Source organism: Stegostoma tigrinum, chromosome 7, assembly GCF_030684315.1.
Source record: "Stegostoma tigrinum isolate sSteTig4 chromosome 7, sSteTig4.hap1, whole genome shotgun sequence".
NCBI lineage: Eukaryota > Metazoa > Chordata > Chondrichthyes > Orectolobiformes > Stegostomatidae > Stegostoma > Stegostoma tigrinum.
In genome coordinates this window covers 12,619,700-12,763,878 of record NC_081360.1, presented here as the reverse complement: position 1 = coordinate 12,763,878, position 144,179 = coordinate 12,619,700, and the positions used below count along the sequence as shown (strand labels likewise).

The 144,179-nt window shown below is 43.1% G+C and overlaps 1 protein-coding gene across 1 annotated transcript; it reads left to right on the top strand.

The window, feature by feature from the left end:
- The first annotated feature begins 77,010 nt into the window (after positions 1-77,010).
- Positions 77,011-143,181, top strand: LOC125454056 (Krueppel-like factor 7). The gene is made up of 4 exons (XM_048534334.2): positions 77,011-77,532; positions 120,431-121,055; positions 135,021-135,144; positions 142,178-143,181. The coding sequence occupies exons 1-4, from the start codon at positions 77,431-77,433 to the stop codon at positions 142,227-142,229; spliced, it is 903 nt and encodes a 300-aa protein (XP_048390291.1). The 5' UTR covers positions 77,011-77,430; the 3' UTR covers positions 142,230-143,181.
- Positions 143,182-144,179: the final 998 nt, after the last annotated feature.

The following is a 144,179-nucleotide window of genomic DNA, read 5'->3' as shown; positions in this document are numbered from 1 at the left end:
TAGAATAGGAACAGAAAGTGCTGGAGAAACTCAGCTGCTCTGGCAGCATCTATGGAGAGAGAAGCCAATGTGAGTTCTTTCTGGAGTGGTAACTCCAAAGGAAAGCCACACTGGACTTGAAATTAAGGGGAACCAGTTTAAGACTGAGATGAGGAGGAAAGTCTTCTCCCAGAGGGTTGTGAGTCTTTGGAACTCCTTGCCACAGAGGGCTGTGGGGGCAGGGTCCTTGAGAATAATTAAGGCTGAGATAGATAGATTCTTGATCAGCAGGGGAATCAAGAGAGAAAACATGGAGAAGTGGACGTGAGGAATGTCGGATCAGCCACGATCCTATTGAATGGTGGGGTAGGTTGGAGGGACCAAACAGCCTACTCCTGTTCTTATTTCTGCCTCTCTCTCTCTCTCTCTCTCATTCTCTCTCTCTTTCTCTCTCTCTTTCTCCAAAGGTGATGCCAGACTTGCTGAGCTTGTGCAACATTCTCTGTTGTGACTTCAGATTTCCAGCTCCTACCGTATTTTGCCTCTATTTTTGATGGTAAGTGAGATGCTTATCAGCCACTGGGCATCGTGTCCAGTCCATTGCAATTGATTATGCAGGGGCTTTGCCTGAAGATATGTGGAGCGGGCTTCAAAAAGGCACCAGGGTTTCTTACAAGGCCCGTTCACTGAGCCAGAAGATAGCAGTGAAGGTATTACTGATAGAACTTTTCCAGTACTCCTTTGTACCACTGATACACAGTCGGGGTCTCACTACAATGCAGGATTGTGATGCTGACTATCGTTCTGTACATTAGAACATCTGTTGACTTGTGAAGGTCTTTGTTGCAAAACACTCATTGCTCTAGTGTGTAGAATGCTGAACTTGTAAAGCTGATCCAGTGTTGGGTCTCCTCATCAGTGATGGCCTTTCACATGAAGTGGCTATCCAAGTATAGGGAAGTGCTTGACAAATTCCAGATTCTCTCTTCCAACAGATTTGGGAGGTGAGATACTTGATTGACCAGATCTGGGTTAATACATGAGATGTCTTTTGGCAACATTCAAGGGTCATTCAAGTCTCTAGTACACAGAAAGGAAGAGATGAAGATTAATTTAGAAACATAGCAAATAGGAGAGAGTTTTTTTAAAAATTCGTTCACGGGATGAGGGCATCACTGGCTTGGCCAGCATTTATGGCCCAGAGTGCAGGTAAGAGCCAACCATGTTGTTGTGCATCTGAAGTCGCATGTAGGCCAGACCAGGAAAGTGTCCTTTCCTAAAGGACATTATTGAACCAGATGGGTTTTTTTCCTACAATTGACAATGGATTCATAGTCATTATTAGATTCTTCATTCCAGATTTTTAGAAAAGTTGAACTCAAATTCCATCATCTGTCGTGATAGGATTTGAACGCCAATCCCTGGAACATTATCTGAGTTTCAGATTTAACAGTCCAGCAATAATACCACTAAGTCATCACTTTACAACAATCTAGATTTTGCAGGCAGCTATTTTGGATCTTCCACTCGGCAGTCATATCATCACGAAGCATTTCAGTATTGCAATGAAGTTTCTTCATTATCTAAATTCTCAGAGTGCAGTCCTCATGATTTTCTGAACCAAATTAAGTTTTTTGAAGAAGTAATGAGGAGGATTTATGAGGTCAGAGCAGTGGATGCAATCTAAACAGACTGCAGTGAGGTGTTTGATAAAGTTCCTCATGGTAGACTGGTCAGCAAAGTTAGATCAAGTGGAATAGAGGGAGAAATAGCTATTTGGATACCGAACTGGCTCGAGGGTAGAAAACAGAGGGTGATGGTTGCTATTAAGACTGGAAGCTTGTGTCCATCAGTGTGCCACAAGGATCAGTGCTGGGTCCATTGCTTTCTGTCATTTATATAAATTATTTGGAGGTGAATATAAGTTTGTAAATTTGCAGATGATAGCAAAATTGGTGGTGCAGTGGGCAGCAAAGAAAGTTACCTCAGAGTACAATGGGACCTTGATCAGATGGACCGATGGGCTGAGGAGTGGCAGACGGGAATTTAATTTAGATAACTGTGAGGGGCTGCATTTTGGAAAGGCAAATCAGGGTTGAACAAAGGGAGCTTGGAGTGCAGGTTCATAGTTCCTTGAAAGTGAAGTGACAGATGGATGGGATGGTGAAGAAGGTGTTTGGTATGCTTGCTTTTATTGGTCAGTGCATTGAGAATAAGAGTTGGGAGTATAGACTTGCAGCTGTATAAGAATTGCTTAGACCACTATTGGAATACTGCATGCAATTCTGGTCTCCTTGCTATAGGAAGAATGTTGAGAAAGTAGAATGGGTTCAGGAAAGATGTACAAGGATGTTGATGGGGTTGGAGGGTTTGAGCTATAGGGAGAGGCTGAATAGGATGAGACTATTTTCCCTGGAACATTGAACGTTGAGGGGTGATCTTATACAGGTTTATAAAATCAGGAGGGGCACAGATAGGCTGAATTGTCAAGGTTTTTTTCCCCTGGGATGATGGAGTCCAAAACTAAAGGGCATAGGTTTAAGATGAGAGAGGGAAAAGATTTAAAGGGGACACAAGGGGAAAATTTTTCACACCGGAGATGGTGCGTGTATGGAATGAACTGTCAGAGGAAGTGGTGGAGGCTGGTACAATTACAGCATTTAAAAGGCATCTGGATGGATACATGAGTAGAAAGGGTTTAGAGGGATATGGGCCAAATGCTGGCAAATGGGACAAGATTTATATAGGATATCTGGTTGGCATGGACGAGTTGGACCAAAGGGTCTGTTTCTGTGCTGTATGACTCTATGACTCTAAATGCTTTCCTCATGTTTACGAACACCATGGAGAGATCCTGGTGCAATTTTCAGTGTTCTTCCAGCCTTCGTCTTCCAAAATGTGAGAGGGTCACCTGGAGATGGAAATCTACAATAGTTTCTCAGCCATGGGAAGTGGGTGCTTCAATAAAATGTGCGCTAGGAAATTCCCTGCAATGGACAAGGTATTGCTCCATTCTTGACAGTAGTTACAAATGTTGCATTCCTGAAGTCAAGAGCAAATGTTTGCCAGCACTGAAGACCTCAGCGGCACCACTGAGGTCACAGGTTTTGTTGTTTTTGATTTGTCTTCTATAGCTGTCCCCCTGATGGATGTCTATCCATGGAATCTAGCAGAAGGCATGGGGGAATAGCCCAGAAGAGTATCAGTGGGTTTATAATTAGGGAGTTATTGGAAGTGTACTTTCCAATATTGACTGATCTCATTGTCACCCATAGCAGAAGAACAATATCCTGTGACCTCACTCAATGGATGACCCTGGTAGCCTCAAAAAAACTTTGCATGCTGTGATGGCCAGCATATCATTGGATATCTCGGGTTGTCTCTGTCCTTCACCTTCCAGATCGGGCATCAGCCACGTGCTGCACTCTTCATTTGCAACCTTGGGCTATTCTAGGCAATGAGTGTTGCTCATTTTGGCCACATATTTCAGTCTCGCTTTTAATCCAACCAGTCCTGTTAATGATGCTGCTCAAACCTACAGATCTGGCCACAGGAGACAAGGACGGTTGGCTTTAGTTGGTCCCAATATTCAGTGTGAGGATTGGTTGCACGTTGCACTTGCAATTTCTCCCTTTGGTTGGAGAGTAAATGCGGCGTGCAATGTTAAAAAATGGACAGTGGATTAAATACAATTCATTTTTAACAGTCAGAGGCACAGTGCTGATTATTGCACTGGAAGCCCACAGATTGGGCCTTCTCAAAGTTGGGTCTTGCATCACTTGTTTTGTCCCATTCCGTTACATGACGCACTCCTTTTCAAACAACAAGAGCCTAGTGTTTGTATTTGTCAGCAACAATGGTGTGAACTGCATGAAAAAATCCTGTTTCCAAAGCCACCCTCCCCACCCTAACACTCCTGGAGCAGTTTCTGTGAAGCGGTAGGGTAATCTCAATATACCCCTGTGAGAGCGCAGGGATTTCATACGGCCCAAAAGCTGGCAAATTACATCCAGAGTGAGCAACAACCCTGAATCCTTTTATCCAGAGTAAAGAAAATGGTCAGGTTGGGTTAAAAGACGAAGAGAGTCTTTGATCAGAGCTCCACTGTGACACAGAGGGAAGATCCTCTGACAAATCTTTACTGCGATCTGGCTCGGAGGACGTAGGGTCTTGGAAATCTTGATGGAAAAGAAAGCAGTGAAATGGACTGACACAGAAGGAAGCTGGATAACCTTACATATGCTTCCTTATGGCCTAACTGATGTACTCCTTTCAATGAGTCATCTTTTATTGACGTCTTGGTCAGTGCACTATTGAGATGACTGTTCAGCATGATGCAAGGGTCAGGCAGACCTTGCGCTCCCATATTCCTCAAAGGTATTTCTTCAGCTTCAGAAGCAGACAGTGAAGCAGCAAGCCATCGCCAAGGACGGCGAGCTGCATGGCTTCAGGCCTCCCTTGGCCTGGGGTCTCTCCTTTACCGCCCACAGCTGCCTTGCTCGTGATCCCTCAGCAGAGATTGTTGACAGCCTTACCTCCTGCCCACAGTTATCTCCACCTCCAGGACAAAGCTGACTTTGCCTCCAGAGGAACAGTCGAGCTGCCTCTGGGCACTGACTGACGTGCAGTGTAGACTAGTGATATGAGAGTAAGGCCTAAAGCCCAATGTGGATTGAACCTTGGGCCCAAAGCCCCTGATGTATGTAGCTCCAGTAAACTGTCAATGTCAGGCCCTGGAAAGGGGCTGCTTCAAATTTCTGACTATAAAACATGGGTTAAGGGTAGCACGGTGGCTAGCACTGCTACCTCACAGCACCAAGGACATGGGTTTTATTCCAGCCTTGGGTGACTATCTGTGCAGAGTTTGCACATTCTCCCCATGTCTCCGTGTGTTTCCTCCAGTTTCCTCTCGCAGATCAATGATGTGCAGGTTAGTTGGATTGGCCATGCTAAATTGTTTGTACTGTCCAGGGATGTACAGGCTAGGTAAATTGGCCATGGGAAATGCAGGGTTATGGGGATTGGGTTGGATGCTCTTCGGAGATTCAAGGTGAATCCAATGGGCTGAATGGCCTGCTTCCAGACTGTAAGGATTCTAATCGAACCCAGGTCCCTGATGCTGTGAGGCAGCAGTGCTAGCCACTGAGCCACTAGTGATCTAGATAGATTTTTCCAAAATGGATTTGTCATGGTCATCAACTTTATATTTTTGATTTACTCATTGAATTTTTACTAATTTCTTTGTCAATGTCACTGGGGCTCAGTTGGAGGGTAAAGTATGGGCTGGCAGGATACAGATGGGAAGCTCCTAACCATCTCTGTGGCATTGTGGCTTGTGTTAGCCATGGTGAATGTGGTATGAGGCTAGGTCTGGGTGGGATGCTGCTTGGAGGGTCAGCGTGGACTCATTGGGCCGAATGGCCTGCTTCCACACTGTAGAGAGTCTATGGCTATAAATATGGATCTGAATTTCCAGCATTTAGCTGAAAGAATGACACAGGCTTTCACATTTTAAAAATTTCAGTGTAACAAATTAGTAAAATAAAACTATTGACCAAACACTCTTCTTTTGTAGCAACTTATATTTTAAGTCAAAGCATGGATGTTCACCTTTGTACTTATCACACATGGAAACAAAACACTTTTCACTGTATCTTCAAGGTATGCATGACAATAAATAAATAAATCATTCACCATTCATTCATTCACATTGCGTTTTTGATGGAATTACTGTCCATGGAGCAAAAGTCCATTATTGCCTTCGGCTTCCAATGGGTTCTCGTATCCCAGATATGTTAAGCAGTAACATTGAGTGCCTTTTTCCAGGTGTTTTCCTTGGTTTATGGACCTTTGAAGCCTTTGCTATTAGTTCTTCTTATTCCCTGGCCATGTCAAAACAAATCTCCCTGGAATCCATCAACAGCTCTAGGATGCATCATTTCAATGTTAGACTGTCTCCCTTCTGTATTTGGCCTTATGCTGTCAAGCAGCCTACTGACTACACAGAACCTTCAGTGCCCATCTATGAGATTCATTGCTGTATAGGGAAGCATGTAACCTGATAGCAAACATGGCTCTCTTTGTCATCTTCTTGACAACATGTAGCACGTTAAACTCTCCTTTGGGCAAAATCATTAGTTATCTTTCACTAAAACTTTCTTTCCTTTAGAACTAAACAGCTAGTTTACAGCACGATATATATGTTTACATTCCTGGTACTGACAACAACTTTCTGGGAATTAGGAGGACCCAGAGTCTCTTCAATGTAAATTCATAGACTGCTACCAATGTTTGTAAAAGCAAATACTTGATACCTTCTTCTCTGTAAAAGAGTCTAAATCTTCTTCTGATCTCTAACAGTCAATGAAACTGGCCTTAATGACAGAGAGACATCAGTACAGGTCATACAAGCTTCTTCATTTACCCCCAATTTAAAGATACAGTCCCAAAACATCATGATCATATAAACCTCATGCCTGCAACTTAATTTACTTATCCCCTTTTACTTATGCGATACACATAATATGCATCTCAGCCCTCTATCATCCTGCTCCTTTACATGGATGATGATGTCAGCTTGTACGAGGGGGCATAGCTACAAATTGAGGGGTGATAGGTTTAAGACAGATGTCAGAGGCAGGTGCTTTACTCAAAGAGTAGTAAGGACGTGGAACACCCTGCCTGCCAGTGTAGTTAACTCAGCCACATGAGGGGCATTTAAACAGTCCTTGGATAAGCACATGGATGATGATGGGATAGTGTAGGGGGAGGGGCTTAGATTAGTTCACAGGCCGGCACAACATCGTCGGCCGAAGGGCCTGTTCTGCGCTGTATTGTTCTATGTTCTATGTTCTATGAGTACAGTTGAGACCCCTATTAATAGCCTCCACGTGAATACAATTTACAGCCTATTTATAGATAATTAATGAGGGGCTCCTGTGGTGCGGCAGGAGTGTCTATACCTCTGGGCCAGGAGGCCTTGGTTTACGAGCCAGCTGCTCTAGGTGTGTCCCTGAACAGGCCGTTATATAAATTACAATTACACTTTCGGACTGTTAGACTCATCTTGAAAATGCATAAGAAGTGACGCTAAAATCAAGGAACAAGAGGAAAAGAGCTGTGTTAAACAATAACTGTGAAGCCAGAGAGGAAAAGATTGTCAGTTTCTATCTGATCGATAAAATGGTGATGATAGTTAATTAGTACTTTACACCAGTTCTAAAGAGAAAGATATCACAGAGGAGATTAATCCTCAATTAATTGCTTGAGAGTCTGAGCAACATTGTAATGAACACGAGAATATGTTTAGATAACGAAGGTAGACTTGTACTGTATAGCATCTTTCATGATCAGAAGACGCCCCTAAGCCTTTTCCAGTCAATGCAGGACTCTTGAAGTACAGTCGTTGTAGTGTAGGAAGTAAAGCAGCCATTTTACACACAAGCAGTTAAGATTTACCAGGATGTTGCTGGGACTAGATGGTTTGAGTTATTAGGGGAAGCTGGATAGGCTGGGACTTTCAAACCCTGAAGCATAGCAGCTGAGAGATGATCGTATGGAGGTTTAGAAAATCATAAGGGATATGGAGAGGAGGAATAGCCAAGGGTTTTACCCAGGGTAGGGGCAGTCCAAAACTAGATAGCATAGGTTTCAGGTGAAAGGGAAAAGATTTAGAAGGGATACGAGGTGCACCTTTTTCTCGCAGACAGTGAGGCGTGCATGGAATGAGTTGACAGAGAAAGTGGTGGAGGCAGATACAATTACAACATTTAAAAAGCATCCGGATGGGTACATGAATAGGAAGGGTTTCAAGGGATATGGGCTAAATGCTGGCAAATGGGACCAGTTCAGTTTAGGAAACCTGGTTGGCATAGACGAGTTGGGCCGAAGGACCTGTTTCTGTGCTGTATGACGCTATAAGGTTGGTTGAAAGATCATTATTGGTCAGGACACCAGAACAAACCCTTCTTTGAAATAGTTTTTAGAAACCACCTACGAGGGTAGAAAGTATTTAGTGTCTCACCTGTAAAGTCAGTGTAATGTTGTGCTATCTATGTTTTGACTGCACATCTTTGGACGGAGACATGAGCTTAGAACCTTTTGATTCTAATCAATGGGTGTTATCCACTGAATCACGATTAGCCATGTGTTCTCTATCCTTGGTGAAGCACTCTAAGACATGACAAGAAAGTATAAAATGACCTTAAGGGAATCTTAGGATTGCGTTGGAATATTCTGTCATTTCCTTTGTATATAAACTGCTACCATTAAAACTTACCCATATTGTTTGGTGAGTGATAGTGAGCGACTGGAATTTGATGGGAGACACTTGAAATAATATGAGAGGAACTTTACTTAGACAGTTTAACAATCGTGTGACAATAAAATACATTTTTTTAAATGTGCTGTTACAATGTCAAACCTGCCTTGTAATACAATCAAATTCTGCACTCAGCAGGATAGATTCTGTTTGAGAAGTTAAAGACTATTAAAGGAAGATACAGATAAAGGCTTAAAGAAATTCGTAGGATCATAGAAGTTAAAGACTGCACGATCCAAAAAAAGTAGCAGTGCAGATTTGAGGAGCTGAATGTTTTCTTCCTGTCTCTAAATTCCTAGAAAAAAGGGGCTTTAATGAATTCTTCACCTGTAAGTTATCACATTGCTATCTATTTTCAGACTCCATGACAGTGTCTCCCATCCTACCAAATAAAAACATCCTGGATGAAGATTTTGAATCAATAAATCAATAGACAATTTCAGTGTGGATTCTTCCATTGTTTGTATCAAACCATTCTATCAATGCTTCATCAACAAGGGCTCATGTTAGACAAGCTTCATGGTTCAACGGTCTGCCTATGCAAGCAAATAAATTCCAATAAACCTAGGCCTCCTTTGCTGAAAAAAATCAGATAACCAGGCATAAAAATGACTGGTGTACTTATACCATTCCAATTCTCCCACTCCAGTCTCTCATTCAGCAATTCAATTAACACTGAAACAACTGCAAGCATTGAATTAAATGATTTGTTCACATGCAAAAGTGACAATGATTTACAACTGACCAAACTGAGCTGTTTGCTTCTAGCTTAAAGATCATTCTCAAACAGAACCCATATCACTGACTGTACTGGGTGTGTGCTGATGAATATATATAGCTGGAGTGAACTATAAGAATTGTAACACAGGAATTTCATAGAATCCCTACAGTGTGGAAACAGACCCTTCAGCCCAACAAGTCCACAGCACCCCTCAGAGCCATCCCCTAATCTACACATACCTGAACACTATGGGCAATTTAGTGTGACCAAACCTGCCATGTACATCTTTGGACTGTGGGAGGAAACCCATGCAGATGCGGGTAGAATGTGCAAATTCCACACAGAGAGCTACCCAAGGGTGGAATCGAACCCAGGTCCTTGGCACTGTGAAGCAGCAGTGCTGACCGCTGAGCCACCGTGCTTTCTAGACAGTTTTAGGAAAGAGAGTGAATGTAAAGAGTTTAGCCCCTGTGAGAAAAGCATAGCACAGAGCGACTAAAGAAGGCCTGTCATTTGAAGCTTTTAACTTCATTTCTCATTTACTACTTTATACTGAGAAGAACTGTGATGTCAAACTTTTAACTTATTTATTTATTTTCTTCACTTAAAAATTTTGCACCAGGGTACCTTGTACCTAAGATGGTGCAGTGAATGGCAACGATGTACACATTTCACAGTGCTCCTGTATCCCTGTATTTGAGTACATGCAACAATAAGACTTAATTCTGGTTCTAAACTACATTCTATATTATGGAATTGCACGTCTACTTCCTACTTTTCTGAAACTTTCTTCCTTTTTGGGCACCTCACCTTATTCTACCCCTCTTAGCTTTCATCTTGACCATCCACCCAAATGTCATAAACACTGTATCACTGAGATCCTTTCACCATTTTCCTCCCTCAATCTCTCCATAAAAGGACTTTGAATCCTTGATGATTGCAACATTTACCTTACTTCACACATTCTCTCTCCACATACATTGCTATTCTATCCTCCTTTAGTCTCTCCATCCATGTAAACATCCCCAATAGTTGCTGTAATGTACATTGGCCTTGCTATCAGACATGGCCTCACCGTTCCCGTGGGATCAATCGTAGGTAAGATCATCTTGGATCACTTCCTTGCGTGCTTGCTACCCACATTCACATTTGTTTCCTCCTCTGTCAGTTGCCAGAAGAAAGCTTCTTCCAGTTCACTGACGGAACTGCTACTCTTTGTTTCTCCCTTCACCACATTTTTACAGTGACCTGCTCACTGTCATCTTCACTGACAACTTCCTCTTCTTCATCAACTCCTCCCCCTTACCACTTCCCCTTTCCCATTCCCATTTCTCCTTCCCCTTTCCTCTTCCCCTATCCCGTTCCTCTTTCCGCTTCCCCTTCCCCTTTCCCTTCGTTCCCCTTTTCCCTCCCCATTCCCTTCTCTTTCCCTGTCCCTTTACCGCTTCCTCTTTCCCTTCTTTCCCCTTCCCCTTTCCCTTCCCTTTCCCCTTTCCTGTTCCCCTTTCCTCTTCCCTTTCCATTTCCCTTTCCCCATTCCCCTTTCCCCTTCCCTTTCCCTTTCCTCCTTCCCCTTTCCTTCCGCCTTTCCCATTCCCCTTTCCCATTGCCTTTTCCCCTTTCTCTCCCACTTTCCCATTCGCCTTTCCCTTTTCCCCTTTCCTTCCCCCTTTCCCTTTTCCTCCCCCTTCCCTTTCCCTTTCTTCCTTCCCCTTTCCCTTACCCTTTCCCCTTCCCCTACCCTTTCCCTTTTCCCCTTCACCTTTCCCCTTCCCCTTTCCCTTTCCCCCTGTCCCTTTCACTTCCCCTTTCCCCTTCACCTTCCCCTTCTCCTTATTGATTGCCTATGTTAGGTATGTGTGATCATAAACCCTCTAAATCTGAATCTGACACCACTCCACTGTCAATCAGATGCGTCTTCCAGCTGCACTTGCCTGGTTCCATTCTTAAACCTCGAGGCACCACCAGCTCCCGTTACTTCTCATTTATACTGGGACTGCACAGACTTCCAATGACTGCATGCGGCAGTGTCTCCTGGAACCAGTTGGTGTGTGTGGAATGTCAGAGGAGCTACACAGCTTCAAGGAAACATTGGTCATCAGGGAATCATCTGGCATGGTTTTCCTTCCAGTCCCCATTACTTGTGGGGTCCACCCAGGGTCAATTCCTAATCTCCTCCCACCGTCATCCACATGCTGCTTCTCCTAAATACATCTGAAAACGTATTAGTTTCCTATTGCATACTGAAGTCTACCTCACCACCAGCATCCCTCTCGGTACCTCCCCTCTCCCACTTCTTGTCCCACATCCAGTGCTGGACACATCTTACTCCCATTTGGGAAGACACAAGCCACTGTTTTTGGCCCATAGTCTAAACTCTGTTCCCTGTCGCTGCTGGCTCCATTTCTCTCCCAGGCAATTGTCTGAGGCTGAAGCTGTCTTTGATTTAGTTTCTATTGTCAAGTGTACTCAAATGCAGGTATAAGAGTTCAGTGAAAAGTGTACAATGTTGCCACACACAATGCCATCTTAGATACAAAGTACTTAGGTTCAAAATCTTAGCTACAGACATAGAAAAATAAAGAAAAAAATTCAAAAGCTCAGCACTAAAGTCTTCTTAACATAAAAACAGAAAAATGAAGAAATAAAGTTAAGAAGTCGAACATTAACAGTCTTTTCTTAAGCCATGGGCCTGCAGACACGTCATGCTGGGCTCTCCCCAGGAGCGCTCACTCTCCCCTTCACTGGACATGCTTTCCCACACTGGGCTAACAAGGGTTTAGCCCCAACTTCCGCTGCCACGCTCCATTGCCATGTTAACCACCCCACTGCAAGGTCTCTGGTACTACTCCGGACGTAGTCGAAGCTGCAAAGCTGCTGACTGCCAGAGCTTCATGTGGGCACACCGGCTGCTTCATAGCTGACTGGTCTGTTTGCAACCTTGGGGTTATGCTTGACCCTGAGAGGAGCTGCCAAACGCATACTCATCCTTCCCTAAGATGGCTTAGCTCTCTGCCAGTCATGTAGCAAGCCTCAACGTCTGTCACAGCTCATCTGTTGCTGGGAACTACAGCCATCCTTGCAGATTTGTCTGTTTCATTGCACTCCTGGCTAGCTCTCATGTTCTACCTACCATACACTTCAGATCAAGCAAGTCTCTGTCACTTGTGTCTTAACTTGCACTAAGCTCTGTTTATCCGTCATTCTGTGCTCATTCTTTAGAGTAAAGAACCCCCCCTCACCCCTCCAACCCCAGTTTGGAACTTCTTATCTTTGTTTTCAAACTCCTCTCTGGTCTCACCTCTCCCTATCACGGAATCACAGGATTCTTAATGCTCTGAGCACTGTGTCTAAGTCAGCAATTCACCTCGGGCCATTCTCTCTATAGTCCTGCACAACCTTCCTTTTAGATTATCATCCAAATCCCTCTTGAATGCTTCATTTCAACCCGCTTCCGTCATGCTGCCGAGAAACACATTCCACTGTTTCCTAACAGTGCATGCTAAAGATTTTCTCATCCCCTGTTTTTGCTTCTTTTACCAATTATTTTGAATCTGTGCTTTCCCTTAACAAGTGGAACTAAATTTTCCGTACCTACTTCTTTCAGGGTGGCTTGGTGGCTCAGCGATTAGCACTGCTGCCTCCCAACATCAGGGACCTGGGCTCAATTGCACCCATGGGTGACTGTGTGTGTGGACCTTGCACATTCTCCCTACATTTGTATGGGCTTCACCCACGTGCTATTGTTTCCTCCCAAAGTCTAAAGGGGGTGCAGGTTAGGGACTGGTCATGCTAAATTGCCTGCAGTGAGTAAGGTAGCAATGGGAAATGTAGGGGGCTGGGTCTGTGTGGGATGCTTGTCAGTATGGGCTGAATGGCCTACTTCCATACTGTAGGGTTTCTTGTCTATATGGTTGTGAATATCCCATCAATCTTATCACAACCTTCTCTTCTTCAAGGAGACAAAACCAGCTTCTTCAATTTAGCCTCAAATCCTTAACCCTGGAACCATTCTCATGAATCTCTTCTGAGCTTTCTCCAGTGCTTTCACTTGCTTCCTACAGTGCGGCGCTCATACCCGTTCACCATTCTCCAGGTCAGGCCGAAATAGCGTCAAGCATTACCTGCTTTCTTTTTTATACCATGTCCCAATGAATAAATTGTAAGATATAGTACTTTTTGCTAACCATTCTGTCAGCCTGTCCTGCACGTATGAACTTAGGTCCCTCTGCTTCTGCACCTCTTTTAAGATGACACTCTTCATTTTTTGATCATCCACTTCAGGAAGCAAAGGAGGAGGGCACACCCCTATCTACATCAGTGGAGCTGAAGTGGAGATGGTCAAGAGTGTCAGGTTCACAGGAGTGATGATTACGAGCAGTCTGTCCTGGACCACCCACGTTGACACAACGTTTAAGAGGGCACAACAACATCTCCTCTTCCTCAGGAGGCTAAAGAAGTTCAGCACGTCCATAAGGACTCTCAACAACTTTTATAGATGCATCATGGAAAGCATTCTACCTGAATGCATCACAGCTCGGTACAGCAACTTCTCTGCTCAAACTACAGAGAGTTGTGAATATGGTCCAGACCATCACAAAAAACAACCTTCCATCCACCTGCACTTCTCACTGCCTTGGAAAGGCAGCCAACATCATCAAAGACCCCTTCCAATCTGGTTATAATCTCTTCCAACCCCTTCCGTCCAGCAGAAGATAAGCTGAAACACAGGTACCACAATAACAGGTTCTTCCCTGGTGCTCTTAACATATGAATGAACCTCTATGGTTTCAAATCTGATGTTGATCTTACTTCCTGCGCACCTTCTTTGCAGCTGTAACACTGAATTCCTCACTCTGTTCTGCCTGTACTGCACACACTTTTCACTGTATCTAGGTACATATGACAATAATAAATCAAATCAAATCGAAAATCAAAAACTTAAATTGTCTTAGCGTGTGATTTTGACCAAAATGGACTCCTTCTCTCTTTCTCCACATTGAGCCTCATCTATCTTTCTAATCTACCAATTCGTCAGCATTATTTTGAAGTCCTACACTGTCATTCTCACAGCTCATAAGGCTTTCAAGTTTGACATCATCCATAAACATTGAAATTGTGCTCTGCACACTAGAGTATTGATATGTATCAAGAAAAGCAAGGGTGTCAACATTTACACCTGGAAAACTCTACTACAAAGCTTCTTCCAGTCCAAACATTATCCTTAATACTTTGTTTCCTGTTACTCAGCTAATTTTGCATCCATGTGGCTTTTGTTTGTTTTCTTCCCCGAGCTATAACTTTGCTCAAAAGTCACTTTTTGGAAGACTATGTACACCTTATCAGTAGCGTTACCTTCATGAACCATCTCTGCTAACCCTTTGAAAATCTCCAGCAAGTCAATTCAAAACAATTTTCCCTTAAGTAATCCATACTTTCTTTAATTAACCTACAGTTGTCCATGTGATATTGATTTCATCCTGAATGATTGTTTCTAGAAGTTTTCCAATCACCATGTATCTGTCTGTATCTACTGAAATCTTTTATTTAAAAAGGGTGTGTAATGTTTGCAATTCTGCAGTCCTCTGCATTTCTCTTGAACCTGTGGAAGACTAAAAAATGATTGCCAATGTCTCCTGAATTTCCATTCTCACTTCTGTCAATATCTTTGGTTGCATATTTATTTGGTTGTGGTTCTTTGTCAAATTTAAGAAAAGATAATTTAGCCAATTAATCCCTTTTTTGAATTTTAAACACCTGAACTTCCTTCTCTGCCACTATAGGTAGCATCTTCTTTCATGGTAAAGACAGCTGCAAAGTTTTCATTTTTCCTTCTGGGATGGTTAATAAATATTGGCCTAGCAAGCAATAGCAGGATCCTATAAATGAATAAAGTGAAGATAACATCTCCTTCTGGTCCATGTGTTAATCCCTCTTTAGGTTTCTACTCAGTTCTATTTCTCCTTTTATATCCATTTAAATGCTAGGAAAAATTTTGGAGTTCCTATTTGTTTTAGCTGCCAGCCTCTTTTCATAACCGCTCTTTGTTTCACTTTGTTGCTTTCTCACACTCTCTAAATATTCTGGATTCGACCCTGTTCCCAATTGTATTTAGTAGTTGATATCTGTCATAAGCAAACGTTTTCTTCTTTATCCTGTCTCCTGTCATCTAGAAGTTCCAGATTTGTTTGTCCTACCTTTCCCTTTTGAGGCAGCGCAAACTATTCCTTCTTTGTAAGTAGTCATTGTTCAGCCATTACTTTTCCTGTCAATCTTCCGCTTCAATTTATTTTCCTCAGTTCAGTACATACCCATTAAAGTCGGCCTTCCCCCATCTCATTATTCTTACGCTGGCATGTTCTATGTCCTTTTCCAATGCTACTCTATATCTTAGGATACAAATATCCACCAAATGTTCTTCCAGTAATAACTTGGCCCACTTGGCTCATTCCCAAGAGTAATTTCCAAGCAGGGCCTCCTTTCTTCTTGGACTGGAAGCCTGTTGCTGTGGAAAATTCTCCTGAATAAATTCTAGGAACATTTGTTTCTTCCTGCCCTTTTCATTCCTACCCACCCAGTGTATATTTGGATAATTATAGTCTCCCATTATAAATACACTAAAATGTTTACACCTCTCGGTAATTTTCTTGCAAATTTGTTCCTCTACATTCTTCCCATGGGTTGGTAGCTTATAGAGCAAATGTGTTTAGCCCATATCCCTCTAAATCTTCCTCTCCATGTATCCATCAAAATATCTTTTAAATATTGTAATCATACCAGCCTCCACCACCTCCTCTAGTAGCTCATTCTATATGAGTACCTCCCTCTGCATGAAAAAGCTAACCCACAGGGCCCTTTTAAATCTTACCCCTCTCACCCTAAACCTATGACCTCTTTTGGACTCCCCTACCCTGGGGAAAAGACCTTGGCTATTCATCCTATCCAGGCCCCTCAGGATTTTGTAAATTTCCACAAGGTTCAGCCTCTGATGCTCCAAAGGAAAAAAAGTCCCAGTCTAACAGACCTTTCCTTATAACTCAAGCCTTCCAGTCTCAGTAACATCCTTGTGAATCAGTATAATTATGTCTTGTTTATCCCTGAGCTTGAGAGAAATAGATTCTACTCTTAAGCCCTTTGAGACCTCCGCTTTCTCCAGCATCTCCTTAATCAATGCCACCATCCTTCCATCTTCCTTTCTGAAACACCTCTTATTCAGGTACATTGACCAATCAGAAGTGCTCTTCTTTGAGCCAGCTCTCCGTTGTAATCACAACATCATAATTTATTTATTTAGGTATTTATTTATTGTTTACCAAATCTGTTGAGGAATTTCAAACTGGGCGACGCAGTGAGGGAATAAGGGGACATTCATTTAAAACTGAGATGCAAAGGAATTTCCTCTCCCAGAGGGTGCTGAAGGTTTGTACCACACCGAGTTGTGGAGGCTGGATCACTCAAAGTATTTAAAGGTGAGGGTGGACAGAATTTTAAAATATCAGGGAGTTGACTGTTATCAGGAGTTGGCATGAAAGAGGAATTGAGGCCTGGGGAAGTCAGGGTGAAGGTTTGAATGGCCTACCCCTGCTCCTAGTTCTTACAGGCTCGTGTGCGTTTACATACATGTACAGTGACCTTGATGTTGACTCCGTACTCTCTCACTTACTCTGACCCCATCTACTAAATTATCATTCCTTTTTTTATATACTATCTCTCCCAGTTACCCCTGGAATCTTTTACAACCCAAATGCCTCTGAAATGTCTGTGCTCCTTTCATTCTGTTCTCTAAAGCATCCCTGACTTTAAACACCCCAACACTGATATGCTATGCCTTTAGCTGGGCACTGAGCTCTGGAATCCCCTCCAGAAGCCTCCCAGCCTCTCCTGCCTCCTTTCAGGAGCCATTAAAACCTACCACTCTTCAACCAAGCTTTCAGTCATCTGCATTCATAGCGTCATGGAGTCGTACAGCACAAAACAGGCCCTTCAGCCCAACTCGTCCATGCCAACCAGGTTTCCTAACCTGAACTAACCCCATTTGCCTGATGTTGCCCTTATCCCTCTAATCCTCTCCTATTCATATACCTGTCTAAATGTCTTTTAAATTTGCAATTGTACCTGACTCCACCACTTCCTCTGGTGGCACGTACCATACACGCACCAACCCTGTGTGAAAACGTTGCCCCGAATGTCCTGTTCAAAATCTTTCCCCTCTCACATACAACGTTTTTATGGTGGGAGGAGAAAGATTTAAAAAAAGACATGAGGGGCAACTTTTGTACACAGTGAGTGGCTCGTGTGTGGAATGAACTTCCAGAGGAAATGGTGGATGTGGATACAGTTACAATGTTTAAAGACATTTGGAGTGAGTACCTGAATAAGAAATGTTTGTTGGGATATGAGCTAAGCTCAGGCAGATGGGATTAGTTTGGTTTGGGATCATGGTCAGCATGGATTGGTTGGACCGAAGGGTCTGTTTCAGTGTTGTATGACTCTATGCCCTATAGTTTTATTCCCCTAACCTGGAGAAAAGGTCTTGGCTATTCACTTGAACTATGCTCCTCATGATTTTATAAACCTCCACAAGATTACCCCTCAGCCTCACATACTCCAGGGAAAAGAATCCCAGCCTATCCAGCCTCTCATTATAACTCAAACCTTCCAGTCTCAGAAACATCCTTCTAAATCTTTTTTTGTACCCTTTCCAGTTTAATAACATTCTTTCTATAGCAGGGCAACCAGAATTGTATGCAGTACTCCAATGTGGTCTTATAAATGGCTTGTACAGTCGTAGGATAGTGTCCCAAGACTGTACTCATTGCTCCAACTGATGAAGGCAAGTGTGTCAAATGCCTTCTTCAACATCCTGTATACCCGTGTTGCCACTTTCAAGGAACTAAGTACTTGCACCCTTAGGTATCTCTGTTCTACAATACTGCCCAGGGTCCTACTATTAAATATGTAAGCCCTTTTCTGATGAAGGGTCTAGGCCTGAAACGTCAGCTTTTGTGCCCCTAAGATGCTGCCTGACCTGCTGTGTTCATTCAGTTCCACACATTTTTATCTCGGATTCTCCAGCATCTGCAGTTCCCAGTATCTCTGTGTAAGTCCTCCCTGGTTTACTTATCAAAATGAAACACCTTGCCTTTATCTGAATTAAAATCCATCTGCCATTCCTCGGCCCACTGGCCCAGTTGATCAAGATTCACCTGCACTCTTAGGTAACCATCTTCACTGTCCGCTATGCTACCAATCTCTCTGCAAATGTACTAACTATACTTCCAAATCTCAACAAAATCATTTACAAAAAGTGACAAAAAGCACTCATTCTTGAGACACACTGCTGCTCACAGATCTTTGGGCCTCTTAGTGTCTTACTTTTGTTTTGCAAACACTGCTTTGAAATGCTTTGGGGCATCTGCTACACTAAAGGTGCAATGTAAGTGCAAGTTGTCACTGTTCTTATACTTGATGGTAGGGTAAGTGGGAAAAGAATTGAAGCGTGTACAATTTATACAGAATTGACAAGGGGGTTGGTTTATTTTCATTTACGGACTGCAATGAGATGCAGACAATCTGACCTATTGAAAATTTGTGTATTGGGAGAAAATTGGTGTGATAATCGCTCTTTTTCCATCCTCCGATCCATGACTCAGTTTATGATTATCTGGACCTAGCTACTTCAATGAAATAAGCTGAGAAAAAAAACTAAAATCTGACAGACAAGGCTGGGGTTGAGAATGCAAGCAGAAATTCATCAAAGATCTCATATGAGGAACAAAGGAGAAAACATTAACTAATTATTGCGCAGCAGATTGAAGATTCCCTTGTCATTTGTTTCTTTGTTCACGATAAAGAACTCCTGACTTTCTCATTTCCACTTATCATTGTCCTTGACTCCTCCTTCAAGATAAGTATCTCTGCAAATGCTGCGTGCTTAATTTCTAAATGGACTGTGCTGCTGATAATCACAGCGAGAGGTCCTGGAAGTGGCATGACATATACATTCACAATTACAAGTGGCATTTGCTATCATCATCGCAGGATCCCAGCAGTGGTCCGATTACCAGCTCTGACCAATTACAGGTCCGGTGAATTCATGAGCAGTTTTCCCAGAAGGAGTTCAGCACGCATTCATTAAACAGGAAAGTGGTTTGATCTGCAGCTCGAATGCTGAGCAGGAGCTGGGGCGGATTGGGGTTCCGTGGTTAGCTCAGGAGCTGAACCTTCTTGAGGAAATATAAACTCCAACATCCACCTGAGGAGAGAAGACAGAGGTCTACAAAATTATGAGGGGCAGAGATGGGGGTGCATAGTCAGAGGCTTTTCCCCAGGGTGGAGACATCAATGACAAAAGGCACAGGTTCAGGGCAAGAGGGGGAAAGTATAAAGGAGAAGTGCAGGAAAATCATTCACACAGAGGGTGGTGGGTATTTGAAATGCACTGGCCGCAAAGGTGGTCACACCTTAGCAATGTATTTTGATAGACACATGAACGGGAGGCCAACAGAGGGATAGTAACTGTGCATGGGCAATATGTAGCTGGTCTAAATGAAGATTAGAATCGGCACAGGCTTGGTGGGCCGAAGGAGCTTGTATCCGTGCTGTATTGAATTGCATCGTACTGATTAAAGAAGCAATCTATTTGCTTACTGCCTTCCACAAACACCAGCTGATTCAACATGCTTTAGAGACAATGAAGATTTTTTTCTTCCAAAGTGCATTCACTATTGCAATGTAAGAGATGCAGCAGCCAATTTGCATGCAGCAAGGTCCCACTAACAATTGTACAATGCTGATCAGGCAAGGCCAATATTTGTGCCCATCCGAAGTGCCCTGCAATTGAATACCTTGTTGGGCTATTTAAGAGTCAACCACATTGTTGTGGGTCTGCAATCACACGTAGGCCAGACCGGGTTAGGCAGTTAGCAGACGTCCTTCCCTAAAGGGTTTTGCTGAATTTTTTTACAACGGTCAACAACAGTTGTCTTGTCACCACAACTGAAACTAACGTTCAAGTCCAGGTTTAAGCCTTAAATGTAAATTCCACCAGCGGCTGTGACAGGATTTGAACCCAACTCCTGTCTCCCATTAGCCTGGCTCCCTGGTGTTAAAAGCAATGGTGAAATAACTCCTTAGAGGCTGGTATACCGTCACCAGGCCACCCGTTATTTAGATGTGGAGATTCCTTGACACTTACTCAGTTCCCTCAGAGCCAGCTCACACGGTGAACGGAAGGTCCAACACTCCAGTTTACATCTGTCAGCCAGGTCTCCCTGATTGGACCACATTGACAGCTCCAATCAGGGAACTCATAATCTATGAGGTCCACCTGGCTGACCTTGTTAGAGATGGGCTTGGCCTTGTTGCAGTGGAACATTCCAAGTAGCTGGACTGTTCCGTATCACCTGCCCTTTGTAGAGCAGTTTGCACACAAAAACACCTTTGACCACAAGTCCATCAGGCAATGGTCAGCACTTGTCATCCTTGAGACCCTGTGTAAAAAGGAGAGTTTATTTTGAGGCAGTAACCGAGACGATTGATGATGGCAGAGTGGTGGACAATGTTTGTTTGGGCTTTAGTAAAGCCTTCGAAAAGGTTCAGCATGGTAGACTTTATTAGTAAAGTCAGGTCATATGGGATTCAGGGAGATCTTGCAGATCGTATCCAAAATTGGCTTAACAGCATGAAACAAGAGATGGATGGTGGAGCATTGTTTTCCGGACCGTAGGCCTGTTACCAGCGACACCAAAAGTGATGGTATGGTATGGTGGACAGTGAAGAAGGTTATCTAAGAATACAAAGAAATCTCGACTAGTTAGGTCAATGGGTTGAGGAGTGGCAGATGGAATTCAATTTGGATAAATGTGAGGTATTGCAGTTTGGAAGAATAAACAAGGGCAGAATTTATACAAATAAAAATAGGCCTTGGGTAGTGTTGCAGAACAGAGAGACTTAGGGATTCGGGTTCATAATTCTCTGAAATTTGCATCACAGAGTAGACGGGGTGGTTAAGAAGGCATTTAGTATGGTTGCCTTCATTGCTCAGACCTTTGAGTATAGGAGTTAGGATGCTATGTTGAGGTTGTTCAGAACATTGGTGAGGCCTCTTCTGGAGCACTGTGTGCAGTTCTGGTTGCCCTGTTATAGGAAGGATATTATTAAGCTGGAGAGACCTCAGAAAAATTACCAGGATGTTGCCATAAATGGAGGGTTTCAGTCATAAGGAGAGACCGTGTAGGCTGGGACTTTTTCGCTGGACATAGGAGGTTAAGAGGTGACCTTATTGAGGTTTTGGAAACCATGAGGGGTATAGACGTGCATTTAATATTTTTATTTCATAATTAGTTGTAATAAACATCTACGGGATTCTTCAATACAACATCTACATACAGTTCTTCGCTGCCAAAGTGGATAATGTCATATTTATCCTCATTAAACTGCATCTGCCATGCATTTGCCCACTCAGCTTATCCAAATGACACTGAGGCATCTCTGCATCCTCCCCACAGTTCACCCTCCCATCCAGCTCTGTGTCATTTGACAACCTCAAACATCTGCACTTGGATTTGACGTGTTCGGCAATCTTCCTGATCCTCCAAGGATGTGTATTCAAGAGCCTATTCTGAAGAAGCTTCAAGCATAACTGAATGAGATGGAGTGAAATAATGTAATTGGAAGTTGGACCACTGCATAGATTGTTGTAGCTTCATCATGTACATCTTTAAAAAAAAATGGCACTGTAAGAGAATGTCCAAATCCAAGGTATCTCAATCTTTTACCTAAAGGTGTCCACAATAAGCACCAATACTGGAAGAAGTAAGTCCTCAATTTTCTGGAGTAAGGTTCTTTTTAAAGCTTGATGCAAAGAATGGATATTGGCCCACCATTGGGCAGAAGAATCCCAAAGGTAATAACATTTAGGATTCAGTTTGGAGGGTACAGTTAGGATTTGGGCTCTCAGTCAGCCAATTCTATTTCCAGCAGCGTTTGGATAGGATTACAGAGATATACCTGGCTGTGATTGGATAGTTGACAATCTCCCATTCATAGATAAGACAAAGAGAGATATAGTCACTGACTGATGACAGCAGCCAGCACAACGACAAAAACTGGTATTTAACAGTGAAAACTGTCCAGTCACCCTCAGCCAGATAAACATCTCTGGGTCCATTAATTTCACACATGGATGTTGTCCCAACCTGAGGAAGATTGAGGAGATTAAATAAATCCTGGCCCCACGGGATAAAGAGGATCTGTGACGTGGTCGTGGATTTTAAAATTTCCTCTTTCCATGCATTTCCAAACTCATGGACAAGTTATCTCATTGAGAGATTTACTCCAGCAGGACATCCTCAATGCGTGGAAAGATAGCCATGAATACATCTTCAGTATTCTCAAACAGAATCTATCAGTAAAATCCTGGCTCTAGCAATAGTGTGAACCCCAGGTAAAATGCGGTTCTCAAAGGGAGTGCGTCATAATAGAGGCTCATTAATGTGTCTTCTGCCTAAAGCCTTTGGTTCGAAAGCGCTGTGCAAGCCAAAATACAGCATGAAATGCTTCCATATTCAGCATCAAGCAGTTTCACATGTACAAACTTGGCAAGAAATTTACTGTTAAAACAGATCATAGGCCTCAAGAAATGATCTCCTGTAAACCACAAACAAATACACTGCTACATTAGCAGCTTTGATTTATCCAAGTACATGGAGAAATGAGATAGAAGGCCAATACCAGGATGATCGTGTCTGATGAATGAACCCACACAAAGATCAAAGTCTTGATGCTCCATACTGTGAAACTGAAGATGTTCTCAAGGATGATCTGTTACTCTTTGGCTGGAGTCAGTGTGAACAAACCCATATACTGAAGGTGGGCAACTGCAGAAGTTAAAAAAGATCATTATCTAGGGATGGTCTGACAGTGTTAAAGTAACACCTGAGATATTTACCACACAGAGATGAGCTTGATTTATCATGACTGGTCAGTATTAAATACAAATAAGTCCTGATAATGAAGCATTACAGTAAAATATCATGTCTATGTTACACTAGGGTCACACGATATTGAATACACAAGGCAGTGTCACATGACTCTGTCCTGCTCAGGGATGAATCAGGAACAATTCAAGAATGTACATGAGGCCTATCAAAAGGATTGACTCCAGCAGCAGATGGAGCTTCTATATCCTCATAATGTTCCATCCACTCCTTGGACGAAGGTAACAACAGGCTCATCTGTGGCATGGGAAAGACAGATAACTTCACAAAGCTTCCCAGCTACATTCCCTTTAACTTCTCCTGCTGCTGTCCAGACCTCCAACGTACATGCATGGCAGTGACATCCAGAACCAGACCTCAACATTGTCCACATGTCGAGAAGCTGTGCAGCTTAGAGGGAGCATTGCTTTCCAATATTGGATATTTAGCAACTCATCAAGCATGGCCATCATTGACATGATGAGCACTATTTTCAATTTATTGGCACAGCCTCCCAAACTGATTGCGTCTGACAACTGACTGCAATCTACTGGTAAAATATCTCCAGTCATGTGTATTGATTGACCCATAGCATGTAGTCTCTCTAATGATCTAGTAGAATGCAAAGTCCATTCTTTCAAATCAATGAGCAGTAAGTGTCGAGAAACAATACAAGATTTCCATTCTGCATTGCTGCAATTTTACTGAACATCGATGGAGAAATTATTACGATCCCCAACACAACTCATGCTCAAAAGGTAAATGTGAACAACACTGCCCAGAAACCAATTGTCTAACTGTTCGGTGAGATGGGACATTCTTCTTCAAAGATAGAGGAGAATGAATGAGATACATAACGAGTGAACAGAACTATCAGAACACTGCACTGGGCAGAGTTTTCAGGTTAGAAAACCAAATACAAACACTTGGATAGCAGTAAAGATTTCCAAAATATGCAACCAGCTCAGATCAGACAGACACGGATCATGGTATTATATTGCAAAGGAACAGAAGCAAGCTCAGATCAATGTATAGTGTACCAATCGTACATGAAAATGGGGAGGAAGGACACTCTGAAGATGCTGAGTGACCAGTAACCAAATTGTCAAAAAAGTGCAACAGAGAATATTATTTACCTCTCCAGGCAGGCACATGGTCACCAGATCAAACTTCCAACGTATAAAACTCTGTTTTATCTGATTGCATCATGACTAAATTGGTTTCTAAATACCAAAATGACAACATGTGCCTACATACAGGCATGTATATCTGCTTGAGATAATTTTTTATTTTTAGGGAAAAAGGGGTATGTTGTATTAGATAACAAACTGTGGATCTGGAGGAACACAGCAGGACTGGCAGCATCAGAGGAACAGGAAAGTTGACGTTTCAGGTCGGGACCCTTCTTCAGAATTTTCTATGTTATTTTCTTTGTTATCTCTGACTCCAGCATCTGCAGTTCTTGCTACCTCAGGGATGTGGTATGATGCCACTTGGTCAATATGTCAATGTACCTTTAATAGAGATGTTCATGGTATCACCACTGTGCCATAACACGTGACGATAAAGGGGACCACTTGAAGCATGACACATGACAAGTTTTATGCTACTTTGTGTAACTTAATGGTTTAACATTAGCTCAGACATTGAAGTGGCTGTGAATTTAATATCTTTTTGTAATAATTGGCTGTAATAAACATCTATGGGATTCTTCAATACAACATCTACAAACAGTTTCTTACATTTTGAGGGAAAGCATAAGCATTGTCTCATCAGGCGCTTGTATTTCCTGATTTTAAATACACCCTCAACAGGCAAACCACCATTTCTGCATTTATACTACCTATCCATTTATACATAATGTAAGTTCTATTGAGGTCACCTCTCGTTCTTCGAAACTGTGGAGAATACAGGCCCAGTCTTCCCCAATCTCTCTGCAAGGAACAGTCCTAGGAACAGGTCTGGTGAACCTTTTGTTGCATTCCCTCAATGGCAATAATATCTTCCTTAAGGTAAAGAAACCAAAACTGCATGCAATACTGCAGGTGCAGTCTAAGCTAGGTCCTGTACTTTTGAAGCAAGGCTTTGCTCCTCCTGATATAAAGAAGTATATTTCATTAGCCTTTCTATTTGCTTGCTGCACCTCTACATTATCTTTCAGGACTTGTTGATGTGAATAACTGTGTCATTCTGCTACATTTTCCAACCTCTCACCACTTAAAAAGTACTTTGCACATCCGTTCCTCCTACCAAAGTGGATCACCTCACATCTACCCACATTATATTCCATCTGCCATGTGTTAGCTTATTCAGTAAGCCATTATCCTCACAGCACACACACACATTCCCACTTCGCTTTGTATCATCCCCAAATTTGGAAATAATACATTTAGTCCCCACATCCAGATCATTGATGTATATCATTTCTCTCTTAAACTTAAATCTTAAATTCTTCTTTCACATTGTCCAGGAAATATGAGCAGGAATAGGCCTGGCAGCCTCTCAAGCCTGTTCCATCATTCAAAATGATCATAGCTGATCTTGGGCTTCAACTCCACATTGCTGTCATCTCCCCATAATCCTGAATTCCCCCGAGAAACTGAAAACCTGCTGATCATAGACTCGAATAGGTCCAATAATGGAGCATCCACCAACCTCTACAGCAAAGAAAGCCAAAGATTCACAATGCTTTGAGTGAAGACATTTTTCCTGCTCTCACTTCTAGGAGATTGGCTCCTTATCCTGATGGTCTGCCATCCAATTTTACATATTCCAGGGAACCAGCCTCTCAGATTCTACCCTGCCCAATCCCTTTAGATCCCCTGTGAGTTTGCCCCTCGTGCTTCCAAACCCCAGAAAATACAGGTTCAATTCACTCAATCTGCTCTCATCACAGAACAACTCCCTCACCCCAGAACTAATGTTTGCTGTACTGCGTCCCATGCAAGTGCATCCTTCCTTAAATGTGGAGACCAAACTACACTTGGTACTTTGCATGTAGGCTCTTCAAAGTCCTGCACAATTGGAGCAAGAGTTCTTTATCTCATACTCTAGCTCCCCTTCATCAAAGATCAAATATCGAGAGACGTGAAAACAAAGCTAGCAAAAGCAATTGCATGATTTGAAAATGACTAGACGATGGACTGATCCAATCCCTAAACAGCTGGTAAAAATCCCAAAGATCCCACATAACAAAAGGAAAATGGGCTGGGAGCTTACATAAGCCTCTAGGACAACCAAAGACATTCAATTATGTAGCACCTTCAGCAAGAAACAATGGATGCCTGAGGGATGCAATCAGAAATAGACGGATGTCCAGCCAACAAGGGGCTTTTGAGGTGCTGCGGTAGTGTCCCTGACTCTGGGACCCAGGGTGCCCAGGTTCAAGTCCTACCTGCTCCAGAGGTATGAAGTAACATTGTAAAAACACCCAGGCAATAACAGGAGGTATTGGGAAGAGATGAGTGCAGAGTTCAATCAGTGGAGTGGGCTTTAAGGAAGCGAGAGAGAGAGAGAGAGACTGTGTGTGCGTGTATGCGTGCGTGTGTGAGAAAGAGAGAGAGAGAGACAATGATTCAAGGAGACAATACGACAGTCAAGCATTAGACAGCTAACAGCAGGCCATGCACAAGAGGCAGGGGTAGCTGAGCTGAAAATGTGGACATTAATCTCCTCGCAGGTTATGGCACACAGTTTGATTTAACCCCTGGCTCAATCAACTGTGGCACCAGGCTTTCTGCCTTGTAAGCCAGTAGCCAGAGGCTATGTAACTTACACAGCACGGCCCATCACTTTGTCCATTCATGTAGTGGCCACAAGGTGGTTGAAAGGAATGAGAAAGCGAATTAAACACGGGGGCTAAATATCTGGCTGATGTGCCACTGCTTCTCTCACTTCTCGACTCACTGCCTATTGTGAGCAGACTAATCTTTTATTCATCAGATGTCAGCTTTGATTAACCTCAGGAAACAAAACTAATTATCGCAAATTAATGGCTTCTCCTTCCCAGTTGAGAGCATCAAGAGGGATCTCCTTGTTTTGAGTGGATCTGCCTTCTCCTCTCTTGCATTCTTTCCCCTTTCTCTTCTCTATCTATCGCTGCCAGCACCAGCCCAGCTCAGTCATAGCTTCTTCCTAGGTAGGCCAGCCAACCTGGCATGCTCAACGTGAGGCATTGAGGATGGGAAGTTGGCACAGAACCTGGGCTGTCCCCTTTCTCTCAAGTGACCAGAAGAGATACAACACTGCCAAGCAATCTCTGCAGTTGCAGCTTGTGGGATCTTGCTATGTGCTGAAAAGCTGCTGCTGTTTCCAATGCTGCTACTTGCACCTGGGCTACGGGGCACTGCAGCACATATGTGAGGGCGAGGTGGGAAAAAAGACCCTTCCTTTCCAGTCAGCTTCAGCTGCCCTTCCATTTTCCCCCGCTCCCTGACCTTCAACCCCTGTCCCCCAAAGTATTATGTCAGTTCAAAAGGGTGTGGCCCTTGCACTCAATCTCCTGCTCATTCCAGCTCACAGCAGCAGCTGAAGAGGGCTCTGTCAGCCCTGGACACACATCAAACCACTTCAGGCTTGTCGCTGGGAGCTGCTTGGAGAGTCAGGGGAATGGAAAAACGACCATTTTTAAAATTGTTTTTTAACTACCTTTTCTGGTTTGCACGCTTGGTGGTAGAATTTCCTGCAGTCCAGTATGGAACTGATGGGAACTGACAATTCCCAACTGCTTGGCATCGTGAGAAACACCCACACAGTGACAAAAAAAAGTCCAAATTTCTTATAGCCTCCTTCATGACCTCACCAACAAACTGAATCCCTTACCATCAATGTCTTGTGGTTTGGCATTGACAAGAAACTGAATTGGGTCAGCCATAGATGTGCAGGTAGGTGGATTGGCCATGGGAAATGCAGGGTAACGGGGATAGGGTGACAAAGTGTGGGTCTGGGTCAAATGCTCTTCAGATGTTTGGTGTGGACTCAATAGGCCAACAGCCTGTTTCCACACTGTAGAGATTCTACATAAAAGGTTAGAAGCTAGGAATCCTGCAGCGAGTAACTCACCTCCTGACTCCCCAAAACCTGTCCACAATCTACAAGGCACAAGTCAGGAGTGTGATGGAAGACTCCCCACTTGCCTGGATGAGCACAGCCCCAACAACTCTCAAGAAGCTCGACACCATCTGGGACAAAGCAGCCGGCTTGATTGATACCCTACCTGTCACCTTCGATATCTACTCCCTCCACTACCGAGACTCAGTAGCAGCAATGTGTACAATCTGCAAGATGTACTGCAGCACCACACCCAATCTCCTGTGACAGCACCTTCTGAACCCATGATCACCTCCATCTAGGAGGACAAGGGCAGCAGATGCATGAGAGCACCACCACCTGCAAGTTCCCCTCTAAGCCACTCACTGTAATATTTTGATGTATGGGTTTACCCGCAGCACCATGAATCATTAGAGCCCTGAATAAGACCATTCAAAACATCATGGCCATGCTCAGAATAAATTCATGTACTGCCACATTCCTGCCCTTTGCCCTCCTCTGTGCACATTCCCACTCTTCAGATGTTTATGGCTTACCACTACTTTCTCTAAAGCCAGTTGGGGATGGGTAACTAATGCTGGCGTTGCCACCCACTGAGAAATAATGAGGTAAAAATGGCTTTCCAGGAACTGTTTTAAAGATAACCTTTGCTCAGGCCTCGGGGAAAGACTGCACTGACCTTCAGAATAAATGGGTCCCCGAGATCTATCATTACTGCCGAAGGAAGAGCCGCAATCAAACATCTCATCTGAAGGACAGCATCTCCAACACTGCAGCACTCCTTCAGTCCTGCACTGCACCATCATGCACTGACAGCACTCCCAAGACTAACTGCGAAAACATGCCTATAAAGTGGACTATAAAGCTACAGAAGAAATCTCAAGCTGCTTCATACAGGCAGAAACAGACAATTAAGCCCTGGTCAAGCATGTTGACAGGTGCAAACTGCATTACGAAACAATAAACAAATCAGTCGTAACTTTGTTCATGATTATTGGACTGAATTTTAAGATTTTTGTCCCACAGCTCCACTTATTTGATGGAAACAAACACAGCTTGGCAAAGAGGTGGCTATTAAATAGAGAGGTTAAAGTACAGAGGGACAGAGAGGGGCACAGTAGCTCAGAGGTTAGCACTGCCGCCTCACAGCGCCAGAAAACCCGGGTTCGATTCCAGCTTCAGGAGACTGTCTGTGTGGAGTTTGCACATTCTCCTCGCATCTCTGTGGGTTCCCTCCAGATGCTCTGATTTCTTCCCACGATCCAAAGATGTGCAGGTTCTATGGATGGGTGTCAGGAAATGCAGGGTTACAGGGATATGGTTGGGATACTCTTTGGAGGATCAGTGTGGACTCGATGGGCCAAATGGCCTACTTCCACCTTGTAGGTATTGTATGAAATGGAGAAGCAGAGCAGCTTGGGAATGGATTAGGAAAGTGGGGCCTTGGTGTCTAAGGGGCTAGTGATGAAATGGTGGGGGGCAGGGAGGGGGGCGCAGGGGTCATAGCCTGAAAGATCAGAGTCCAGGAATCTGACAGCCACTGTAGGTCAAGGGAGACTTGGTCACTGGACTCGGTACAGGTTAGAATTGGATGACAAAGCTTCGCATGCTGGGGTTTGTGAGAGATAGAAAACCGGCCAGTGAAGTCTTGGAACAGTCAGGGTGGCATCAGCTTGGGTTTGGCAGCAGTTGGCACCAAGTTAATTGAAGCTCAGCTCAGAGACAGGTAGGTTGCTGAAGCTGCAAAAGAGCCTGGGTTGAATTATTAAAATGCCAAGTTGATTCCTTGGCCTATGCCCAGATCTTGCCTGAGGTGCCAAGAGGAAATGCCACATTTGACTTCAGTACTCCATAGGCAGCGAGATAGAGGGGACAGAGAGAGGTTTTCTGGCCTTTATCTGATGGTATTCAGCAACACAAAGAGGAAACCATTCAGCCACTCCATTCAATGAGATCATGACTGATCTGCATCTGAACTCCATTTCAATACAATGATCCCTAACATTCATACTTATAACAAAAAAATTACCATGTCAGTTTCAAATTGTTGTGTTATGTCTCACAGACAGTCTACCTTTAAGAGACAATGCACGTGATATTATTATGGTGCCTTAGTCTGTAACATGAGAATATAAATGTTTGATTTGATTTGATTTATTGCTGTCACATTTGCCAAGATACAGTGAAAAGTATTGTATTGTGTGCTATCCAGGCAAATCATACCTTATGTAAGAGCTTGAGGGTAATAGAACAGAATGCAGAACACAGTGTTACAGCCACAGAGAAGGTGCAGAGAAAGATCAACTCTAACATATGAGGAGTCCATTCAAAATCTGATAACAGCTGGGAAGATTGCGTTCTTAAATCTGTTGGTGCGTGTTTTCAAACTGTTGCATCTTCTGTCCAATGAAGGAGGGCGGAAGAGAGTATAACCGGGTGGGAGGGGACTTGAAATATGTTGGCTGCTTTCCCAAGGCAGCAGGAAGTATAGACAAAGTCAATGGATGATAGGCTGGATTTCACAATGGACTGGGCTGTGTTCACATCTCTCTGTCGTTTCTTGCGGTCTTAGGCAGAGCAGATGCCAAACCAAGCTGTGATGCATCTGAGTAGAATCGGACAAGGCTCTAGAGGTCTGCAAGGCAGCCAGGAAGGATCTGAAGAATGGACTAAGGAGAGCTAGAAGGGGGTATGAGAAAACCTTGGCGGATTGGATCATGGAAAAACCCCAAGGCTTTCTATACTTATGTGAGGAACAAGAGGACGGCCAGAGTGAGGGTAGGGCCAATCAGGGATGGTGGAGGGAATTTGTGTACAGAATCAGAGGAGGTAGGGGAGGTCTTAATGAATACTTTTCTTCAGTATTCAACAGTGACAGGGACCTTAACGATCATGATGACAGAATGAAACAGGCAGGTATGCTCAAACAGGTTGATGTTAGGAAGGAGGGTGTTCTAAACATTTTGAAATACATGAGGATAGATAGGTCCCTGGGCCAGATGGGATATACCCACAGTTACTATGAGGAGTGAGGGATGAGATTGCTGCCCCTTTGGCGATGATCTTTGCGTCCTCACTGTCCACTGGAGTAGTACCAGAAGATTGGAGAGTGGCAAATGTCATTCCCTTGATCGATAAAGGGAATAGGGATAATTCTGGAAATTACTGACCGTCTGTCTTCTGTGGTGGGCAAATTATTGGAGAGGATTCTGAAAGATCATTATTTGGAAAAGCACAGTTTGATTAGAAATAGTCAACATGGCTTTGTGGGGCAGGTCATGCCTCACAAATCTTATTGAATTCTTTGAGGATGTGACAAAACACATCAATGAAGGCAGAGCAGTGGATGTGGTGTATATGGATTTTAGCAAGGCATTTGGTAAGGTTGCCTATGGCAGGCTCATTCAGAAAGTAGGAAGGCATGGGATCCAAGGAAATCTGGCTGTCTGGATACAAAACTGGCTGTCCAATAGCAGACAGAGGGTGTTAGTATGTGGAAAGTATTCAGCCTGGAACTCGGTGACCAGTGGTGTTCTGCAGGGATCTGTTCTGGGACCTCTGCTCTTTGTGATCTTTACAAATGACTTGGACGAGGAAGTGGAAGGGTGGTTTAGTAAGTTTGCCGATGACACGAAGTTTGGTGGAGTTGTGGAGTGCGTGGAGGGCTGTTGTAGGTTGCAACAGTACATTGACAGGATGCAGAACTGGGCAAAGAAGTGGCAGATGGAATTCAACCCAGAAAAGTGTAAAGTGATTCATTTTGGAAAGTTGAATTTGAAAGCAGAATACAGGGTTAATGGCAGGATTCTCAGCCGTGTGATGGAACAGAGGGATCTTGGGGTCCATGTCCATAGATCCCTCAAAGTTGCTACATAAATTGATAGGGTCGTAAAGAAGGTTTATGGTGTGTTGGCTTTCATTGGCAGGGGAATTGAGTTTAAGAGGCATGAGGTTATGCTGCAGCTGTATAAAACTCTGGCTATACCATATTTGGAATATTCTGTTCAGTTCTGGTCACCTCATTATAGGAAAGATGTGGAAGCTTTAGAGAGGGTGCAGAGCAGATTTACTAGGATGCTTCCTGGACTGGAGGGCAGGTCTTATGAGGAAAGGTTGAGGGGCGAGGGCTTTCTTTCATTGGAGCGAAGAAGGGTGAGTGGTGACTTGATAGAGGTTTACAAGATGGTGAGAGGCATAGACAGAGTGGATAGTCAGAGACTTTTTCCCAGGGCAGAGATGACTATTATGAGGGGGCATAATTTTAAGGTGATTGGAAGAAGGTATAGGGGAGATGTCAGAGGTAGGTTCTTTACACAGAGAGTGGTGGGTGTGTGGGATGTGCTACAGGCCGGCAGTGGTGGTGGAGTCAGATACTTTTAAGTGACTCTTTTCTAGGCACATGGAGGATAGTAAAGTATGCAGGGTAAATTGATCTTAGTTGGATAATAGGTCAGCACAACATTGTGGGCTGAAGGGCCTGTACTGTGCTGTACTGTTCTATGCTCTATGTTCCATGATATTTTCTATGGTGCATCTGTAAAAACTGGTAAGAGTCATTGCAGACATGTTGAATTTCCTTAGCATCCTGAGGAAGCAGAGATATTGGCGTGCTTTCTGCACCATAGCGTTGACACGGATGGACCAGGATGGATCGTTGGTGATATTTACTCCCAGGAACTTGAAGCTCTTGACAACCTCGACCTCAGCACCACTGATACAGACAGGGGCATGTCCTCCACTCCACTTCCTGAAGTCGATGGCCAGGTCCTTCATTCTGCAGACATTGAGGGAGAGATTGTTGTCTTTACGCCATGCACTAAGCTCTCTATCTCTTGTATGTACTCTGTCTCATTGTTGTTTGAGATCCAATCCACGACAGTTGTGTGATCAGCAAACGTATTAGAGGAGTTAAAGTGGAATTTGGCCAGACGGTCGTGAGCATACATGGAGATCAGTAGGGTGCTGAGTACGCAACACTGCAGGGCACTGGTGTTGAGGATTGTGGTGGAGAACGTGTTGTTACCTGTTCTCGCTGTTTGTGGACTACAGGCCAGGAAGCTGAGGATCCAGTTGCAGAGGGGAGAGCCGACACCCAGGTCTCAGAGTTTGGAGATACGTTTGGCTGGAATTATGGTGTTGAAGATGGAGCTAAAGTCAATGAATAGGAGTCTGACGTAGGTCACCTTGTTATCCAAGTGTTTCAATGGATGAATGTGGGGCCAAATATGTCACAGATGCAGAACAGAATAGGATACAATAGTCATCTATTGTCACTTATATTTCTTACAAACAAAAACTGCGAAAAGTGTTTTTGTTGCCATACCACATTCCCAAATTAATAACAGAAAGTGTAGATAAGAAAATTTTTTTAAAAATTAAGGCAAAATCTATCTTACTACAATTCCCAGCTCTTGGGCAGAGGAGGAGACAGTACTGCGGCAAGACCAGCACAACGAGCTGCTGGAATACTAGGCCAGAAGACTTCACAGAAGCCACCCCAAGCGCCAATCCCATCTCCGACCCCAGGAAAGATGTCGGAAAAGCATGTTTCAGATACATCTTACACTGAGATCACTTTTTTTTAATCTATTCACTCATGGGACATGGGCGTCATTGGCTGGGCCAGTATTTATTGCCTGTCCCTGGGTGCCCTTGAGCAGGTGGTGCTGTGCCACGTTCTTGAGTCACTGTGGTTCAGATGCCACGATGCCAATAGGGAGGGAATTCCAGGATTATGCCCCAACGACAATGAAGGAATAGTCAGTGCATGAAGAATGACATGCTACAAGAAGCACACCACCCTACGCTACTCTGTGTAAACTTATAGTTAGCCCGGACACTTATGTAGCTGCGTATGTGACATTTATACAGGTAGCCCCCGGGATGTGAACAAGTTCGATTCTGGAGATCGTTCGCAAGTTGATTTGTATGCAAGTCGAAACACAATGCAGGACGATCTAAAAGTATGTGTTTGTAGGCACGCTCAGGTGTTGGATCCTAAAATTACGCCGTTGCCTGGGATCATATTTGTAAGTACAAGCATTCGTAAGCCGGATGTTCATAAATTGGAAGCCCCTGTTTATAATGGGGGGGGGTCGTACGCAAGTGCCTGCTGGATTCCTCAATGCCATATCCATGACCAATTTCTTGTGTTAAGAGGGACGACCATAAGCAGCGTTGCAGCAGGAAAAACACTTTGCTGAAGGCAAAAGACGCATCAGAAATGTCCACTTGATCCTCCACTTTTTTTTTGGAATAGAAAGGTATACATCTTGCGGAGACAAGGTTAAGATTCCAGCCACTGCCCCCGTCAACGCTGGGTGTCGCGACAAGTTCCAGGCAGGTGAGAATTAGAGAAGAATTGTGTTAAAAGTGTATTGACAGCAGTGTTACTGTTCCACCTACCTCCCACTGCCCTGCTCTAGCTGTGCGTGTTTTCTGACAACAGTGCTCATCAGTGGAGAACCAACCGCGGATAAACAATCCTGCCCGACAGCATTCCGGAGAGTTCCATCAGTGCACTCTGCCTACAAGACTGGAGACAAGTCTGACAGATCAAAAGCAGGGCTGCACAGAGCAATGAGCTGCATCCAAGTTTCAATCCCGACAGATGGTGCCTAATAGCAAAACATACTTGTGGAGATGAGCCTTCAGGTTTGCGAGACTGCCCTCATGTTGGATAATAGGGCCAGCCTAGAGGGGAGAATTGAGCAGCTTGTGTACCTTTACCAAGTTTAGCCGTCATTCAAAGAGGCATCTCGCTGCCACTGTAATTTTTTTGTGTGTGGAACGTGGAAACCTCAAAAGATAGCAGGGCTTACATTTCTGTAGCACCCTTCCTGGCATCGGGGTGCCCAGGATTTAGGGCTGCTGCTGTCTTCTGGGTTAATGTGGTATCTGACTGGCACAAAGCAAGTTGCCTCGAACAGCAATAAGATAATGACTAGCCAGTCTGTTTTAGCAGGCGAGTGTTGACAGAAGAATTTGGGGTTGTGAGGTTGTGAAAGATAGATGTAATTGCTACGGAATTTAAATTGAGCCCAGTAGCATGAAAAAAAAACCTGTGCCATGGCATTGAAATGACACCTTTGCGGAGATGTTGTAGATTAATGCCCAACATTGACACCCTGGCGCTATTCCACTTTCCTGTTTATATTCCGAATGTTCTGTCAGGAGAACTTTCAAGGCATCAAGTTGCAAAAGTAGAGGGTGATGTGGAGGTGCCAGTGTTGGAATGGGGCGGACAAGGTCAGAAATCACAGGAGACCATGTTATAGCCCAACAGCCGGAAGCTTGTGTTTTCAAATATACCTGTTGGGCTATAACCTGGCGTCATGTGATCTCTGACCAAGAATAGAGAGAAATTAATTAAACACTCTGCTGGTTAAATCACATTACCATAATGTAAAGCCACTTACAGATGCCTGGTTTCTGAATCTCACAGCACAACATGGCCGGCATGAGCATGCACCTAGTTCTGAAACCAAGTTGTTCCTCTGGGCTTTGAGTTGTTGCCAAAATAAGTTCTAAGTTGCTTAACTTCTGAGCGTTTCCCCACCTCACCATTCAGCACCTGCCTCAGGCCCGCTGCACTTGTAGAACGTGACAGTTTCGATCAGAGCACATTGAGTTTCTGTTGGACATGGGTATCCTGTGTCAGACCGTTTGCACGTAGACTGTTTCCAAATTCTGCCCCCGCCCACCACCCCTTTTCACCTCAAGACTTCACACCATTCCATAGCTTTGACAGAAAAAGACACACCAGCTCCAGTCATCACTTGGTGCTGCCAGGCTATGACATATCAGCAACCTGGGGCAACATGCCCCACATTCTCTGGATATTTCAGCTTTCTGTGCCTTCATACTTCGTTGTCTGTATGAAAAAAGAAAAAGAAACAAGCACTCGACTAGATACGTAAAATGAGGGGCATGGATAAGGTGAATATTCAAGGTCTTTTGCCCCAGGGTAGGGGAGTCCAAAACTAGAGGGCGTAGGTTTAAGGTGAGAGGGCAAAGATTTAAAGGGGACCTAAGGGACAACATTTTCACACAGAGGGTTGTGTGTGCAAGGGATAGGCTGCCAAAGGAAGTGGTGGAGGTGTGTACAATTACAACATTTAAAAGGCATCTGGATGGGTACATGGCTAGGAAGGATTTAGGGAGACATGGGCCAAATGCTGTGAAATGGGATTAGATTAATTTAGAATTTCTGGTCAGTGTGGACAAGTTGGACTGAAGGGTACATTTCTGTGCCGTCCATCTCTATGACTCTATTAGGCAATGAGTTCAAGTGAGTTGCATTGTGCATTTTTTTTCTCTCTTAATATTTGCTTCTTCTAGCAAACTTTATTGACACGCGAAGGTTATTGGGGGGACAGTCGAAATGGAAAGTTTCAATTGCTCCCATAAAGTTGTACTCTTCCTTCCTGTTGACCACATGAAATGATTTCTCTATGCCACATTGGTCATCTGAATAAATCTTTTCTTCCATTTGGACTCCATCATGAGTCTATAGAACTCAAAGAAATCATAAACCTGTTGTTCTTTTGGAACTGATTGAATTACTTCTGCCAGCTCAAGGATTTTGGGGTCAAGGTAATTCAGGTGTTGATTGTGAATCTAGTGTCCCTAGCTGTTATGGGATAACACCCAGTTAGTACTGGATAAGTCAGATCCCTCATATGAATCTGGCTTCTTTTTGTCACCAATGTAATGTCATACTAAAACATAAGCATACTATGTTGCACACCTTGTTATCTCAGATTCTCCAGCATCTGTGGTTTCTACTATCTCTAAACAAAGCAAAAGTTTGTTAACAGCAGAAATAAAGATAAACAAGAAAACAAAACTCTATTCCATTATAACACAGATTCAAAGACTTCTAAACACACAGGAGAAATAACACTATATATTAAACAGACAATAACTTTGTATTGGAATCAATGCACTGTGGAACAGCTTACAAATACCACAGCAGTGCTAAAACAAAAATCCAGTGCTGTACTTCTGGCAAGACCCAGTCCAACTCATTTTTAAGAGAGAGAGAGAGAGAGAGACACACATTTCTTTTTTAATACTTTGATGGACTGGAAGAGATTAAAATTCCGACTCATCTGTTGGAATTGTAGATTACTTGCGTGAATGTTATTTTTATTATTATTTTATTCCTGACTTAGCTTTCTTCTACTGCTGTACTATCCCTGACAATGCTTCAATTCATTTTCTTCTTTCTTTCAAAGCTTCACTTCTTTTCCACTGACTGTATCCCAACTGTTTGGTCTGGGATTAATAATAGTTTCCTTCGCTATGATAATTGCATGGCTTTAAACTTTTTTTTGCTGAGGAATGCTGCTTAGTACTCATTCCTCAATTGAAAGACTTCTCAGCACTTTGGAGCTTAGAATAACAGAATAATTGAATCTTACAATACAGAAAAGTGCCACTGAGTCTGCACTGACAAAAACAACTGTAAATCTATACTAGCCCCACTTCCAGCACTTGACCCCATGGCCTTGAATATTATGACATTTAAAGGTTGTGCATTTTGCCATCTCAACTACCCTCCCAGGCAGTGCATTTCAGATTCCCACGATCCTCTGGGAAATCTCCTGCCCTTCTCCTTAAAAACAAAACAGAGCTCCAACAGGGACTAAAACCTTTGAACCTTTGATTAAAAGTCTGAGGCTCCACTGAGCTCCCTTGATGTGTGCTTCTCTCTTGAACAACTTCCCAGCATTCTCTGTAAATTCTGAAACGTTCTCCTCCTAAGCCTTTGGGTAGTTCCCTATGAATTCTGGGTAACCTGTGCAGATTTGAAATTATAGGTAAATACAGTTTTAGATACTAATTATCAACTCTAAACACACAGACAAACCCATATGTTTAGCATAGAATTCCAAGAATTCAAACTTGCTGTAAACAAAACTAAGATATACACACCTCCTCCAAAAGAAAAATATAAATGCATCTGAAAAAGGCATTTTCATTGCACATCAACATGATCTCACCACTAAATCTATTGCACTAACAGTAATAACATGTAAACATCAAATACACAAGAGGTGCTACAGCAATTGTTTTTACACATGACACAGTCTCTGTTATGTACACTCTTCACAAAACGTCCACGATAACATTCTCTTTTCCAGGCACATGAAACATTTTCAAATTATAGGGTAGGAGAATTAAACCTCCTGGCAAACATAGACTGGTGTGCAGCGACTGGCAAACTTAGACTAAGAGCAGCTACTTGCAGTAAATCTACATTTGGAAAGTGATAAGAGTTCAAGGGCAGCGTGTTCCTCCAAGAGTGACGGGCAAGGGCAGCACATCCAGGGAACTACGAATGCCAAGGAATATTGAGAGTTTTGTAAAGAACAAGGAGGAAGCAGGTGTCAGGCACAGTCTACTAAAAGCAAAGGAGGCTCTTTAAAAATATTGAGTGTAGGAAATTGTTTAAGAAGGAAATTAGGAGGCCAAAGAGGAGCAACATAATGTCTATGGAAGATAGGATCAAGAAAAACTCCAAGGTGTTTTATAAGCATATTACCAGGGAAAGGGTGGGCCAGTTAGAGGCCAAGGGACAACCTGTGCATGGAGCCAGTTGACATGGAAGAGGTCTTAATTGAATAGTTCTCATCTGTATTCATAGAGGAGAAAGATATACACTGAAGCCAAGGGTATCAGTTGGGATGGTGAGGTTCTATAGCACACTAAGATTAATAAGAAGGAGGTATTTGACGTTTAATAGGGAATACAGTGCACAAATCCCCAGGGCCTAATGGAATCAGTCCCAGTCTACAATGGGAGGCAAGGGAGGAGATTGCCGGAGCTCCTGGCAGAGATAGTTAACACCTCTCTGGCCAGAAGTGAAGTGCCAGATAGCGGGAGGATAGCAAATGGTGTTCAAAACAGAGGTTGCTGGAAAAGCTCAGCAAGTCTGGCAGCATCTGTGAAGAAAAAAAATTAGAATTAATGTTTCAGGTCTGGTGACCCTTCCTCAGGACAGAAACGTTAACTCTGATTATTTTCTTCACAGGTGCTACCAGACCTGCTGACCTTTTCCAGCAACTTCTGTTTTTGTTCCTGATTTACAGCATCTGCAGACCTTTTGTGTTTTTCTAACTAATGTTGTTCCTTCATTCAAGAAGGACCCCAGGAATAGGACGGGTAATTACAAACCAGTTAGTCTGATGTCATTAGTAGGAGGATTATTGGAAAAAAATTCTAAAGGACAGGACTAATCAAAACTTGGAAAGGCAGGAATTGATCAGGGATAGTCAACAATCAATTGATTCAGTTTACATGGACTTCAATAAGCCATTTTGACAAGGTCCCTCATGGAAGGCTGGTCCAAAAAGGTAAGGGCCCTTGGAATCCATGGCAAGTGGTCAAACTGTATCCAAAACTGGCTTAAAAATGAAAGGCATTGAGTGATGGGGGAAGGTTATCTTTGTAATTGGAAGCCTGTGACCAGCGTGTACCAAAGAGATTGATGATGGGACCCTTGCTGTTAGTCATTTACATTAATGACTTGGATGTGAATGTATAAGGTGTAATTAATCAGTTTGTAGATGACATGAAAGATTGGTGGTCTTGTTGATGGTGAGGAGACTGATCTCAGGCTACAGTCTGATATCAATCAGCCGATGGTTTGAGCAAAGCAGTGGCAGATAGATTTTAATCCCAATAAGTGTAAGAAAGCTATAGTTTACCTGCAGCATCCCATAAACTCATCCTTGGGAAAGGCAATTCAGCAAAACAACTATTATATTCATGTTAACGAAGTGTGAAGCTGGATGAACACTGCAGGCCAAGCGGCATCTCAGGAGCACGAAAGCTGATGTTTCGCGCCTGGACCCTTCATCAGAGAGGGGGATGGGGAGATTGTTCTGGAATAAGTAGGGAGAGATGGGGAGGCAGACTGAAGATGGAGAGAAAAGAAGATAGGTGGAGAGGAGAGTATAGGTTGGGAGGTAGGGAGGGGATAGGTCAGCCCAGGGAAGACGGACAGGTCAAGGAGGCGGGATGAGGTAGTACGTAGGAAATGGAGGTGCGGCTTGAGGTGGGAGGAAGGGATCGGTGAGAGGAAGGACAGGTTAGGGAGTTGGGGATGGGCTGGGCTGGTTTTGGGATGCAGTGGGGGAAGGGGAGATTTTGAAGCTAGTGAAGAAGGGGAGTAGAGACAACCCTGGTAATTATAGACCAGTGAGCCTTACCTCAGTTGTTGTTAAAGTGTTGGAAAAGGTTCTAAGGGATAGGATTTATAATCATCTAGAAAAGAATATATTGATTAGGGATAATCAGCACGGTTTTGTGAAGGGAAGGTCGTGCCTCACAAACCTTATTGAGTTCTTTGAGAAGGTGACCAAACAGGTAGATGAGAGTGAACCGGTTGATGTGGTGTATATGGATTTCCGCAAGGCGTTCGATTAGGTTCCCCGCAGTAGGCTATTGTACAAAATGTGGAGGAATGGAATTGTGGGAGATATAGCAGTTTGGATCGGAAATTGGCTTGCTGAAAGAAGACAGAGGGTGGTAGTTGATGGGAAATGTTCATCCTGGAGACTAGTTACTAGTGGTGTACCGCAAGGGTCGGTGTTGGGTCCACTGCTATTTGTCATTTTTATAAATGACATGGATGAGGGCGGAGAAGGATGGGTTAGTAAATTTGCAGATGACACTAAGGTTGGTGGAGTTGTGGATAGTGACGAAGGATGCTGTAGGTTGCAGAGAGACATAGATAAGCTGCAGAGCTGGGCTGAGAGGTGGCAAATGGAGTTTAATGCAGACAAGTGTGAGGTGATGCACTTTGGTAGGAGTAACCGGAAGGCAAAGTACTGGGCTAATGGTAAGATTCTTGGTAGTGTAGATGAGTAGAGAGATCTCAGTGTCCATGTACACAGATCCTTGAAAGTTGCCACCCAGGTTGACAGGGCTGTTAAGAAGGCATACGTGTTTTAGCTTTTATTAATAGAGGGATCGAGTTCCGGAACCAAGAGGTTATGGTGAAGCTGTACAAAACTCTGGTGCGGCCGCACTTGGAGTATTGTGTACAGTTCTGGTCACCGCATAATAAGAAGGATGTGGAAGCTTTGGAAAGGGTGCAGAGGAGATTTACGAGGATGTTGCCTGGTATGGAAGGAAGGTCTTTCAAGGAAAGGCTGAGGGACTTGAGGCTGTTTTCATTAGAGAGAAGAAGGTTGAGAGGTGACTTAATTGAGACATAAAATAATCAGAGGGTTAGATAGGGTGGACAGGGAGAGCCTTTTTCCCAGGATGATGACGGCGAGCACGAGGGGGCATAGCTTTAAATTGAGGGGTGAAAGATATAGGATAGATGTCAGAGGTAGTTTCTTTAGTCAGAGAGTAGTAAGGGAATGGAACGCTTTGCCTGCAACGGTAGTAGATTCGGCAACTTTAGGTACATTTAAGTCATCATTGGATAAGCATATGGATGTACATGGAATAGTGTAGGTTCGATGGGCTCCAGATCGGTATGACAGGTCGGCACAACATCGAGGGCCGAAGGGCCTGTACTGTGCTGTTATGTTCTATGTTCTATGTTCTATGATTCATTTTGGGAGGTCTAACAAGGGAAGGACTTTGACAATGAATGGTGGGTCCCTAGGGAGTGCTGAAGGACAAAGGGGCCTTGGTGTACAAGTCCATAGATCCCTGCAGGTGTCAGCACAGTTGGACAGGGTGGTGAAGAAGGCATATGGGATGCTTGCCTACATTGGCTGGGGCACAGAATATTGGACCAAAGCAGCCTTGCTACAACTTTTGAAAACACTAGTCAGGCAACAGATGGAATACTGTGTGTAGTTCTAGTTACCACACTATTGGAAAGACGTCATTGCACTGGAGTGGGGTCAGAGGATGTTGCCTGGGGTGAAAAGTCACAGTTATGAGGAGAGACTGGGTTAGGCTGGGTTGTTTTCCTTGGAGCAGAAGGAGGCTGAGGGATGGAGGGGGGGTGCGGCTGCAAGGATCTGATTGAGGTATACAAAGTAATGACAGACCTGGCAGATTGTGGTAGATATATGGAAGGTGCTGCCTGACAGGGTGGTGGAGACAGGTAGTTTTGCATCATTTAAAAAGCATCTGGATGAGAATTTAAAATGCCACGGTGAAAGGGATTAGTGTAGATTAGTGTTTGTTGGTTGACATAGACATGTTGGCTGAAGGGCTGTTTCTATGCCGTATGACTCAATGACTCCAGTGGCACAACCTTGAATTTTGGTCCTGAAATCTTTCGAAGAAAATCAAAGGATTGTGGTTCATATAAATAATAGTTTCTTCTGTGTTGTTACTCATGAAAACTTTAAAATGATGTAGATCCAACACAAGATCCAATGTCTCTTTTACAATAGCCAAATAGTTCTGCTGATCTGTGCTTGGCTTCTTTCAAAAAAAATAACTGATAGATAATTCAAATTCCATCTCACCATCTTGAAGTCCAACAGCTCTCATATCGACGTTACTGGCATCAACAGCTAATTTGAATGGTTTTACATAATTCACCGCACCTAACTGAAGTGCTGCAAGAATAAAAACAGAAATTGCTGAAAAAGCTCAGCAGGTCTGGCAGCATCCATGGAGAGAAGTCAGAGTTAATGTTTCTGGTCCAGTGACCCTTGCTCAGAACTGGTGCTGCCAGTTTTATTTCTGGATCTTTGATCTTATTAGTCATCTCTGACTCAGCAGTAGTTCAGGTAATGATATTGAAGTTGTTTTGAATTCAGTCTTTCCTTTCAACACTGCATCATTTTCGGGAACCGTTTCATTAGTGCTGAAGTAATCAGACTCCAACCATGTTGTAAGAATTGAGTGTAGCATAGGTCATGCATGCTCGAGAATTGCTTACATCTGGAACTTGTGAAACAGCAAAGCATGAGTTCATCAGTTGGAACCAGCTTTTCATTTTGTTCAAAGGGTAGTTCTATATTGTCTTTCATACCTGTAGAACCCAGCTTTCCAATAGTTTTAGCCAGAATTGGCTCATGTTTCGCATGGTATCTTTGAATCTTCCGAAACTTGAAATGCATCATTCTCAGATTTATAAGTTACACTATTAGTAGAGATTCTGACATGAGAACTAATAACAGCTGCCTGATTAATTGCTGGATACAAAACCTTTAGTTCATCTCTCTCCTCTACTTTTAGATGAGGTGCCTTTCTCACAGTTTTTTGGTTTTTAGTGGTGATGTCATGCTGTTGTTGACTGTGGTAATCCTTAATTCAGGAGCAGAATGGTTAGACCTGGGTCTTGGTTTGAACTGAAAGTTCTTCTCTCGGTAGAATCTTTGAGTATTATCTACAGGGGGGGCTTGCTTTCAGGCACTTGGTCTAAAGTCAACTAGCAACTAGCAATAAGCAATTTTCGAGCATCTGCAGTTCCCATTATCACTGATATGTGCTCCTGAGATGCTGCTTGGCCTGTTGTGTTCATCCAGCTTCACACTTTGTTATCTTGGATTCTCCAGCATCTGCAGTTCCCATTATCACTAGTGCCAATGAGTGCCAACTGAGCTTCTCTCAAAAATGACAGATGACAAATTCAAAAATTCAAACTTTAAGAGCCAATACCAATCCCAACATCTCTATTTACATTATAGAATACTCCTTCTGATACAGGTTCTTTTTTTCAAACATGGCTTCTCTGCTCCTGATTCATCATCTTGCAATATGACCATACTCACACCAAAGTCTCAGGGATCAATTGCCATTTTAACAGGTTCAACAAAGTCAGAGATGGCTAACACTATTTTTCATTCTCGGGATTACACAGCTACTCTAAAACTGTCAAACTTCTGACCATTTTACCTTTGCCTGTTCTTTTGTAATAAATTGTCAGAGGGATAGCCATAGTTCTATAGATAGGCAAGCCCCTCCATCCATGCCCCTCATGATAATTTTCCAATAAAAAGCACGCTTCCTTAAAATTTGCACAATTTCTCATTTCATTTTAGAAATAGGAAATTCTATTAGAGTCTTCACTTTCATTGTATTCAGTAACACATGCCCTATGATGAGTTCTAGGTAAGTTATCCTCACTTTTGAGAACTCACTTTTGGTAAGATTTGTTACTAAGCCAGCTGGCTGTAACTGCTTAAATAATTTTTCTAATTGTTTCACGTGTTCTTTCTAGATGTTGTTGTGTATTATGACATTTTCTAAGCACAATTAGGCTCATCAGCTCCAATATGATTCAGGTCTCTGGAATGAGGCTGGGGTGTTTTTAATTCTAAACTGCTTGACCTAGAGTCATAGAGATATACAGCACTGAGACAGACTCTTTGGTCCAACTCGCTGCTGCCAACCAGATATCCTGAATAAATCTAGTCTAATTTATGAACATTTGACCCGTATCCCTCTAAACCCTTCCTATTCATGTATCTATTCAGATGCCCTTTAAATGTTGTAATTGCACCACTTCCTCTGGCAGATCATTCCATACAGATACCACCTTCTGTGTGAAAAACCTGCCCTTTAGATCCCTCTTTCCTCTCTCACCTTAAACCTATGCCCTTTAGCTTTGGATTCCCTAACCCCAGGGAAAAAGACCTTGTCTATTTACCCTATCCATGCCCCTCATGATTTTATAAGCCTCTATAAGGTCATCCTTCAGCCTCCAAAGATCCAGGGAAAATAGCCCCAGCCTATTCAGCCTCTCCCTAAAGCTCAAACCCTCCAACCCTGGCAACATCCTTGCAAATCTTTCTACTTTCACAACATCCTTCCTATGGAAGGGAGATCAGAATTGCATGCAATATTCGAATAGTGGCCGAACCAATGTCCAGAACAGCCGCAACATGACTTCCCAATTCCTACCCCCAATTCATTTGCAAATAAAGACAAACATACCAAGTCGTCTTATTCACTATCCCATCTACCTGCGACTTCACTTTCAAGGAACTATGAACCTGCACTCCAAGGCCTCTTTGTTCAACAACTCTTCCCAGGACCTTATCATTAAGTGCATAAGTTCTGCCCTGATTCACATTTTCAAAATGCAGCACCTCACATTTATCTAAATTAAACTCCATGTGCCACTCCTCGGCCCATTGGCCTATCTGATCAAGATCTTGACATTGATACAACCTATTTAGTGCGCCAAAAGCTGATATCTCTTTAGGTCTTGTATGATTAATTAGCCCACATGAACTCTAACCTCCCAGCCTGCCTTGATCCCGTGCGATTTGCCTACCGACTTAACAGGTCCACAGAGGATGCCATTTCCCTAGCCCTGCTCTCACCTTTGGAACACTTAAACAACAATGATACCTGTGTCAGACCCCTACTCAGCAATTACAGCTCCATCTTCAACACTATAATCCCTTCCAGACTGATCACAAAACTCCGAGTCCTAGGTCTTGGCTCCACCCTCTGCAAGTCGATCCTCAGCTTTCTGACTCATAGGCTACAACCAATGAAGATAGATAACTACACCTCCTCCACAATAACACTCAACACTGGAGACCCCAAGGATGGGTCCTCAGCCCCCTACCGTACTCCCTGTACACCCACGACTGTGTAGCTAAATTCCGAACGAACACCATTCTCGAGTTTGCTGATAACACCACCATGGTAGGACGGGTAGTAAACAATGGTGAATAAAAATTCCAAAAGGAGAATCAGGCACTAAATATGGAGTTGGAAAAGCACAGCAAGTCAGACAGCGTCTGAGGAGCAGGGAAGTCAATGTTTTGGGCCAAAACCCTTTGTCAGGACCCTGCTGTGCCTTTCCAGCTCCACTTTTATTGACTCTAGCTTCTGGCAACTGCAGTCCTTACCATCTCCAAGGAGATAGAGGGCTTGATGTAATGGTGTAATGATAACTTCTTTCTCAATGTTGGCAAAACAAAAGAACTGATCATTGACTTCAGAAAGAAAGGAGGAGAACACACTGCTATCTACATCAACAGAGTAGAGGTTGAGAGAGTGTAGAGCTTCATGTTCCTAGGCGTGATGATAACCGACAACCTGTCCTGGGCTTCTCAAGTAGATGTAACACTCAAGAAGGCACAACAACGCCCCTTCTTCCTCAGGCGGCTTAGGAAATTCAGCATGTCCATAAGGACCCTCACCAACTTTTACAGGTGTGCCATAGAAAGCATATTTCTTGATGCATTACAGCCTGGTACAGCGACTGCTCTGCCTAGGACCGTAAGTAATGACAGAAGGTTGTACGCATAGCCCGGACCATCACAGAAGCCAAACTCCCATCTATGGGCTCCATTTACACTTCTCATTGCTGCAGAAAGACTACCGACATCATCGGAGACCCCTCCAATCACGGTAATACTTGAACACACGGGCTAACAGATTGAAGAATAACTTCTTCCCTGCCACTAATAGACCGATGAATTGACTCTCTAACTTTAAATAATGTTGATTTCGTCAACTTTGTTCTTGCTTTGCGCACCTCCTGTGCAATGAAATCCCGTATGCCTCGCTCTGTTTAAGCACCTTAATATCTGTATGTCCTTGCTTGCTATGATCTGCCTGCACCGTTTGCAAAACAAAGCTTTTCACTGTACTTAGGTACACGTGACTACAATAAATCAAATCAAACAATGTCACTTACCAGTATACCAATAGATTAATCTTAGTAAGAAATGAGGCAATGCTAATTCTATCAACGTAATTTTCAAGCCAGGGAATTGGGTATGAATCTGGTTTCATTACTGCATTCTTTTCTGTGGTCTATGCAAAATCTACATGACTCATCCGGTTGAGAAAATAACAAATTTGGTGAACTCCAGCTGCTTTGGCCAAGTTCAAATAAGTGATTTTCTAACACACAGCTAGTCCCCATCTCCACTTGAGCTGGGTATGATTGTCAAAGTCACTGGTTTGATTACATTGAGGATTTCCCATTATCTGAGGTGTATGACATGTTTTACAGAACTGCGCTATGTTCTTACGAAGTATTGACCCAGTAAAATATTTGTTAATCAACACTTGAGTCTTCTGTTTTCTTACATGTCTCACCGTAGGAATTTCATGTACTACCAGAAATATCTCCTTACAGTATCTGGGTGGTACTGCCATCTGATGAACAATCACTTGCAGGTCTGATGAATCATCTGCAACTCTGTGAGGGTATCCCCATTTCATTCATAGAACTCCCGGCTTTTAACATGACAACACTCAGAAACTCCTTCAACCATAGTTTCAATGTAAGCTGACTGTGGTAAGTTGCCTAACTCTGGATCTGCTTTCAGGTACACCAACATCTGCTTGCGGCATTACCTTGAAGCCTGGTGATGGATTTTGCTGAGACATTCTAGTGGTGACCACACACAAATATACCTGGATGGCTCTAAGATGGTGCTGGCACAGTAGGTAGCGTCCGGGCTCCTTGGAGCCCATTCGCTCCAGGCGAGTTGCATCATTTTCTCTACGTACTTTTTTTTCCCCTTTACATTCCTTCTTCCTTTTTTTCCCAGATCTTTGAATTCTCAGTGGTGTCAGTGGAACGGGCCTGCAGCATCAGCAGAGTGGACCGGCACTCCAGGTGGCGGTGGCAGTGCCCAGATCCTGGACTCTTGGCAGCAGTAGGCCCGGAGCCTGACTCCTGTGGAAGTAGGTCCAGAGCCGAAACCTGTGGCAGTAGGCCTGGAGCCTGGACTCTTGGTGATGGCAGGGCCTGGAGCGGGGACTCTTGGCAGCAGTATTCTGGATTCTTGGCAGTAACAGCAAGATGGCAGCAGCAGCAGAGCTAGGGTCACCTGGGGTATCGGGGCCATCGATAGTGTTCTTGGAGTGGGACTCCTTGAGGACATCCTACATTGACTTTGCAGAATCCCTGAAGAATGCTTGAGACCCAATTTAAACGGCAGATGAACTTGTACTTAAGTAATTTCTTTTTTTCTCTCTATTGTAACTCAAAATGGTGCCTGATTGTGGCAACAAAACACTTTTCACTGTATCTTCAAGGTACATCGTTTAAATAATTTTCAGAGGCATGCTTTGTTGATCTGGCAGTGCGTGGTGCAGAGAAACAAATTATTAAGATTTGCTGAGCAATTGAGAATGAAGGTCCACACAAATTCGTAACATGGAGATTAACAGTTGATGAGCTAAAAGATTCCCAACTAAGAGAGGCCACACTAGAAGATCAAATTGGAGTCAGATTAAAGTTTCATGTTCACTGACCAGAATTTACCTCATTTAGAGTGAAACCCACTGAATTCATCAGCCTCTGAGCTGATGCAGGGAAAAGGGCTCAAGGTTTTTCAGATGAGGAGCTAGTAAACACTGTTGTCATATTGGTGACTGCATCCACCCTCATGACAATTAGAAGACATGTAGAGTCTAAGAGTTAAACCAGCACAGAGGTAAGTACGAAGTGATCCTTGCAGGTTGAAGCAACTTCCAGGTCCTAAGCACAAACTCCATTGCTGACACAATCATGAGAACACCCAAACATAGTACTAACACGCAAGTGTGACAATCTTCATGCACAAAGGTAATGTTCATATTTCAATTGATTTTGCAAAATGTGAGATAGAAAAAGCCAGTGGCAGAAATAGCATACAAGAGCAAAAGCTACAAAGGGCTGTTCACCAGCACAAATAGACTGGGGATATTTTCAAGGAGCTACAAGGAATATCTTTAGGCTGCAACAAAGACCAGCTTGTTCAGCTAATGACATATGCAGGAAGTGAATGACTAACCAGAATCTGACCGCATCCATGAAGAGGCAAAGAATGGTGAACTTTTCACACTCTCTGTTGTGTGGGGAACAACAAAGTCATTATACCATTCAAAGCTTTTGCAGAAATTCGAAAAATCTGTCTTGAGAAAACTGGTGATTACTCGTTATTGGCTTACATTGGGCACACCGGACTCTTGAGCAGAATCAATAGTGCTCGAGTGCAAGAACAAATAATCCACCTGGATGTCTCTGATATTCTACATCATAGAAACTGCTGGGCCATCAATTGCTGGCATACTAGAAAGGAAGGTTTGAGTTATAAAGAGGGGCTGGATAGGCTGGGTCTTTGTTAACTGGAGCTGGGAGGCTGAGGGGTGACCTTATAGAGATTTTAAAAATCATGAGGGGCATAGATAGGGTGAATAGCAAGGGTTTTTTTTCCCGCAAGGGTGGGAGGGTGTTCAACGCATGGGGGGATATTTTTAAGGTGAGAGGAGAAAGATTTAAAAAGGACATGAGGGGTGACTTTTTTTTACACAGACACTGGTTCATGTGCGGAACGAACTTCCAGAGGAAGCAGTAGATGCAGGTACGGTTACAACATTTAAAAGACATTTGTATAAGTGCATGAGTCGGAAAGGTTTGCAGATATATGGGTCAAGCGAAGGCAAGTGGGACTAGTTTGATAATGTGGATGGCATGGGCAAGATGGACCAAAGGGTCTGTTTCCATGCTGTATGACTATATGACTCCTCTATGGCAATAAATAAATCATTCATTCAAATAGCTGGACTGTAACCTGGCACGGGCTTTCCACTATTCTAAGCAAAGCTATAACTTTCACTCTAACCAAATCATTAGGGGACAGTCAACACTGCCTATGGGTAATTTCTGAAAATCTCCTACACGCTGGGCCTTAAGTTATATTCAAAGTACACTTTGCATAACAGAGTGTGTATGTACTATGCACATCCTGTTTATTAAACCGTTGACTCTCAATGCACTCTCTGGCTTAAAATCTAGGCCCTTCTGCAGAAAATGAATTTACGTAGCTTCTCTATCTCTTCACATAATTATGGGTTTAACCCAATAGTTTGAATAAAAATGGTTACATTTTCTATTGGAACAGATCCTTCATATCTCACATCTACCTTATTCACCTCTTCTGCATTCACAGCAGTGCTCATCTCTGGTTTCATAGTTAAATCTACAATTTGATACGTGGTGTTTTGTTTTTTAGAACTCCTTTTCTCAGACTCACCCTCATGAATTCCAAAAAGATCCACACGCTATCCTCATGAGTGCTGGCGTTCTGAAAGAAAATGTCCCATTTATTGATAATGGAGACACTTATGTCTGGGTCTAGGCCTGAAATGTCAGCTTTTCCTAAGATGCTGCTTGGCCTGGCGTGTTCATCCAGCTCCACACCTTGTTATCCCTAACCTCAGCTCCTTATTTTCTGGTATGAGGAAGGGAACTCAAGGCATTCCCAGTCATTCCTTCTCTTACCTGGCTATTAGCTGTACTTTCAATGTCCCACCTTCTATCCTTCCCAGGTGTAGGAGGAAAGATTTAGTGATATCTCGTGCATGGTATTTACTCCCAATCTAGTTGTCAAAATTACTTTGTTTTACTCTTTCAAATTCAACATAGGTTTTCCCAGGCTTTTTCCTTTAATTGTGAAAGTTTTGCCTATAAGTTCTATGAACTGTATCCATTTAGAATAGGCCTTTTTACAGTATCACAATCCATTGAACCCTCCTCAGATAGTTTTCATGTACTCTACCTGTCAGCCTGCTCTGTATTGTATACAGCTTTATTTTTTGGCCACTTCATTTGTTTTGCTACCTTTCCAAGCCACATAAAGAATGATTCCATGTCCTGTTCTTCAAATTTTGGCACAGCTGCATGAAGTTAAACATTTCCACACTAGAACTTAGATTACAGTTAGAGTTTTCCTCATCAGAAAACCCTTGACCGCCTGAGGACTCTTAAAATGCAGACTTCAAAACCAGCATGCTTTTTCTTTCTCTCTCTCTTTTCTCTCTGCAAATCATGTGCCAGACTCTTAAAATCTCTCTGTTTAATCTTCTACTGTCTCTAAAGTTCAAGACTTTTAACCTCTATCGTTTCAATTCCAATGTAATTTCATCTGTATCTCAAGCTGCCTCATTTCCTTTTTCATGTTCAAGTTTAATTGTAACTCAATCTTAACTACCATTGCTACCAGTCCCTGATCTCTCTTGCTTTTCCAATAACCCCAAAAGCTGTGCCAGTATCTTAATTTTCTCTGCTTTACCATCTTTTGTTGGAAATTCCACCTTTAACGCCTTTAACAATTTATGATCTTAGCTTTTGTAAACTCTTGCAAATCAATCAGAGATAGATCCCTCACCTGAAAGATTATTCTAGCTGCCCTGAATGTTGTCTCATCACACACAATGAGAATCATGGTATCTGGAACCTACCCCTGAATGTTTAGTTCTCAGTTTTGATCCTGTTATGATCTAACAATCCCAATCGTTAAGTGGGAATGCGCAGTTGATGTTAGTACCAGACAAGTCGGATTCCCAGACAAATCCTGGCTGGATAGATTATAATGAATTTTTACTGAACTTGCTAAAACATAAGCACTTGGTGTTTACACAAAACAAAGCAAAAGTTTATTTGATTTATTCGAGTACAGAAGCAGGGATGTGTTGTTACAGTTATACAGGGCCTTGGTGAGGCCACACCTAGAATATTGTGCAGGTTTGGTTTCCTTTTTTGAGGAAGGATGCTCTTGCTCTTGAGGGAGAGCAGTGAAGGTTTACCGGGTTGATACCAGGGATGGCAGCACTGACATATGAGGAGAGGTTTACTAGGTTAGGATTGTTTTCACTGATATGAGGCTAAACAGGGGAAATAAATCTTATTTCTTTATAACACAGGTCCAAAGATTTTTAAACATGCAGTGAAAATAGCCCAAGCATGGTACAAGTTAAAAACTTTGTTGAAATTCTAAGAACATCTTCTACCATACTTCTAGCAAGTCCCAGTCCAGCTCATTTTCAAAACAGAGACATTCTCCTTTTTGTTCCAAGGCTGGAATCAAACCTGGGTCCCAGGCGCTAAGTGGCAGTGGTGCTAACCACTGTGCCACCGTGCCGCCTGATTGACAGCATCCGTACTCACTGATTGACATTGTCCATACTTGTTACATTCATAGAAACGTAGCCAATAGGAGCAGGAAGAGGCCATTTGGCCCCTTCAGCCTGCTCCACCATTCATCACGATCATGGCTAATCGTCCAACACAAGAGCCTAATCCTGCTTTCTTCCCATAACCTTTGATCCCATTCACCCCCAAGTGCTAATCTAGCTGCCTCTTGAATACATGCAATGTGTTGGCATCAACTACTTCCTGTGCTAATGAATTCCACAGGCTCACCACTCTTTGGGTAAAGAAATGTCTCCTTATCTCCGTCACCTGCCCCGAATCCTCATAGAGTGGCCCTTGGTTCTGGACACACCCACCATCGGGACCATCCTCCATGCATTCACTCTGTCCAGTCCTGTTAGAATTTTATAAGTCTCTATGAGAACCCCCCCTCATTCGAATCAACTTAAGTGAAAACAATCCTAACCTAGTAAATCTCTCCTCACACATCAGTCCCGCCATCCCTGGAATCAGCCTGGTAAACCTTTGCTGCACTCCCTCGAGAGCAAGAGCATCCTTCCTCAGAAAAGGGGACCAACACCACACACAATATTCTAGGTGTGGCCTCACCAAGGTTCTGTACAACTGCAACAGCATACCCCTGATTCTCTAATCGAAACCTCTCACAATGAAGGCCAACATAGAACATGGAACATAGAATTATACAGCGCAGAACAGGCCCTTCGGCCCTCAATGTTGCGCCAACCTGTGAACTAATCTAAGCCCATCCCCCTACACTATCCCATCATCATCATTATCCATATGCTAATTCAAGGACTGTTTAAATGCCCACTAATGTGGCTGAGTTACCTACATTGGCAGGCAGGGCATTCCATGCCCTTATCAGTCTGAGTAAAGAACCTGCCTCTGACATCTGTCTTAAATCTATCACCCCTAAATTTGTACCATGCCCCCTTGTACAAGCTGTACAATTTGTCTTTTTTACCACCTGCTGCACTTGCATGCTTACCTTCAGCAACTGGTGCACAAAGACACCCAGGTCCCACTTGGACATTCCCTTCTCCCAATTCACAGCCATTCAGTTAGTAATCTGCCTTCTTGTTTTTGCTTCCAACATGAATAAAATCACGTTTATCCAAATTATATTGTGTCTGCCGTTGATTTTCCCACTCACCCAACCTGTTCAGATCATGCTGAAGGATCTCTGCATTCTCGTCACTGACATTTTCCATTCTCCTAATTGACATTGCCCATACTCCTGCTTCATATTTTTGATTCTCGTCCTCATTTTAGAACGAATTCATTCCTCCCTCCTGAGCCTTAGGGTTGTCACCCCAAACATTTGCTTATGTTGACATAAATAAAAAAACCATGGATACTGAAAATCTGGAACACAACCAGAAATGGCTGGAGAAACTCAGCCAGTCTGGCAGCATCTGTGGGCAGAAAACAGACCCTTTTGAAGAGGTGTCACTCAACTTGAAATATTAACTCTGTTTCTCTTACCAGGGGTGCTATCAGATCTGCTGAATTTCTCCAGCAATTTCTACATTAGCTTATATCTCTCTATCAATGAAAAGAAACAACTATTGATGTTACTACAAGATAACAAAGTGTGAAGCTGGATGAACGCAGCAGGCCAAGCAGCATCTCAGGAGCACAAAAGCTGACATTTCGGGTGATGAAGCGTCTAGGCCCGAAATGTCAGCTTTTCTGCTCCTGAGATGCTGCTTGGCCTGCTGTGTTCATCCAGCTCCACACTTTGTTATCTTGGATTCTCCAGCATCTGCAGTTCCCATTATCATTGATGCTACTACAGTTTGGTATTTAAGAGTTAATGGCAAGTGTACTTACATACAACCATAGTAACCCACAACACGTGAAAAGGCCACTCAATCAATCCTATCTTTGTCGGCCAATATGCAACTAGTCTCATAACCTTGCTCTACTCCTGCCTTTGTGGTGCCATTTAAAAACAGGCTGTCTAGTCCATTCCCAGTTTCCAAGTCATGGTTTGTAACCTGGCAGCTAAGGGCACTTTTTCAATATGATGATGGTTTATACCCTGACCAGCCTTCAAAGCAGTGAGCGTCAGATCCTGCTACCATTTTCTTTAAAGCTATGACTCCAAGTAATTGCCCCATTGCCCCACATTCTCTGCCCCTTTAAGTAATTCTATTTCAAATTCTAGAATGCTGCTTGGCCTGCTATGTTCATCCAGCTCCACAATTTGTTATCTTGGATTCTCCAGCATGTGCTGTTCCCATTTTCTCTGAATCTGCTGGAACCTGCTTTCAGGCAAGGCATTGTGGACTCTAACGACGTAAAACAAGATCTTTTATGTTTCCTCGGCAATCTTAGGCAATTGCCCTATATCTGTGTCCTCTGGTTGCAAACCCTCCTCCCAGTAGAAACAGTTTCTCTCTCTCAAATTGAGTTTCCCCTACATCTTCTCAGCCCTCTGAGAACAACCCCAGTTTCTTCAGTGTCTCCAAACCACTCAAGTTGCACGTTCTTAGCACCATTCCAGTAAATCTCCTTTACACAATGTCCAAAACTAGCAGGGTTCCACCAATTATCACTTATGTGATGCGGGTGGCATTTACCTGGGAGTGCCATGTCAGAATCTGCTCTAAACGGCTGGGCAACGCTAACTTGGCTACAATGGTTCAAACTCCGCATCATAGGGTTACCCTTTTCAAGAGGTAATTGTCTCATCAACCCTTTCCCAGCCCCTGGACATAGAAATGTTAATATATGTGCAAACCCTGCCACATTTTACATTTTGCATTTTGCAAAGGACACAAAGTCAGTAATTCTCTGTGTAATGGGAGTAAGGAGAAAGAATTAGCTCATTGGAATTCTGTTCCACCGGAAATTTGTTTGCTTCATTGAAATTCTGAATGGAGGGGCTGAGCATGTAATGCTTTGATCCATTGCAGTTCTGGATAATGAGAAACAATTTTCTGTTTGTTGTCAACGGTTGATTGAGAGAGCCAATTTAGACAATGATTGAGCTTTAAGATGGGACCCAGTCATTACCATTCATAGGGAAGTTTAAATGTCCAATTTATTCATCAGGTATAAACATTGGTTTGTGCGAGATCGTAGTAATTAACAGCAAAGCAGGGTTTAAGATTTGCCTTATTGTGGAAGACCTGGAAATCAGAACAGGCACATGAAAAGGGAGAATAATGACAATTCAATCCCAGTCCATACTGCTGAGCAGAGAATCCTGGCCAACACTCCAGTGCAGTACTAAAGGACTACGGCACTGCAGTAGATACTATCATTTGGGTGAAACATTTAACTAACCTGCCCTCTCAGGTGAACATGGAAACCCTGTTTTACCCAATGAAGATGATCTGTTCAATATTTATGTCTAAGCTAACATTGCAATATTGTCCAGTCATTAACACCTGGCACTTTGAAATATTAGGAGCTTGTGAAGGGTCACTGTATAAACAGATGTCATTCATTCTTTCTTTAATAGATAAAAACTTCGTTAAAAAAAAGTTTAAACACTGCTATCTGCTTGACAATGTGGAAAATTGCCCAGCTATGTCCTGCACACAAATGTAGGACAAATACAACCTGGCAAATTACCATCACCTCAGTCTACTTTCAATCATCAGTAAACTGATGGAAGGTGTTATGAACAGCGCTATTAAGCAACACTTGCTCAGCAATAACCTATTCAGTAGTGCCCAGTTTGGGTTCCAGCAGGGCCACTCAGCTCCTATTTTCATTACAGCCTTGGTTCAAGCATGGACAGAAGAGCTGAATTCCAGAGGTGAGGTGCGTTATAGTCCTTGACACCAAGGCAGCATTCGACTGAGTGTGGCATCAAGGAGCTGTAGCAAAACTGGAGTCGAAGGGAATTGGAGAAAACTCTTTGCTAGTTAAAGAGTTATACCTGGCACATATGTAAATGGTTGTTGTACCAGGAGGTTGGTCATTTCACCTCCAGGACCTCTCTGCAGTTGTTCCTCAGGGTAGTGCTCTACGCCCAACCTTCTTCAGCTGCTTCATCAATGACCTTCCCTCCATCATATGGTCAGAAGTGGGAATGCTTGCCAATGATGGCATAATGTTCAGCACCATTCATGACTCCTCAGGTACTGAGGAAGTCTGTGTTCAAATGCAACAAGACCGGGACAATATCCAGGCTTGGGCTGACAAATGGTAAGTGATATTTGCATTACCCAAATGCCAGCCAATGACCATCTCCAATAAGCGACAATCTAACCACTTTCCTTTGACATTTAAAGGCATTACCTTCACTGAACATTCCCCTCCCCCAACAATCAGAATCCTGAGTGCTACCATTGATCAGAAATTCAACTGGACTCACCATAGAAATGCAATGGCTACAAGAGCAGGTCAGGGCCTCGAAACCTTGCAGTGAGTAACTCGCCTCTTGACTCCCCTAAGCCTGATCATCTTCTTCAAGGCACAAGCCAGGAAATGGAATACTCCCCACTTGTTTGGATGAGTGCAGCTCAAACAATACTCAAGAAACTTGACACTACTCAGGGAAAAGCAGCCCGTTTGATTAGAATCACATCCACAAGCATCCACTCCCTCCACCACCAAGGTTCAGTTGCAGCAGGGTGCATCATCAACAAGATGCACGGATGTAAATTTTGTTGCTTTATTACCTCTCAATCTGACTTCAAGACAGCCTTTAAAACTTTTTTTCATTTTTCATACAGATACCAAGCTGCTTGTATTTGCTGTGTCCTAGAGAAGTCTGCACTCTATATATTTGTTAATGCACTTAACTGCAGTGTCTAATTTACTGAGGTGATGGTCCTTAATTTTTAGTTTCATACTAGCCCCACAATCATGAATGTTAACTAACTGGAGTGGAGAGATCAGAGGATCTCCTTCAAGGCCTAACCAAGATGACCATAAATAGAACCAGGCCCTGGATGGGGTCCACTGTACCTTACTGACTGCCCCACTTCTTTTATTACATCTGCACTAATGTGTCCTTAAGGAAAGAGCATGCAGTGTCTACTGGCACATTTAGTGAGGACCACAGGGTCTGAAGTGTATCATCTCCACCCAAAAAGAAATTTTTTGTTGTATTTTAAACTCACTGTGAACATTTGATTTTTGTTAGAGAGCACCTTTAAGAGTTTTTTCTTCCTTAATTGATGGCCAATCCTCTAATTCAGCTTTACTTTTCCACGCTATCCCCAAAAACCTTGAATCCAGAAATCTATCAAACTCTGTCTTGAATATTTCCAATGAAGCAACGTGCTGAAGTCCAAAGAATTCACAAGACTCACAGTGAAGACATTTCTCTTCAGCCCCGTGCCAGATGGCTCTTTCTAGATTGTCTGGTCCTGGAGATCAAGATCTAACCTCTCGGAGTTTTATATATTTTCATGAAAGCACCTCTCCCATTCTTCTAACTTCCAGAGAGGAAAGGTCCATTCTGCACATCATACTATAACATTCTCATGCCAAGAATTAATCCATGATTCTTTACTGCACATCCTCTTGGCCAAACATAGATATTTTTAATCAACCTGTTCAAAGACACACCTCCGGAGCAGTTCGGACAAGAGCTGCATCTTGGCCAAATATATCATTCATTTGGCATTGAGACCAAAACTGGGCACGTTACTTTAATCAGATTCTTAGTGACATATTAAATGTATTTTTCAGGTTAAGGATACATAGGTGAAGGACATTGATTGATCAGGTACCTTGAGCATATAAAAAGAGAGATGGTCTTATGGTGCAGAGGGGAGCATCTCTGCCTCTGGGCCAGAAGCTCTGGTTTTGAGTCCCATGCCAAGGCTTGAAGGCTAGCGCCTGCAGTTTGATTGTCAGCTTGCAAATCTTTCCAGTCTGCATGGTGACAGGCAGTAGAAATAGGAGAGTTTCTTGGTCAACCATCCTGCAGGTGGGAATGGCAAACCTCTGCAGTACTGAGCTAGTACAATGTGGTTAATTCCGGTGGAAGTCCACAGCCCAAAGAGGATGGGAGAGCAAAAGCACTTTTCAGGCCTGGACAGTGCGGATTGGTGGATGGCTAATGAAAGGTTGCGAATACCGACGGCACACGGAATCATAGATTCCCTCCAGTGTGGAACCAGGCCATTTGGCCCATCGAGTCCGCACTGACCCTCTGAACAGCATCCCACCCAGACCCACCCCATCTTTGTAACTCTGAATTTCCCATGGCTAACCCACTTAGCCTCCATATCCCTGGACACTATGGGAAATTTGGCATGACCAATCCACCAAAGCAGTATACCTTTGGACAGCACAAAGATTCCTTTTCCCCAACCCCTTTGAGATCCACAGTGAATACCAGCATTGTAGGCGAGCCTGCACCAGATGGACTGCAATGGTTCAAGAAGGTGGATTACAAATACAATTGGGGAAGAGCAGCGAATGCTGGCCTCACCAGCAATGCCCACAATCTACGATAGAATAACAAAGGTTAACAGCTGAAGAATTTTCAGCCACTGACCTTCTTTTGGCATCTGATCCAGTTCATTTCTAGTCAATGATAATCCCCAAAATGTTGATATTGTGCAAGATTCAGCAACGGTGTCAAATATTAAAGATAGATAGTTAGATTCTCTCCTTTTGGAGATGGTCATGTCTTGATACTTTTGTCACATTAGTATGCTTGCCACTTATCAGCCCAAACCTGGATGTTGTCCAGATCTTTCTGCATTTGGACATGGACTGCTTCAGTGTCTGAGGAGTCACAAATGGTGCTGAACATCGTGCAATTGTCAGCGAGCATTCCTATTTCTGACCTTACGGTGGGCAAAGGTCATTGATGAAGCACCTGAAGATGGTTGGGCAATGGACACCACCCCAAGCAACTGGGCTCTTTTGATACAATGGTAGTGTCCCTATGTCTGAGCCAGCAGGCCTAGGTTCAAGTCCCACCTGCTCCAGAGGTGTCCATAACCTACTCTCCTCTCCACCTATCTTTTCCTCTATCCATCTTCAGTCCAGCTCCCCCTCTTTCCCTGTTTATTTCAGAATCGTCTCCCCATCCCCCTTTTCTGATGAAGGGTCTAGGCCCAAAACGTCAGCTTTTGTGGTCCTGAGATGCTGCTTGGCCTGTTGTGTTCATCCAGCCCCACACTTTGTTATCAACATCCTGGTAAATCTCCTCTGCACCTCTTCCAATGCTTCCACATCCTTCTTGTAATGGGGTGACCAGAACTGCATGCAATATTCCAAATGAGGCCGCACTAGCGTTTTGTACAGTTGCAGCATCACATCGCGGCTCCGGAACTCAATCCCTCCACCAATAAAACCCAAAACACCGTAAGCCTTCTTAACAGCACTATCAACCTGGGTGGCAACTTTCAGTGATCTATGTACATGGACACCAAGATCCCTCTGCACAGCCACACCACCAATAATCTTTCCATTGACCAAGTATTCTGCCTTCCTATTATTCTTCCCAAAGTGAATCACCTCACATTTGTCCGCATTGAACTCCACTTGCCACCTTTCAGCCCAATTCTGCAGTTTATTCAAGTCTCCCTGTTGTCATAATTGGCTGGCTAGAGATCTACATTCTTCTCCTATCCTTCTGCCTTTGGGGTTGACAACAACATCATTTGGATTTTTAAAAACCCCTGAAATGCAGTAAAGGGCTATGGGGAGACAACAGGGAAGTGGGAGTCATTGGATTTCTCTTTCAAAGAGCCAGTTCAGGCTTGTTGGACCAAACAGCTGCTTTCTACATTGCAAGGTTTCAAGATTCAGTTATTATTGCTGTGTAATGTTTTTACCACTTGTTGCTGTTTCAAGTTACACTGACCCAACAGCCTCATCCTAGTTGCTGCCTTTTCCTTACACTCTGTGAGATAGTATGTTTGTGCTGTCAGGTTGAAGTGCTCGGGTGTACAGACAGCAAACACAATTGCACTTCTTTCGTGCAATGATTGTGAAAAGCGCGGCCCACGTTGAACAACAAGTGCAGGCAAAGTCTTCATATGGTTCGTATTTCAAAAGCTCAAACCATTTCCTTTTCGCCCATCATCTGTGGGTTGAGAGATAACATGCACTGCATGTTAGGAAACCTATTAACCAACCGGCCTGTCGCAACTCTGTTCTGTAATATACAATGAAGGTGGCACTTGAAATAACAAGCTGTGAATCACACCATATCATGAAACTGTACATCAAACCCACTTCAATGACATCTCATGGCCCTTTAATCTCTGTCACCAAAAGGTGAGGAGCATCAGAGTTTATGGGAACTTCGTCAGCTCAGCCTCTCCCCATCCACTATCATTTTGATCAGCTGATGGCATTGGAAAGAAATTGCACTAAATTAACAAGCTGATTATTAAGATATAAAAGAAACTTTGAATATCTTTTCAGGCTTGATTGATTGTTGTCAAAGATGCAGAGGTATAGTGAGAAGTGTGTTTTGTGTGCTATACGAGCAGATCATGCCATATAAAGTGCATCAGGGAAACAGAGCAGAGTGCAGAATACAGTGTTATAGCTGCAGAGAAGGTGCAGAGAGAAGGATCAGAATTAACATTTGAGAGGTCTGCTCAAAAACCTAGTAACAGCGGGGCTTGGCGCATAGATGAAAGTAGACTTGGAGCACAGATTGACCATGACCTAATCAAATGACTGAACAGGTTTGATCAACTAATGACCACCACCTGCCGAGTCCCAAAGTTCCTGACGCCTGTCAGACAGGTGTCACTCTGAACAGGGATTACGTGTGCTGTAGCTAAATCCTGGAACGACTGAATGCTCTGAAACCCTCACAACAGGGGCTGTGAATCGATTTAACAACTTACACTTAGCAGAGGAAAGTGTCTCAGAATGCTTCACGAGGTTTAATCAAACAAAAAACTGGAGGCCCGCCCAAAGAATGTAAGGCAAGATAGCCTGATTGAAGACATTATTTTAAAGGAGAAGTGTGTAATGGGGAGATGGTGGAAGGAGTCTAGACAATTGGCTCCAGATGGCTGAGTAGAATGAGGCAGAATAGTAACTTATTGTCACTTGTATTTTTGCAAAAATTACAGTGAAAAGTGTTCAAACTGCCGTACTTTGGTGCTATATTAATAACAAAAATCATATGTAAAAAACATTAAGACAAAGATAACACTGTGTGGAGCTGGAGGAACACAGCAGGTCAGGCAGCATCAGAGGACCAATTTTGTTCAATCCATGGCTCACTGGTTTCCCAAGGTCAAGGAAAAGACAGGAATCACATCCCTCACCGCGTGACAGCTCATGCTGAGGTGAAGGGACAGACAGTTATAGTCAGGGAAATGGACCATGGGGTTCCAAGCTGAATTAGGCTTGGAGGAAGTTAAAGAGACAGAGAGATGTGAGGCCACCGATGGACTCTAACATGAAACCAGGCTAAAAACTCTCAACAAAAATCCCACTCGAGTCAAGAGCTCGATGCTGGAAAACAGAACATGGTAGTGTAATGATTCTACTTCTGGAAGAGCAACTCACGGGGCTAGGAGTTCAACTTAAAATGAAACACATAAGTCTGCAAAAATTGCTGTTCCAGTACTCAGAAGAGAAAACGATCACACACGCTGTTGGATTGTTGGAGAAACACAAATAGGTTGCTACATTCCTTCAGGGAATGGGAACAACTCTCTCCTATCAGGTCAGGACTACATGGTTCCAGTCTCATGTGAACTGGTTGACTGTCAATGCTCTCCAGAGTGGTCAAGCATGACATTTAATTCCAAGAAATCGGTAAAGAGAAGGTCAAATCTCATTTGCTCATAAACTACAGGTGAAGAATAAATGTCTCCACATTGGTATTAAACACAACTCAAGAACGAATGATCAAAGGCAATTGAGGGTCCCAACTTGGAAAGGACTCTCGGTATCCCTTGACTCAAAACTTTTGCCAATTAATCTTAAGCCACCTCTGATTCTGCCCATACCCTTTGTCGACAACACTTGTACAGCATGTGACAATACCGGGAGGAACAACAGAAAGTGATTTAGCTTCCTAAGCCAATCCATTCCATCTGCAGCTCCACATCCTTGTACACATCTTTGTTCAAAGTCCTTACCCAACAAAATCTGATGGTGGTGGTTTTGAAATTTTCAGTTGATCTAGACTCAACGGATTACTGAAGGAGAGAGTTCCAGCTTCGTTCTGCCCTTTGTGTGAAGAAATGCAACCTGACATTACCCCTGAACAATTCTGAGGTGAAAGCACTTTACTCTGACCTTGCTCATACTAAAGGAAATAATTCCTATCTGCTCTTTCAATCACCTCTATTAGATTACCCGCTGATCCTCTATACTCAAGGGAATATAACTTAGTCTAAGCAAGCTGCCCCCACAATCTTCTACCTCAGAATTGTCTCCATTGAAGTCTATTTGCCATTCTTTAATCCAACCTTTCCATCCAGTTTGCATTTTGTTGCCAGGAATATCTCTGGAACTATCAGAACTTTCCAGGAACCACTATGTTGGAAAGAAATGGTCTGTGATCGTTGTTTCTAAGCTCAATATTTTTCCGTCCAATCAAGTAGGCACAGGCAGACAGAGTCTTTGTACAACATCTTAAGTAGAAGGCACCACCTCTGCCAATGCAGCACTCTCTTGGTACTGCACACTGGTGTCAGCCACAGTTGACATTTAAAAGCAATGTACACAGGCCGGTCTGACCTCAGTTGATGCCTCTGAAATACACCATTCTGGGTTCAAGTGTCAGTGAAGGCTTAAGCAGGCCTGAGGTTCCAACGCAGGGGGAGGGTTGTTGGGTCCTTGAGTCCAGAGCTGTGAAATGGATGAAGTGGGCTTTGTCTCAATTCTCTTTTCCTTAATTTCCTTTTTTGGCCTTATTATGTTATCATGTTATTCTGAACTTGTACTTTAGATTTTTTGAGCTTGGATTTTATTGTCACGTGTACTCAAGTACAGGAGTACAGTGAAAAGTGTATGTATTTGGCACCATCTTAGGTACCAAGTGTTAAAATTGTTTCAGAGATAGTAGGAACTGCAGATGCTGGAGAATCTGAGATAACAAGGTGTAGAACTGGATGAACACAGCAGGCCAAGCAGCATCAGAGGAGCAGGAAGGCTGATGTTTCGGGCCTAGAAACGTCAGAAAATGTGCCTAGGGTCAAAAACTGCTTATGTGCAAAGCAGTAAGAGAATATTTCTTTATTTTTCTAGTTTTATTACTATGATACTATACTTTTGAAGGTCTCTATTGCTGAACATTTCATTTCTTTATTTTTCTAATTTATTTCTTAAAGAATTCACGCTTAAGAATCGGTACCTAGGTATCTAAAATGACACTGTAAGCGGCAACTTGTAAACTATTCACTGTACTTATGTAACAGTAAAAGTATTTCAATTCAATTTAATTCAATAAATGCCAGTTGTTCTTTTTGTCCTTCTATGGCAGGGAACTACAAGAGGCCTCCATTATGCCAGATCAAACTCAAGCCTTCCACTTGATCATCGCCCTCTGTTGCTATGCTGATTTCCAATGCTACTGGCTGATTTGCCATCAATTCCACAGTCCTTAATCTCCTCTAAAACCTTACAATTGGAACTTTGTCAAATCAAAGTACACTATATCCATCGGATTGCCTTTTCTCAGTAAGGCAATTTCCCAGTCAATGAGTTATAGAAGATTAGTGAGGGATGGCTGACTCCTTAAACCATGTTATGTCAGCTTGGCTCATTTGGTAGCACTCTTGTTGAGGGAGAAAAAAGACTGAGTGGTCCAATCACATCATTACAAGTGAAGATACTGGAATTATTAAAAGATTAAGTGTCCAAAACATGACAATGGGAACTAAGGTTCTGTAAGTCAAAACTGCATGCAGATATGAGACTTTTTATTAAGAAATAAGCTCTGTCATATGGTATGAATTGTAGAATTCACTATACGTTAAAGCAAGTGCAGTATATGATGCTTCATCAATGACCTTGCTTCTGTCATAAGGTGAGAAGTGGGAATATTTGCTGATGATCGCACAATGCTCAGGCACCATTCACGACTCCTCAAATACTGAAGCAGTCCACGTTCAAATGCAGCAAGACCTGAACAATATCGCGGCTTGGGCTGATAAGTAACAAGTAACATTTGCACCATACAAATGCTAGCCTTCACCAATACGAAACAATCTAACCATTGTCCCTTCACATTCAGTGGCATTGCCATCACTGAATCCCCCCATGCTTGACATCTTTGACATTATCATTGATTGGAAACTCGACTGGACCTGCTGCATAAACACAATGGCTACAGGAGCAGGTCAGAGGCTGGGAATGCCACGGTGAGTAACTCACCACCTGCCTCCCCGAAACCTGTCAACTATCTAGAAGGCACAAGTCAGGAGTGTGATGGAATATTGTCCACTTGCCTGGATGGGTGCAGACCCATAAACACTCAATGGCTCAACAACATTCAGGACAAAGCAACCCTCTGTTTGGCACCATATCTACCAACACTCACTCCCTCTACCACTAATGGTCAGTAGCAGTAGTATCTACAAGGTGAGTGCCGGAATTCACCAAAAGATGATCAGACAGCACCTTCCAAATCCACGACACCTAGAAGGAATATGACCCCTCGTTTTGTCTCCCTTAAAAAAAAGGGAACAGCGGTCTGTACACTTACCCTAGCAATCACTAACAATCTGAAAGGGCTTGAACAGACCAGCCCTCAGTCATGTCATTAATGAAGAAAAGACCTCCAGCCTCTTGAATCTCTCCTGGTAGGGGTAAGGCCCCTTCCCTGCCATAACTGACCAATGAATCAATTCTCTTCCATATTGAACAGCACTTAGAGGAAAGACTGAGAGGGACAACAGCACAGAGTGGACTCTGGGTAGGGGAGCTCAATGTCCACTGACAAGGGGCAGGACCAGGACTAACTGAGCTAGTCAAGTCTGAAAGGACATAGCTACTAGACTGAGTCTGCAGCAGGTGGTGAGGGAAACAAGAGAGAAAAAGAAATTTGAGCTCATTCACACTGGCCTGCTGACTGCAAATACACCTGTCTGTAACAGCACTGCTGTACTGACTTGTTGCAAAGTGGTGGCAGTGTAAGACGTTCCAGTGGGAGCTCCTCTGCTCACCAGTTCTTTTTCCTTCTCCTTTCTTTTTTCCCTCCCTCCCCTCTGCAGTGTGTGTTTTCTTTCTCCTGCCCGTCCAACTTTTAACTTTTAACCCCTACCCGTGGAAAGGAGGAGGGTCACAACCGGAGCTGAACACGCGAACGAGCACCGCAGCGGCGGTGGATCCAGCATGGGACTGAGTGACAGCGGCAGATGGTGTGGTGCGTCGGGCTATTGAGAGCAGAGCAAGAGGGCTGAATCCTGCGGTGGAGGGGAGTGAGCGGGTTGCGGGCGATTCCCAGAGCAGCGGTGGAGTGAGCCCTTGATGGAGACTGGCACATGGTGGCAGTGTGGCCTTGTGTTCTGGCACCTGCAGACACAGGCCGGAACTTTAGTATTGATGGGCGCTTATCATTCTGGACTTTTCAGTGTTTTCGTGCTAATTTATGTATTTTTTTACTCTGTAACAATGCTTCTTTTCTTACTGTGTAGGTTTTGTGCCTAGGCACTTGTATCTAAGATGGTACTTTTAAAGGCAGCCATTGGAGAAACTTTTCACTGTACTTGAGTACACGTGACAATGAAGGATGTTCTGATGTTATTGGTAAGAGCGACCACCACACAGAACTTAAGGAGGTGGAGCCCCGTCTTCATATTGAAGACACTCTAGATCATGTTGTGCAGCACTATCGGTGTGCAAATGGATAGATTTGGAACAGATCCAGCAACTCAAGATTGGGCAGCCTATGAGGTGTTGCGTGCTATTAACAGCAGCAGACTCATACTCCAACACAATCTGCAACCTCACGGCCCAGCATACCTCCCACTCATCCATTAATATCAAGCCAGAGGATTGACTCTGGTTCAATGGGGAGTGAAGGAGGGCATGTCAGGAGCAGCAACTGACATATATAAAAATGAGATGTCAACCTGGTGAAGCTACCAAACAGAACTACTGGTCTGACAAACAGCATTAGCAGCAAGTGATGTACAGGCCTATGAGTTTTCACAATTGATGGATCAGATCTAAGCTCTGCAGTCCTGCATATCCAGTTGTGATAGGTGGTGGAAAATTAAACAACTCCCTGGAAAAGGAGGCTTCACAAATGCCCCCATCCTCAATGATGGAAGAGCCCAGTACATTAGTGCAAACATATCCTTCTCCTACGAGAAGTGCCAAGTGGATGTTTCATCTTGGCCTCCTCCAGAGGTCTCCAGCATCACAGATGGCAGTCTTTAGCCAATTTAGTTCACTGCATGTGATATCAAGGAATAGTTGGAAGCACTGGATACTGCAAAGACCACAGTTGATTGAACGTGGCATCAAGGAGTTCTAGCAAAACTGGAATCAATGGAAATCAGGGGAAAACTGTCTGCTGGTTGGAGTCATACCTGACACATAGGAAGATGGCAATGGTTGTTGGGGGTCAGTTATCTTAGCCCCAGGAGTTCTCAGAGTAGTGTCCTAGGCCCAAACATCTTTAGCTGCTTCATCAATGACTGCGTCTCAATCATAAGGTCAGAAGTGGGGATGTTTGCCAATGATTGCACAATGCTTTGTTTCCTTTATTCTTTCACAGTATGAGAGTGTCATTAGCTAGGCCAGCATTTATTGCCCATCCCTAACTGCCCAGAGAGCAGTTAACAATCAAGCACATTGAAGTGGGTATGGAGTCACTTGTAGGCCAGACTAGTTAAGGATGAAAGTTTCCTTCCCTAAGGGACATTAGTGAACCTGATGGGTTTTTCCCTAACAATCAACAATGAATTCACTGTCGTCATTAGACTCTTAATTCCAGACTTCTTCTTATTGAATTCAAATTCAAATTCCACCATCTGCTATGAGAGGATTCAAACCCAGGTCCTCGCAACATTCCTGGGTCTCCCCAAACATTCAACAGCAATCACGATCCCTCAGATACTGAAGCAGTCCGTGTCTAAATGCATCAAGACCTGGACAATATCCAGCAAAGTGTGAGGTAATGATCATCTCCAAAAAAGGTAGAGTCTAACCATCATTCCTTGATGCATGAAATGAGGGTTATTTCTGGTTGGCAACCCACAACCAGCAGGGTTCCACAGGGATTGGTGGTGGGTTTGCAACTGCTTACAATATATATCAATGACTTGGAGGTAGGAAGTGAATGTACTGTGGCCAAATTTGCCAACAATACAAAAATGGGAAGGCAGGTTGTGAGAGAAACACGAACAGTTTAAAGAGAGACATTGATAGGTTAAGTAAATGGACAAAATGTTGCCAAATGGTGTATTTTTTAAATTCATTTACAGGATGAGGGCATTGCTGACAAGGCAGTATTTATTGCCCATCCCTAATTGCCCAGAGGGCAGTTGAGAGTCAACCACATTGCTGTGGGTCTGGTGTCACATGTAGGCCAGACCAGGTGAGGATGGCAGATGTCCTTCTCTGAAGGACATTAGTGAACCAGATTGGGTTTTTCCAATAATTGTCAATGCTTTCGTGGTCATCATTAGATTCTTAATTCCTGATATTTTTTATCAGTTCAAATTCCACCTTTGTCAGTGTGGGAATATGTGAAGTTGCTCATTTTAGAAAAGAGAACATTTGAATTGAATATTATTCAAATGGAGAGAAAGTGCAGAAAGCTGCAACATGAAGGGATTTGGGGGTACATGTACATGAAACACAGAAAGCTAACACACGGGCACAGCAGGTAATCAGGGAAGTTAATGGGAGGTTGGCCCTGATTTCAAGGGTGTTGGAGTATAAGAAGGAGGAAGTCTTTTCGAAAATCTTCATAATGCTAGTGAGACTACATCTGGCAAACTGTGAGCAGTTTCACTTCCCTTATTTGAGAAAAGATATCATTTCATTGGAGGCAGTTTGGAAAAGCTGCACTCAGATGATCTCTGGTACAGTGAGATTCTCTTATAGGCCAAAACTAAACAGGTTGTGGCTCTACTCACGAGAGTTTAGAAGAATGAAAAGAATATGTTTCCCATTGAAACATGAAGGATTCGTCAGAAACTTGACAGGGTAAATGATGAGATGATGTTCTCCTGATGGGAGAGTCTAGGACCAGAAGGCTTAGTGTCAGAATAGAGGGGCACTAATTTAAGAATGAGATGAGGAGGAATTTCTTCTCTCAGAAGGTTGAGTATCTTTGGAACTCCTTGCCACAGAGAGTTGTGGGGGGTTGAGTCCTTGTGTAAATATTAGGCTGAGAAGATAGATTCTTGATCTAGAGGAATCAGGGTTATGTGGAAAACACAGGAGAGCGGATATGAGGAATGTCAGATCAACCACGAATCTATTGAAAGGCAGAGCAGGCTTGAGGGGACAAATGGCTTACTCCTACTCCTGTCTAATGGACATTCAATGGTAATACTAGCCCTGAATCCTCTACGGTCAACATTTTCGAGTTACCATTTGCCAGAATCTGAACTGCAGATTGTATAAATACAATGGCTACAAAAGCAGATCGGAGGCTAGGAGTACTGCAGTGTGTAACTCACCTCCTGACTCCACAAAGCCTATCCACCATCTACAGGCATACATTAGAAGTGTGAGAGAATACTCTCTACATGCCTGGATGAGTGTAGCTCCAACAACACTCAAGAAGCTTGACACCACCCAGGACAAAGCAGCCCACTTGACTGGCACCAGATGTACAAGCATCCACTCCCTCCACCACCAACACTCAGTCACAGCAGCGTACACTATCTACAAGATGCACTGTAGAAATTCACTAAGGTTTCTGAGGCAGCACCTTCCAAAACTACTTGTCATAGACAAGGGCAGCAAAATCCAGCTACTCATCATCTTTGCTTCAAAATATATTACCATTCCTTCAGTGTTGCTGGGTCAAAATTCTGGAACTCCCTCTCTAACAGCAGTAAGGTTCTACCTATGCCAAATGGTCTGCAGCTGTTCAAGAAGGCAGTTCAATACCAGCTTCTCAAGGGCAACTAGGGATAGCCTGGTTGGCAAAGTCCACATTCCCTGGACGATTTAAAAACAATCCTTTCCTGATGTGTACTCAACACTGATATCATCCTTGAGGATTTTCTCTGCATCCTCTCAGAGTGTATCTAAATGCTTCAAATCACATGGAAACAGAACTCCTCAGAATATTCTAAGCAAGATTTGTTACAGATTTAATATAACTTCCCTCTTTCCAATATTATCTGATTAGGATTAATGCCTAGTGCAGTGCTTCCCAAACTATTTCTCCCTTTACCAGGAGGTGGCTTGTGATGCTGGGTAGGATGGAAAGAGTTGTGAGAGAGGCAAAGTGTTTATTAATCCTGAGGGATTTTTAAGAGCCCCCCTTTTTCCTAGCTGCTGTGGAGCAGGAATCATGTCCCAAAGATCAATCAGTTAACCCATGTCCACAATTAAAAAATAGCAGGAGGATTGAAACAGTTGTTAACACTCAGTAGGAACTCCATAGCAGCCATTGTTGTCTCAGAACTGACAATTCTGGAACCGAAACGTCAGCTTTTGTGCTCCTGAGATGCTGCTTGGCCTGCTGTGTTCATCCAGCTCCACACTTTGTTATCTTGGATTCTCCAGTATCTGCAGTTCCCATTATCACTAATTCTGGAATCCTGTCTTCTGATCCTTTGAGGGATCACATAACACAGTTTGGGAAGCCTTGGCATTGTGCTTGGTTTTGTCCTTTTTTTAAACGACCTTCGTAAACTGGCACAAGTTTTCATGATTTGTGTATTTGTACTTTGAGGTCCTGTTACTCCTTTGCCAAGACTTGCAACTTCGAAGTTATAACTGACCTCCCTACACAAGGTGCAGGTGAGGCCATGCAGCTGTACAAGGTACTGGTGAGGCCACACCTGGAGTACTGTGTGCAGTTTTGGGCTCCTTACTTGAGGAAAGTTATACTGGCACTGGAGGGGTGCAGAGGAGGTTCACTAGGTTGATTCTGGAGTTGCGGGGTTTGGCCTATGAGGAGAGACTGAGTAGATTAGGATTATATTCATTGGAATTCAGAAGATTGAGGGGGGATCTTATAGAAACATATAAAATTATGAAGAGAATAGACAGGCCAAAGTAGAGAGGATGTTCCCACTGGAGGGTGAAGCTAGGACAAGAGGGCATAGCCTCAAGATTAGAGGGAGCAGATTTAGGACTGAATTGAGAAGGAACTTCTTCACTCAGAGGGTTGTTAATCTATGGAATTCCTTGCCCAGTGAAGTAGTTGACGCTACTTCAGTAAATGTTTTTAAAGCTAAGGTAGATTTTTTTCTGAACAATAAAGGAATTTCAGGATACGGTGAGAATGTGGTAAGTGGATTTGAGACCACGAAAAGATCAGCCATGATCTTATTGAATGGTGGAGCGGGCTTGAAGGGTTGAACGGCCTACTCCTACTCCTAGTTCTTATGTTCTTACTCTTTCTATCGAAACATACTACCTCACAGTTATCTGTCAAACGTCATTTGCCAGTTACTTACCCATTCTTCTAGCATGTTGATGCCTTCCTGCAATCTTCCTCCATGCCCATTACTCCCCCTCTACTGCCTCTCCAAACTCTGTCACCAATTTCATGTCAACTGCAAACTTAGACATTATGTTTTTGATTCCAAAACACAAGTCGTTAATGTAAAATTAAGAACAGCATGATCCCAATACTCATCCTTGCAGTACGCCATTCCCACCCCAAACAGCTATCTTTTACTGCATTCCAGCTTTCTGACATGATATCATACCAGCAGTCCGTTCTTTCATTTGTCCCCTGACTCCGCATTCTATCATCTCATTCATTAGTCTATAATGGAGCCACCTTGCTAAACACTTTTTAAAATTCCAGATGAATCACATTGACACTATCATTGTCACTGTTGCCTCTTCAACAGCTTCAATAAGATTGGTCAAGCAAGATTTTGCTTTCTGAAATATATGCTGACTAATTATTACATTTCTTATTTTGAGATGTTCAGTAAGAATTCTATTTTCTTACTCAGTGTTCATCTTATGGGCCTATAAATCCTAGGGATTTTCTATTCTTTTCTTAAAAACTGTATTACATTATCTACCCAGCAGTCATCTAGCTCAACAGCTTTTCCTATTGAGCTATTATGTATGAATGGCAATGCTTTCTTATTCCTAGATTCTTTGAAAATGCATGGATGCAGTCTATCTGGGCCAGAGATCTTATCATCTTAGCATTTTGTTAGTTCATTCAACTTATCCAATATTTTACTTTTAAATGTACTTTTCTCATTCTTCATCAATTTATTCAATGCCATGTCTTCCTGTGCAATGTCCCTTATAATCAACCAAGGAAAGTAATCATTTAAGATTCCTATCATCTCTCTGTTCCTGACCATCCCTAGCTGAATTTATTTCCATCACATCCATTTTATAAAATTAATGTGCTGGTAAAATATTTTATTATATTGTTTTATGTTACTTGATAATTTAGTTTCATCTCTTTTTTCTTCCTAATTTTCTTTCCTCTTTACTTATCTCCTCTGCTGTCGACGTACTTATTGTATGTCTACTTTGTAGCCCATAACTGCTCCCTTATCCACAAAGTCCTTTCTATTGTTCTCACCTATTACTAAAATGTACATTTCTCACACGGTTAAATGTGGTTTCAAATATTGCCTATCAATTATTCTAAACCATTGTTTGCCAAAATTGGGGACAATTTTACTTTCTCAAACTTTATTGTTGATTTCTCATTATCAGTTCTACTAAGATGTGTTTGCCTGACTTTCATGATACGTTGATTTTCTATTATCATTTTAAAGCATATTATGCTGTGGTCACTATTGCCTAAATGCTTCACCAATAGCAAATAAGCCATAATCATGGAATCCCTAGAATGTGGAAGCAGGCATTACAGCCAAACAAGTCCACACCAACCCTCTGAACAGCATCTGACCCAGATGACAAGATGTAGAGCTGAATGAACATGACAGGCCAAGCAGCATCAGAGGAGAAGGAAAGCTGATGTTTCAGGTCTAGACCCATCTTCAGAAATGGGGGAGGGGAAGGGGGTTCTAAAATGAATAGGGAGACAGGCGGAGGCGGATAGAAGATGGATAGATGAGAAGATAGGTGGAGACGAGACAGACAGGACAAAGAGGCGGTTATGGAGCCAGAAAAGGTGAGTGTAGGGAGGGGATAGGTCAATCCAGGGAGGACAGACAGGTCAAGGAGGCTGGATGAGGCTAGTAGGTAGGAGATGGGGGTGAGGCTTGAGGTGGGAGGAGGGGATAGGTGGGAGAAAGGACAGGTTAGGGAGACGCTGACGAGCTGGGCTGGTTTTTGGATGCGGTAGAGGGAGGGGAGATTTTGAAGCTTGTGAAGTCCACATTGATAGCATTGGGCTGCAGGGGTCCCAAGCGAAATATGGAATGCTGTTCCTAAAACCATTGGGTGGCATCATTGTGGCACTGCAGGAGGCCTGGGGTGGACATTTTGTCCAAGGAGTGGGAGGGAGAGTAGAATTGGTTCGCGACCGGGAGGTGCAGTTGTTTGGTGTGAACCTAGCATAGGTGTTCTGCAAAGCGGTCCCCAAGCCTCCGTTTGGTTTCCCCAGTGTAGAGGAGACCGCAACGGGAACAGTGGATACAGTATACCACGTTAGCAGATGTGCAAGTGAACATCTGTTTGATGTGGAAGGTCTTCTTGGGGCCTGGAATGGGAGTGAGGGGGGAGGTGTAGGGGAAGGTGTAGCATTTCCTGTGGTTGCAGGGAAAAGTGCCAGGGGTGGTGGGGTTGGAGGGGAGTGTGGAGTGGACAAGGGAGTCACAGAGAGAGTGGTCCCTTCGGAAAGCAGATAAGGGTGGGGAGAGAAAATGTCTTTGGTAGTGGGTTCAGATTGCAGGTGGTGGAAGTGCCAGAGGATGATGCGTTGGATTCGGAGGTTGGTGGGGTGGTATGTGAGGATGAGTGGATTCTGTTTTGGTTGTTATCGTGGCGGGGGGGGGGAAGGCAGTGTGAAGGATGAGTTGCGGGAAATGCGAGAAACACAGTTCAGGGTGTTTCGATCATTGTGGAGGGGAAGTTGCCGTCCTTGAAAAACAAGGACATCTGGGATGTCGAGGAGTGGAATGCTGAAGTAAGCATGGAGGCAGTGGGAAAACTGTTCAATGTCCAAACTTGAGCAGTATTCATTGATGTTTGGGTGGAAAGGGATAAGGTGTTCGTCCTCAGTGAGGGGGAGTTTTGGGGGGATGGTGAAGACTCCAGCCATCCCACTCTAACCTCTCCCCCGCAGACCGTGCAGCCCTCCGCACCCTCCACTCCAATTCCAACCTCACCATAAAACCCGCAGACAAGGGAGGCACAGTCGTAGTATGGCGCACTGACCTCTACATTGCCGAGGCCAGATGCCAGCCCTCTGACACCTCCTCCTACTGCCCTCTTGCTCTTGACCCTACCACAAACAACCAAAACATCATCTCCCAAACCATCCACAACCTCATCGCCTCAGGTGACCTCCCACCCACAGGTTCCAACGTCATCGTTCCCCAACCGCGCATAACCAATTCTATCTCCCGCTCAAAATCCACAAATCTGACTGCTCTGGTCGACCCATTGTCTCTGCCTGCTCCTGCACCACCTAACTTATCTCCGCTTATCTCAACTCCATTTTCTCCCCCTTGGTCCAGGAACTCCCCACTACGTCCGTGACACCACCCATGCCCTCCACCTGCTCCAAAACCTCCAATTCCCTGGTCCCCAACACCTCATCTTTACCATGGATGCCCAGTCCCTATAGACTTGCATTGCCCATGCAGATGGCCTAAAAGCTCTCCACTTCTTCCTGTCCCGCAGGCCCAACCAGTCCCCCTCCACTGACGCTCTTATCCACTTTGCTGAACTCGTCCTCACCCTTAACAACTTCTCCTTCAATTCCTTCCACTTCCTACAGACAAAGGGGATGGCCGTAGGTACCAGCATGGGCCCAAGCTATGCCTGCCTCTTTGCAGGATGCGTGGAACAATCACTGTTCCGTAGCTACACTGGTTCTAAACCCCACATCTTCATCCATTACGTTGATGACAGAATCGGCGCTGCCTCATGTTCCCATGAGGAGTGTGAACAGTTCATCCACTTCACTAACACCTTCCACCCCAGCCTTAAGTTCACCTGGACCATCTCTGATACCTCTCTCTCCTTCCTGGACCTCTCTGTTTCCATCTCTGGCAACCACCTGGAAACCGATATCCATTTGAAGACTACTGACTCCCACAGCTACCTAGAATACACCTCCTCACACCCACCTTCCTGCAAAAATGCCATCCCCTATTCCGAATTCCTTCGCCTCCGCCGCATCCACTCCTTGGACAAAATGTCCATCCCAGGCCTCCTGCAGTGCCACAACAATGCCACCCAAAGGTTTTAGGAACAGCATCTCATATTTTGCTTGGGAACCCTGCACCCCAATGGTATCAATGTGGACTTCACAAACTTCAAAATCTCCCCTCCCCGCACTGCTTCCGAAAACCAGCCCAGCTCGTCCCCGTCTCCCTAACCTGTCCTTTCTCCCACCTATCCACTCCTTCCACCTCAAGCCCCACCCCCATCTCCAACCAACTAGCCTCATCCCACCTCCGTGACCTGTCTGTACTCCCTGGACTGACCTATCGCCTCCCTAACACCCCACCTACACTCACCTTTACTGGCTCCAAACCCACCTCTTTGACCTGTCTGTCTCCTCTCAACCTATCTTCTCTCTCACCTATCTTCTATCCACCTCCTCCCTCTCCCTACTTATTTCAGAACCCTCTTCCCCTCCCCCATTTCTGAATCATCAGCCTTCCTGCTCCTCTGATGCTGCTTGGCCTGTCGTGTTCATTCAGCTCTACACCTTGTTATTTCAGATTCTCCAGCATCAGCAGTTCCTACTATCTCACCCAGATGCACTCCCTGACCCTATCCCTGTATTTCCCTTGGTTAAGCCACCTAATCTGCACATCCATGTACGCTATAGTATGGCCAGTCCACTTAACCTGCACATCTTTGAATTGTGGAAGGAAACTGCAGCATCAAAGGAAACCTGCGCAGTCACAGGGAGAATGTGCAAATGATACGTGGTCACCCAAGGCTGGAATTGAACCTGTATCCCTGGCACTGTGAGGCCACATTGCTATCCACTGAATTACAATGCTGCCTACCCTTTCTGTCTGATTAATATTAGGGTAGCTGAAATTGCTATTATTATCACCCTCTGTTTTATCTCAAATCTCTAATTTGTCTGCAAACTTCTGTCTTCCATCTCCCTTCCTCTATTAGGTAGTCAGCAAACTAGACCTATTAATATGATTGATCCTTTATCTTTTGTCTCTATTCATATGGATAGATGTCACAGGCATGTACTAGAGATTGGTATATAAATGAGAGGATTCACTGATCATGTATATCATGCAATGGAGAATACATTATTTGGGTCACTGAATTATGGTGATGAAAATATGAAGTGATTTAATTGATTTCTGGGGCCTAAGGCAGTGTTTTGTGACTGTATTCAGGATTTTTCACTTGTGTATCAATAAAAGTCACAAATTGGTGTCTTTTTTTGAGTCAATGTAAATAATTAATTTTTACATTCCTCAAATACAGGATATACAGGACAATAATGAAAAGATATTTGCAGTTCAGGAACTGGAATGGATCTGGCTTAGGTAAGGTTGGTGGAGGTCTGGATCTGAGAGAACAACTATGGATGCGACTTTAACAGAACTGGTGCAAATATGGATTTAGGGGAGTTGATGTGGATCTAGAATCATGGAAAAGTTACAGTCTGGAAAGAGGCTATTCAGCCCATTTGATCTGTACCAGCTGAATAAACCATTCTAATCCCACTCTCTGGAACCATAGCCTTGCAGGTTACAGCACTTCAGGTATAGATCCAAATTCCTTTTAAATAAGTATTTTCACTTCAATCCCCTAAACGGGCAGTGAATTCCAGACACCCATGACCCACTGAGAGAAAAATAAGTTTTCCCAGCGTCTCCGCTGATCTTTCCTCCGACCACATTAAATCTGTTTCTCAGGTAAGTGTCTTCCCGCTCACTTTATCCAAGCTTGATATTATTTTGCACACCACGAATAATTCAATCATCTGCCTCCTCTGTTCTAAGGAAAGCAATCCCAACCTATCTAATTTTCTTCCTCATACCTGCAATTTTTCAAGCCCCAGTAACGTTCCTGTACTTCATCTGGAGCAATTTTGTCCTTATTGTAATTTGGTGACTAGAACAGCACATAAAATTCAGCTGTGGATTAGCCAGCATTATCCTTACTTTTGTATTGAGCTACACCTCACCTAAAGAGGGAAAAACTTCCTGTATGCGCTTTTGCACAACCTTATCTACCTGTTCAGCGACCTTCAGAAACCGGGATTTGATGGAAATACTTTGGAGGGGTGAAAAAGTACTTTTGTGGACTTGAAATGACGGGTCAAGTATGTCGAATCTGCATGTGTGGGAGGGGAATTCGATACTGTTTTAAATGACCAGTTACTCAATTGGCAGCTCTGAAAGTATTCCAAAGCATCAGCATTGCATTACTGATGAAGCAACATCGAGTGATGCAACTTCAGCGGCCCCGCAGGAGTTATCGGGGAAAGATACAGCAGTGCTAACTCAAAGCCGCACTCATTTTGCTGCTGCTACTGCCGCCGCCGCTGCTGCTTCTCTGCAGCAGTAGCGTCTTATTATAGAAACTGTGTTTATAGGGCAAAGGATGGCGAACTTGCTACTACTCAAAACAGCTACCCATCTGGTCTCTTTCTCCCTCTATGGCTGGCTTATTCGCAGTTGCAGCTTTTATATAGGGCTCTAAAAATAGCTGGTTTTACCACACCATATAAGGGAGCAGGGTGACCAGGCTACAACCAATCAGCAGGCACGTCTCATCCGGCGCCGCACAGCGGGCAGGGGAAAGCTCTGTCTCCGGCTCTGCTATTGGTCATGCGTTACATCACCGCCCTTACACGGAAGCAGGCGGCCGCTTTGATTGACAGGAGCTGCTCGCTCCTCTCTCCTCCTTCTGTGTTCAGTGTGTGTTTTTCTCCTGCTTGTCTCCCCCTTTGCATTGGAGTCCAGTGGTGCGTTCTGCTAAAGAGGCAGGGAGAGAGAGAGAAAAAAATAAAGCAAGGATTGCACAGGAGAAGCATCGCCAATGCGGAAATACATGGACATCACATGTCCCTGAGTCCATTCTTGTCCAAAGAGCTGCTGGCGTCGGAGTCTGCAGAAGAATTCCAAATCAGAGACACTGACTTTGCAATTTATTATTTTAAAAAAAGAGAACGAGAGAGTTTAGCTTTGCAGTTGGCTGGATTGGCAAAGACTGGCTGCATTTTGGGGTGCAAATTGCACAGGAATCCGATCTGCTCTTTATTGCCATCAATAATCATCCCTTCTCTTTCCTTTCCTCCCCTCCCCCTTTCCTCTCCCCCACCCCCCGTCCTTTCTATCCCCCTGCCTTCCTCCCCCTCTCTTCTCTCCCCATCATCATGGATGTTTTGGCGAATTACAGTATTTTCCAGGAATTACAACTTGTCCACGACACAGGTTATTTTTCTTCGCAGCCTTCTTTGGAGGAGAACTGGCAGCAGGTGAACGTTTTTTTTTAATACAGTATTATTGCACAGGCTGTGGAGGAAGGCCATCTGGTGCGGTCCGGGGTTTCTTTTAAAGGTGATATGTGTGGGGAGCAAGGGGAGACGATGCTAAACTCCACATCAGACAGAATCATTGTAATTGTTGGTTAGAATGCTGACCCTTTATTGGTGGCTCCACCACAGAGACAGAGAGACTTGGGGGAAACTTCCTAAGAAAGAAAATGAAAAATATTGAGACGTTTAATGAATCCAGTCAAATGTCATTGGAGCCTGTCAGTGCAATTTATGGTGTACTTATATACGTGAGATATTTTTGCGATACAGACAGCATTGGATCCAGTTTAATTTTGTTATTATTTTACTAGAAAATAAGTAGTGTGATAGATTCTAATGCCATTGAGAACAAACATAAGCAACAGCCAGAGGTACCGCTCAATTCCGGTGTGACTTTTAAGTTCAAATCTATTAGCCGCACTTCCCCCATCCAGTGCTTCACCTTTTACCAGTGACCTAGCTCGGATTTCCTTCCTTTTAGAGAAAATTGTGATCTGAATCCTTGCAGCTCGTTTGACCAAAAACGGTGCCCTCAAACAGTATCATAATATCATTCAAGATAATCATTCAAGTTTTTTTTGCCTCCTGGGGTTGTGTTAGGGCTCTTTTTTTTTCTTTCAGACGAGGTGCTGTAAATGAACAGACTATTCATTTGTCATTTCACATGGCGGGGGGAAGAAATCAATTGTAGCTCTGCCCGAACATCCCAGCCTTCAATGAAAAGTAACAGCTACCTGATTAAGTGGTGGATTTGTAACGTTTACGGCTTCACATACTAATGACCAGGACAACACAATACAGCCGTGATTAATGAAATGCCGAGTTAACCAGTGCTTAATGTAATAGGATTCTATCTAATAAAGCATGCCGTAGGCTTAATTGTCAGATAGTCATTATTCAAGGCAGCGTCGCCTTCTACATATCCAAAATCATTCTTCCCCCCTCCTCCATATTATAACCTCTTACAATGGTTTTGCTCAAGGTGTTGTTGAAATTTCAACCTACGCTGGGTATAACCTGTAGCAATTTCACTGGCTGTGTTGCACTGCATTTCTCCTGTGTTGTAACCAGTTACTGGTATTCCCTTTTGCAACCTTCTAACCAATGAGTTCTGATGGTCCATTCACCCACTCTGTAGCCACTTTAAATCTTATCAGGATTTCACAGTTGACGAATATTTGGTAGGGGGAGGGTGGAGAAGAGGCATTTGTTTCCTCAAGTGACATTTTGGGATGTGCATTTAGGTTAGTCAATGCTCCCTGTTGAGAATTGGTTGCAGAATCCTACCATTATAGCTTTGAATGGGTCTGCTCATTTGTCAGAACAGATTGAGGCTTCAACGGGTTAAATGAGGAGGACAGGCTCAACAGATCAGGCTTGTCTTCTAATTTGAAGTGTTTAAAATGATAAGGTTTCAATCATTGGAAACGTTCTCATATGGAAGTCCAGGGCAATGAGCCATAATCTTAAATGTAGAGGCTTCATCACAAACAGGATTGTAGACATTGTGTGTATTCTGTCACTTTGTAGGCTGTAGATGCTGGGTTGGATTGGAGCTGTGGAAACTGATAGTTACCTAACAAAAATCTATGTCAAGAAAACATGGAAAACAGGCAAGTAAGTAGCATTAAGGTACTCATCAGCTGTCATCTGGTAGAACAGAAAAAGCTTGCTGGGCTGAGTGGCCTTTTATGTTTTTCTCTTTCCCTATGCCATCCCCAGTATGATGGGTTGCCAGTCTTATTTCAAAGGCAGAGTAGAAAAATAATTTTGCTCACCTCCTCCCCTTGCTTTCAATCCATTTCCTTCCTCCTTCCCTCTGTCTACTCCATCCAGCTGATCTGGAAAAAGCATTAAAGGCAGAGAGCGTTTTTGTTGCAGCTAGTGTCTCAGCACTGTCAAACCTAACTAGCTGCTTTGGCCACTCACTAAGTTTTGCTGTGTCAATGATAATGAAGAAAGCCTTTCAGATTATCTCCCAGCTCCCCAGCCAATCAACATGTAAAGGATGATAGACTTTTGTGCCTGCTTTTTTATTTTGCCCAGAAATCTATTTGATGTTTCAGTCAGTTTTCATTTTTCCAAAAAAAGCTAGCCATGCAGTACATTTGTGATGATGAAGTTTCAGTATTTATGCAAACTACTGAGGTTTGTATCTTCCCAACCGTACACTATATCCATGGCCTGCTTTCAGAAATAAAGACCTTTTCACCAGTTCAGGACATTAGAAAGTACTTCTACCCAAGGACCTTTCAAAGTGTAGTTACTGTTGTAATCTAGGAATTGTGGAGGCTGTCTTCTGCCAAGAACGCTCCTACAAGCACTACTAGAATAATGACCAGTAATCTGTTTTAGTATTAGTTAGGGGACAAATCCAGGCCGGGAGACTAGTGCTGTGGAATCTTTCAAGGTAACCTGAGATGGCGGGGTGGGAGGCTTCTGTTTAACATCTGAACTGAAAGATGGCATCTCAGCCAGTGCAGAACAGCATCAGTGTTGCACTGGAATATCAGCCTAGATTTTGGGCTGAAGTCTCTGGGCTTCCTAGGGGTCAGGAGGGGAAAGAGGCATTCTGTGCCTTTAGTTCCTTTAGAGATGGATGAAATCCCAGATATAAGGGGACATCTACCAAAATGGATGGCTTGCTATAAAGAGTCGGAGTCACTGAGAACAACTGAAGCTTATCAAGTTCGTGGGATCAGCACTTTGTTAAAAGCCATGTGTAGTGACTGTTGGCATCAAAGAGGATGACCTCTCTCAGCAGTGATCTCAGTTAACGGATATGTTCATCATAAACATATATGCCAGTTGCCCAGCTGAAGGTCTAAATACGTTTGTTTTGGCACTTGTTTAATTTACAGCTGCCACTAACCTGGAACATTTCCATCTGGCTGAATGCTGTTGATGTTTTGTTTCAATTGTTGTCCTAACTGGGGGTAGGGGGTTGTGTAGAAATATACACATTTCCAGCCTGGTTATCATGGAAAAGATGCAGGGGGAAGGTGAATGAGAAGATAAATTGTCATCTGAGAGTGTGATGAAAGCCCAATCATTCCTACCTTTTCAAATGGTAATTGGATAAGTGATTAGAAAAGAAATTGTTTACTAGGCTCCGAGGCCAAATGGCAGCCACCTTCTTTCTGCCATGATTTAATGTGTTTTCTGTCCCAGATGGACCATCAGGAAGGATACATTCACTTGTCCCTGAACTATGCTGATGCAGTTGAATGGCGCACATTGACAATCTTGTTCAGTTTATTTAGCTCCTCTCAATGAATGTAGACAAGTTTGACATTGTGCCGACGGGTAAATGACACCAATTTGGTATTTTGCTAATCTGCAAAGTGCTGTGTTTAAGTTGTCCGACACTATTTTATGATCCCCTTACCCATCCCAAACCAATTTTAATCCCAATCACATCGAGTTATTTGCAGATGAAGGAAAACATTGAATGGTTCTTCCCCTCTTGTAGCTCCTGTAGCATCTCTCTCAATCTTGGGACATCCCAAAGTGTTTGAGCCAATGGAAATGTTTTTTGTAGTTGAAATACAGGCAATATGGTGCTCAGTTCTCTCGGGGTTAGGATCCCACAGACAGCAATGTGCTGATGACGCAATAATCCGTTTCACTGATGTTGGTTCAGCAATTATTGACAGCGCACTGAGTCTTTGATATGTTGTCGCAGACTCGTTTGTGAACACCAGACAGAGCAGAGAGGGCTTTAGTTTAATTTTCCATTTTTAAAGACAGTACCAGTGACAATGCAGCACCCCTTCCACACTGTGCTGGGGGTTGTGAACTTGAAACAGTTGCTCAGATCTCTTGTATTAAAACATGAACTTGGGGCTTGTTGACTCCAGCAACAAGACATGAGAGTGCTTTTCAGTAAGCCCTAAGTGAAGGGGTAAATGATTGGTGTGCCAGGAAATAATTCTCTGTCCAAAATCTCTTCCTTGCGAAATTGGTCGTGGTGCTGATGCTCACTTCATAAAAAGCACTATCTAAACAGTGATAGTAGGAACTGCCGATACTAGAGTCTGAGATAGCAAGGAGTAGAGCTGGATGAACACAGCAGGCCAGGCAGCATCAGAGGAGCTGGAAAGCTGACGTTTCGCGTCTGGACCTGAAGAAGTTTCCAGACCCGAAACACCAGTTTTCCAGCTCCTCTGATGCTGCCTGGCCTGCTGTGTTCATCCAGCTCTACGCCATCTAAATGTAGATATTTTGGTGCTTTAATGTCTGAGAACGCGGAGCCAGACGGGAGGTGCAACAAGGAATTGAGTGGTGAGCTGTCACTCTGACTCCAGTAGATTTGGATAGTGGATGGATTAAATTTTTATTGTATTCACTTCAACTATGGATATAAAACATAAATACATACATAAATTGTGCTTGCAAGCTTGGTTTTATCTAGTGTGGACCTTCTGTCACTATCACAATAGAGTACGGATCTGTCACTGCATAATGCTGTGATCCCGTACTGGTGAGTACGGATCAGTCACTGTTTAACACTGGGTCCAGCATTGGTTAGTCCTGGTCTGTCACTGCAATACGGAGTACGGTATGCTGGGTGGATGTATGTTATTCTGTAATGTGGATACAATATTAGTAATTACAGGAGTATCACTACAGGTTTCTTGCTGTATAATACAAGTACAGTATCAGTGGGTACTGGGTGTCACTATTATAGTTAGGGTATGGCATTGGATACTGGTATGTTATTGTGTAGCACTGGGGTAGAGTAACAGTGGGTACTAGTATTATACATTAACACTGTACAAATTGTGTTGTATGTCACTTTATAACAGGTATAATGGTAGATGCAGGTCTGTCACTGTATTATACATTATTAGCTGGGACAAGTGTGTCACTGTATAACATGGTCCAGTGTCAGTGAGCAGTGATGTGTTTATAGTCTAACAATGGGGTACAGCATAAGCTACCGGTGTTACTCTATAACATTGGACCATGGTGTCAGTGGGTACTGGTGTGTCATTGTACAACAAAGGGATACATTCAGAACACAGGAATTGTTAGGGCCAAAGGTAGACTATTCAACTCCCCTGAACTGTTCCACCATTCAATACCAGCAGATTATAGCTGATCCATATTATTGCATCATTTATCTTCCTTGGTTTTGTAACTGAAATTTATCATTCTGTGTTTTTGACTATTTTCATTAACTCAGAAGCTCATCTGCTTCATGAAAGAAGGATTTCAGATTTCCATTACAACTTTGTTTGAAGAACTGCTTCCTGTGATGACCTCTGAATAACCTTGGTCTAATTTTAAGCTTACCTCCTTCTCCCTGTTCTTGACTCTTCACTCCCCCATTAGTGGAAGGATTTTGGTTTTTCTCTCTTCACCATGTGACCACCCATTATCTTTCTTTTGCTGCTGCATGCCTAATCTATGTGACCTGACCTCCATAATTAAACTTTCTAGCACCAACGTGATTCTGATATGCTATCCATCTTCCAAGGCTAGTATATTCCTCTTGAGAACAGTGATCAGAACTGAGCCTACCTTGAGCCCTGCACTATGACCAGAGCTTCTGTACAGTTACACTTCACAACCACGTTTACATTGCCCTTATCTCAAGGGGGCTACAATGTTCCTTAGCCTATGACCTGCTGTTTACCCACATTGAGGTCTGTGTGCCACAGTGTTGCCCACTCACTTAGTGTACTGAAGTCTCTTTGGAACTTTCTGCTTCCATCTACATTAACAACTGTGGCTCCTAATGTGTTGCAGACTGAAAATTTAGGTATGAAAGTGCCTATTCCCTCATCCTAGTCACTCATAAATATTTGAAAATCTGAGAGCCCAGAACAGATGTCTGGGGACAATAGTGGTCACATCTGCCTGTTTGAATGCACACATTATCCTCACTCTCTGATTCTGATCTCCTCACCAACTCGCTACACAAGTCAACAGGTTACCTGAAATGTTATTTTCCTTGTGTAGGATGTTGCCTTACCTTTCTGGAAGCCCATATAAATGAAATCCACAAGCACTTTCAAGCCGAACGGCTATGTGGCATCCTCAAACAAAAATGATCAACTAGGTTTATTCAACTTGAAATGTCCTTCACAAAACCATGCTGGTTGACTGTCTGGGTGTAGAGCTGGACAAACACAGCAGCCCAAGCAGCATCAGAGAAGCAGGAAGGCTGACGTTTCGGACGTAGAAGGGTCTAGGCCCAAAATGTCAGCCTTCCTGCTCCTCTGATGCTGCTTGGGCTGCTGTGTTCATCCAGCTCTACACCTTGTTACCTCAGATTCTCCAGCATCTGCAGTTCCTGCTATCTCTGGTTGACTGTCTCATCAGTTCCAATTTGTACAACTGCTTAGTCACTGTGTGCTTAAATATAAGATTCTGGTAACTTTCCAAGAACTGACAGATCGACTAATGGGCCTATAATCTTCCAGTTTATCGCTTCTGTTCTTTTTAATAATGGACAGACAGCAGTTTTCCAATTGTCAAAACCATTCTTAAAAGAAGAATGTTTTGGGACGTCATGACAAATGCATTAATAATTTCCTCACCCACTTCTCCTAAAACCCTAGAGATTAAAACTGTTAGGTCTTGGGGATTTGTCTTCCTTTTTTCCATTGCTACAGTTTTTTGTTTTATTTTTATTGAATCTAGTTAATTCCTTGAGTGATGTGTTTTCCCTAATGCCTCTGCTACTTTGTCCTTGTCCTCTCTTTGTCAAAATCAATACAAAACAGATGTTTGCAAGTCTGCAATTTCCTAATTTGCAACATGTTTTTCATTAAGCAGCTCATATTAGTATTAACCAGTCTCTCTTAATATTAACCCATCTAGTGCTGCCTTCAATATTTTAACTGACATTTGCCTCCTATTCCCTTTTTTCAAAGTTTACCATTTCTTCTCGTTCACTTTGGTGACCCACCCCCCCCCCCCGCCACAAGGTCTATCACTGTTCTCTGTATTAGTATAATATTTCCCTTCTCTTATTTTAGGGAAGTGTACATGTCCTATATTCTACCAGATATTATTTTCAACACCTCCAACTGTCCAACCATAGTTTTATCATTTGGGGTTCTGCTCTGCCAACTGTGGTCAGCTTTGTTTTCATTATTGAGATGCGGGTATTAGTGCTGGATCAGCATTTATTATCCATTCCAAACAGCCTAGAGGACAACTAAGACTCAACCAAGTTCCTGAGAGTCTACATTCACTAGGTAACGAAGACAGATGTCTTTCAAGGACATTTAGTAAATGGTCACCATCAGCTTGCTTTTTATTCCAGATTTTTTTTATTGACTTCAAATTTCAGTAGTTGCTGCAATGGAACTCATACCCATGTATAAAAGCTTGGCTTTCTGGATTACGAGTCCACTGGCATCACCACTATGTCAATACGCCACCATCACCACCACCCCCCCCCCCCAACTTAATTCCTAGCTCATCATTCCAAAGTCTGATTTACTTAAATTTTAAAACCTTGATTACCCTTTCAATATCTCTCTCTCTCAAGCTCTCTTTCAAACTCCACCATTTTATGGTCACTGTTAGCAAGGTGTTCCCATGCTATTAGATTATTGACTAATTCAAGCTCATTTCCCATCAGTACATTGATTCTGTTGTTGACTCAAGACATGACTTTCCAGCAACATTCCATTTTCATCTTCTTACAGCTCTGTCATTGTATTACGCTAGGGTCTTTTATAGTTGGAGAGACAGCAGGAACTGCAGATGCTGGAGAATCTGAGATAACAAGATATAGAGCTGGATGAACACAGCAGGCCAAGCAGCATCAGAGGAGTAGGAAGGATGATGTTTCAGCCTTCCTGCTCCTCTGCTGCTTGGCCTGCTGTGTTCATCCAGGTTTACACCTTATTATCTCTTTTTTAGTTGGCACAGGTTTGATACAGTATAACACAAGCATAAACACAGGACTGCCTCTGTCCAACTGTGAGTACAGTATTAGTAGGTACAGGTCTGTTACTGTATGATACAGTTCTCACTGTATTACACCGGGATTCAGAGGTGGTGGATATCGGTTTTGCACTGTATAACACTAAGTGCACTGCTGGTGAAGACAGGCCTGTCACTATTAGTAGCACTGGAGTACAGCACTAGTAGGTACAAGTCTGTTAGTCTATAATTATGGCTATGGCACTGAAAGCCCAGTTGGCTGGATAATTGGTTTGTGATGCCGAGTAATGCCAACAGCATGGATTCAAATCCGACACCAGCTGAGGTGAGCATAATGGACTGTCCAGATTACTAGTCCAGTGGCATTACCATTATGCTAGTACCTCCCCCTTAATTCCTAGCCCATCCTTCCAAAATCAGATATACTTAAATTTAAAACCATGATTACTCTTTCAATCTCTGTCTCTGGTTAAACCACCATCAGTTTTGTGTCTCTCTCTCTCTCTAATGATAGAGCACTCCGAAGGTCCTTCAGGGCTATGGCAACTTTGCATTTTACTCTTAGATACAGGTCTGTTACTGTACAAAAAGTTACATTATTGGGTATAACTTACTGTATATGATTGGGGTATAGTACTAGTGGGTGTAGATCTATTAGTGTATAATAGGTACAGTACTGCATGGGTATTTGTCACTGTATAAACAGCATACAATTCTGTGGGGCAGTTATCTCACTGTATAACATGCTAGTGCAGAGCATTAATTAGGCAAGTTTAGGAAATTAATTTCTATGAGCTTGTTAATTATAGAATCTCTACATTGTGGAGGTAGGCCATTCATCCCATCAAGTTTACGCTGACCCTTCGAAGAGCATTACACCCAGACCCGCCTCCCTACCCTAGCCCTGTAACCCTGATTTTCCCATGGCCAATCACCTAACCTACACATCTTTGGACCAGGTCGTGCCTGAGCACTGCCTTAACTCCATCTACTCACTTTGATATGGTATTTCTTAAGACTGTGTTACTTAACAAGAAAATCTATCCATCTCCATTGTGGAATTTTCACCTAATTTCACCACCCCGCCCTATCCCCAAAAGCCAGGGGTTTATTCCAGATTGCCAGTATTCTTTATGTGACAATGTGCTTGTCCCTCATGCCTGAGTCAGACGCTTGCAGATTCAGGGCCCAGAGTGCACAAATTTAGGTTGGCACTCTTATGTAGCGCAAAAGGAATGCTGCACTACCAACTGGCCTCTTTAAAGGTGCTGAACTATCTTCCTTGGGTGGATGTAAAAGTCCTCCTGGCTCTTTTCAAAGAATTAGAATAGAGATTCCCCTAGTTCCCTGGCTGAATTTTCCCTCTACCAACATCACCTGAACTAGATTACCGCACTGCTGTCTGAGGGAGTTATCATTGTGCAAATTGGTTTGTTGTTTTTTCCAGCATTTTAGAGAATGACTTCTATCCAAAAGTAGTCACTCTGACGTCTTGAGGTTATGACCAGTGCTGTGTAAATGCAAGGTTGTTTCTTTTTGATTGTGAATCTGTACAAACTATTAATCATGTCTTAATTAATAGACAAACATCAAAACAGCTTCCATCATCAGACACAGTCAGCGGCTTATACCCAGTGCTGACTTCTGTTTGCCAACCAGCTGAGGTGTTTTTGCAGTGAACATGATTGTCATAACAGTCACGCGTGTGTTTGTGAGACATGTACAGTATAGCACATTACTGTATGGTTGAGTGGACGGCTTTGAGAATACGCTGCAGCATAGATTGTGGTATTTGAAAGGGGATAGGAGTGTTGGAAGCGTCAAAGGATATGGTTTCATCTCTTAGTGAAGAGGAAGAGATTTGTTTGTTAATGGGATGCAGAGGGTAATGGAATCTATGTTAAGAAAATTTTAAAATCTCTTAATTGTCATTATGAGCCGTTTTTGGTAAGGAGCTGTCCAATCACCACGTTTTAAGTTCTCACCATTTAAGAGTCTTACCTTCCCTTGTGCTGCTCGATCAAGGAATGGTTTTTGTTTTGAAGTTTGATCTGCTTGAGTGAAATTCCAATGAGATTTCTGCTTTCTGTTTTTTTTTGAAGGGGAATTTATGTATTGCTATTTTAAGGACCATTTAGTTTGAATAAGGTTTTGTGTGCTCCCTTTACTAACCCTAGGCCACAGCATTCCGATTGCAATAAAAGCCATGCATGGATGCCTGCAGGATTTGAACTAGCATTTGTCTGCTTTAACACTGTGTGTCGTCAGTGGGGTCACGAGCTGTCTGATTGTGAATAGGCACATCGGTTTACTTTTGCCTCTGGGAAATGCAGTGATACCTACAGACTGGTTTCTGGCAGTCTAATCCTTTCTATTTGTCTTCTGAAGGTTGTTATTGACAAAACATCAGCAGAACCTGACCTCGCTTCCCACCACTCCTAATAAATCGCCCTCCCATGTATTCCCAACTGGCATCTGTTATTTTGAATTTTTCTCTATATAGTAACCAATATTTTGGAAAGAGCATGGCCAGATTTAAGAATCCTCAAAGCTCCAGATTCCAATAGCACTTGTTGGGAGACTCCTTCCACACTTGGAATACCTGTGTAAGTGATAATTCTCTTTTGCCTCCAAAAGGGAAGATTGTGGGTTCAAGACCCACTTTTCAGCACAGCATCCAGCTGCCATTCCTATTGCAGGACTGATCAGGGAGTGTCCCCACCCCACAATGATGTGCACTCTGGTCACCAAATTGGCTGGATGTAAAAGGTCCCATGACTTTTCCTCATTCCCCTTCCTATTTTCTAGTACAAACTCATTAACCCTCTGATCAGCTCAGCCCCAGCCCCTCCTAGATTTAGTTACCATTGCTGCACTGATGGTGGTAGCTCAGCCACACATTGCAGGTTTGGGAATCCGTAGGATCTGCCTCTACTGGGCCAATGGTCAGCTCCTAGGATCTGCCTCTACTAGGCCAATGGTCAGCTCCAATCATGGGCCACTGTGCATGCTGTCCTCACTCTGAATTAGCCACTGGAGAGAATGTGCAGGCACTTCATTTCTCACCTCTGCCTTTAACTTTTTGGGTAATGTCTCTGGATGGTGTATTGACCACATCAAGTGACACGTTTGTGCGCTACTGACAGCTGCTTGAATCTGAACGTAGTAAACATGTGTTTTCTCCCTCTCGGTTATTGAGCTCTCAGATCCCTTTTGGCAGTTGGTAGCTGTTGCACAAGAGAAAGTTTTGTTAATGGCGCAAGGCTTCTCTTCAACATGTAGTCTCCATCATTGCTTAAATGAGGCCTAATGAGACAACAGATTTAGAGTTTGGAACAAAGGCTGTTCTGTGGTCCTGAGCATGTTCCATTCACGGAACGTACCATAAACTTTGTAGCCATTTGCCCTCCAGACTGGCATTTGGGTTAAACCCAGCAATTCAATGCATTGCTAGATATTTCATCCCACTTCTAACTGTCCTCCTGATCTAACTGCCTTCGTCTTTCATCTGCAATAAATTGACAAAAAATGAAAAAAAAACTCTACAAAGTAAGGGAACAATACATTGTTTTTAAATGTTTCTGTGAATTAATGTTTCTGTGAATTAATGTTTCTGTGAATTAATGTTTCTGTGAATTAATGTTTCTGTGAATTATTTTTTGTTTTCCTCCTGGATTTTGTTGGCAATGGGAATCCAGGATTTTGAAATGAAACACGAGTTTCAGGAGAATATCGGCAGCCCAATGAAATGAGCAAACCTAATGTAAAGATGTCTGACCTGGTACAATTTGGTAGGAATAATGGAGGTGCAGTGAAATGAGCTAAATTAAGTAATTTTTATAGCAGTACAGAAATGTATGTATACTGTTCTTTGAAAGTGAGTGGGCAAATTGAGAATGTTTGTTTTATTTTGCAAAGAAAATGGGTTATTTTATAAAGAAAATCTGCCTAGCCAAACTCGTCCTTGCCCTCAATAACTTCTCTTTCGATTCCTCCCACTTCCTACAAAGGGGATGGCCATGGGTACCTGCATGGGCCCAAGCTATGCCTGCCTCTTTGTAGGTTACGTGGAACAGTCCCTCTTCCGCACCTACATTGGCCCTAAACCCCACCTCTTCCTCTGTTACATTGACTGTATAGGTGCCGCCTCGTGCTCCCAAGAGGAGCTCAAACAGTTCATCCACTTCACCAACACCTTCCACCCCAGCCTCAAGTTCACATGGACCATCTCCAACACATCCTTCACCTTCCTGGACCCCTCTGTCTCCATCTCAGGCAACCAGCTAGAAACTGATGTCCATTTCAAGCCCACCGACTCCGACAGCGACCTAGAATACACCTCCTTCCTGCAAAATTTCCATCCCCTATTCCCAATTCCTTCGCCTCTGTCGCATCTTCTCCCAAGCTGAGGCATTCCGCTCCCATACATCCCAGACGTTCTCGTTCTTCAAGGACCGCAGCATCCCCCCTGCAGTGGTCGAGAACGCCCTCACACCCCACCCCCGCAATAACCGCCAAAAGAGAATCCCCCTCATCCTCACGTACCACCCCACCGACCTCCAGATACAACGCATCATCCTCCGATACTTCCACCATCTACAATCCAGCCCCACCACCAAAGACATTTTTCCATCCCCCACCCTTGTCTGTCTTCCGGAGAGACCACTCTCTCCGGAGTCCCTTGTCCATTCCACACTCCCCTCCAACCCCACCACACCCGGCACTTTCCCCTGCAACCGCAGGAAGTGCTACACTTGCCCCTACACCACCTCCCTCACCCTATCCCAGGCCCCAAGATGACTTTCCACATCAATCAGATGTTCACCTGCACATCCGCCAATGTGGTATACTGCATCCGCTGTACCAGTTGTAGCTTCCTCTAGATTGGGGAAACCAAATGGAGGCTTGGGGACCGCTTTGCAGAACACCTATGCTCGGTTCGCAATAAACAACTGCACCTCCCAGTTGCGAACCTTTTTAACTCCCCCTCCCATTCCTTAGACAACATGTCCATCCTGGGCCTCCTGCAGTGCCATAATGAGGCCACCTGAAGGTTGCAGGAACAGCAACTCATATTCCGCTTGGGAACCCTACAGCCCAATGGTATCAATGTGGATTTCATAAGCTTCAAAATTTCCCCTCCCCCCACTGCATCCCAGAACCAGCCTAGCTCGTACCTGCCTCCCTAACCTGTTCTTCCTCTCACCGATCCCCTCCTCCCACCTCACGCCACACCTCCATTTCCTACCTACTAACCTCATTCCGCCCCCTTAACCTGTCCGTCCTCCCCGGACTGACCTACCCCCTCCCTACCTCTCCACCTCTTTAGCCTCTCCTCGCCACCCCACCCCACCCCAATCCTCTCCACATTCCCCTTCTCTGTTGACGGGTCTAGGCCCGAAACGTCAGCTTTTGTGCTCCTAAGATGCTGCTTGGCCTACTGTGTTCATCCAACTCCACACTTTGTAATCTGCCATCCTTATCTGGTTTGGCCTACACATGACTGAAGCCCAAACAATGTGGTTGACCCCTAGCTGCCCTCCAAAAATGTCAAGCGAGCCACTCAGTTAGTTCAGGGATGGTTTGGGATTGGGAAGAAATCCCACATCTCAAAAGAATTAAAACTACATTGCAGAATTGTCAAGGCTTTGGAGAGGGTGCAGAAGTCTGGAATGGTGCCACTGCTGCCAGTCTTTTCAGTGTTCAAAAGCATGATGGTTTTGATTGAGTAGATGTAGAATAAAATCGTGATCAGTAACTGGAAGGTGCTGCTTTAAAGTGACTGGCAAAACACCAGAGACAGTGTGAAGATGAAGATACTTTTCTATAAATAAAATGCATCAGCTAATATGTCTGGAATGTGCTACTTTCAAGGGTGATGAGAGCAGATTCAAGAGTAACATTCAAAGGGAACAAAATAACTGCTTAAAGGGGTAACACTTACAGACTGATGCAGGATGGAGAATTCTCATTCTTGCAAAGGACCAGCACATTTCCGATGGGTCAAATGGGCTGCTTGCTTATTTATATGAACCTATGCAAATAAGTGCACAGAGCTATTTGGCTGAGGGGTGTGTGGGCAGGGAACTGAAGGGATTTTCTGTCTCTTTCAAGGGGGCTGGGCTTTAAGTTGGCAAAAACACGAAAACAGTTTGAATTTGCAGCTGTAAATATTTAGTTCCAAGCAGAGGAGGTGGAGCTATGGTGTGCTTCAGCTCAGTAAAACGCTCCAGGAGTGGAGATCTGCAAGTTGTTTGCCTTGGTGTTGCTATTTTGTTTGCTGTTGCTATTTTGTGTTTGCTGTATTTTCTTAAAGGGGTAGCCACCACTTTTTCTAGTGCCTTGCAGCTGGAATCAGGTTTTTGCAATCATAGTAGAGGAATGGGGTGGGTGTGGTGCTGTGACTCCTTTTATGTTTTCTGTCTTCCTCACTGTTTTTGTTTCTGTTGAAATGAGTCATCATTACATCATTGGGTGAAACTCCTCAGACAGAGAATGGGTGAAGCTCCTCTATCACAGGAGTGAAAAATAATGTGTAGATGCAGCTGTGAGCTCCCTCCTGGGAGACTGGTCAAACTTCAAAGTTGAATTAGTGATTGCTGTAGCATTTAGGCCCTGGCAGCATGTCCTCCCAGTATTAACACCTGATGCCTTGTATCCACAAAATCTCATGGGCTGGTGATCAAGCATACAAACCTTGGGAGATGGAACTGAGCCAAGTTCTAATGACACAGCCTGTCTCCTCTGTCAGTAGCTCAGGGCTTCAGTAGACCATAGCCCCATGTGCTATTACCAATGGAGTGCTGCACTGTTGCAGGTTCCATCTCTGTGATGAACTGTTAAATGAAGGGCACCTCAAGGGGTAGTCAAAGATCCTGTGGCAGTATTCTGAAGACAAGGGGTAGGGGGAAGCAAAGTTCCTCTTGGTGCCAATGCTGCACAGCGTCAGTACAGTAGTCCAGTTCTACAATGTCAGTCCTGTCTCCAGTAGTACTGTATCCTAGTGTTATATAGTGTTAATCTTGTTCCCAGCAGAACTGCATCTCAATGCTACAGTTTCAGTCCAGTCCCCAGCATCATTATACGCTGGTGTTACACGGTGACAGACCTGTCCCCAGCAGTACTGTATCCCAGCACTAAACAGTGTCAGTACTGTACCTCAATGTTACAGTGACAGACCTGTCCCTCGTAGTACTGCGTCCTAGTGACTGTGAGAATCCTATGGGCCCCTGAAGGATAGACCACAGGGCAGTGGTAAGAGGTACAGTTATGGAAGAGCAAAAGAAAGTTATTGTTATGAAGCATAATCGCAAACAACTGAGGGAATTTTAAAATTGAGACACTGACTCCACATCTGGCAAGTAGTTCTGTGATACAGGGTATATCTTTGGGCCCTAGCATTTCTTGGGCATCTTTGGAACTCAATGAATCTCTTATTTGTGATATTCCTTGGTTTAAGGGTGCAAGAACCAACAATTGCAAGTCGCCGTATCCCTAAATCTCTCAGAAGCCATGAATGTTCAGAACCATGTTCTGAAAGGAGTATTTAGCTTTTTTCCACTGGATCTGGTTTTGTTTTTCTGTTTCAGGTGCATGCAGTATGACGCTTTGTTATTTTTCCCCTCGTCATGTCCCTAGCTTTGTAGTTTACTTGTCCGGCTGTCTCAACATAAAAATGTAGACCTCACTTTTATATAATTCTTCTGATAAATTCAGGAAATGTCAAAACACTATGTAGCCCACAAGGTACTTTTTTTTGAAACCATGTAGTCCACTGTTTTCATGCAGAAAACTCCATAGCAAGCTCCCACATACAGTGGTGTGATTATTGTCCAGATCATCTGTTTTAGAAATGTTGGTTGAGTGATATTTACTACCTAGGACTTGGTGAAAGCATTTTCTCTTCTCTGAATGTGCCTTGAGACCTATTATGTCTGCCTGAGATGACAACTGGATCCTTGGTTAATGCCTCATGCTAAAATTAGCACCTCCAACGTTTCACCCTGACTTCAGTACTACACTGGAATACTCCGTAGATTTTGTACTGCCAATGCAACTCTACAGAAATTCAAAGTTACAAATAACATTCTGTGACAGTGGCAAAGGTAAACTTGTCCTCCTCATCCTTATTGACTTGCCTTGTGACCTTTGACAAGGTTTGCCACATCAACTTCCTCCAGTGTCTCTCCACTGACTGGTAGCTGGGTGAGACTGTTGTCACCTGATTTCATTCTTCACTGTCAAACCATAGCCAGACAGCCACCTGCACAAATGGCTGTCCTTCCTGCTCACTTACCCTTACTTCTGGTGTTCCACAAAGACCAATCTTTGACCCCCTCCTTTTCTTATCTACATGCTGCCACTTGGTGACTTAGTTCTCACAAGCGTACTAACAATACCCAATTTTTACTTCACCACCCCTCTCTCTTGACTACTCCGCTTTCGCTGAGTTATCACATGCTGTTTGTCTAGCAGTCAGTACTGGGTGACCAGTAGTATCCTCCAATGAAGTGTAGGGAAGACAGAAGCCATTGTTAGCGAGTTTTGAGAAGATTTGTAGCTCAGGTTGAGGTTCTGGATGTGAGTTTGCTCGCTGAGCTGGAAGGTTAGTTTTCAGACGTTTCGTCACCATTCTAGGTAACATCATCAGTGAGCCTCCGACGAAGCGCTGGTGTTATGTCCCGCTTTCTATTTATCTGTTTAGGTTTCCTTGGGTTGGTGTCATTTCCTGCTCTTTTTCCTCAGAGGGTGGTAGATTGATTTGGAGCCAATGTGTTTGTTGATCGAGTTCCGGTTGGAATGCCATGCTTCTAGGAGTTTTCATGTGTGTCTCTGTTTGGCTTGTCCTAGGATGGATGTGTTGTCCCAATCAAAGTGGTGTCCTTCCTCATCTGTATGTAAGGATACGAGTGATTGTGGGTCATGTAGTTTTGTGGCTAGTTGATGTTCATGTATCCTGGTGGCTAGCTTTCTGCCTGTTGGTCCAATGTAGTGTTTGTCACAGTTCTTGCAAGGTATTTTGTAGATGACGTTCGTTTTGCTTGTTGTCTGTATAGGGTCTGTTGTCTGTATACGCACGAGAATTCCTAGCAGCATGGCATTCCAACCGGAACTCCATCAACAAACACATTGATTTGGAGCCAATCTACCACCCTCTGAGGAAAAGGAACCGGAAATGACATCACCAACGCAGGAAATGACACCACCAACCCAAGGAAACCTAAACAGATAAATAGAAAGCGGGACATAACACCAGCGCTTCGTCGGAGGCTCACTGATGATGTTACCTATAATGGTGACGAAACGTCTGAAAACTAACCTTCCAGCTCAGCGAGCAAACTCCCATCCAGAAACCATTGTTTTTTCTGTCCCTGTTTCAAACTCCCCTTCCTGGCTGTAGTTTGAGATTAGGTTAAATCGTTTGTAACCCATGTTGCCCTGAGATTCCAACTTCACGTTTATCTTTATTCATTTACGGCATGAGGGCGTTGCTGGCTAGGCAACATTTATTGCCCATCCCTAATTGCCCAGAGGGCAGTTGAGAGTCAATTACGCTGCTGTGGGTCTGGAGTCACATAGGCCAGATAAGGATGGCATTTTCCTTCCCTAAAAGGCATAAATGAACCGAATGGGTTTTTCTGACAATTGACAATGGATTCATGGTCATCATTAAATTCTTAATTCCACCGTCTGCTGTGGTGGGATTTAAACCCAGGTCCCAGAATGTTATCTGGGTCTCTGGATTAATAGTCCAGTGAGAATACCATGAAGCCATCGCCTCGCCATCACTAAGGTCCCCCTATTTCCATCTCACTAACATGGCCAACTTTGCCAAGTCTCAATTCATTTGCTGATAGTCTCACCCATGCTTTTGTTACCTCTAAACTTGACTACTCCAATATATTCCTGCTAGTCTCCCACATTCTTATCTTCTATAAATTTGAGCTGTCCATGCTTTCACTCGCACCAAGTTCTGTTTTCCCTTCACTGTATACTTGCTGATGTACATTGAGCTCTTGGTCAAACAATATCTTGATTTTAAAATTCCCATGCTTTTCCACTCTCTCTATATGTCCTTGATTCCAATCTCTCTAATCTCCTCCAACCCTGCAGCTCTGTTATCTGCACTCCTATGATTCTGATCTCTTGAACATCTCAATTATAATTGCTGTACCATTGGTGGTTGTACATTCAGTTGGGCACCAAGCTCTGGTGTTCCCTGCCTACTTGTCTCACGTATATGAGTCATTGCAGTTCCTCTTTATCAATGACTCACTTTCCTTTAAGATACTACTTTATTTTCCTCCTTAATCAAACGTTTGGACTTACGACAGTTGTTTTTGGCTCAGTGTCATACCTTGTTTTATAATGTGCATTGTACATTTTGCATGTGCTTCACCCGCTTTAAAAAAATCTGTCAATGAAACACAGAATTGCTGTCTCTGGGATTTAGTGGTGAGGTTTCCTCTAACCTACAGTCTGGTTTGACACCATTCAGAGTTCAGTGCACAGCTTTGGCACTACAACCCAAGAAGGATTGTTAGTCTAGGAGCAGGTGGGTTTGCAATATGGACTTGCTGGAAAGCTTCAGACAGTGGATGTGAGGAATTATACTGCAATGGCCATTTTCTCTGTTGCCCGTCTTAAGTGTGGAATCAAAAACTTCAAAATCGCAGGATGAGCTTGGGGTGAAGAAGTCACAGTTGTGCTCACCATTCCACACCAGACCCTACCTATTTACCATTATGACACGGTGCTGTTTGTTAAATAATGTCCTGTATCTTGTGTTCATTATCTGCCCTTGCTATTGCTCATCATTTGTGACTGCCCAAAACCATCTGTCAACTTGCCCTTTGCAACCTTGATCTCATGCCTTCTGAGCTAGCATCTTGGATTCTCCTTCTGGCAAGTTTATTTTGTCTATCAGGTAAGTAGGAAAGATGTTATGAAACTTGAAAGGGTTCAGAGAAGTTTTTTTACAAGGATGTTGCCAGCATTGGAGAGTTTGAGCTGTAGGGAGAGGCTGAATAGTCTGGGGCTATTTTCCAGAGTTTCGGAGGCTGGGGGTGACCTTATGGAGGTTAATAAAATCAGGAGGGGCATGGATATTCAAGGTCTCTTCCCCAGGGTAGGGGAGTCCAAAACTAGAAGGCATAGGTTTAAAGTGAGCGGGGAAAGATTTAGAAGGGATCTAACAGGCAATTTTTTTTCCATGCAGCAAGTGATGCATATATGGAATGAGATGCTAGCAGTAGTAATGGATGTGGATACACTTACAACATTTAACAGCCATCTGGATGGATACATAAATAGGAGGGGTTTAGAGGGATATGGGCCAACTGCTGGCAAATGGGACTAGAGTAATGTAGAATATCTCATCAGATTGGATGAGTTGGACCAAAGAGTCTGTCTGTGCTGTACATCTCTACATAGTGGGTATGTCAGTATGGTCTGTTCAAACAGCTCTGTTTCGCTTTGAGATTAAAGAACACCAGGGTTATCGGGTCGTTTCCCTCAGTGCCCACAATGAAGTTTGAGTCAAAGTCCTCTATGCGTCAAGCATGAGTCAGTAGTATTGCTGGCTAATGTGTTATCTCTTGAATAAACACCACACAAACTGATTATATGGGCACTGCTATCTGTGGGATTTTGCTGACTGCAACCCAGCTGCTGCATTCCCTTAATTGCAGGAGTTACTATTCTTCAAAAGGCAGTCAATTGGCTGGAAGGCAGTTTGGGTCATTTCGTCATCAAGTAAGGTGCTCTTTATCTCTGTGTTGATTTCAGCACCACATTGCTGCTGTGATTATATGTACGAGTTCTTTTGAGCAAATGATATGAATTGACTGGCAACCATATCAAACTGAGCAGCTTAACTCTGAGCAATGTAACAGTCTGCCCTTTTGACCAGAAGATATTCTGAATGCTCATTTGTAATCAATGTATAGATGCTCCAGAGATTGTAGACAAAGAAATTGAAACTGGATCACTTCGGTGTAAGAGAGCCTCGTTTCAACAAGGAGGCACTAGGGTGGGGTCATTCTCAGCAGCCTTTCCTTGGGGGTGGGTTTACTTAGACGCTTGTTTAAATGATAGTTGCTGCTTGACTACAGACACACTGACCACCTCTAACTGTCAATCATCCAACATTTGGACTGACCTTTTTTAAACAAGACCTGAAAAGTCTAGAAATGTAACCACAGATGCTAGAATTTCACTTTCCATTTTGATTTTTCCAAGTTCCAGCACCATACAGGACGGGGAAACCCATTTGGTCCATTACTCCTTTGCTGCCTCTTTCAAAGAGCTATCCAATTTGTCGCACAGCTCCTGCTCTTTCCCCGTAGCATTTGTTGCCTTCCTTTCAAGCATTTGCTCCCACTACAGTTTTGTAACAGCTCATTCTAGGTTAACCTATTACTACGTGTTTTGGTTTTTAAAAAAAAACTGTTCATCTCCCCACTTTATCAATAATTTTGAATCTATATTCTCTCATTATTGCTCCTTCTGTGACTGCTCTATTTTTAAAAAAAGCCACAAAATTCTGAACACTTCTATTAAATACCCACTAAAATCTAGAAGGAGATCATTCACCATTACTGCATTCTGTCCACGTTGACTGAAATTCCTCGATCCTGGCAATATTCTAGTAAATCTCTGCGTCCACTTCAAGGTTTCCATCATCTTCCCTAGAATGCAGTGCCCTGAATTAGACATGTGGTTTTGAACAACTTCCTTGATATCATACTTTTGCTTCCATTCATATGGCCAGGAATCCCACATTGCTTTCCTTAAGAGCTTTCTCAACATTTCCTGTTGCCTTCAAAACTTGCATGCACGAATTCTTGAGCCATCTTTGAAATTAGACCACTTGGTTTATGTTATTTTCCTTCATTTATCAAGTTGTCATATGTCACCATGCTCACCACAGAGGATTTAAATTAGTGGTCATATTAGTAAGGTAGACATTTGTAGGCAAAGTACCGAAAGACCAAGGTCCATCTGTCTTCTACTATACTGTTTGTCAGAAGTTCATGACTAATCACAGTAATCAATCTCATTTAGTCGGTCTACAACACAGCACAGCAAGACATGACACTAGTTTATTAGACACGAATTCATGGTGTGCAGAGCTTTAGGACCTATATGACGAACAATGACAAAAGGCAATCTTGAGACACTAGGTCCTTACAATAATCCTCCCTGCTGTCAACACCACCTAACTGCTGTGTGGTTTAGTACTAGAGATAAGCCGGCAAAAGTGACAACTTCTGTTTTGTCTTCGGCTGAAGTGGCTGTTGATGGGAATTAATAGGTAGCATGTGGCACATGGCTGCCACTTGGCCCAGATGGGGACTGAACTCCTAGAAGTGTATTCAATATTAAGTATCTAGCCGGCATGTATGGTGGCTTCTACTAAGGCCTGTTTCCTTCCTTGCTCCCCCACTGTTTGTCTCCTCCATCGCAATCCCTGATTCCCAAGCCTGCCTTGACACATCACAAGAGGTTCCAAACTTATATGAGAAAATCTGAATGTCATTAAATGGTTGCTGAGCTGGCTTTGAACTGACTACCCTGCAGTGCTGTGGGCATTACGGGTCACTACTGGCAGCCCAATATTATATGTGACAGGAACAATGGACTTTTTAAAAATTCCATTAGTTTAGAGTTTTCAGTTGAAAACAGATAATCGAAGATACAGTTGACTCTCTTTTACTTGTTTTTCTTCTCCCCTATCGCTCCCTCTCAGCTGTTGAACACCTGTGTTTTGTTTCAAATGTATACCTTTTATTTTGTTTCCTCTATCCCTCCTGAAGATGCTCACTCCCATCATGGTCAGGATTGGGATTGCTACGTGTTCTGCCCACCTTGCCCTAACTGATCACTGTTTATGCTGATGCCAGCTTAATCTGATGTGACATATTCCTGGAGATTTTGTTGCATGAGTTCCCCCAGCCTGTCCTTTCTTCTCCCATCTCTACTATTTTTATCAATATAAATGAACATCAGTATTAGGAGCAGGAGTAGGGAATTAAGCCCTTCTGGCCTGAACCACATGTTGGTATGATCATGATCAAGTGTGGTCCCAAAATAGATCAAAAATGCGATAGCATTCCAGATGTGGTCTCACTTTGCTAATTTTATTCTTGATTTTCTCTACAATAATTAACATAATGAAAGAAGGAACTATTTTTCTTAAATGACCTCATGATTTTTCTCACCACAATATCGGGAAAATGAATCTTTAGTTTTGGAGATTCATGGTCAATCCAAGGGGTAGGAGTAAGGTAAGATAGTTTCAGAGATAGTAGGAACTGCAGATGCTGGAGAATCTGAGATAGCGAGGTATCGAGCTGATTGAACAGTAGGCATCAGAGGAGCAGGAATGCTGACATTTCGGGCATAGACCCTTCTTCTGAAGAAGAGTCTAGGCCTGAAACGTCAGCCTTCCTGCTGTACTGATGCTGATTGGCCTGCTGTGATCATCCAGCTCCACACCTTGTTATCTCCGGGTAAGATAGTTGACAGATTAATCATCCGACCCATCCCAGAAGTCCATGCATCAATTGCCTCAAACCGTCACAGAAAAGAGGTGTGGGTTCAAGATTGTGATGAGAAATAATGGGAACTGCAGGTGCTGGAGAATCCAAGATAACCAAGTGTGAAGCTGGATGAACACAGCAGGCCAAGCAGCATCTCAGGAGCACAAAAGCTGACGTTTTGGGCCTAGACCCTTCATCAGAGAGGGGGATGGGGTAAGGGTTCTGGAATAAATAGGGAGAGAGTGGAAGGCGGACCGAAGATGGAGAGAAAAGAAGATAGGTAGGGAGGGGATAGGTCAGTCCAGGGAAGACGGACAGGTCAAGGAGGTGGGATGAGGTTAGTAGGTAGGAAATGGAGGTGCGGCTTGAGGTCGGAGGAACGGATAGGTGAGAGGAAGAACAGGTTAGGGAGGCGGAGACAGGTTGGACTGGTTTTGGGATGCAGTGAGTGGAGGGGATGAGCTGGGCTGTTTTGGGATGCAGTGGGGGAAGGAGCGATTTTGAAGCTTGTGAAGTCCACGTTGATACCATTGGGCTGCAGGATTCCCAAGCGGAATATGAGTTGCTGTTCCTGCAACCTTCGGGTGGCATCATTGTGGCACTGCAGGAGGCCCATGATGGACATGTCGTCTGAGGAATGGGAGGGGGCGTTAAAATGGTTCGCGACTGGGAGGTGCAGTTGTTTATTGTGAACCGAGCGGAGGTGTTCTGCAAAGCGGTCCCCAAGCTTTCGCTTGGTTTTCCCAATGTAGAGGGGACCTCCCACCCACAGCCTCCAACCTCATTGTTCCCCAACCCCGCACGGCCCGTTTCTATCTCCTTCCCAAAATCCACAAACCTGTCTGCCCTGGTTGGCCTATTGTCTCAGCCTGTTCCTGCCCCACCGAACCCATCTCCACCTATCTGGACTCCGTTTTCTCCCCTTTGGTCCAGGAACTCCCTACCTATGTCCGTGACACCACCCATGGCCTCCACAACTTCCAATTCGCTGGCCCCAACACCTCATTTTCACCATGGACGTCCAGTCCCTATACACCTGTATTCCTCATGCGGATGGCCTCAAGGCCCTCCGCTTCTTCCTGTCCCGCAGGCCCAATCTGCCCCCCCTCAACCGACACCCTCATCCGCCTAGCCGAACTCGTCCTCACCCTCAACAACTTCTCGTTCGATTCCTCCCACTTCCTACAGACAAAGGGGGTGAACATGGGTACCTGCATGGGCTCAAGCTATGCCTGCCTCTTTGCAGGTCATGTGGAACAGTCCATCTTCCACACCTACACAGGCCCCAAACCCCAGCTCTTCCTCCGTTACATTGATGGCTGTATCGGCGCCGCCTCTTGCTCCCCAGAGGAGCTTGAACAGTTCATCCACTTCACCAACACCTTCCAACCCAACCTCAAGTTCACCTGGGCCATCTCCAACAAACCCCTCACCTTCCTGGACCTCTGTCTCCATCTCAGGTCAAAATCTCCCCTTCCCCCACTGCGTCCCAAAACCAGCCCAGCTTGTCCCCGCCTCCCTAACCTGTTCTTCCTCTCAACTATCCCTTCCTCCCACCTCAAGCCGCACCTCCATTTTCTACCTACTAACCTCATCCCGCCTCCTTGACCTGTCTGTCTTCCCTGGACTGACCTATCCCCACCTATACTCCCCTCTCCACCTATCTTCTTTTCTCTCCATCTTCAGTCCGCCTCCCCCTCTCCCTATTTATTCCAGAACCCTCACCCCGTCCCCCTCTCTGATGAAGGGTCTAGGCCCAAAACATCAGCTTTTGTGCTCCTGAGATGCTGCTGGGCCTGCTGTGTTCATCCAGCTTCACACTTGGTTATCATGGGTTCAAGATTTGGCTGCTTTCTCAACGTTCATTAGCTTTTTTTAATCTGCAACCTCCTGATATATTTTTATTTTCACTTCTTTGCAAAAGAACTGCAATACGGGTTATGGCATTTCCCCTTCCCCTGCAAGAAGCATCATGGCCTCGAAAATTAGGTCATCTTTTCACCTTTTCTCATCTACTGAAAAGCATAGAATTTTTGTTTTCTCTGCTTGGCTCCGCCCCCCCCGCTTCCACTTTCTGTTACTCCTCTGCCTCTGTTTTTCTTTTCCTTTCTACTGTTTTGTCTGTCTTTTATACAATCTCTCTTACATACGCACACACTTTGTCCAGAGGGCCCATCTTTATCAAACAAAAACTGGACTAACTAGTTCCAAAGCAGACCAGATCACAAACTGCGTTTTAACAGTCCAAGGAGTGGGAGTGTCTGTAGGAACCAAACACCCAGGGCCTCCCCTTTAGCCTGGGGCATGTCCAGTCCCTGGTGTAGGACACGGGAATGACTGCCCCCTGCAAATGGATATCTTGGCTAGTTTTGGCCTAAAGACATGCCAAAAGGATATTTTCTAACTGTGGGTGGACAACGTGACTCAAGGTTGCTGCCCTCTCATTTTGAAGCTAGCAATGACCCTGACTTAGACTTGCTCGTGACCTTTCAAACCTCCAGGCATTAAGAACCCTGGATGAACCAAAGTCAGCTACTTTCAAATATAGTTTTTGGTTTTGCATCAACTGTGAGGAAATTCGTAATTAAATTATTACTTTCATTACTACAGTAGTACTTTTTTTGGAGTGAAGCCAGGATTGTAATGTAGTAAGCATGTCAACCAGTGTGTGTATTGGAAACTCCCACAAACAGCAACATGAAAATGGCCCAGTGATTTATTGTGGTAATATGGCAAATAGTGGGCAGGCCAAGCGAGAGAATCCTCCCTACTCTTGAAAATAGTTTCACTGGGCTTTATAGCGCCACTGAGCAGGCAGACGTAGTCTTAGTTTAAGAATTCATTCAAAATATGGCCTCTAACTTCTAATAGGACTAGACTGGATAAATGCAGGAAGATGTGTTCCCTTTAATTTTCTTAAAGGTTGTGTGGGCTTCCAAGGCCCATGTGCAGCAGAGACTTCCAGAACTGAAAGCCAATGTTGCGATTGACATGTGAACGCTGATTTCTGTGTGCAAAACTTTGGAATGGCTGCATGTGCAGCCTAGAGGGAAAAGGAATCCGGAAACATAGGGCACGGTCTAAGAACATGGGATCAGCCATTTCCAACTGAGACTGAAGAGAAATTTTGTGACTGAGCGTGATGAGCCTGTGGAATTCTCTGCCACAGAAGAAGACAATATTTTCAAGGAGGAGATAGATAGATATAGTTTTAGGGGCTAAACGGATCAAAGGGAAGGAAGGAGAAGTGGGAACAGGGTATGGAGCTGGATGATCAGCTGTAATCATGTTGAATGGTGGAGCAGACTTGAAGGGCCACGTGTGGTTCCCATTTTCTGTGATTTTTGGCAGTGCTGCATTCTCTCCGACCAGCACTGGATGATGTCCGTGCAGCTCATTTGACTGTAGCAGGTTTCTAACTCGGATCTATGTAGACAGAACATTTTGCATTTATGTCAAATCTTTCATGATTTAGCATATCTCAACGTGCTTCCAGCCAAGGAATACATTTTTTCAAATACTTTCTGGTTATTATCACATTCCTGTTTGTGGCATCTTCCTATGTGCAAATTGGCAGCTGTTTGTCCTACATTATGACAGTGACTCACTCCAAAAGCGCTCTGGGTACAATGCATTTTGGACTACATAGACATTGTTAAAAGTCCAATATAAGTTTAATTTGATTACTTCGTTATAATTTTTGTGGCATAGGCAAACAATTAATGCTCTTCAACAATGAAAGAAATGACTGATATTAAGTATTAAATGATGGTTGACTGAAGGATTAGTATTAGTCAGAACACCAAGGAAAACTCCCCTGCACTTCTCTCTAGTGCCATGGAGTCATTTACATTCAATTGAGGGCGTAGACAAGGCTTGGATTGAACGCTCATCTGAAAGATGGACCACTGTCAGTGCAGCACTTCCTCTGTGTTGTGTTGGAGTGTCAGCCTTGATTTATGTGATCAAGTCTATGGTACAGGACTTGTACCTTTTTGGCCTTAGGATGAGAGATGGGGTACTCAGAAGTTAACCACAGTTAGTTCTGGTTCATCTCTGCAATCATCAGCAAAAATGAAATCTGTGCTACAGAGCCCGCTTCACACAGCGGGGATACAAAATCATCCTGTGCAGGGTTTAGCATACTATATTTGGACTGAATTCTTTTGTGTGATGTTTGCTTCAAACAAGGTAATGCTTCATGCTAAACTAAGCAGACAGATGAATGAATTAGGGCATTCAGATGTTGGTTGTTGTGCAGTGTCCTTCTGAGGTTTGTGTGTGTTTTTGTTTTAAGAGAAAATAAAATCTTTTATAATAGCATAGCTCTTGGATTGCTCTCTGAGCTTTTATAGACTCTCTATCAAATCACAAGGGAGGTTTGCAGTAACACAGGCTTTTCATACTCATTCTGTAGTTCTACTATCAGTGCAGCTAGTGAGAGAGAAGGTAACTGCAGTTTCATAAGAATGTGTACTATGGAGATACTCAACAGGTCAAGTAATGTGTGAATTAATCATCTGTGGCTAACTGGTAATTCAGATTTGACTAATCCTGTTTCAGTTGAATGTAAATGACTCCAAATTTACAACAACATGGTTGACTTTGGCTGAGCAGCCAGTGAATTCAAGGGCAAATGGGGATGGGCAATAAATCATGTGCAGTAATGCCATATCCCATGAAAGAATAAAACTCGCATGGTTTGAACTCAACTACCACATAAATAGTTTTTCCTCTTTCTCCACCTACCTAAGCCAATCATAGCATCTCTACAGTGTGGCAAGAGGTCATTCAGCCCAACAAGTCCACATCACCCCTCCAAACAGCATCCCATCCAGACCCATTTCCCATGTCTAACCCACCTAACCTAAACATCCCTCAGCACTATGAGCAATTTAGCACAGCCAATCCACCTAGTCTGCACATCTTTGGACTGTGGGAAGAAACCCGTGCACCCAGAGGAAACCTACGCAGACATGGGGAGAATGTGCAAACTCTACACAGGCAGTCGCCCGAGGCTGGAATTGAATCCGGGTCCCTGGCGCTGTGAGGCAGCAGTGCTAATCGTGCTGCCCCGTTGTGTATACCTCTGAGATTACTCCTTAATCTCCTATACTGAAGCCATTCAGATAGGTAAGACACACCTCCACAGCAGATAAGACTTGAGTCAAGACCCTCTGGCCCCAAGGTATTGACATTACCACTGCACCACAATCTACTATATTCACCCTCGGGTGTGACAGCTGGAACTGAATTTTTTTTCTCTAAAATGTCAATTACATGAGAGCTTCAGTTGTTGACCATCGTTTGGTAACTTCTCACTGGACACCAAGCACACTGGTTGCAATACTTCATGCTCCTGCTCCCTCAGGGAAAAGAAACATGTATGGCCAAAAGTTATTAGTGGAATAGGAAATGATGGAAATGTGTGAAGTTTGACTAGTTTGAAGCTAATGGTTCTACAGCTCATTAGAACACTGGAGTGAAAGGTCACTGCTTTTTCTTAAATTCCCAAGTTTGAGAGTAGCTGGTGTTGCAAAATCCATATTTTTTTTGGACCAGTAGTTCCAAAGCTCCTGTTGGGAAAGGGGATAAAAATTAAAGACCACAAGCTGTACTCTCGTGTGGGCTACCGGTAGCCAACATGGTGTGGGCACTATTGGAAGCTGGAGTATGGGATGGCATTTGACCTGCACACCAGTCGGCTGGCAGACACTGGACGGTATCGTCACACTTCTCAATTTGCCTGTATTTTCGTGAATTTATATTTATTTACTAATTTTTATGACCTTGGAAGGTCTCAAAATGCTTTGCACCCAAATAAATGTTTCTTGTAGTGCAATCACTGGTGCAATGATGTAACATGGCAGCCAATTTGCTGCAATTCACAAGATGTGGGCATCATTGGCCTATCTGAAATTGCACTGGAGAAGGTGTTAGTGAGTTGCCTTCTTGATAATGACCAAATAATTTATGATGTTGGTTGGAGAGTAAATCTTGTCCAGGAACCTCCCACTGTTACTTGAGAGTACCACAGCATCTTTACACTTACCTAGGAGGGCAGAGGGTCTGCCGTTTAGCATGTCATCCGAAAGACAACTAATTGTGACTGCTGCACTTGCTCAGTATGGGCCCTGGATTGTCAACCTAGATTGTGTATCTAATTCTGTAGAATGGGACTTGAACACTACAGCCTCCCAAGAGAATAATACTCTCCACTGAGTTATGGCTGACACAGGGCCAGAGATTCATCATGGGTAAAGAAACAGAAATGCTTCTGCCATCGTTTAGATTTCTCTACTTTTCCAATATTAAATCATGCAAGAGCAGGCGACCACTCAGCCCTTCAAAAAGATTTTCCAACTCGTCCCACTCTCTTACATATTCTCTGCAATCTAGTATTTAAATCTTTTTTCCCACAAAACCATAGAACCATGGAAGTTACAAACAGGAGGCCATTCAGCCCTTTGTGTCCATGCTGGCTTTCTGCAAGACCATCTCAGCAATTCCCTTTTCCAGCAGCCCTGCAAACATTTTTCTTCAAGTGCCTGTTCAGTAGCTTTCTGATAGCAGTGACTGAAGCTGCATGTCACGTTCAAGTGTGGCCTGCACCCAAATCTCGGTTGTTTATGCAGATCCAACAAAGCAGTTCATGTCCAATTTCCTTTTGACAATTTACACATTTTAAGAGAAAGCATCTGAAATGTTACTTACGTAGCATATGTGCGCCTACCAAAGCAAGAGGAACATGGCATTAGAATTAGGACAGTAGGCCTATCGTACCTACTCTGCCTTTCAACTAGACCATCGCTGATCTTCTACCTCAACACAGTTCTCCTGCACTATCCCCATCGCCCTTTATCGTTAACAATTTAACAATCAATGCCTGTCTGTCTTGATCGTGCTCAGACCGAGCTACCACATGCCTCTGCAGTAGAGAATTCCAAAGATTAACCATTCTGAGTGTGAAGAATTCATCATCTCAGTCCAACTTGTTATTCTGAAACTTTGTGCCCCTAGTTCTAGAGACCCTTCCCTGCCCCTCTGCTAGGAAAAACATCCCTCCTGCCTCCACGTAAGAATTTACTTCCATCTTCTGAACTCTAGAGAATATAGGCCCAGCTTCCTTGATCTCTTCACTTAGGACAATCTTAGCATCCCAGGGTTCAGTCTGGTGAATCTTTTGTTGCTAACTATTCCAACTATATCCTTTACGTAAGGAAAAGCTGTACGTGATATTCCAGGTGTGGTGACACCTGGTGAGGTAAAAGATCCAAATGTAAAATGCAATACAGCGGTGTTGGTACAGGAAAATTGAACAGCATTACACTGAGCAGTCACAAAATCATAATCAAATAACATGACCACAAAGAAATAATGTAATCTGGCTGCAGTTTGAACTCTGGGGTTTGACCTTCGGGCTTGCAATCCTATTTGAACCAAACTTAATCCTTATGGAAGAAGTTAATGTAATAAAAGTAGGCTGTGATTCAAGGGAACTGCTGCCTTATTAGCTGATGTGCTGTAACATCAGAGAAGCTGCTTCCCTATTCTAATCCTATTAGTTGCCAACCGCTGGTGATTGATTGTGTCTGGGTCGAATGTACAGTGTGGAAATCTAAATTTAAATGGGTCTCACTATGAATATAATTCCAGCCAGAAATGTGTACAACATGATGATAAAACTAGCAAGCCTTCACTGCAGGCTGTTCTGGCTCTCACATTTTCTCTTTGTGTATTGGTCTCTTTCATGTAATGTCTACTTGGAGGACACTTGAAACAGATGAATTTGGATAGCCATCTAGTGGAAATAAGTGACAGTAATTGGGTTTGAATACAATGTAAATATAATTACTACAGCTCCTCCCTTTTATGTCCATTAAATGTATTATTTTTCTCATCTAAGAAGAGAGGGTACAATGAGTTTATATTCATAAGAACAGGAGGCCATTCAGCCCTAGAACTTTTTGCACATTCCAATCCATGTGCCTTCCTGGGTTCCTTACTCCTTAATACCCTTACCTAACAAAAGTTATCAACTCAGTTTTGAAATTCTTAACTGATCCCCTGAGCTTCAACAGTCATCTTCAGGGTACAGAGTTCCAGATTTCCACCATTACCTGTTTATGACTAAAAAGTGGTTCCCATCACTCCTGAACAGGGAGGGCAAGAAGTCTCAGTTGGAGAGATGAGTTGGGAAGGTCACACAACAGTAAAGGTGGGTGTCCAGTGGCAAATAAAAAACTGAATACAGTTGAAGGGGCAAATATAGCATTGCATCAAACATGGGCTTCCTTTTTCCATTTTTGAAACATATTTTGTCACTTCTTTTTTCCTTTGATTCCTCTAACACCTAGCTTTGTAATGAAGCCTTTATTGCATACATTTATCCCAAGTTTAGAGGTATTTTTTGATACACAGGGCATAGGTACAATATACGTTCAACTAATAAAAAAAACTGGATCTCTATAAAGTTTACCAAGATCCATAGGGTATTAAGTAGTTTTGAACTGTAGCTGCTATGGTAAAGTCTCTACGGCATAGTTTTACCAAACCATAGGGCTGCTCTGTCATTAGTGAGAGATGACTGATGGTGGTTTAACCTAAGGATCACCATGTCTCAGGTGAGGGGGAAATGTTGAGAGGCAGAGTCCTTCATGGTCACCTCAGCCAGTGCAGGAATTGAATCAACACTGGCATTACTGTGCATCACAAACTGGCCATCTAGCCAGGCACCCCCTCCCTCCTAGTAGTTGCTATAAACTGTAACAAACTCAGTAACTAAATCACATGCAGCAAGGTCCCATAGGCAGTAATTAAATGATTTTATTTTTCAATAACGTTGTTTGGGGAACGAATATTAATCAAGACACTGGGAAGAATTCTGCTGATTTTTTTTGTTAAAACTACTGTAATGTGATCTTTTACATCCATTTATGGAGTAGGTGAGGTTGCTAGTTAATGCACACTCCAATTTTGCAACACACCCTCTGGTCTGCACTGCAGTACATGACTGGACTTTGTGCTGAAGGCCCATCTGGAGTGGGGCTTGATCGATCAACCTTCCAACTCAGCCACTGAAGTGTTATCACAAAGTCAGGGCTAGTGCTACGTTGAGGGAAGAGGCTGCTGCTACTGGCACCAGTGCGCTCCAGCGGTACCTAGAGTGCAACTGATTTCAGTGAAGTTTAGAAGCACGAGGGATGACTTGCTTGAAGTGTAGAAGGTCTGGAATGGGCTTGATAGGGTGGTCGTGGAAAGGATATTTTTACAGTTGTGTCCAATATTAAACTTTGCCATTGTTATTAAAAATTATTTTAAAATTAGAGGTTGCCCATTTAGGTCAAAGATTTCCCCCCACCCCCCCCAGTTTTGAGGTTTTGGAACTTTGTCAAAAAAAAGCATTGAAGGCAAGATTGTTGAGAAGGTAGATGGAGATAGATTCTTCAGATAAAGGATGATTGTTGTTGGGCTAGGGAATCAAAGGTTATTAGGGCATTGACAGGAATGTGGAATTCAGTACAAACAAATCAGCTGTGATATTGAATGGTAGAGAAAGCTTGGAGCCAAATAGCCACCTACTTTTTCTTTCATTATTCAATCATGGGATGAGGGTATTATTGTCTAGGACAGCATTTATCACCTTATTCTTAATTGCTCAGAGGGCAGTTAAGAGTCAACACATTGTTATGGGTCTGGAGTCACGTGTAGGCCAGGCCAGGTAAGGATGGCAGTTTTCTTCTTTAAAGGACAGTCATGAATCCTTGCATTATTTTGACAATTGATAACGGATCCACAATCATCATTAGACTCTTAATTCTAGGGTTTTTTTTTGTTATAGAATTAGCTGGGTCTGTGGATTAACAATGGTGTTAACACCACCAGGCTGCTGCCTCCCTGTATTCCTAATCTAGATGCCACTACAATCCTATATGCAATGAGAAAAGGAACCATGTTTGGCAATGATTGTGCAACCTCAATTACTTGTCACAACATCTGAGCGACAGAATGTGGTTAGGTTGCGAAAAGGCTGTGTTTGTGGTTAGTGGATTGTAATCTGCGAATTTTGGAATTCAAACCCATCATGGTAGCTTGAGAACTTGAATTTAGTTTTAAGAAAATTTTAAAAATCAAGATCTCCCATAAGTAGGGGGTTAAAGTGATCATGAAGCCGTCGGATTGATTTTAAAACCTAAATGATTCAATGTCCTTCAGTGAAGGAAATATGCTGTGCTTGCCTGGTGCGGCCCTCGTGGAACTCCAGTTTCAAAAAGAACAGCTTAGATTGACTATGGAATGAGGCTGGTCTCACATCAAAAAGCTGAGAATGTTACTGGCTAAGCCATGTCAACAGTCAGGCAACAACATGCATTTATGCGGTGCCTTCCATGGAGTAATATCTCAAGTGCTAGTGTACTGATGTGGGATCAAACCAGATTTGACATTCAACATATGTAAGGAGCTATGACGAACGAAACTGGGGACGTTCTGAGAAACCTCTTTAGAAGAGGAGGGAGGGAGGTAGAACAGTTTTTAGGGAAGGAATTCCAGAGCTTCAGATCTAGGCACCTGATGGCACAGTCATGAATAGTGGGGTAAATGAATACAGCAATACAAGAATGACTGTCAGTCTTGGAGGAATGCAGAAATCTGGAGGGTTTTAGACATGAGGAAGTTACAGAATTGGAGAACAGAAATGTAGGAAGAGGAAGATGGCATTCTACGCCCCCCCCACCCCACAAAGAAAAACATCCCTTCCAAGAAGCACCAAAAGCATCAAAGAGAAACTCTTGTCTTTGCAGGGTAATTAACATCTATTTAATTTTCTTTAGCACTGGACTGTGCTGACAGAAGTCCCATTTCATTAGCTGCTTTGGCTGCCTCTAGGACCCATTAGTTTTGAATGGCTTCTCTCCTAATTGCCATGTAATCTTTCTGCTGGGAAGCATTCTGTATGCCCACTTACGTTGGGCGTCTGAGTAGGGGGCTTTACAGCTGGCTGCCTGCTCACTGTAGCGCTAAGTCAGTACCTAAACTCCTGCACTATATTGAATCAGAAAGCTGTTCTTAGGCTTTCAGGTCACTGAATCTATGTACTCTGTGCCTCTTTCATCCAGTCCCTTATGTGCTTTTCCAAAGAGACCAGTTGATTCCTCCCTCTCTGTTGTAAAACTGTATGCATGCAACGCTCATTCTGTTCCCATTCAGTTACAGTACATACATTGATCATTGACCTGATACAGGAGCAGAAAAATAACTGAGCAGATTGAAGCTCCTCCAGGTGAGATTGAGGCTCTGCGTTTGTGATTGACTACACTTGCTCTGATTTTCATCAGCATTACTTCAATATCTTGCAATTCACTTGAACAGGACAGATCTGTGTTTTCATGTGGACCATGCATTGTAGGAACATTGATTTGGTTGGGTAAATCTTTAAAACTCCAGCATTGGCAGGGACTGTAGAATTTGAAAAACAGATATGTAACTCTGGTTGTTTTGGGAACACAGCATAGTGGTTTAGACGGAGGTTCAAATCTCATCATTACAGATGAGGGAATTTAAATTTAACTAATAAATAAATCCAGAATTAAAAAGCAAATTTGAGTCACGATTCATTGTGAAGCCACCATATTTTGCACAGACCGATTTAATTCATGAATGCCTTTTAGGGAAGGAAATCTGTCACTTTTACCCAGTCTGGTCTACACTCGAGTTCAGGTCCACAGCAGTGAGTTTGTGTTAATTGTCCTCGGAATGGCCTAGCAAGTCACACAGTATTATCACATGGCAAAGCTTCAAAAACAAAGCTTGAAAGACCAATCTGCAGTGATCAGGCACCAGAAACAAAAACTGCACACTGTCCAGTTGACCCTGCAAAGTCTTTCTATTAATATCTGTAGCCTTGCTTCAAAAACTGAACTACAGAGTAGTCAAGCAAACAGTGCTTGTACAAGAGAATTTAGCAACAATAACTATCACGTAGCCATCCCTGGTGTGTTTTCTACTAAAAAACTGAAAGAACTGTGGATGCTGTAATCTGTAACGAACACAGAACTTGCTTGAAAAGCTCAGCAGGTCCAGATCTGTGAAGAAATCAGAGTTAGCGTTTTGGGTCCAGTGACCCTTCCTCTGAGGTCACTGGACCCAAAACGCTAACTCTGATTTCTTCTTTACAGATGCTGCCAGGCCTGCTGTGCGTTTCAAGCAAGTTGTGTTTCTTCCTGGTGTGTTTTGTGCCACCTGGATAGATCCACTAGAGGTGGCAATGCAGCAGTATACAGTCAGGATGATGTGATCTTGGAACTGTCAACATTATCTCTGCACCCCATGAAATATTATGGCATCAGGTCAAAAATGGGCATCAGCTGATGAATCTTATTACTCCATCTTGAACACCATTTAGAAGAAGCATTGGAGGTAGCAAAGGCACAGTACACTGGGGGATTTCAATGGTTATCACCAAGAGTGACCTAGCAGCACCACGACAGACCGAACAGCAGGGTATCGCTGCTACACTGGATTTGTGGCAGGTGGAAGAAATCAACAACAGGAAAAGGTACATGATCTTATTCTCACAACTCTTCCTGTAGCAGGTTGTGGAAGCGAAGGCTCATTTACACATTTATATTCTCCATTGTATTGTGTAGCACTATCACTATGCTAAATAGGATTGATTTTGGAAGATATTTCGCAACTCCAAACAAAATGTCCATGAGGGCTGTCAGCAGAACTGGAGTCAACCAGCCTATAAACTCCAAGACCTGGCGTATCCATTTTAATCAAGAAAGAGAATCCTTGTTTGTGAAGAATACAGGACGACATGCCAGGAGCTGCCCCAGACTTGTCTAAAAACGAGGTGTTGACTTGGTGAAGATATACCACAGAATTACTTAGATGCCAAACAGCAGAAACTTCACGCAATTGACAGGGCTAAGTGATCACAAAACCATTAGATCAGATCAGATCCAAGCTCTGCAGTCCTTCATATCAGTCATGAATGGTGATGGACAATTAAACAACTCAGTGGAGAAGGTTCCTCAAATATCCCATCCTGAAAAATGACAGAACCTGGCACATCAGTTGAAAAGATGTTACGGCTGAAGTGTTTGCAGCCATCTTCAGCCAGAAATGCTGAACAGATGATCCATCTCTGCCTCTCCAGCATTATAGATGACTGCATTCAAATAATTGAATTCACTCCACGTGCTATGAAGGAATGGGAAGACCTGTAGTGAAATGGTAATGTCACTGGTAATCTAGAGGCCACGTTAATACTCCAGATACAGCAGTTCAAATCCCAGCACAGGAACTGGTAGAATTTAAATACAATGAATAAATCTAGAATGTCCAGGAATGTGTAGGTTAGGTGGTTTAGACATGGGAAATGTAGGGTTACAGGGTTGGGGGTTGGGGGGGGGGGGCGGGGAGAGTTGATGTGGACTTGTTGGACCGAGTGGCTGGTTTCTGCACTGTATGGAGTCTATGATTCTATGAATTGAAAGCCATGATAATTTCATGGACACCAGTAATTGCTGTAATTTAAAAACTCATCTGGCTCCTTGAAGAAGGAACCTACACTCCTTGTCTGTTCTGGCCTACATGTGATTCCAGATACACCTTGTGGTTAGCCTTCGGCCTCTGAAATGGTACAGCGAGCCACTCAGTTTGAGGACAATTCATGATGGGAAATAAGTTTGGTTTTGCTAGCAATTCTTGTATCTCATGAAGGTATTTTAAAAAATATATGGCTGAAGGTGCTGGATGCTGCAAAGACTGTGGACCCCAACAACATTCTGGCAATAATGCTTGAAAATATTTGCTCCAGAACTAGCTGTGCCTTTGGCCAGTCTGTTCCCGTACAGCAAAAGCACTGACATCTTCCTGATAATGTGGAAAACTGTCCAACTATGTCCTGTGAACACAAAGCAGAATACATCCAACCAGCCCATTATCAACTTACCAGTCATCTTTTGAACATTAGGAAAGTGATAGAATGTTTGTCAACAGTGTTATCAACAATGTGCTTATTGGCATTCAGCTAGGTTCTGCAAGAGTCACACTGCTCCAGACTACATTAGTGTTAGTCCAAACAAAAACAAAAGAGCTAAACTCAGAGGTGAAGTGGGAGTAATTACCTTGACTAAAATTGAAGTGAATGAGAAACACTGGGAGAGCCTCTACTGGTTAGAGTTGTACCTTGCACGAAGAATGATGGCTGTGGTTGTCGGAGGTCAGTCATCTCAGCACCAAGACATTATTGAAGGAGATCCACAGGATAGTATTTGAGGACCAATCATCAGCTGCTTCATCAATGACCTTCCCTCCATCATTAACATCAGAAGTGGGGTTATTTATTAATGATTGTACAATATTCAGTACCTTTGTGACTCACCAATCGGAGCAGTCCGTGTTCAAATACAGCAAGACCTGGACATCTCTAGGCTTGAGATAATGGATGGCAGTTAATATTGGTACTGCATAAATGCTAAGCAATGACTCTGACTTTGTTCAACAAGATAACATCTAATTATCTGCTGTTGGCACTCAATGGCATTAACACTGCTGAGGCCCCCACTATCAAAGTACTCAGGGTCACCATTGACCAGAAACTGAATAAAATCAGCTGCATAGTTATTGTGGCTACAAGAGCAGATCAATGGTTAAGAATCTTCTGGCTCACCAGTGTCTGAACACCATCCACGAGGAATTGTTAGGTGTATTCTCCAAGTGTCTAGATAAAAGTAACTTCAAAAATACAAAATGGGCTCATCCAGGACAAAGTATCCTGCATGCCGATCCATCACCTTCAACAGTCACTCTCTCCTCCACTGACATACAGTGGCAGCAGTGTGTAGCATCTAAAAGATGCACTACATGACTCACTAAAGGCTACTTTAATAGCAGCTTTCAAAGCCACAATCTCTCTCATTTAGAAGGGCAAAGACAACATACAGGTTATGGTGTTCCCATGTGAAAGTTCCCATCCAAGCCCAATACTTCCCTGCTTAGAAATCTATCACCATTCCTTCACTGTCATTGTGTCAAAATCCTGGACTACTATTCCTAACAGCACTGTGGTTGTACCTACACCACATGGACTGCAGTGGCTCAAGAAGGCAACTCAGCATCACTTTCAATAAATGTTGGTCTAGCCAGCAATACTCTCCTCTCATGAATACCTTTACAAAAAATTAGGCTGGGAGAATCAGAATATTCTCCCCTTCAAATAGAGACACACTGCAATAGTTAGTTCATTAGCAGCTTGTAATGGAGCCTCATGTATTCCAGAAAAGATATCTAATGTACTTCATGTGTGAACCAATTCCTCAAAGGTACAGTCACAAGGAACTGTGGATAGAGGACTCACCTTTTGAATCAGAAGATTGAGAGTTTTGAGTCCCACTCCAAAGACTTGAACAATGATCGAGGATTCACATTGCATACTGAGGGTACGCACCTCAACAGTGCAGCAGTCTTTTGGATGAAATGTTAAACTTGCATGATCCATATGGGAAATTTGAAAAAGGGACAAATGAGTTCTAATTTGACTAGTGTTCTCACCATCACTTAAACTGGCAAGAAATGATTAACTAACCGTTTATCTCACTTGCTGTTTAAGGAATCTTGCTGTCTATAAATTGGAGGTCACAACAGTGAATACGTCACCACAAATTAGTGACACACTCTCCTAGCCAGGTCACTGGGAGAATTCTTTGCTCTTCAGGTAATGCTGTGCAATCTTTTAGATTAGATTACCTACAGTGTGGAAACAGGCCATTTGGCCCAGCAAGTCCACACTGCCCCTATCTGGATTGCGTTCACAGATGAGGCTTTAGTTTCACACCACTTGAAACATCTGACATAACGCTGGATGACAGCCATTGATTTTTAACTTATTCTTTTACCAGGCAATTGGACTTCAACACAAAATGGTCAGTTGCAGGTGCTGAGATATAGCTAGTGTTTAAAGCAGTGGGTTTATTGTGAAGTCTGAATAACATAGCCAGATGCATTCTGGCTATTTGACTTCAGATGAGATCGTTGGAACTCAGAAGACTGTTGCTTTCATTAATTGTTCCTTACCTCTGACCTTTTTCACCTCCTTCATTTTCCAGGATATAGTATGGTAGTTTTAGATCCAACTGAATGTGGAATTGTTTCAGTGAGGTACCATTTGGTGAGTCATGATGTTATGGGGCTTTGCTGGGAGCATGTGGCGTGGAACTTTGTGTCACTTGTTCTGAAGTGTTGGCAATGCCAGTATGTGGACATCGGTGGTAGTATTAATCATCAACAGTCATCAACTATCTGTATAGTAATTAGTTGACAGCATGGATATTTTTGGGCTTTCAGTTAGCCCGACTGCAAGTTTCTTCAGAACCCTAGGTTTTACCTCCATTTAATCCATATTTATACCACCAATTTTTTTTAAAAAATCGAGAGATAGTAGGAACTGCAGATGCTGGAGAATCTGAGATAACAAGGTGTAGAGCTGGATGAACACAGCAGGCCGAGCAGGAAGGCTGACGTTTCAGGCCTAGACCCTTCAGAAAATGTTTTTGATCATGCCTGTTACCTTCAGTGAGATTCACTGCATGTGCTGTGAGCAAATGTCTTGTGGTTTGATATTGTAACCATTCCTCTGATCCAGAAGCTCTGGGCTCAAGTCCAATGCTAGGACTTGGAGCGTTTATCACCTGGTTCAAAAGGCTGGCTATAAGCCTGCTTATCCTTCCCGGACTTGCTGACTAATTCCCCAAAGGGGAAAATGTGTGCTTGTGTGTGAAGAAAAAGGCAAATGCATTATTGGGAACATGGGTGAGAAGTTTAAGATGAGTGTAGGGATCTCCTAAAGTGCTTTACTGCCAATGAAATACCTTTTCAAAAAGTAATCACTGATTTAGTAATAGGAAGCTTATTGGTCAATTCAAACAAAACAAGATCCATAGGTTGAACTCTGGTAAGTGACGACTTAATGCAGCTTGTCGTGATTTTTGTTGGATAAATATTAGCATACATTGAATAGCATTTTTTTTTAATAATCTAATTGAGAAGGCAGATCAGTCCTCAGTGACTCATCTGAAAGATTGCATTTCTGAGAATGCATAACTCCTTCAGAACTGCACTAAAGTGTGAACCTAGATTATGTGCTCAAGTCCTAGAGGGGGACTTGAAGCCATAAACTTTTGACTGACGTGAGTGCACTCCCTGATGAGCCACCACTGAAATGCTATTGCAGTTTTTTTTCATCTGTTCTCTCTGAGATTGAGATTCATGACTTCTCTGGTTTATCTCCCTGAACCACCACCACCCTCCCAGGGATAAAACTAATCACCTGGTGAAGGTGCTTCTGATTTGCTTTTCGGCAGAATTTCTGGACTTTTTTTTTTACATAGTGACTATGTGGGGGCATGTTCAAATCCAATGTGGTGTAAGACTTGCAGGAGAACACCATGGTGTAATGCACTTTCTGCCCTGGCCCTTCTATGTGATAAATCCTTGGCAGGTTGCAGTAGTGCATCCTGTAGATAGAACTAATTACCTATCCAGTTATGAACTGGTGGTATAACATCTCTAGATGTTGTCCAAATGGTGACTTGAGCAGTAAGTGGAACGCTTGCACTGTCCTCGTGGCACAACCAGTGCTGCCTGGTCCAACCTAGAGTGTGCTATCAAGGACTGTTCATTGTGCCTGTCAATCTATTACTCCTGGTATCAGGGGGATCAGGATTGACTTGCACTCAAAAGTTCAGATTAGCCCAGAAGTCCTGATTTATAGTTACCATTTCAAACAGAAGTAGTTTACAGCTTTAAAAAAATCACTGCCATGTTATTCTTGAAAGGCCTGCTTTTCCATTGCTGATAAATAGAGACAACTATGTGTTTTATGCACGTGCTATGTGACAAACAGTACATTGAACAATTAACTAGTCTCCAAGCAACAATTACTGGGATGGAGTTTAGAAAAGAGAGAATAAAGGATCGTGTTTGCTGTTGTATGGCAGACTGACTAAAAGAAAATCCAATTTTAGCCTTGTGCCCTCACTGGCTACTTCAGTAACTATAATTCTCAGAGATTGTTCTTGTTCCTAAAAGAAACAGGAACAAGACAGCAAAAATTCAAAGTGATCCACAAAAGAAGCAAGGGTGAAGTCAGGGAAAATTTCTTCTCTTGGCAAGTAGCTAGCTTGGAATGCACTGCCTGGAAGTACGGTGGAGGTGGATTCAATTGAGATATTCAAGAGGTCATTAGGTTGTTTTAATCTAAATGACGTGCAAGGAAATGGGTGAAAAAGCAAGAGACTGGTGCAAGGCAGTGATGCTCAATGTCAGGAGGCACGCTGAGCCAAATTTCCTTCTCCTGTGCTGTAATACTGCTGTGATTTAACAATCTCTGCACTCATATGTGCTGCGTGCATAACTGTTCCCAATGGAAAAAAAATGGCCACTGTGACCCATCTGTGGATGCACAGTTACATTATGCCAGCATAACTTTAAAATTTAAACTCAGTGCAAGGTCTGGGAAAACACAGTAACAATTCTAAATACTCTAACTTTTATATAAGAGTTCCAGTTTCAATGAACAGAAGGTTGATTGTACTGGGGTAGTGTGACAATGCCAATGAGACCAGGCTACTTAAGTGCCCAAAATTGATTTGCAAATAAATGTTGAGTTTATTTCCATGTTTACCTGCATCTTACAACAAGTTTAAAATTCATGTAAGAATTTTTTTGTGGGCTGGTTACTTATTTTCTGTTCTGAATGAATTTGGTCCAAGAGATGGCTATTTTTGCCATATTCAGTCAAATGCAACTGTCTCTCACTTGTGGACCAAGCACTCCACCTAACCAGACAGAGTAGCCCTCAATCTAGATCCTGAGCTCTGGCATTCCCTCCCCAAGCTGCTGTACCTTTCTCTGTTTTTTGTGATGTTCCTTTAAATCCACATCTTTTTGAGCTAGTCATCTGTCTGATTATCTTTGTGTCTCTGTTAAAAGGTACTTTATCAAAGTAAATTATTGCTCTTGAACACAACCATAGAATCAGTCATTTCTCACTATACCTATACATGACTTGTGCATCTGACTTGGGTATAAGTGAGAAAATATAGCAGATGATGTTTCTACCTGGGAGGAAGCAGTCTGAAAACTGTTGACTTCAGGGCTACGGATCCAATGCTCCTTTGGATGAAAGTTCTCTGTGTAATTTACTAACTTTTATAAGCAAAACTTGCATGGTAACAACAAAAACTTGTTTACCTGGCGCTTTTAATGTAGGGATGCGGATGGAAGGTAAATATTGCAAGGTGTTCACAAAAGAAAAAAGCAATTCAAACATTTTAGGGCAGCACAGTGGCTCAGTGGTTAGTACTGCAGCCTCACAGCGCCAGGGACCCTGGTTCGATTCCAGCCTTGGGTGTCTGTCTATGTGGAGTATGCACATTCTCCCCATGTCTGCATGGGTTTCCGCCGGGTGCTCCAGTTTCCTCCCGCAGTCCAAAGATGTGCAGGCTAGGTGAATTGGCCATGCTAAATTGCCCGTAGTGTTCAGGGGTGTGTGTTATAGGAGGTTGGGTCTGGGTGGGATACTTCAAAGGGCGGTGTGGACTTGTTGGGCCAAAGGGCCTGTTTCCACACTGTAGGAATCTAATCTAATCTTAAAAAAAAGGAGACTCCTAGAGGGAATAAGATTCTAAGAGGAGAAGCAGTGTAGGGAGGCAGTTCCAGAGCTTAATGCGAGGATAACTGAAGGCAGGCAGTGCAGTCATTATTAAGTGAAGGAAGTGAAAGATGCTCAGAGTCCAGTGTGAGAGAAATGCTGACCTCTTGAAAGAGGGAGCAATGGCTAGTGGAGATTGCAAGGGTAAAGAGGAATATGAGCACAGGAATTAAAATTTAAATTGAAAAGAGTGCTGGACAGGGCCAGCCAAGTCGCAGCAGAGTGAGACCACGGTGCAGGTTCAGAGAGGGGTATTCCTGGTTTGGGTAGGCTGGATGTTAATGAGGGCAGGTGACGAGAGATATCAACCCAGCAGAACACCAAAAATAATTTTTTTTGGAGATGTGAAAGGCGTTGGTGGTCAAACCCTCGAGCATGCATTCTAAGTGCAAAGTGTTTGGCTGATGAGGTTGAAGTGTACCACACCCCACTAAAAAGTGGGAGAAGAGTGAGGAATGAAGGTTGGGGGGGGGGGGAAGAGAAAGGGAAGGATTACCAACTCAATCTAGGATCCTATCTCGGTATACAAGGCCCACCCCATAGGTCCCTGAGTTGGACATGGTGAGAGTTGTCTCGGAGGGAGTTTGATTTATCTTTTTTAAATGGCAGTGTGCAATAACGTTTGTTTGTTTCTTTTTGTTTTATGTCCACCCCACTCCCTGTCCAGACATGCCTGGAGCTGGAGCGTTACCTTCAGACGGAGCCCAAGAAGCTGGCGGCGGAGCCTTTCCTCGAGGAGCTGGACTGGATGCTGAGCGCTTCGGCCGGTGCGGGCGTCGAAGGCGGGGAGGCGGCTCGCCCTCGGCCGGGCGGCGGCCACCTCCCTCTTCTCGGCGAGCTGCCTTCCACCCCCACCTCGTCGCCGCCTCCGCCGCCGCCGTTAGAGGAGGAAGAGGAGGAGGAGAAGCTGCCTCTGCAGCAACAGCAGGCAGGGCTGGGGCCGGGGCCGTTCGCCTTCCCGAGCACGACCGAAGCCCCGGCGTCGGTTAACGCCGCGCGCCTCAACGCGGTCACGTCACTGACGCCGCCGTCGTCGCCCGAGCTCGGCCGGCACGCGGTGAAGCCCGCGGCGGGAGGTGGAGGTGGTGGTGGCGCCGCGGAGCTCGAGGCCAGCAAGGCCGCTCACCGGAAAGCCGGCCTCGGCCTGCTCAAGGCCATGAGTGAGAGCGGACAAGGCGACCTCGACGCCTCGGCCGACAACAAGAAGAGGGTCCACCGCTGCCAGTTCAATGGCTGCCGGAAAGTTTACACCAAGAGCTCGCACTTGAAAGCCCACCAGAGAACGCACACAGGTAGGCCCTGTGACACAGAGGTGCGCAGTAAACCAGCCAATTCCGCTGTTTAATCTCTCTCTGTCTGCCTCACCATCTGACAACTCCTCTCGAACCAATTTTGTGCCTCCAACTTAGAGCACAACCCTCCTTAGAGTCATAGAGACGTATAGCATGAAAACAGACCCTTAAGTGCAGTGTCCTAATTTAATCTAGTCCCATTTGCCAGCATTTGGCCCAAATCCCCCTCCAACCATTCCGATTCATGCAACATTAAAAAGGCATTCTAATGGGTGCATCAGACATAATAGGAACTGCAGATGCTGGAGAATCTCTGAGATAAAATGTAGAGCTGATGAACACAGGCCAAGCAGCATGTTAGGAGCAGGAAAGCTGACGTTTCGGGCCTAGACCCTTCTTCAGAAATGGGGGAGTGAAAGAGTGTTCAGAAATAAATAGGGAAACACCTGCCCCCCCCCCCCCCCAATCCCTTACCCCCCCCCCCCCAGGCCCCAAGAAGACTTTCCACATCAAGCAGAGGTTCACTAGCATATCTGGTAATGTGGTATACTGCATCCCTGTTAATAAAATGTGAGGCTGGATGAACACAGCAGGCCAAGCAGCATCTCAGGAGCACAAAAGCTGACGTTTCGGGCCTAGACCCTTCATCAGAGAGGGGGATGGGGAGATCTCCCTATTTATTCCAGCTCCCTCTCCCCATCCCCCTCTCTGATGAAGGGTCTAGGCCCGAAACGTCAGCTTTTGTGCTCCTGAGATGCTGCTTGGCCTGCTGTGTTCGTCCAGCCTCACATTTTATTATTATGCAGGTTTTATCACACAGGTTTCGTGTGCGCTAGGCAAGATCAGTATTATTTGAGTTAGGGAGTCCATTTGTCAGTCTAATAAAGACTGGGAAGAAGCAGTTTCTGAACCTGCTGGTGTATGTGTTCAAGCTTCCTGTATCTTCTGCCTCATTGAAAAGGATCATAACATTACAAAGGTCATAGGGTGATTTGAACAGCGCAAGGAACGCAAAGTTAACTGCTGCAGAGAAGGTTTACAAAAAGCAAGATCAACATTAGATTTTAAATTCAAGAGGCCCATTCAAAAGCCTAATAACAGCAGGGAAGCAAGTAAATTTCAGAAAACATTGGTACTAATTTTTACAGACTTAGAATTAGGTTTAAAAGTGCAGAACAATTATAAGAAATAAATGAAAATAAGATATGCTGCAGCTAGCTCGCAGAGTCGCCCTGTGTTGGTGCGATCTTGAATCTTTAGTAAGCAAATCGTTCTTGGGCATAATCTCGCCAAAGCCCTGTACTACAGTAGTAGCAGTACATTACTGTATTATTTCAATCTCCTTGTAGTAAAGACCTGCCTGCCATCTTGCTTCCTGATAACGCTCACCCACCTATCCCCACCCCTGTTGGAAACCAATGAATCATGCAAAAATAAAATCAGAAATTCCTGGAGGAGCAGAAAAAAACCCAGCAGGTCAGCACCATCTTGTGGAGAGAAATCCAAGTTTTCAAGAAAGATCACCGAACCCAAAATGTTAACTCTTGTTTTCTCTCCACAGATGTTGCCAGATCTGCTGAACTTTCCTGCATTCAGTTCTTTGAGCTTTTTTCTTGTTTAATGAATCAGTCAATTTCCTTTGTTTGCCCTTGCCCTGGAAGGTGGTGCAGTCACAGCCGCCTTTTCTCGTGTCCTGCTGCAAACGAGTTAAGATTGGCATGGGACTGCAGTCACAAATTAACCCAGTCTAACCAAGGCCAGCGAGTTTCTTTCCCTAAAGAGCTTTGGTGGAACGTTTTGGGAGTTAATACCAGTTTCTTTGTTTTACTGGGCTTTTGAATTCTAGATATTATTTTGGGTGGGGGTGAGATACACACACATATATGCACAGTAAACTGTACATGACTTGATTGTGTAACTTCAGTCCAGTCTGTGAATACGTGTAAACTGTTGCTAATCTGTTGTAGGATGTTTTTGCGAGAGTTTTCTGTAGCAATATGTTATGGAACCAACTGGGGCTAAAACTGTTTTAAATCTAGGATTGTGCAATGACGCAGTGTTGATTAATAACCACACAGTAAAAGATCTCGGAAATAGTAACTATGTACAGCTAAATTGTGTACCACACTTGAAAGTGCTATACTCCAATTATGAATAAGAATCTTCTACATAAAGGTAGATACGTTGAGGGAATTGGCTAAGGTGATCGGGTAAAGAGGATAAAAGTATGGCAGCAATCAGACAGTGGGAAATACTTAATTCAAAATTTTTTGGCAAAATTGAGAAACAAAAACTGAGCAAGACAAAGCCAGTTGGGATTTTCTGAAGTGATTAAGGATAGTATTGATAAAACAAAACCATTATAGTATTGCAAATAATAGCAGACAGTCTATGGATTGGGATTGTTTTAGAAATCAGCTTAAGGCTACCAAAAAGGTGTTAAAAGCGAAAAAATGGAATATAACTAAAGAAACCAGGAGTTTACTGAAAAAAAAACTTAAGAGCACATGCAATTCTATAAAAAGGGGCAAGAGTAGCTAAAGTAAATGTTGCGTCCTGAGAAACAGAAGGAAAGAAATTGTCACCAGGAATTATAAAATTGCAGTAAAAGATCATAACGTACATAGTAGAGATGGAGGAAAACCGAGGGACTGAAAAAAGCAAGTGAAAATTAGGGTAATTAATATCAGCAAAATGAAATCCTGGAGAAGCTTGAGCTTCCAGGAGAGTTGATGGCCTATTATCACAGGACTGTTAATCCACAGACCCAGATAGTGTTCTGGGGACCCAAGTAGATGGTGGAATTTGAATTCACTTTTTTCAAAAAAAAAGAAGTCTGGAATTCAGATTCTAGTGGTGACCATGAAACCATTGTTGATTGTTGTGACCCTTAGAAATTCTCTTTGCTCTGCTGTTGAATCTATTTACATTGATAGTGAAGGAATAGTGATACAGGTCTGAGTCAGGGTGATGTGTGCCTGGATGGAGCTGTTCTAGTGTGACTTTGTCCTTTTTCGGTGAGAGAACTGGCAATAACTAAGATATGTGAAATTGCTTTAAAATGTGCTGAAGTTCACCCAGTGAAAACAATCCCTTGATAATGGAATAAGATATTTCTTAGCATAAAAGTGACAGGTTTGAGTTTTTACTTTGACAATGACTGGAATGATAGTTTTGGATCAGCTTTCAAATCTTCTGAGAGAGATCTTTCCCGCTGTCTATTAGTGTGTTCTTCCCCCAGTCCTAATCTTTTGAATTCAATCTTTAAACCTTTCCATCATTCCCTCTTTAGACCCGTCGTAAAATCTACCTCTTCGACCAAACTTTTGATCGTCAGTCCTACTGTCGTCTTAAATGCCTTACAATCAAATTTTGTTTGATAACACTTATGAAACACTGGAGAATAGTTTATTACATTAAAAGTGCTTTTAAACGTTACAGACTCTGGAGACTGAGGTTGAAAATTTTTTAAAAAGTCCAGTTAGCAGTTGAAAGGATGACATGACAAGATTTCACATTTTATGACTTTACTGTAATGAAACTATTGACTAAACACTATCATTGTAAGTATTTTGTACTCTTAAATCCAACAAATGTATTACATTTCCACTTCTTTACATCTTGTCTTTAGCACAACAGAACACACATTTCCCAGGTATACTTACTCTGTCCTTGAGGCAGACATTGACTTTTCTCAAAATGAGTTCAAGGTGATTCTTACCTCCGAAGAGTAAACTCATCATTCTTTTCCTTTCTTATACTGGTAACTTGGAGGAGTAGCAAACAGTGAGGATATTAATTTTACAGTCTGAAGGCAGAGCTGTGTAAATTAAACTGGCAAATTAGGTCAGATAGACCAGTAGATATTCAATGACAGGCATTTGAGAAACTATTTATTTCAGAGCACTCAGACAAGAGAGATTCCAGTAGGAAAGAAAGACTTCAGGGAAGGACACCTCCACCTGTTAACTAAGGAAGTTAAAGACAGTTGTACATTTTTCATTCATTTAGATACTATGTAAAGTTTGAGTGGCAAAACATAAAGAACAACAAAGAAAAACTGCAGCATTGGAAAGGAAGAACAAATGCAGTATGAGAGAAAGCTAGCAAGAAATGTCATAACAAATAGTCAAGATTTTTACAGGTAGTTTTTAAAAAGAAAGAGGAATAACACTTGTTTCCTCTTACGAGAATGAATCTGAGGCATTAATAACAGGACATAAGGAGATGGCAAATAAATTGAACAAGTATTTTGCATCTGTCTTTGCGGAGTATAAATAGTATCACGGAAATAATTTTGAATCAGCAAGTGAAAGAGAGGGAGGATTTAAAACATTTCTAATCACGGGGGGGAAAAAAGGTATTAAGAAAATTATTAGACCTAAAAGTAGACCTTGTTCCATAGTCTTAACAGAAGTGGGAGCTAGGATAATAGATGCATTGGTTTTAATTTTCCAAAATTCCACTATCTAAAATGTACTATCAGATTGGAAAATGAGGAACATAACTACTTCATTCAAGAAAGCAGGTCCAATATCTGTCATAATGAAAATACTGTAATCAGTTATTATGGAGTTAGGTCACTCAAATCTCAATGTAACCAGGCAAAGTCGTCATGATGTGAAAGGACCTGTTTGACTAATTTATTGGAATTATGAGCAAGTGTCAAACACTATGGATGAAGGGAAATCTACAGATGTTCTCTGTCTAGGTTTCCAGAGGACAGTCATTAATCCATACTAGTATATTATGTCCTATCCTAAATACTTTAATGTTTCTAACCAGAGGATTAGGAGGATTAGCTGAGGCATTTAGGAACGCATACAGCATAATTACCTTTATTAGTCAAGGCATTCTGTATAGTAGCAAGGAGGTAATGCTAAATATGAATACAACTCTAATTAGGCCACAGCTAGAGTATCAAACACATTTTTGAACACCAGTTTACTGGAAGCTCACAATTGTTCTTGAGAGTGAACAACTGAGATGTACAAAAATGTTGCCAGGACTGGAGAATTTTAGCTCAAGAAAGGCCAGACAAGTTGGAGTTATTCTTGGAATAGGGGAGGCTAAAAGGTGATTTAATTAGTTACATAAAATCATGAAGAAATTAAATAGGTTCCTCCTACTCACTCTATTGTTTTGCAGAAAGGCCAATAACTAGAATTGTAGATTTAAACTAATGGGTGTGATGCTTATAAAGGAGTTTAGAAGAAATGTCTTCCACTCTAAGGATGGTTGGGGACTGGAACTCATTGCCTGAAAGAATGGTAGAGGCAGAAGCTCTCATTGAATTGCGTCTTCTGACTCTGCTATCTGTAGTCATGTAAAGTGAGTTTGGGTAGGTGCACTGCTTTTGAGATCTAAGCAAAAACAAAAAGCCTCCCAAATACTGTACCAGTTGATTATGACTTGACCATGTTTGTGGTGGTACATTACTGTAAGGGTGGAGATACTTCAGTTCAGCATTCCAGTTCTGAGAATTTTACTTATGGAGAGGAAGCTTTACCTTGTACCCTGCTCTCTCATACCTGACTTGGAAGTGATTTAAGCCTAGTGCTACTAGCTGCAGATGGAACTGTACACAAGCAGGCCTTTTGGTCTGTGTGGGTGTTTGTGTTGTATCTCCCCTGCTACTTCTGATCTCACTGTCCTTTCTCCCATGAGTGCTTATGTAGCTTTCCCTGTGTTGAACATGTTTCACCTTTTGCAGCACACCCTGAATTATTCTTCACTACCTGAAAGTATTGCTATGATCAGAAAAAAATTAACAAGTGGTAGAAAATATAAAGATGGAAAAACTGTGGAAATAATGCAGTGCAGAGAAAATCATTTAAATTTCAGGCCAAAAAGTGCACACCAGTACAAGTTTTAATGGGAGCATTTCTGAATAAATCATGTTCAATATCTTGGCCTGTCATTCTGAACTTTCCTTATGCCTGACACACATCTGCTTTACGAAGTTCAAATATCTTCATTCTTTTTGGTATGAAACTGAGGAACCTTTTGAAAATTCTCATTTTCAGTTGATTTTTGAGGAGTGAGAGAAGGAGTGATTGTACTGGTACAATGTTTGGAGTTAAGGCACATGGTACAGGTACCAATCTGCGTTCTGCATCCATTATGCTCACTTGCCTGTAAAAGATCATAGAGTCATTCAACTTTGATACAGATCTTTAGACCCAACTCGACCATACTGACCAGGTTACCTAAACTGAGCTAGTCCCATTTGTCTGTGTTTGTCCCATAACCCTCTAAACTTTCCCAGCCATGTACCTGCCCAAATGTATTTTAAATGTTGTAACTGTAGCTGCCTCTACCACTTCCTCTGAATCTTGTTCCTTACATAGAAGCACCAGCCTCTGTGTGAACAAGTTGCTGCTCAGGTTCCTTTTCAATCTGTGCCCATTTGGACTCCCCTATCCGGGAGTGACTGTTGACGTTATCTACGCCCCTTGTGATTTTATAAATCATCTGCGCTCCGAGGGGAAAAAAGGTCCCAGCTTGTCCAATTGCTTCTTGTAACTCAAACCTTCCAATCTCAGTAACATCCTTGTAAATCTTTTTTGCACCCTTTCCAGTTTAATAACATCATTCTTGTTGCACTAATTTAAAGCCGAGCCGAGATTTCATTCGTCCCTCAAAAGTTCACAAACAGAATAACAAGTCATGTCATGTTGCTGTTTGTGGAATCTTGTCTGCTGCAAAATGGCTGGGAAGTGACTACACTTCAAAGTAGTTCATTGTCTTTTAAAGCACTTTAGTATGTCTTGAAGTTATGAAAGGTGTTGTATAGAAGTAAGCTCTTTTGTGCCATATTACACTCAGTAAGAAACAAAGATACATATGTGTTTCTTTGTCTCTCTACCTGCAATGCACAGTGTGCACTCTATTACTGTAGTTTAATTTGACAGCAGAATAAATGACTATTTCTGCAGATGTGAATCCTGGATGGTGTGCTGCCTCACTGGTGCCGGTGACAAGAAGGCACTGAACACCTGCAGAACACCACCCCAAGTTAACAGTCATGGTATACATCATTCTGAATGACATATGTAAAAAAACAGGAAAATGGTCTTGCAGTCACGATACAGCAAGTTGGGTAGAAAATTAGTAAGCAGAATCTCAAAAGCAGTCACCTTCACGTTATTCATAATGACATACACAATGAGTATTGATATAGGAAGATAAGACATAGATGCATGGTTGGAAAGAGAGAGCTGGAATGAAAAGTTTAGATTTTTGGGACATCTGGGGTAAATGTGACTGTTTATCTGAACAGAACGAGGATGGAGTTATTTGTTTGCTCATGCTGGGGGGGCTAGTTTTAAGCTAACTCACCACAGGTATGGGAACCAGGAAATGATTATTGAAGAGGGACTCCAAGGTATATAGAGGACTGGGAGAAATGGGTGGCATCAGAATTAAAAATATGAATTACGTGGTGACAGAGTAAGGGAGGATGGTTTAGATTTTATACTGAGTCACTGGATGTGTGTATATGCACAGAGCAAAGCTAGTAAGGTTGGAGTTAAGGTGAAGCTTGTACGTGGAAATATGATGTGTCTACATGAGGTCTAGCTCTTTGAAAGGGCAGGACTGGATATTTTCATGTTCTTTAAGTAACGGAATATAGATTGAGATAGTAGTGATGTGAAGGACATAAAAGGTGGCTCCCTAGAGGATGTCCAGCAAAATTTTCTACAGCAGCATGTTTCTAGCCTTAACAAGAGGCCCCACTGGAACTTGTTTTTGGAAATGAGGTGGGCCAGGTGTGAGGTAATTATTTAAGGACAATGATTGATTATTGTATTGCCAGGTTCAGGGTGAAAAGAATCATGAACAATCTAGAGTGAGAATGATTAACTAACTGGTGATAATGAGGAATCGACTTCAATGGGGTGACTGGGAATCTGGGTAAATAAATTGGAAGGAAACATTGATCAGCTAATATTTTTCCAGTCAATGAGCTGTCTTCAAAGAAGTGATAGTTTTGGTGCAGTCAGGGCATATTTGCTCAAAGGGAAAGGAGGGAACACAAATCTAGGGCCCTCCAGGTAACAAGAGATTTTGAACTTTTGGTATTCGGTCTATATTTTCTACTGTCATAAGTACTCATTCTTACCTTTATCTTAATCTCGGAGGTAGTGATGAAACAAATAGGAAAAACCAAAGAGAGGTTATGAAAAGAGACTCTCAGCCAATATTAAATCTCACAACTTTTATATGCGTATAGATGGTAAAAGGGATGGCAAAAGGAAGAATAGCGTCAATTAGGAACTGAACGAGGAATTTGATCATGGAAATAGGAGTCATAGCTGAAATATTAAATTAATACTTTGCATCAGTCTTCATCAAAGAAGATAGTACCAGGCTGTGGTGACAGAGGAGATAATTCAGTCTCTAGGAAGATTTAAAATTAATGAGATAATGGGTAGACTTGTCACATCTCACTGGGGTGTCATACTGAAAATCCAGTTCCGCTATTTTATATCCTTATGTTATATCAAGCCCTTACAAAACCTTAAATCTATCAAGGTTTGCAAAGCCCCCAGTCTACCTGTCGGATATATCAAGGCCAGTAGGAAACTTGGACCAGGTTTCTGCACTTAAGAACTATTACTTATTACAAAGCTGTTTACCTATGTTAGTATACATATATGAACTGTCTATATGAGTATATTATTTAAAATTTATGATTTCCTCTCCTTCCCCCCCCCCCCCCCCCCCCCCCCAACAGCCCAGCTGTGCACCCAAAAAAATGCACACAAAGAAGAATGACGTGGATGGAGGGAATCAGTTTATTGGCCCAGTCTACGGGGGTTTGCTGAGATGATCCTTTTTGCTTGTCACACTTTTCTGCTTTTCAATTTCTCGTTGCCACTTTCTCTTCATTTTGCAGGATGCCTGCTAAGTCTCTTAATTACTGATTAAACCCATAGCTTAAAGAACTGGTGAGGGTAAAATATACCGGCTTTCTTCAGGCTTTAGGACTTTTTCTAGAAAGAAAGACATGTCATCTGCCCTTCAGCAGTCCAAAGGTTTCTGCCAGTATCATTCACACCCAAAAGCAGTTCAGCTACCAAGGAATTAGTCAGATGGTTGTTCTCAGGTTGATGGCCTTTGGTTGTGACCAGTTGATGATTCCAATCAGCAAACTCTTAGTATATACCAAAATAGAGAGCCTTTATACAGTTTGTTCTTAAAGTTGATAAGGCTTCTGAACCAGACAAGATGCATCCAAGTGTACTGAGGGAAGTGAGACTGGAAATTGCGGAAGCAGTGTTAATAATTTCTAAGTCACTCCCAGTGTGGGAGGGCTGGGGGACAGTACAGGGAGCAATCAATAAAACATAACAGTATTCTTAATAGCAGCATAGAGTACAAAAGCAAGGAAGCTATAAAGTTTTGTATAAGGCTGTTCGCCCTCAGATGAAGTATTGTGTGCAGTTCTAGTTCCTCACTCTAGGAAAGGTGTGAATGCATCAGAGTGTGGAATAATCCCAAGAATGGGGTTCTTCAGTTGTGAAGATAAATTGAAGAAGCTTGACATTTTTTGTTTGAGGAAGAGAAGGTTGAGAGAGCTCTGACAGTATATTTATCACCTGGAGCAGTCTGGACAAATTGAAGAGAGAAATTACTCCTACTGTTAAAAGGATTGAGAATGAAAGGGCACAGATTTCAAGTGGTTGGCATTAAGACTTGAGGAAAACTTTATCTCGCAGTGATTGGTTAAGACCTGGAATATATGTCTAAGTGTATGGTGGGAGCATTTTATTCGAGGCATTCAAAAGAGAGTTAGACTCTTTACTGAAAGGAACAGTATGCAGGATCTGGGGAGAAGTTGGGAGAAAGGCATTAAGTGAATAGCTTGTTTCATGAGCTGGCATGGACAAATGAGCTGACTGGCTTTCTTATACTGTAATATAAAATATTTTGGATGGATGATGTTGCTGGATGCAAGCAAATTATTTTGTGTCTTGATATACAAATGAGGAGCTCTTTTCTAATACAACATATTACACTGAATAATATTTGGTGGTGCCCTATCTCTGAGCTAGTGGCATGTTGTGGAGAAAGGATATGAGACCCGCCCAAACCTGGTACGTAGGAGGATGAGAATTCCCATTGCCTTTTAGACTAATTATCCAGAAAAACAGTAAATTGCGTCTTAAATATAATTTTGTTTTTCCAATAAGCTGTTTTTCCCATGGTATGTAGAGGCTACCGGTTAAGATGTTTATTGAAGTAAAAACAGTTGCTGGAGAAAGTCTGCAGGTCTGGCAGTATCTGTAGGGAGAAAGCAGAGCTAACGTTTTGGGTCTTGTGACATTTCATCAGCTCTGATGTTAGCTCTAATTTCTTCTACAAATGCTACCAGATCTGACTTTCTCCAGTAATTTCTGTTTTTTGTTTCAGATTTCTGCAGTTCTTGTTTTATTTAAGATGTTCATTCAGCAGTCTTGGATGAAGGTGGTGCATGTATGGAGTGGGTGGCTGCTGAAAGGACTTTGCTTGCAGTGGAGAATGGAAGTTTCTTCCTTGTTTGTAGATATCATTTTGAATGCAGAATGCTGATAAACTGCCTTGGTCACCTGTAGCTCATGATTTGTTCTATTCTCACATTAGATGCTGATTGATAACTCATTTGGGTCCTATCAGTGTGACTTTTAATTATCAGATCAGATTGAGGATATTTGGGCTTCATGTTATTTTTCAAAGGCTGTGAGAAATTCCACAGCCATTTTGCTCCTTCTATTTTGTATTTAATCTTGTCAATTTCTGGCACCTTTTTTAGAAACTATAAACCAAAATCATAATGTGGCGTGCAAATCTCTTGCGCGCGCTTTCCCTCGGTCTCGGTCTCAGTCTCTGTCTCTGTCTCTGTGTATCTCTCTGCTTTGCCCCCTCGGGGATAGGCTGATGACAGAAGCTTGAAACATTGCAAATAAGAGCCCAGCCTGTAATTAGTCATAGCTACAGTCGATGTGCGGGTGGAGGATGGGCAGATGGAGTTGCTAGGCAACTGCATCAGCACCATGCACGGAGCAGTAATTGCCTGGGCCTGTCTGGCTGGCTGGCAGCATGTTGGGGCCTGCTCAACTGCTGTTCCTCCTTTGGGGGGAGCAGAAAATACCCTCCAATTAAGTGAGCTGGCGCACAAGTGCTACAGTGTCTGGCACCTGTGCTTCCTAACGGCATTCATCATCTAATTTTTAGCAGAAGTATATTCCTTTCCCCGAAAGGAAAGGAAGCATTAATTTCGACACTGTGAAAAACCCTCTCTTCCATTTTTCTTCTTTCTATTTTTCGCTCTGTCTTCCCCTCTCTCTTTCTCCCTCTATCTGTCACTCATGCTGCCACTCCCATCATACTTTATCTGTTTCTTTCATCTCTCCATGTCTCTCTCACCATGTCTATGTCTCGCTCTCTCTCTCTCTCTGGCGCACGCTCTCCGGGTCTTTGTCTCTTCCTACCCCCACCCGTCTCCACTGCATTCTGCTTGCTGTCTGTCAGTGGTTTGCATCAGTTCCCCTTCCCCTCTCTCTCTCTGCAGTATTTGTATTTCTTGCTTCCATTTGTGTTTGCGTCTATAGGCGAGCCTTGGTAAGCTTGTCTTTCTGTGCCCCTACCCATCACTCTGCATCTTGGCTTTCACTTGATGTTTGTGACAATAATTAATTTGCTTTATTAAGTTTGTTTAAATCAGATTGGAAGAAGAGCAGTAAATACAAATGAGATTTCTGTATATTAACATTTGAGCAAGAAGAGCTTTTCAGAACTCCTTGGGGTGAGGCAATAGTCATTCTTGGATAAAGCAGAGATGGAGATACAGCAGACTCAGTAGTGACAATGTGGTCTGAAAGGGCAGCTTGTAGAGTGCGGAAAAGAAACCCAATTCCCAGACCTCATGTTAATTCATGAAGTTTCAGTAACAGTAGATTGTACCCATGTTATTGACTGAACACTTGAGAGCAACACAAACCAAGACTGACCCGTTTGTGTTTTTTTTCCCCCCAAAAACCCCGTGGCCTAAAAAGTTATATTTTGACTGACTTTTGATTGCTTTCACTCATGGCAATGATCAAACATCCCAAGTCCATGCTCGGCAAGGTGGTTTCTTTCAGCTAATGTCAGGGCCAATTCTCTGGAGATGAATGTTCAAATCCCACAACAGCTAGTGGAATTTAAAATTCACTTCATAAATCAGGAATTTGTGATCATTGTCATAAAAATGTGTCTGGTTCACTATTGGATGTCTTAAAAATTGATACCACTCCCAAAAAGGCAATTTTAATCACAAGTGATGGTCTTCAGAGACTTACCTATCTGTCTTAGGTTGGTTCGAGCTTCTTGGGTTGGCTCGAGCTTCTCTTTAGAGAAGTTAATCTATTGTTCTTAACCTTATCCAACCTACATTTGATTCCAGACCTATGGAACTGCGGTTGACTTAACTTCAGAAATGGCCTAGCATCCTACTGTGTTTGAGAGAAATTTGGCAAAGCCAGCATAGCTGTCAATTCCTCTGACACCTGGATGAAGGAATAAATTTAAAACATTGTTAATGCTGCCAACAAATAGTTAGGGTAGCTAGAGATTGTGTCTGGTGTAGCCAGCTTCCAATAAAGTCTTGATTACACCATACAGTGGATAAAACAGATTTGGGACTGACTTGTGCCTGGGGGAGGGATGGATTACAAGTTTCTTTGGGGCATTAGCACCATTTTAGAAGTGTTCCCAAAGTGCCTTGATATAATAGGAGTCGTTTTACTGTGACAGTGGGGTGTCCCCACATATCCACGTAGTAATGGGAGAGCACAGTCAGAGCATCAGCTCAATCCCAGATAAGTTTGAAATTGCAGTCCAGTCTTCAGAAGCTTTGAGAAATTCTGGTTAGTTGTTGAGTTCCTGATGAGTATGATTTGCTAGTTATCATGAACTGCATGGAAGTCTGTCTGGATATTGAGTTCTTTCAGTAAACAAATGTTGATTTTTAATGTTGCAGTTATGGCTGAGAGTGATCGTCAGAATGCTCAAGGGTATTTTCATAAATATGACCTGAAATTCATTCAACTATCATTAAACTGTAGAAGAACAAGACTCAGCTGAAGCATAAGCCATCCTTTATATAGTATCATAGATCAACTACTGACTGGGACATCTGATTAATTACCCATTATCTGGGTGTGAGATGCTATGTCTGTTCTATCCGGTTGATATAACTGATCTCAAGCTCTATTTTGAGGAAGAGTTAACACCACGATCTGGCCAATGTCATGGAAACATCCTCTGATCAGTAACTTTGCTGTTTGTGGGAGCTTGCTGCACACAACCTGGCTGCTGCACTTTCTATTTAACAATTGACTACGTTCTAAGACACATTACCTTTTGGGGTTGTGAAAGGCTCTGTATAAGTGGTAGTCTTACCCTTTTTCTTCAAATTATTTATTTTGTTTCCTTCAATATGCCATTCCATTTGTGTTACATTGATTAAGAGTATTAGCCTGCTAACTTTGCAGAAACTTCACTGTGGTCTCACTCAATTCCTTTTTCTGGGCCTTCTTAGAATTTGCGTATCTGATTTGTAGAAAATGTTCCAAATACAAAAATGGAAAAAATATATTGTTTTATGTCCACTGCTTGGCTCGTTTGATTTTCCAGGTGGCCAGTTGCAAGAATGAAGGCTGTTGGTTGTTGTTGTCTTAAATTCCTGAAAGGAATAAAATCTGTATTTGACAGTTTCTTGCATTTTGTGTTGAAACTTGTCTGGTGTACTGCGCTTTGCTGTAGGCCCAAGATTATGTCTTGTGGTGTGTGCTGCTAGCCCACAACTATATCCTGGGTCTGCAGTATACCGTGGATCTGGGACTGTATTTTGATGGTGCTGTAGTTAGCTCCCCTTCTGGCTCTGGAGTTTGTTTGCCTTGGATAATTTTTTTTTTTTCTGGATTGCTTCCCTTGCAGGTGAGAAGCCATACAAGTGCTCGTGGGAAGGTTGCGAATGGCGTTTTGCACGGAGTGATGAGCTCACCCGACATTACCGGAAACACACGGGAGCCAAGCCCTTCAAATGTAACCACTGCGACAGGTGAGGTGCCACAGAAACCCGCCCACCTCATGCGGTGGGTGGAGCAGAGAGTAAGAGTCCGGCTGTGAGCTTGCATGGTGCAGAGCATCGTGAAGGCGATTAATATGTATGGTTTCCAAATACAGGCCTCGAGAGCTTGCTCCCGAATTAGTATCTTATTCTAGCTCCATGTTTTAGAACTAATCCTACTCCCCTAATTGAGCTTGTCCAAAACCAGTTCTCCACACTGTAACCAGGTTGCTTGCAATAGAATTCAACATTGAATCCGTTCAGATCTAATCTAGTCAGCAAAACAAGAACATTTTTTCTTGAAATTCATTCATTTTTGTTCAGCATTTGTTTAGCTACATAAATGTGGGTATTTAGAATTAAGGAAGATTATTAACGTGTATAGAGGCAGTCCTTGGCTAACCTGATCTTTGAATGGAAAGGATTTTGAAAACTTCCAATTTGATCTGGAGGGTTCTGTCACTTTTCAATCAGAAGGTCATGACAACGATGAGCAGGAAGTAGTTTGTTTGGCCCCTCAAGTCTGCTATGCTGTTCAATAGATTTGGCTGATCTGATTGTGATCTTAACTCTACTGTCGCCCATTAGCATCAACTCCTTTGTTAGTCAAGAATCTGTCTAATTCAGTCTTGAATATAACAAGGTGTAGAGCTGGATGAACGCAGCAGGCCATGCAGCATCTTAGGAGCAGGAAAGCTGACATTTCGGGCCTAAAGAGTCTAGGCCCGAAATGTCAGCTTTCCTGCTCCTAAGATGCTGCTTGGCCTCCTGTGTTCATCCAACTTTATAACTTGTCATCTTGGATTCTCCAGCATCTGCGGTTCCTATTATCTTGGTCTTGAATTTATTGCTCTCTGAGGAAGAGAAATCCCTAGGTTAATAAACCTCAGAAGAAACCTCCCCTCGTCTTTGTCTTCACTGTTGACTGCGACAGAATGGAACGTAGGAAGATAATTCTGGTGATCTTTAGGGACAGGGTGGTTGCATCAGGTAGTCATGTGATGAAAGTTCCAGGGGTATAGCCACGCAGAGCAGACAATTGGACACCTCTCCTGTCAAGACAGGCATTGTGCTTTGGATGGAGAGAATCTTGGTGTTGGAATAGATCCTCAGAGTTTTCTTCATTTTCACCTCAGCTCTTGGCCTTGGTGCAGAAGAAGTTGATTGGCCTCCTCCAATTAACACCACGGACAGATCAATTTCTTTCTTCCAAGCCCTTCCTGTCATTTGGACCAAGCATTTGCTCCAGCCGGGTCTTTCTGAAACTGGTTCTGTTCAAATCTGCCTTTCTGTGGAGAGCTTTCAGGTTATATTTAAGTGCAGCCTGTCAAATGGAGAGTATTGCCTGGACCATCTCAATGGTACCGGTGCACCTCAAACCCCATGTTTAATCAGGGAGCCAAGCTGCAGATACAATGGATCTCTTTCTCTTCCTCACCCCAGCCACCCCAAATCCTGTGTGCTGTCCACAACCCAAGGAGTAAACAAGATGCAGTAAGCCAACAGCACATTATCAGAGCATCACTGAGCAGTATTTTCATTACCCTGGCAGCTGTCCAACTCTGACACCTTGGAGCCTTCCAATGGCATCGTGCCAGAAAGTCAGCTGGCCAATAGCTGTGCTATCATACGGGGACCAGACTGCTCCTTTATGCCACCCTTCAGTGTCTAGCTTTCCATCATTGGCCTGATCTCTGTCTGACAACGACTGATCCTGACTCTCTCACTTCATCAGTTTTCTATCACTTACTCTAATAATCATTCTTTTTTCTCTCATTGATTCTTTTGCTGAATATCGCTACTTTCTCTGCCACTGTTCTACTTCCACCTCTATAATTCACTGTTTTTCTTTCTCTCTTTCATTCACGCTGTGTAGTCTCTTTGCTGCCTCAGCAGATCTAACCACTGCCTGTGGGGCTGTTAATGCACGGGTACGATTATGAATAATTTATTGACTCTTCTCATCTTTTGCTGTCATTTATTTCCCATTAGTCGAGTTCAGTTAATGAAGCCGTGAGCGCAGCCCTGAACTGGCAGGCTGCATTGTGTGGCGTGAGCTCCCTGCCGACAACTGTGCAGTCTGTCATTAATTCGGTCTAATAACTTAATCGGGTGTCGAGGTGGCAGGGTAGGCCAAGCTGAGGGAGGGGGAGGGGTGTGTGAGGGATTGGAGAGGAGGCACTCTGATCAGATGTCCTGCTGACTGCTTGACTGCAGTCGGCATGCCAGCTGGTGAGGAGCCATATCCACACCTGCTCGTGGTGCCATCTGCTGAACAGATCGCCATCCACCTGCCACTTTCACCCATCAGATCCACAGAGTATCTGCTCCAGTGTCTGTCTCTCTATCTCTCTCACTGTGTTGTTCCCACAGTCCTTTCATCCTCTTGTTCTGTATCCCTCTTTCTCGTTCCTATATGCCACGCTTGCATTTTATTCTTTTTCTCATTTTTTTCCTGGTGTCTTTCACTTCCTGCTCTCTCACCCCTTTTTCTCTTTTACAGTTTCTCGGTCTGTCTTATCCTTTTTCCATGTTTCACTTGTTTTTGCATTATCATACTGGAGAATCACTTTAAGTTCAAGTTGACCATGTTTCCATTTCTGACCACTGGTGACCTCTCGTAGAATTGATTTTTGAGTGAAAGCGCTGACACCAAACGACTTATTGCAAGCTCCTACAGAAGTATGATCCTGTGAACATTGATGGAGAAAAATCTTGACTGTCTCTGTACTCACTCTCACTATATTCAATCTTTTTCTGTACGTTTTCTTGCTTTTTTGTGTCTATCTCAATTTTTTGGTTACTTCCTCTCTTGCATCTCTCACTTTCTGTCATATTTCCCATGTTCTTAAATCTCTTTTTTTTTAAATTTGTCACTTCACTCTACACTTCACTGGTTGGAATGAGAGTACTAACTGAGTCTCACCCTGTCCTTGGCTGTCGGTGGTGTCACCCATGTCTTCCCTTGACCATCAGACTCAAAGCCCCCTGGCTAAACCTCATGGACTCTGCAGACAGTGAAGCAAAATACCTTTGGTCGCTATTGTTTTAATCTTCCTTTCTGGAGGCATTAGCATGCATTTATTTAGTGCTCTTTACAACTGTGCTATCCTAAGACATTTTTCAATTGAAATGTTGCCATAGTATCATGTGGTAAAGTAGAAGAAACCGCAGCCAATTTGTACACCACAAGGTCCTGTGGTATGGTAATCATCTAGAATTACAGAATGGTCAAAGCTTAGCAGGAAACCATTTGATCTGCTGCATCCATTCTAGTTCTGCTCAAAAGCAGCTCTAGTCCTGCTCCTCAGCCCTTTTCTATTGTCCTGCAATACTTCATGTTCAAATTTCCTACTGAAAACTGAGTTAAATTGGTCTCCTCCACGCACTCAGGCATTGCATTCCAGATCCTAATCTCACCATGTTTTTCAACATAATGTTGTTGCTTCTTTTGTCAGTTACACAACAGCTGTTGTCCTCTGGTTCTTAACCCTCTGCCAGTGGCAAAAAATTCCCTTTACCTGCTCTGTATAGATGCCTCATGAGTTTGAATAATCTCTGTGTTCTCGAAAGAGAACAGCCCCAACTTCTCCAATCTAGTCACATGACTGAAGCCCCTCATTCCTGAGCCATTCACATAAACCTACTCTGGGCCGTCACTAACATCTTTGTGTCCTTCATAAAGTATGTTGCCCAGAATTGAACACCTTGAGACTGAACCATTGTAAAACACAGGTTCAATGTAAAGTTTTCGCTATTGTACATTAATCTGCCATTTTATAAGGTTGGCGATCCCATACGCCTTTTTACTTTTGTAAATTGCTCCACGACCTTCAATGACCTGTGCACATACGCCTGAAGGTATCTCTGATTCTAGACACTCTTTTCCCTTCCCCCTTATAGCACTGTACCTTGAGTGTAGCCCAAATTGTCTCCACTTTACAGACAGTTCTCTTACAGATGCAACTGTAACAGGTTTCTGTTTACCTGGGTTCAGGTCTGCTGTGCTGTCATCCTGTTGAAACTGGCATTCTTCCAATTTTACCCTATAATACTGCTGGTCCTTTTCCATAAACAATTTAAACCACGTGTTACCATGATTACCGATCCCTAAATGTTCTTGTATTGATAGTTGAAGCCCTTAGTGTGACCTATTTTCCAGAAACAAACTCAGCTATTGCCGCCTTCCTCACTGGACCGGAAACAAAGTGGACAAGAAAATTTTTCTGGACACAGTTCAAAATCTGTGCCCTTTACACAATCACTATCTGACTTGCATATTAGGAATTTTTAATGTCACCAGTATCATTAATGTTCTGCATTTGCTCCCATCTAAAATTTCCCTGCAAATTTGCTTTTCTATATCTTCTGCATTGTTTGTTGGCCTACAGAATGCCTACAGGAGTGTAATGGGACCTCTGTTTCTTAACCATATAGTTTCATTCATGCCCCATCTAAAAACTCTCTAATATTGGAATAATCTCCTTGCACAAATCTGCAGCCCGTCTTCCTTTCTTTACTTCAGTGTCTTTGCTGAACACTTTGTATCCAGGAATAGTGGGTGCTAGTCATGCCCTTTTTAAGGGCCAATTCCTCATTCTTACCCCAACATCATATTCCCCTTTGGCTGTCTCAGCCTACAGCTCACCAATTTTGTATCCAACACTTTGTGTGTTTACACAGATATAAACCTTAGAGGAATGCAACAGCATCAAAATGATTCTGATCCCACCTAATATTTTACTATTTCTTGCACTATCTGTCTCACCTAATCCTTTCTGCAGCTTCTCCACTCTTCCGGTTTTATAGCTTGGTGGCCACATCCCTGACAGTATTAGGCAGTTGTGCCACAAGGACATTGGTCTTGCTCCTATTGAGGAGTAACCTCCAAAACCTGGTCTCGACGCCAAGGAATCCTGCCACCTTAGCACTCCTTCAGTATTGCTTTGGGTGTGCAGTGTATTTTTGTGACCTTGAGCTCTCTGCTTTCTGGCAAAAAAAAACTGAGTATGCTAACATTGAGTTACAGTGAGTTCTGTTAACCTTACAAACTGGTCTGTCCAACCCACACCTTGAGTATTGGGTCCTGAGCTGTTGACTCGGGTACCAGGGAGGTTGTGCAGAGTTATGTGGAAAACCTAGGAACTTATCTTCCTTGGGAGACACTACATGAGTGGTGACTGTGGAGCACTTCAAGATACATGAGTAATGTAGAAAAACTGTATATGGCTAATTACGCGGGAAGTAAATTGAAAAAGCTTGACAAAGGGCCAACAGATTCATACCAGCAAATGGTAAATCTAAAATTGACCTTCTCTCAAGGAGTGATTGAAAATTGGACTAAATCTGAGTTAGAGCAGTAAAGGCAGCACCCATTTAAACAATTGGTTACTACAAGGGAAAGCATTGCCCTATGATACGTTCAATTTACTCAGTTTCTATGTTCTCTGTTGTTTAGGTGAGTGAAGGGTGATCTCATTGATTTACACGATTCTGAAGGGGCTTGACAGGTTGGACACTGAAATGTTTCTGCTGACTGGAGAATCTAATACACGGGTGCCCAGTTTGGTGATAAGGGAAAAATCATGACTGAAATGAGAAATGTCTTCACACACAGGATGCAGGACTTTGGAGATATCAAATAGTTATGGATGTTCCCATTGAAAAAGCAAAGAATGAGAGACAGATTTTTGATGTTTCAGGGAATCAAGATGTATGGGAGCAGACAGGTACACGAAACTGTGAGACACGGTCAGCCATGATCCTATCGAATGATGGACCGCGGGTCCAATTTCTTGTGAGAACCTTGGGATCTTTCAGGAATGGGGGGAGACTAGGGAAAAGGGGATAATAATGAGCCAAATGACACACCTCACTCAGACTTACCTTGAATGTGTTGTGATTGTGAGTGTTGTTTAAAGGATGGATTGTTGCACATCGACTTAATTACCTATTGGTGTGCTTCAGCGGCTACTTTTAATTATCCTTAATAGCTATATTCTCCAAAGTACCACAACCATTTCAATCAGATTGGGCAAGCTCCTAGCATCATAACTGGTTAGCAGAGGTGCAGTTAGATACATTGGGAATATTAATCTACTTTCCGCTCTTGAGTACTGTCCATTGACTCAGGCTGATGGTTTGTAGCTTGGAGCACAAATTGTGAAACATTATCCTGCCTTTGCCTCCCCCACCCCGTGCCAACTAGACCCAAATTGTATGTGACCGATTCAGAAACTGTTCCGAATGATTCCATCTTTGAATTGGATACCGCTGCATTGGACAATTAGGGCGGGATTACATGAAATTTGACAGTCTTCATTAAGAGACACAGTAGTTTAGGCTGTTGTACCGTGGCATCTGACACTTGTGGAGCCATGTCCAGTCAGGTATATGAGAGAGAGAGAGAGACTAAGGCCTTGAGGTGAAGGCCTACCTTTTGAGCAAATTAGTTATGAGTAGAAATAAGCCACTTAGCCCCTTGAGCCTGTTCTGCCATTCAGTGAGATCATGGCTCATCTGAATTTGTTTTGAATTTCATGTTCCCACCTACTCCAAATGAACTTTGATTCCTTTGCCTTAAAAATATTCAGTGACTCGGCCTCCATTGCCTTCTGAATCACAGAGTTCATGTAATGAAGTTGCCTCCAATTTGCTCTTTACTTGTAACTCAATTGGGAGAATTGCAGTGGAGATGTTACACCTTGTGCAATATTAAAATATTTTCCTAAGCCCTAGGTTTCGCATTCCTCCCACTGCTGAAGGATGCAAAGTTGGAATTGGGTTCCTCTTGCTTGCAGTTTTTGGTTTTGATATATCTATGATGTTTACAAAACTTTTCATGAAGCAATCATGGGAAAGAATTCCCTGGTTGAGGGAGTGGGAGAAAATGTTTTCATTTTATCTGAAGAAGTGTGTTAAGGTTTCTATGTGGACCTGAATGCTTGGGTAGGGTGGTGAGACAGACATGATTAGGCAGCATTTAAATTTTAACAGGATCAATTTTCTCTCTTCCTGTTTCCAGGTGTTTTTCCCGATCTGATCACCTCGCTCTTCACATGAAGAGACATGTTTGAGAAGAAACCAAACTCTACACAACACCATGACATGACTGTTAGCGGGGAAATGACCTGTTCCTCAAGAACACAGACATGTGGTCGACTTGTTGCCATGTTGCAGTGAGCATGTGTGCATACATGTTTGCGCGCGCGCGCACACACACACACACACACACACACACACACACACACACACACACACACACTCTCTCTCTATAGATGTATACACACCCACACACACTCTATATCTTGGTTATGCCTTACCCAGTCTATCGGTCAGTTAGACACTGCCAAATGATTACTGATTTAAATCGCATTTGGATTTCTGTTGCCATGGAAACCAAAGGGGATTAGAAACTTGAGACCACCTTCCAAGCCTTCACAGTGAGAACAGTTGGTCTACTCGCAAGCCAATTGGCTTTCCATTCGTGGATGTCCAGCTTCCACCAGGGATCATCTCCACATTGTCAGTGTTCTGCTGTTCAGACAATAGGTGTTTGGGGAAGTAAAAATTGAGACAGCCTGCAAGGAGAAGGAAGTGGTGGTCCGAACTCAGTTCTGCGTTTCTATCATGTGTAACCTGGTTATCGTCAAGTGTGTCCAATGCCAACCCATCGTGGGCCTTTTCAGCACTTGCAGCTGAGTGGCTTTTTTTTTAAACACAGCAGTCACACCTGCATCTTTGTCAAAAAGAACACCCAGTATAACAAAAAGTTTGAATGATACAATTGGTTGCTGATGGCGTCCTGACCGCTTTTGCTTGCATACCCGTAGCCTGTCCCCACACACTGCACATTTAGAAGGATCGTTGGCTGTTGGCACCATTCTGGGCTGACCTAAGTACAGCCACAGCCATGCTCATGGGAGTTGGCTGAACTATCCCCACCCCTTCGAATGTGCTCCTCCCAGATGTTTGTGTTGAACTGGGCTGAGATAGATGTAAATTAATACAGCAGGCTGACTGCACAGACTTGGGTCAGCGTTGTGGGGTGGGTGGGTTGGGCATTGTATTGAGGTTGGGGGGTTGTTATGAAAGGGAGGAGGGAGCAGGAGAGGGATTTATTTTGCTGAAAAGGCTGATGGGAGGTTTGTAACTCCATGTCAGCTTGACTGTAAACAATTGGTTTGTAAATGACGATTTCTAATTGACCCTCCATGCAGATTGAGGGCCTGTTGTAATGGTAATTAAGTGAATTTAGTTTAAAGTTGGTGAAATCACTCTCCTCCCATTCAGATATTCATGTATTCTTCCCAGCTGCAATGCCATGAAATAATTTGAGCTCTTGAGATATATACGGGTCGACACAGTCAAATCACTTTTATCGGCCTTTTATCCCTCGCTGTAGCTCTGGAGGGAGTCTTTTTACTGGTCTCATTGTCTAGCCAGTGCCAAGCTAAGCTGCCCTCCAGCTGACTGCCTTGTCTTCTCTCAACGCACTGTTCATGGCCAACGAGACAAACCAAAGATTGGGACAGACTTCTGACAATGAAGAGCACCACTTTCTCTTCCTTTTTAAAAGATTATTTATTTAATGAGCATTTTCACAGTGACACAACTTTGTGATTCCACTCATGTCCAGTGGTAGTTTAGTAAGTTTGTTTCGTGCTGAGTTCTGATGGTTGGCAGAACTCATGGTCTGATGTGCAGCTTCTGTAGATTTGTGCTGGACTGACTTTCTCAGTGTGACTTTCAGCTTGCTCATCTGTGTTGATGCCTGATTGAGGCCTTTCACCATTTGACCCGCCCTTGGTCATGCAAATGTCTGACTTACCCATGTCTATGCAACAACTTGTAGAGTTAACCCTGACACTATTCTGTTGAAGGTGCACTGTGTTCTGGTTATGTCGTGAGAATTTGGGGAAGGTGACTTGTAGAAAGAAGCCTGACAATTTGCATATCTGAGATTCAGGCCTGTATGGGAGTTAGACCATGGACAATCTGTGCATCTATGGCAAATCCTTTTATCA

What these genes read in the sequence shown, in the direction of transcription:
- LOC125454056 (XM_048534334.2), top strand. Translation starts at nt 77,431, where the DNA reads ATGGATGTTTTGGCGAATTACAGTATTTTCCAGGAATTACAACTTGTC. An exon ending in TGGAGGAGAACTGGCAGCAG is followed by an intron (nt 77,533 to 120,430) that starts GTGAACGTTTTT and finishes CTCCCTGTCCAG; the next exon opens with ACATGCCTGGAGCTGGAGCG. An exon ending in AAATGTAACCACTGCGACAG is followed by an intron (nt 135,145 to 142,177) that starts GTGAGGTGCCAC and finishes TCCTGTTTCCAG; the next exon opens with GTGTTTTTCCCGATCTGATC.